The 144,179-nt window shown below is 47.2% G+C and overlaps 1 protein-coding gene across 6 annotated transcripts; it reads left to right on the forward strand.

The window, feature by feature from the left end:
- Positions 1 to 13,641: 13,641 nt before the first annotated feature.
- LOC8032044 (intersectin-1) lies at positions 13,642 to 86,870 on the forward strand. 6 transcript variants are annotated; one of them, XM_029987659.3, is made up of 39 exons: positions 13,642 to 13,804; positions 14,843 to 14,984; positions 15,410 to 15,473; positions 17,032 to 17,207; positions 19,119 to 19,251; positions 19,942 to 20,148; positions 22,556 to 22,725; positions 24,806 to 25,028; positions 26,494 to 26,605; positions 27,003 to 27,152; positions 27,701 to 27,841; positions 28,896 to 28,980; positions 29,101 to 29,237; positions 29,317 to 29,485; positions 29,629 to 29,744; positions 31,061 to 31,275; positions 32,156 to 32,303; positions 32,815 to 32,961; positions 33,110 to 33,171; positions 33,288 to 33,352; positions 35,308 to 35,498; positions 38,230 to 38,316; positions 39,971 to 40,012; positions 42,964 to 43,110; positions 44,471 to 44,597; positions 46,847 to 47,026; positions 63,625 to 63,752; positions 64,232 to 64,338; positions 64,418 to 64,490; positions 64,924 to 65,031; positions 65,794 to 65,892; positions 67,734 to 67,901; positions 68,576 to 68,647; positions 69,402 to 69,542; positions 70,123 to 70,244; positions 70,432 to 70,508; positions 73,760 to 73,843; positions 77,356 to 77,529; positions 86,217 to 86,870. In XM_029987659.3, the coding sequence occupies exons 2-39, from the start codon at positions 14,888 to 14,890 to the stop codon at positions 86,360 to 86,362; spliced, it is 4,890 nt and encodes a 1,629-aa protein (XP_029843519.2). In that variant the 5' UTR covers positions 13,642 to 13,804; positions 14,843 to 14,887; the 3' UTR covers positions 86,363 to 86,870. The 6 variants fall into 6 exon arrangements, with proteins under 6 accessions (XP_029843519.2, XP_029843522.2, XP_029843521.2 ...); XM_029987661.4 differs by lacking the exon at positions 73,760 to 73,843 and adding an exon at positions 74,880 to 74,957 and having other exon boundaries at positions 13,668 to 13,804; XM_029987660.4 differs by lacking the exon at positions 13,642 to 13,804 and adding an exon at positions 14,451 to 14,608.
- Positions 86,871 to 144,179: the final 57,309 nt, after the last annotated feature.

The following is a 144,179-nucleotide window of genomic DNA, read 5'->3' on the forward strand; positions in this document are numbered from 1 at the left end:
TGGGATGAAGATTTGTAATTATAACAAACACTTTGCGAGCGATTAAAAAGAAAATTCGATATCCAGTCTATCACGAATGGCTCCACTTGGAAAGCACGTAATTTTAGAACTAGTCGATGATGCGGCACCTTATCGAATGCTTTTTGGAAGTCAATAAAAATTGCATGCGTCTCAGTTTTAAAATGCAGGTTACTGTGTATATCAGTTACAAATTCAAAAAGTTGGGATTCGCAAGAGTGAGACCGACGGAAGCCGTGCTGGTTTACAAAAAGTAGGCTGTTGGCTGACAGGTGATCCATGATATTTGAAAATAAAACATGTTCCATTAATTTACTCGGAACACTCGTCAGAGAGATGGGTCGATAGTTCGTGAATTCATTCTTTTGACCATTTTTAAAGACCGGGGTGACTTTTGCCCTTTTCCAATCAGCAGGTATTTGGCCACTAGTTAGGGATTGCTCAAAGATAGAACAGAGGATTGCGGAAGATTCACATTTGCTAAGCTTAAGTAGCTTCGTCGTGATATTGTCAGGACCGGGGGCAGAATTTGTTGGGAGATGTTCTATTAGTTTCTGAATTCCGCTCACAGACATAGTGATTGGGCACATTTGTGTGGCTATGTCGTAATTAGGCGAATGCTCTGGTAAGGGGAAAATATCTTCAGAAAACATCTCGCTAAAAAAACGACTGAATTCCTCGCACACTGCACCCACATCGAGCTCGTCTCCCGCAGGATTAGTGAATCGGTGAGGCTTCGACACTTGCTTAGGGTTAACCGCTTTCCAGAACTTTTTGGGGTTAGCTGTCATAAGGTTGCGGAGGTCTTCGTTGTAAAACTTGTTCTGCGCTCGACGTATCTCTGTCTTGCATACTAATTGGAATTCGTCATACTTTGTCCACGCAGAAGGGGACAAAGACAATTTAGCTGTTTGAAATAGTCTCCGCTTTTTATTCAGTAGTCGTTTAAGGCGGTTCGAGAACCAGGGTTTCTCAATAGAAGACTGTATATTTATTTTTGGAATAAACTGATCACATAGATCAAGTAGCTTTTGTTTGAATAATCTCCAGTTTTCGTGAACTGTCCTAGAGTCAAAGCCAACCATGTAAATACTTGAAAAAGATTGCAAGCTACGACAGAAGTCATCGACGTTAGCCCTGGAGTAATCATAAATAGCTTTTACCAGCGGACTGTGCTTTTGCGTAGGAAGAGCAAGTTCAACATTTAGGGAAGTGTGATCACTGAGCGGTTCCATAAAGTTTACCGAAGCTATAAAATCTGGCTCCGAAATGAAAAAAAGATCCAAGAAAGCAGAGTTACGAGTTGGCTTGTCAACCATTTGAAAAAGAAAGAAGGCGTTTATCACATCAACAAAATCCCGACTTTGCTTTGAAAGTTTATACCATGCATCAAAAGATATGACATTTGGAACAACCGGCCATTTTATTTCGGGGTAGTTAAAGTCACCGGAGAGAACTATGAGATCATTTGGATAAGAACGAGCAAGGGTCTCTAAGCAATCATAAAGTAATGGCGAGAAGTCTGACAAGTCAGGTGGCTTATAACATGCGATTACTAAAATACAAACAGTAGGCGTCCTAATCCTTACCCAAACACCTTCAAAACTTGATATTATATCACACTTTTCAACATGCAAAGTACTTCTAACAGCAATCAACACTCCCCCTCCCCGCCGCTCAATCCTATCTTTCCGGATGATAAAATACGAGTCACTTAGGATTAATTCGCTATCTGCAATATCCGGAGTTAGCCAAGTTTCACTGATGATAACAACGTCTGCAGAGCAGGAGTGGACAGCAGAATGCAGCGCTTCTTGTTTGGCATAAACGCTTCTAACATTGGCAATAAAAAAGTTTAGGGTTGATAATGGTCTTTTCTGTTGTTGGGGGGATGACTTTCTGGTTTCCTGTAGCTATGAGGGAAGCTGCATAACACGTGCGGTTTCCCGGTCAAAAATATATCGCAAATTTCCGATAATTAGTTTATCGTGGCGAAGCTTGAAGTCACGAGCTTGTGCTTTTGCAAAAGAAAGGAGCTCTTTTCGTGCTTTACGGGTCTCTTCCGAGTAATCCTCGCTCAAACGGAAATCTGTACCTTTTAGTCTGTTTGCTTGTGATAGCACGAGTTCTTTATCTTTAAAAGAATTAAATTTTACGATGATGGGTCTGGCTGTCGTGGAGTTATCTTTGAAAAATATCAATCAATCAATTAAACCTAACGATTTGATTTATATGCAATGGAGGAAAATTTTATGCAGTGAAATGCAATGGTTCCCGCTGAATATCAATCAAATCGTTAGGTCTACCGTTGCATAAAAAATGGCAATTTTTTTTTTTTAATCTACATTTACGAAAATTGAGTACGACGAATGCGCCACTTGAAGACATCTTTGTGAAAAGCTTGACTGCACCCCCCCCCCCCCCCCCCTGAATTCCTTTTTTTTTTCTTTTTCTTTTTTTACGCAACAACAGCGTTTGATTACACCTTGTATAGGGAGTATTCACTGGACGCCATATTTGTGGGTGCTGTTTAGAGCGCACGCTCAGAACGAGCTCACATCAATAGGCTGCTAAGACCGGCAGTCTTGAGGGTGCGGAATGCACGCTGCAAAAGAACTGTGGAAGCTCGCCATCAGCAAGCGCTCAGCTTCCGCGCACACAGATATGGCCGCCAGTGAATACTCCCTACGGGGAGTATTCACTGGCGGCCATAGCTGTGTGCGCTGCTGCTGAGCGCGTGCTGTCGGCGAGCTTCCGCAGTCCTCTTGGAGCGTGCATTTAGCACCATCAAGGTTGCCGGTCTTTGCAGGCTATTAATGAGAGCTCATTCTGAGCATGGGCTCTAAACGTCGCCCTCAAATATGGTGTCCAGTGAATACCTCCTATAGTTCCGAATAACAGTGCCTTTGTCCGCAGCATAAACGTGTGGCTAAATGACATGCAAATGGAAATCAGGGTGTTCTTTTCTGCTTGAGGGTCTGAGCCGGAGTAAACTGTCGGAACGAATCGTCTTGACGGCGAGGAAGGATCCGTGCCACTGCTTCGTGCCCCAGTTTTCGCGCCAAATTACACGTCGTCGCTTGACGGGACTAAGCTACTTCTGCCGGTGTTTCTTCTAGTGTTGTAAATTTTTCATTTACGTCCTTAGTTCAGGAAGTAACGGAAAGGGTCTGAGGGGTATATGCAGGCTGTTCCCTAGCGCTATTCTGGCGTAAAAAAAAAATAAAAATAATAATCTAATAAGTAAGCCAATGAACAGATTGCATTGAAACTTTTCACAAAGGTGCCTTTTGATGGGGCATTTATCATTCTCAAAATTTTATGACTGGAGGATTCAAAGAAAAAAAAAGCTTAAACTTAATATATATATATATGGGTGATTTTGTTTCAAATCGTGCATGCAAAAAGGGACGAATTTCTAATTTCGCTGAAAAAAAAATATATGTTATGGTGTCATCTTTAAAAACGCAGTAGCCACAAACAGCAAGTTCGTCGGATTTTTTGTTCTCGACTAACGAGTTTTAAAAGAGGCCGTGGCGGAAGGCAGTGTTTTTCACATCCGTCGTGGGTCGGATGTTTCGCTCAATCTCCCGCCGTGGATTTTCAGTCCACATTATATCATCTTTTTTCAAGCACTCTGTGAACACATTTAAAAGGCTCTAATATCATAAAATGATTTTAGGCGTTTTGCTTTGTTTCTGTAAAAGTGTCAAAAACGCCCCCTCGGTCAATTGTTGACGAACTAAGTTCACCATTAAATACTGGCGATCTACTTGGGTTATATTAATATTTTTTATGCCCACTGAGAGCCCAAAACACGCTCTTTATATATACAGGGTGATTCAAGGAGAGGCCAGGCTCTTTAGATCGACCGCAAAATTCGGTTTCTTAACCTATCGCGCTACGACTTTGCGCAGCGTTGCCCACAGATGGTGCATTTTTTTTTTCTTGCAAAATTTGCAAAGAGCGAACTTACCTGAGAAAAAAGTAAAGAAAGAAAAAGGCTTAGCTCTTATGGAAACGCAGCAAAGCCACCGGCCTCCAAACAACGCGGCGCCGTTTCGCACGGGAGACAAGAGATGGCGCAAGCGGTCGCGACGCCAACTGCTGCCAACGAACGAGCATACGACGCCGAGAGCCGGCGTGTTTAGCAGACAAGGAACTGTAGTTCCTTGTTGTTACCGCACCTGTTTTTGTTTCTGCGACTGTCCCCGCCTGCGGAACGCGCGCCGCTTTTGAGTCTAAAAGATTGTCTGCTAAAGACACCGGCTCTCGGCGCCGTATGCTCGTTCGTTGGCAGCGTTCGTTGCGCCATCTCTTGTCTCCCGTGCGAAACGGCGCCGTGTTGTTTGAAGACCGGTGGCGTCGTTGCGTTTCCGTAGGAGCTAAGTCTTTTTCTTTCTTTACTTCTTTCTCAGGTAAATTCTCTAATCTCCCTCTCGTGGCTTCCACAATGCTAGGTCAAAGTAGAAAGATAAAGCAAATATGTACAGAAAGGCAAGACCCTCCTCGCGCGTTGGCCGCGACGTCACGGAAACGGTGGGACGCTATTGGATGCGGAGGTGGCGGAGGGATATCTGATTCCCTTTGAGGGGCATTTGCCGCTACCTTCTTAACCTGTAACTGACTATAGTACACTGTAGTTGGACTGGACTCGGCGTCGGTCAGTTAAGACTTTTTTTTTTTTTTTTTTCGTGCACGTGCGTGTTTTTTCGCCCCGCTGAACTTTGTTTCTCGGGTGCGGTTTTGCTGAACGTTTTTTTTTTTTTTTCAATGTTTTTTTACTAACTGTTTGTCAGCATTGTTCAGTTGCTGGGTTTATTTCGTCATGGCGTAGCGGCCTGACGGTGCTGTAGAGAGCGTGTTCGCACGCATTTGGTTGTGTCCCGTTTAGAAAATGCCCGGAGGAGTTGGTTTTTGTTCTTGCCATGGTGCGGCTGAATTTTTCCGTCTTTATTAATTCTTTTTTTTTTTTTTTTTTTTAACCTTTATGTGTTGTCGACTTCTTTGTCTGACTCTCCGCCAGGTGTGGACCTACCGCCTTGCCACCGCTCGAACCTAAATCTTTTATTTTTTTAACGCAATTTTCGTTAAGGTCGGAGTTTGGCAATTTTATTCTTACATATTTATTTTTATTTCCTACCCCTCTCCGTGTGTTTCGGACCGTTTCTGTGTCCTCACTTTTGTGTATTACGGAAGTGAAAGGACATTCAATGGTGATCTGTGCGATGTGCGGTGAGCAAACCGCAGTGTTTGGTTTCGGAAAGAATTGTATATAATATATCAATGATGTGGTGACTTTCTTTGTCTTAGTAATATGACAGCTAATAGCTAGTCGTGTTAGTTTACTATGAAAGATTTATAAATCGAAACAATACAACGTCTGTGCCTCTTGGATATTGAAGGTCTATAGGCCTGCTGATTTGGTTAGACATGTTTCTCGTGGTTCCCCGCTCTTATCAAAACATAAATAACTATTCAATACCATAAAATTCATTTATAATTGATTACAAAATGCAGAAGAAAATTCAAGAAAACTTTTTCACAATTCATAGAGATGCATGGGTCGCTATGTCTGACTTAGGTCTTGCAAAACGAAGACGTCTTTTTCCGATATTGAGGCTTGAATATAGAACATACAAACAAAATAACACTTTCTCGACTTGATTTGCGAGTAGACAACTATCATATCTATATTTTAACAAAAAATAAAAACATGTTTTTTTTTTGTTTTTTTTTTTTTTAAGAAAATCGATTTTAAAATTGGTACTTTTTGGTTTTCTTATAACATTAACTTAAACGTCTCGCAAAGGATATTTCATACAGTCGAGTCATCTTATAATATATATAAAGAGCGTGTTTTGGGCTCTCCATAGATATAAAAAATATTGATGTAACCCAAGTAGATCGCCAGTATTTAATTGTCAAAGTTCGTCAACAATTAACCGAGGGGGCGTTTTTGACATTTTTACTGAAAAAAAAGCAAAACGCCTAAAATTATTTCATGATATTAGAGCGTTTTAAATGAGCTCACAGAGTGCTTCAAAAACTTTAGTATAATGTGGACTGAAAATCCACGGCGGGAGATCGCGCGTAACATCTGACCCACGACGGATGTGAAAAACACTGCTTTCCGCCGCGTCCTCTTTTGAAATTCGTAAGTCGAGAACGAAAAATCCGACAAACTTGCGGTTTGTAACTAATGCGTTTTTAGAGACGCATAACGTATATTTTTTTTCAACAAAATTAAAATTCAAACCTTTTTTTTTTTTTTTTTTTTTTTTGTGCGCAGGAAGGAACATTTTTAAAACCATTTGGATGACGCTCCGGCTCACAGATGTCGCCACAAACGCTCGGATTTGGAGGATTTGCTGGATTGGCGAGGGCGAGGCGTAGGACTTGTTTTGCCAAGGATTTTCAGATACTTTACTTTTAGTCATAATAATCAACATGATGCTTGAAAATTTGACACCGCGAAAGTTGAAATGTAAAATTTATCTCAGTTACTCCGATTTTGTTCTTCTTTAATAGTTATGTTTTGTTTATTTATTTATTTAGCCGTTGGCACAGTCTATCCAGTGCAGTCTAAAGTCCCTTGATAAAATTCACGCTTACAAGCACCGCCAACATTTGTTCTGGAAACGCGCAAGACACAGTGTCACGACTCGTGAGTGAGTTCAACCAAAAATGGCAACATCTGGTTGTAAACATGTTGTGAACCCAGGGAGAGGGTGAGATATTTGGACTGCATGGTTAGCCTGCAGGCGTATTTGTTTATCAGCGTGCTGTCAGAATATTGGGTAATTTTTACTGGTAAAGTTTGAAGTGTCCGTGAAACAAACTTTGGGCTGGGATAAATCAATTTAGATTGGGATTTTCCTAATAGCACATCGTTCAGTGGGCCAAAAGAAAGAAAAAGGTAAAAAGTCAACAGCCTGACTTTCGGTGCGAAAATTTGAAAACACAGTGGACTATTTCGTACCTCCCTCCCTTTATAAGCTCTCTGCCTTTTCACTGTGATACATCCGCGGTCCCCAAAGCGCGTCCCCGGGTCCAAACGAACGTCGCACGACACCGGACTTCACTTAATTCCTTCACCTCTAAGCTGACATTGTGGTGGAAGCTACGCGCTTGCCGGGCCAATCAGCCGCCTCCCTTTCATCACCCGATCACATTATCTGCGCGTGGGTATGCACGAGAGAGCGTGATCACGTGGCAAAAGTGTGGCTGGCCCAACGAGCACGTAGCTTCCACAGCACTGTCAGCTTCCAGGTGAACGGGGTGCAACTTTTGTCTGAACTTTGAGCGACGGGCTAATCTTCTAGGGGGAGAATGGCTGTGTCCGGATACACAAACGAGAGTCCGAGCAAGAGGGGACTCCCCCCTTTCCGTCTTCTTCATCCGTTTGGTAGAATGCGCGATTTATGAGTTGAGGAGGAAAGCTAAACAGGAAAAAAGTTGAAAAAGCGTTTCATGACCCCTTTAAGCACGCGACATTTTTAACTTTTAAATGCAGACAAATGACACCACCAGTAATAGATGGTATAAGTGACCAGTCACTATTGGCATTGACTTATTATGTATCTGAGGCTACTGATGAAACATTGATGAAACGATCGCGTTAGTTGAAACAATACGTGAGGCATGCTATAGCTGTATACATTTGTAAGTTAGCCTATTCTATGTTCTTTAATATTTGTCAATATATCCGCACGGACCAGATAACTAAATCACATTATAAAAATTAAAATTCGGCAGAGGCACTTAAGACTGTTTACGTGCGGGGATGCGAAAGCAGTCCTACACGCAGCGTGTTCCTGTAAACAGCGTGCCACTTCCTTTTTCACGCGGCGCTCTGGTAGCAACAACACGCCCCCCACCACCACCACCACCACCATCACCCTGCGCAGGCGCGGCGAACCCCGCCAGCTTAGCTTCACGACACCTTCTGTTCCGTGACGAAGCATCCGCGTTGCTGAGCTTTTTTTTGTGTTTTATTTCAGAGGCGCGTGCTTGATGAGGTATTGGTGTGACCGCTTTTTTGCGTAAAGGGACAAGTGACTCTATGGGCTCAAGCTTTTACCAAGCGCACTGATCTCTATGACAATTTGCTGGATCATGGATCCCTGCTTGGTCGCGCTGCAGCGCAAGTGTGGTGCCTGGAGCGAGTCTCCTGACTCCGACTCACTGGTGTGTTGAGCGTCCATATCCACTAATCTCCTACCTCGCCCATACATACCAAAAGTGATCCCGAAGTGGTAACAAATGACGTCACAATTGGTGGTGTGTCCTGTTGTCGGGTGTCGCAATCCTGGCGGTTGGTCGTTGAAATGGCGGCGTAAAGCACGAGCGAACGCGAGTGTTGCTGTCGTCGCGGCGTTTACTTCTGGCTGCCGTAGCTTCCGCGGATTGCAACTCTGTGTAGAGCGACCTGCAGCAGAACAGGCGTTTGCCATATCCACCATTGCTGCTGGGAAACCGCCAGGATCGCGACCGGCGGCAGCATGACACTTTATGACGTCATCAGGCAAAACTCGATGGACCACTGTTTAGGACGCGGTAAACACACCAGTCGGAGACACATTCCAGCTAAGGTCTTAGTTCCAGCACCATAGCACCATAGCGCAAGCGGCCACCGGACGGCCATCTTACATACCGAAGTCGACTACCTGGAGCTCTGCAGAGGCTGGGCAGCAGAGTGCTGAAAGCTTTTATTTTTTTCTGTTTGTCCGCCATCATTCGTTGAGGAGGTTTGCTAAAACCTTGTGCGAATGGTCGTAGTTGCATTTAAGAATATGTCCAACTTTTACGAAAACGCAGCACCGCAGGAAAAAGGCGCTAGTCGTCGAACGCAAGTCTCGTCGGTCCGGCGTGATCAAAGCTTCCTTGGTACGTCGAAGTGCTACGTCTCTGTGTCTTCGCACGCTTGGATACGGATACCTATCAAGAATCGACGCCGTGTGGATGTGTTTCGCGAGCGCAACGTCCGTGAAGACGGATGTGCCTCCGGAGAGCGTTTTACTTTACTCTGACGACTATAGTATCTTGCGGCACATCGCGGTCCAGAAATTAGCTTGATCCAGTGGAGACAGAAGAGGGGGAGGGGGGTACGGCGGCGGCGACGGCGGCAGATTGCACACGACCATATGGACCGCGTTTGATATACTATATATATATATATATATAGGCGTTCGCCGTTTCATACTTTCAATCTCGCCGTTTATCAATTTTGCGTGTCAAAACCTACCTTACTCCACAGCGTTGCTCTACTTGTGCTGCCATGTGATCTATTGCAGTAGGTTTGGGACATCCATGCTTAATAGTGCATGATAGCAACTAGGGGTGCCGCGAACTTTTTTCGAATCGAAAGTTCGATGATCGAATCAAGCGGTCCGAAACGTTCGAAAATTTTCGATTTTTCGAACTTTCTATATTAAGAAATTCAACGGAACTCGAATTTTCGAACTTGCTAAAGAAGTTCGACGCTTTTCGAACTTCCGAACTTATTACGCTGCATAATTCGATGCTTGTCGAACTTTCGAACTTGATAGACTAGAAAATTCGATGCTTTTCGAACTTTCGAATTTCTTGCACTAAAAAGTTCGAAGCTTTTCGAACTTTCGAACTTCCTACGCTAAGAAATTCGATAGTCTTCGAACTTTCGAACTTATTAATCTAAAGAATTCGAAAATTATCGAACTTCGAACCTGAAAAGTCAAAAGTTCGACGAACTTCGAACTTTTAGGGTAAAAGTTCAAAGTCCGTCGAACTTCGAAAGACGGGCGGGCGGTTTCATTTGGATTCAAGCTGTGAGGTACATTCGTAATTTTTTTTTCTCGCATTTTTACATGTGGCGCCGCATTACTTGCGAAAGACAATGCCGTTTATTTCAATCGTCTGGTATGCTTGGTTTTAAAGAAATGGATTCCCGAAGGAGCGAGGAAGGACGACGGGTTTTTGACAACTGTCGTTTGTGCCATATTGGAAGCGCGCTATAGCCGAAGATATTTATGGTAGAGATGTTAAACTTTTTAAGAACGATCTATGTATAGCATAGGTAAGTGTAGTCTTAAGATATGATTAGTATTCTTCAAGACGAGTTTCGAAGAAATATCCAAACATGTATCATGGGAAATTATGCCCTAAACTTGGTAATTGTTTTCGTCGAAATTGTTTGAGGTATCGCATTTAAATTAACACCACAGACAGTACATATCATTAATATCTGCAGAATACAAATTAATGTATATATTGTTATTTTCATGTTGAGGAATAAATTAACTCAGGGAAAAAGATTTATAATATTGTTCAAACTCCGGCACGTCATAAAAAAAAAATATATATATATATATATATATATATATATATATATATATATATATATATATATATATATATATATATATATATATATATATATATATATATATATATATATATATATATATTATTTTTAAATTTTTTCATTTCACGTTTTTTGGGACATGTTTCTTTTAGCCTGTACACGTTTTGGTAGAAGAAACTTGTTTCGTAGTTCTGGGCCTGTGAATATGCGAGAATACAACACTTCCGGAGGATTCTTGAGTTTTTTTCTCCAGCTTTTTATTTTTTGCATTTATTGTTATGTTTATTTTTTTTACTATTTTTTACCAATGGCACAGTTATTTAGGTCAAAAAGTCATAGCTTTGAACTTCCGAACCCCCGAGCATGTGACGAGCAGCGCCTTCTGACAACGCGTTTCTAACAATGACCATCTACGCGACCGTTTATGCAGTGAAGAGCGATTAAAATAAGCTCGACCATGCCCTCTTTCCCCGTATTGTTTTCTTTAACAGTCCGAAATATCTGGGGGGAGGGGAGAGAGGGAGAGGCTGGAGCCCTCCCCCCTCCCCCCCCCCCCCCCCTCCCTTCCCCCCGTTTTTCCTCTTCCGACGCTACTGGTATGGTAGAACGCTCCTCGACCTCAAGTTGTGTCAGCTTCTGTACTTTTCGCTCGGCGTTTCTTCCGTCTCGGAAAATAAACTTCCAAAGCAATTACAAACTAAAGAATTGTCAAGGTGCAGGCGAGCTGGTGTATGTTGATCATGATGCAAAATCCCTTGCAGGCGAGCTGGTGTATGTTGATCATGATGCAAAATACCGAGACTGGGAATGAAATTCGAAAGAAATAGTGTAAGAAGAAAAAGAAAAGGGGACAGGACAACGTCTCAAACTCAGCTGAGTTGAGTTTGAGACGCTGTCCTGAGCCGAGTTTTCAGCTGAGTTGAGTTTGAGACGTTGTCCTGTCCCCTTTTTTCTGTCTTCTTACACTTTTTCTTTCAAATTTCATTCCCAGTATCAGGATTTTGCATCATGTGCAAACTAAACTTACTATATGCCAGCGTCACTTGGGCGGCGTTCGAACGGATTACTACCAGCGTGCAGGGGGGCAGGGAAGCAGTTTGCCAGATCGCTTCAAGGTTTTTCTGAGCCTCAACCACCTGCCAGTCCCTGGCCGTTTCGAACTGGATGAGTATCGGTAAACAGTGCGTTCGTGTGATCACTACTGCGTGATGCACGTTAACCCCCCCCCCCCCCCCCCCCCCCCCCCGGGCTGGCGGTCACAATTACTGATCTGCACACGCCACTCTACACTGGCAAATAATCCAGCACATCCGGGACACTCGTCGTCCCATTTAATTGCCTGAACAACTTCGCGCTGTCTAAATATCACACCCGAACATTTCTAAACCTGATTTCGTGAAAACCAGTGAGGCGTGAAAACGTTAAAGGGCCCCTGAAAAGAAGAAAAAAGTTTTTCAAAAACAGTCTGGTTGAGACACGCGTGTCAAAAAATACATTTTACGCGAAAAAAAAATTTTTTTAGAGCAATATTGACTGCGCCAGACGCAATTTAGTCGGCAGTCACCTCCTTTCCACTTTTCTCTCTCTCGGCATCTCGGGCGCGTGGAGGAGAGGTAGTCCCCGCCTCTTCGTAGTGGATCGGCTTGGCTGCTTTCCTGGCTTGGCTGCGCCCCGCACGAGAGCCATTGCTACTTCCTGGCCGTGTTCCAAAATTGACTCGATCTTACCCCAGGGTGAGGGTTTTGTACTCTTGGCGTTCTAAAACCTACCCGCGTACAGCGTTTTTCAATCTGTGCTGTCACGTGATACGATCCGCCGGAGAAACTCGGATCCATTTGGAGATTTGGAACACAGCCCCTGGCCGGCTGTCTGCCGGTCGAACGACATACCGCGTCGTATCGTGCACGTACCGTGGTCGTACACACAGTACATAGTCGTCGCGGTGGACCCCGACCTGAAGCGTCGGTTGCTTCAACGCTGCCAGCAGCTGGGCGGCTGGGCCTTCGTCCGTAGTAAGACCGAGAGAGACCAGACCGGTTTTTAAGCCTTTGGCGACTTCTTAGGATTGGATGCGATGCAGCGGAGCTGGTCCTAAGAGATCGCAAGAGGCTTTAAAACCGGTCTGGTCTCTCTCGGTCTTACCAGGTCGCAAGAGTATGAACGGGCCTTTATTTGAAACTGAAACTGTGGCGGAACATGAAAACCGGACTACGAACTTTGCTCACTTGGACTTGAAAGAAATTCGAAACCTAATTTTTTTTTCGTTTTTTTTTCGAATTTTACGCTAAAAGAGAATCGAAACCTTTGAACTTTTCGACCTTTATGTAGAAAGAAATTCGAAATCTTCGAATTTATCGAACTTTATGTCTCTAAGAATTCGAAAAGTTCGATTTTTCGAATTTCAGATTCAAAAAAATTCGAAACATTCGATTCTCTCGAATTTCAAAGTTAGGGAAAGTTCGAAATCTTCGAATTTCTCGAACCCCAAGTAAAAAAAAATATTCGAAATAGTCGAACCCGAACTTTTAGAAACCGTGAAAGCTTCGAACTTTTCGAATTCGAAACTCCACGATTTTTGAAAGTTGCGAATTTTTCGAATTCGAATCTCCATACGGTCGAAAATATCGAAACCTTTCGAATTCGAACCTCGGGTGGTTCGCGGCATCCCTAATAGCAACCACTGTTTTTTTCCCCTTTATTGATAGCAACTTGCCGGAACAACTGGACAGCTTCGTGGCTGATAAATCATGCAAAGACGCACGACACGCCTTCAAAACGTTTCCACGTTCACCATTCTTGATAGGTATCCAGGCGTGCGAAGGCACAGAGACGTAGCACTTCGGCGTGCTAAGAAAACTGATCACGCCACCGAAGCCGGCGACTCTGCCGGCGAGACTTACGTTCGACTAGTTGTGACGTTTTTCTGCGGTGCTGCGCTTTTGTAAAACTATATACGTGTTCTCAAAGGCAAGAACGACTGTTTAGAGAAGTTTGTAAAAAGCTTCTTCGTCGAATGACGGCAAACGAGCAGGAAACGTGTCTTCAGCACGCTGTCGCCCAGCCTCTGCAACGCTCCAGAAATTGGACTTGGGTACATGCAAGATGGCCGTCACCAGAGGCCGTTACACCATTCCTCGTTTCGCATTTTTATGAAAGATTATATATATATAAATAAAACGAAACCTATACAACGACACGTTATTATTAGTTTTAGATATATTTGAGACATATAAATGTTGAAGCAATGTGCTGTAGTTCTCGCTTACGAAAGTCATTTTGCAGGTCTTTCGGCTGAATCAGTTACTGGGCGGTGTTTTTGAGGGAGTTGCAGATGACTTTTACCCATTCATAGTAGTCAAGAAAAAAACGATGTACTTCAATACGAGGATGTTATCGCGTTTACTGTCAATGGAATTTTGACTCCGGACGCCTTACGAACCGGTAAGAACCGTTTCCCACCGTCTGCCTACTCTTGGGACCTTCAGACGGATCTCCAAGCGTATGACGTTAGGCCTAGTCTTGATCTCGCTCGCTCTTACTTGGTATTTAAACGCGCGTACGGCTAAAAATGTTGACCCCCTTTTTAATCGAAATATGTCTCCTCCAAAAGCGCGTAGCGCTTGTTTCAACACGCGAACATCACTCCGGGCGACGGAACGGAGGCAAGTCGCCTCGGTCCGATCGATTGGTGTCACCGGCTTCGCAGATGCCGAAAAGGAACCCCGCATTTTTCCCCTCTTCGAGACGTATTGCACCCAAGTCCGCACACTACAATCAATACGACAAAAAAAATTTTATTGAACACAAATTTTTAATATTTAAAATACTCCGACCGGATGTAGCTGTAAATATTCTGGGCGGAGAAGTTTTCGATCTGCGAGTTCTCACGCCCGAATTCGTCGTTCCCTGTATGAACTTCAGTTCGGACTTTAAAAGAAAAAAGAAGCTAGGCTCTTGCATGACCCTGAAGAGCGCCGTTCGTTCGTCGTGTGTCGATACGTTATCACTACGAGGCATTAACGCCCTTCCGAGTTCATTAGCCGGTGAAGAACGAACAATTACTACTGGATATCGCGCGACGTGTACTACTACGGGAGCTTTTGTCGGTGACTGCAACCTCTACGTGCTGTCTCGGTTTGAACTTTCCTCACAAAATAAATTATGAGAAGTAAAAAAAAAAAAAATTACGCGGTTACAAAGTTGTTTTCAAACGCATTCGACGAATCGATGCTTCGACGTGCTTTGGTGCGTTGCCAAGAAATACGATTCTCGACACGTCTGCCGATTTAACGCCCCTTTTGTGACCTTGAAAGAAAAACAAAAACTAAAAGTCAGGAAGTCCGTTTTGCGTCTCGCTAGTGTCGTTTTCCGTCAACATTTCTGGTTCTCTTCCGCCGGGCCCTTTTCGGCGCCCCAGTTAGAGCGTCTGGCAGTGTCGGCCGTGTTCGTTTTGGGAAATGGTGCCTCCTTCGTTTGCAGAATCTGGCGCTACTCAGCTGATCGGCGAACAAAATCGCAGTCGAAATGGCGGGGTTCGACCCGTGGACGATACCACCCGACTCCCGGGCAAAATTTGATGCCCAGTTTCTTCAGATGCAGCCTGTAGGGGGGCTCATCACAGGTAAGCACAGCATGCCTGCTCTACTAAAAAAGTTTCACGACGCACGCAAAATACGAGAGTTCTCCCCAGGAAGCACAGTCCACACATTGTTGTTCGTGAAACGTCGACAGTACCCAACAGCAAAAGCCTAAAGCCTTTGAAGTAGGTCATTAGCAGTTTCAGCGCAATTTCCGCCGAAGTCCTAATTCTGACAGCTGCTACAAGCAGTGCGGTGTTTCAGAGCTTGTTATTGTTCTCAATGTTAGTTTTTTTACCGTTTGTGCACCCCACACCTGCAAGAGCCTCTACAGAAGTGTGGGTCCAGGTAACTAAATTAATAAAGTAGTAGCATGGCGTCTTGCATCCCAGACCCTCTCAAAATTGTATTGCCTTACACGAAGCGCGGGTGTTCAGATTTATGTATGCCTCTACCTTACGATTTCCAGGTGAACAGGCCAAGAAACTTTTCCTTCAGTCTGGATTGCCTCCTGCTGTCCTTGCAAAAGTCTGGTAAGTCACTGTGACCTTTTCCCAAATCACTGCTCAATGGGCACTTCGGATATGTCAGTTTCCGATATTGTCAGTTTTTCGCATTGACTTCAAACAGTAATGCCACATTGGCGTTGAAATTGAGGTGTTGAAACGGAGTTCCTTTTAATACTGCCGCACGCACAGCTGGCCAAGTAGGCAGCGCGCCCGTGGCCGAATGGTTATCGTGCTTGGCTCCCACGCAAAGGGCCGAGGTTCGGTGCTTGGGAGCAGTTGTACTCCTTTTTGTTATTTCTGTAAATGTTGCGTGCTGGTGTGTTTGAGGATTTTGTATCTTATTCATTGTCTAAATAATTCTATGTGCCAAGCATTCTGCGCCAAATGTTCCAGAAGCCCATGCGTGTACATAAGGATCTCTGCGTGGCGGAACAGGGCAACTCTTTCGTCTGTGCTCGATCCTGCCGTTACGCCGTCATCAATGCCTGCGACGTCTGTTATTCGCCATTCATTCTTATTTTGTTTTGGCGCAAGTTTGCCACATCAAAACATTTAGCTTCTCCAGTTATTTGCTGCCTCATCTTTTGTCATTCGTGACATTTTGGGAAGCTGCGAAATGTCATTCGTGACATTTCGCACGCCAGGAGAGAGTTCTACATTTTGATGGAGCTGCGGGGTAACGATTCTCAAACTTTGTTCCCAGGAACCCAGGAGTGCAAGTGTTTTTCTGGTTTAAGCCCTTTTTTAAACCTTAAAGCCTCATTTGTACTTTCGCTTGCTCAGGACCAAGCTCTTGTTATTTCTTACAACGAGACAACACACCGACATGCTGGCACCATCTATGAGGTGACCTTGGAACTGCATTACTAGAGCGAAGGTTCTGCGATATTTGCGAAATGAAATTTGTGCGCCCTCTGGGAGGAATGGTTGTTTATATTATTGTCAAGGGTTTTTCTAGCCAAGAAAAAGAAAGAATGATTTTAAGAGGTTTTAAAAAGCAGTCGCAAGTGTGTGAGCCAGCCTTCATCCATCCGTTAATGTGCCAGACACTTCCTATACTCCATTTTACCTTACGACAAACTGCATAGAATGCTGTGCACCATCTAAGCTCATCTAATGGGGTGTCAGCATCGCGTGACCTTCGGGAAGAATGTAGCAACGCGCAGGGTGCATGGTTGCGTTGTACATTCAGTGCTGAATTGCCCGTGATAGCTGGTAGCATCTGCTGCTGTTCGTCATCGGGTGAAATGGAGTATGATGTGTGCTTTATCGTTCATTAGGTCGGTAAACTTCTGAGCCGCTTTATAGCCCCAATGCCGAGACTGGGAGGGGCTCCTCGGCTTTCAGTCAAGAAATATGGCGTTCCTGGAGAGAGAAAAGTTTGACAACTCCCACCTTACTTAAAAGACACAGACCTCTTTATCTAGTTCATGCACACTTCCGTTGGGTAAGAACACTGAGCGTCGGTTTCGATAGTGATGTTACCCGAGGTTCCGGAAGGAGCAGCTAAATTGTTCTTTAAGGAGTGGTGTCTTTGGGCGGAAGGACCTGGTCAGACGAGGAGTTCTGCGGGCACTTGCAGGTCCCTGGCAGACATGGACGCGGATGGCAAGATCAACCGGCACGAGTTTGCAGTGGCCTTGCATTTGATACAGATGAAGCTGAAGGGCCTGGAGTTGCCCGCCATGTTGCCTTCTTCCTTGCGCTCTCCGCCTTTTCCCACGGGGGCATTCAGCCCCACCTTCGGGCCCCCACTAGGTGAGCCCTCTCCTACGTGGCACGCTCCAATACGAGTTAAATCCGCTTGGGAACGGTTTGTGCCATAGATCAACTACTTGCTAAAAAGCATAAAATGCTTTTTAACGCTACCTCCCAATCCCAAAGTTTTGTCTGTTCGCCCATACTTTAACTCAGTTTCCCGCTAAATTTAGCGGGAAGATTTGCGTCTTGTGGCCAAAATATTAGTTCAGTTTCTTCGCTAAATTTGGCGGGAAATAGACATATGACCTGACCTTTTCACCAATTCAGTTACCGGCTAAATTTAGCGGGAAAATATGTCACGTGACACACCAATCCTTTCATTGATTTTTATGCTTTTCATGCACTGTAGGACTTCAAAGGTAAAGATTACTGCCAATTTTTTTTTTATTTTTCTGGTGAATATCATTAGTGATTGCAGCACATATAGATTATGCTGTCCTTATAATGGGGTACCCTTTTCTTTAAATGAGCGTGGTGTTTCTCAAATTGTCATTTTCACTCATTTCCCAGAGATGGCATCACCAGCATTGAGTGTGAGTGCACTGGGTTCTGGTGTTGAGATTCATGCTGGGGAAGGGTTGGTGCCTTGTTCCTTACTCTCATAAAATCCCACGTTTGGGTTACATGTGTTAACAGCGTAAATCCTTTTTTTTTTTTTAAAGGAGCCATAATGTTGTATTAGATCAGACAAATTACGTGAAACTGTGTAAAGATACTTGTATTTCTGCAGCTGCAGGTCAGACAAGTCGCGGCAGACAACTTTTTATTCAGAATTGCTATTGTAACGAATGAAAGTATGTTAAAGGACACATGCAAAGGAAAAAAACATTTTTTTAAACAACCTAAATGGAAAAAGAATGTTAAAAAAAAAATTTACAAGGAAGAAAAAAAAAAATTTTAGAGCTATATTTACGGCGCAAAACGAATTTGTAGTAGGTACCCGAGGGAGCTGCCGCAGGTCACGCGGTACACCTTGTGCGCCGTCGCGCGGCACCGCTGCTGCGTCAAAGTCACGCCGCCACCACATTCTGAGCGTGGTGCGCTGCCGTTTCAATGCATTTCTCCACGCCGCCACCGCTGCGCAAGTTCGTCTGCTCCGCGGCACCGGCGCCGTCATCTGACCGGCGCACAGGTCTTTCACTTCTGCTTGCGCTTTTTCAGGAGCTTCCTTTAGGCTTTAAAAGTTTCTTATCAATCTTCATTTCTTGTTGCTCTTGAAACAAAGATGAATAAGTAACTTTTAGAGACCATGGGAAGCTTCCGAAAAAGCGCAAGTACCACGTGACAAACAGCGGCCACTTTTACGCGGCGCCCGCGGGCGCTAACTACAAATTTGTATAGCGCGCCGTAAATATAGCTCTAAAAAGTTTATATTTCATTGTAAATTCGTTTTATGACTTCCCTTTCCAAACCAGGCTGTTTAAAAAAATGTATTTTTCCTTTGCATGTGCCCTTTAAATTGTCATTTAACATCCTGAATAGATGTGTAAAAATGATTAAATAGGTAATTTAGATAAACTGAGCAGTGCAAAGAATGAATCGCAAACTGAGTCTGGTTTCTTTTATGTAGCGATTGAATATCTTGCAGTAGAATCTGTGTCTAAAGGATAATTACATGATGCCAATACGTAATTTTGTTGTTTCCCCACATGCACTTTGACTTGGTACTGTATCTTTGCAAGTATCAACTGAAACACCATGGCAACTTGCTGCAGACAGTCACTCAAAAACCATAATTACAACGTTCTAAGTGACGTTGGGAGATACTTCCTGCTGCACTAATGGGAACAAGCATTGTCATCCCCGTTCTAGCAGCTCAAGAGGTGTCGCTTGCATTGCTCTTGCAAACAAACTGATGAGAGCTCGGCATCTTGAGCTTATTTGGCGGTCACCCATCGCCCTTTTCAGAACAAGTGGTGTCCCCGGTGGCACAGCCTCTAGTCAACGCAGCTCTCCCGGGGGCTGCCTTCCCCGTGGCATCGCCCCTGCCGCCTCCATCCATGGTGGGGCCGCACGTTGCACCGCTGGGCATCGTTCCAGGGTGAGGAAGGCATTTCCTCCTCTCCTCGCTTTCCTGTTAGGCTCATGCACAGTCTTTGGTTGGGCTTTTCGTAAATGTTGAAATTATTGAATGTGTCTCCGCTACATCAGCGGAATCTAGAGAGTTGCCGGGCAGTTTTTGGAAGCTTGGACTTGTCAGGCATCTAGTGCTGCGGAAGGAGGACGCAGAAGTCTTCTCGTCTGTGTGTTAGTTTTTTTCTTTCTATCTTTTTCATGTGTGTGTTTGATTTTCTCCAAAGCCGCTTACCTTAAGAATATGAGCTTCAAGACATATGCGTATATGTAATAAGAAAGGATGTTAGCTCATCGTGTTCTTAGCTTGTTTGATATATTAGTGAGGCTCAATCACAGGAGCTTGTTTATTCTGTTAATACCTAATGCGTGCACATATTTAGGGTGAGTCGGAGAGGGGGGTCAGGGGTACCCGAGACTCCTAAGTGATAGACAAGGAGAGAACGGCAGGGAGGAGCCTCAGTTGCCCCGCCTCCAGTGCTATCTTTCTTCCTTTGACAATGCTTCAACGTCTCTTTTGCGTGTCCAAAGCACCGTAAAAGGTGTGGCGCGTGCCGGAGACCAGGTCTTCGAAAGACGCTCCTTGCCGTTTTCACCCCGTCGGTGACCATAGGATCAGACTCTCCGTTCCGTGGCATGACGTGCCTCCTTCTTCCAGGGCCGTGGGGGCGGGCAAGCCCTACACCCCTGGGAGTGCGACCCCTCCCGCCCTGACAGAGTGGGCGGTGCCGCAGCCTTCCAAGCTCAAGTACACGCAGCTGTTCAACTCTCACGACCGCAGCCGCAGCGGGTTCCTCGGCGGGGGTCAGGCCCGCACCATCCTGCTCCAGTCGGCCCTGCCGCACACGGTCCTCGCCCAGATCTGGTGAGCCACGGCTTTTCGCATGGAGCTGATTGTCGGCGGTCCCTCTACGCCGCGGGGGTAAAGACGAGGGCAGAGCGCGGCAAATCGTAAGAGCCGATGTCGGTGGTACCTGGGGCGACCAAGGGCTGGTTCACGCACTCACGACTGCTTGCGACCGATTGAGTTGAAGCTCCTTGCAATCTCTTCCACAAGATGCCACCTATGGGGTAGCTGTGGGACACTTCTGATTTCCGTACATTTCCCACTTTTTTTACGCAGTGTTCGAAAAACTTTTGACCATGTTATAAATGAAAATTTTTCGCATATAGTGCATACATTTGGTGTCGCAAATACTGTGAAATGTTCGCTCATGAAATGCAGTTGCAGGGCCACCTCTTAGATTGTGCCATTGTGTTCTCTCGTCGTAGGATATCACAAGAACTTGGTCGGTAGCAAGCCTAAATGTGTGAACCAGCCTTAAATGAGCTATGCTCCAGAGTAAAGACACTTCGGGATTCTGGTTGCTGAAAGATTTTGTCCGGTTATCCGAAGCCTCGTCTGAAATCTCGGGAAACTCTTTTCCTTTCTCCAGAAACGTTAATACGGTCCGCGACGGATCTAAATAGTATCGCCCGAGCTTCCCAAGCTTTCATCTAAAGCTCGGGAAGTCTCATTTTTGCGTCGTGACTATTGCCAATTGTGCTCGAAACACACTAGACAACAAAATGGCGGCGGCCGCGAGGCGCTAAATTATTCAATTTGATCTCTGTATCAAATGTTAAAAGTACTACTCATAGGTTTCGCAATACTTCTTGTGCTCGTTGTGTGTTCTGACTGGATAGCTAGCATCGTTGAGTGTAGTTGTCACTGCGTAGTAGGCGTCGCACTTTTGCGTATTTCTGCTGCAGTGCACCTGCATGCTAAGGGGAAAGCGCTCTCCCAAAGCAAATTGTTACTCGCAGTTTCCGAAAAAAAAAAAAAAATGTGGCTAGTATACTGTAAACGACTTAATTTTCGCGGGCTCAAATTTTCGCAAATCGGGCCAAAGCTGAAAATTTTATGTTATTCGCGGGTTCTAATTTACGCGAATCGAGTGTAGCTTCCTTAGCGTTCACATATTGCTTGAATTGTTCGCAGGACGTATTTTTCGCGAATTGTTGGCGATTCACGAAATTCGCGAAAATTTGGTCCTCGCAAAAATTTAGTTGTTTACAGTATATGATACCGATATTATGACAATATCTTTTTCACATTCAAGATTTGTTGGGGGAAGTTGAGTATTCCATGAAAACTTTTATGAACTGCTTTATATGTTTAGTTTTTGTCAACTCTCGTTTAGCTATTGTAGGTTCCATCCGTGCGATGGGACGTGAATACAGAAAATTGAAATTAAATTAGTTGGAGCTGCAAATGCGAGCCCGGGAATAACCTAAACGTGTTCGGCAAGATTTTTTTTAGTCAAGCATATTTATTGTTTATATACCGATTTTAGTCATCATGAAGTTCTGCTTATAAAATGTCATTGGTGTTCATTGTCAAATGACAAAAGCTTTGTATCGTATTTAAACTAAGAACTGAAGTTTTATTACAACCTCTAGAACATAAAGAAAACATCAGTTTGGGTGCTCGAAATTATTATATTCTAGCATTATGTCAGTCTAAAATATACTGTTTGGTTCACATTTGTTTCAGCAGTTTCTACTGCCCTTTGTCAATCGGCATGTTGTTACTGTGCCTTATAATACTATGTGTAATTAAACTTCAGCTATGGAATCAAACCTGTAATGCTGTTGATGCCAAGAAAAAGTTGCACATAAGCAGGAATGCAAATTAAGCTTAAACACATAAATCTTAACATGATATTCACATTGGTATGAATAAAAATGAAATGTGTGCCTGTGCTCCAAAAGTACTTCTCGCTGTTCCAAAATCACTCGGACCAGTCGCATCACTGAGTGCTTGAAGTGATTTTCCAAAGATTGAAATGTCAGCAATATCTCTTTATAGACACCGTGGCACACATTTGGTACCACCAGTCAGGTAAATGAGACATGTGGTGCTGGTGGTCATTTCTCCTCACATTCAGAATTGTTTTTCTAGTGGTCTGCCGAGTAGCCCATCGGAACTGTTTTTTCAGTGTACGTACCGCAGCGTCGAGTAGCCTTTTCCAGTTCTTGTCTGCCGTCCTTTTCTAACATGTCATTGCGTATTCCTAAAGGTCGATGGACAACCTCAATTTTCTCCGGGGAACTCTTGGCGCTCCCGTCTCCTAAGCTGTGAGAGGAGCCAAGTTGGGGCGAGGTAAAAAATGGGAAGGATATAGGAAAGGAGGAGGCAGAGTGTGTGTCGGCCTTTAAGCAGATTTTATTAGTTCCGTTCTGTGTGTGTATTGCTCGTCTTAAACGGTGCCTTTTCGAACGCTGCCCAGGAACCTTTCGGACATAGACTCTGATGGCCGTCTGACCTGCGAGGAGTTTGTGCTGGCCATGCACCTGGTGGACTGTGTGAGGGCAGGGGACACCCTTCCAGCCAAGCTGCCTCTGGACCTGATTCCACCATCATACCGGCGCCAGCGCTCGGACAGCGTGCAGTCCACAGGTGGGCTGCGCCGACTGCTCTTGCAATCCCCTTGGATCCACCCCTGTTAACCTCCAGGACAGGACACAGTCACACCTTGGACTTGTAACCTATCCGGCATTTGTGTGATGTCAATGAGAGGATCCCTAAAAAATTGAGATGATGTGAAATTGCTTACAGAGCAATGCAAAATTTTGTTTGATGTGCCAGCTGGGATTTTGCCTCACTCTTCCATGCAGTGGTCAGCATTGCTCTGTCCTTTTTTTTTCTTTATATACTTGCATGCCTGTAGTGAGTTATGTGACTCATTTCTTACTTGACCAGTTGCCAACTGTGCAGTCGTACCTGGGATTATCTTGGGCTACAGAACCAAGACCCTGAAGTAGACTGCAACCTCATGGCTGTGAGTTAGTGGCAGCTATGAGAGACTAAGTGAATGAAGGCTGAATGGTATCGATGTTTAATCAGAAAACAATTTTCCATTTTTGTATGGCCTGCTTGAGGAAGTTTGAGTGCCATGCTATATTGTTTGAAATTGACGATGCTACTTAAAGGGCAACTCCGGCCAAAACTCAAAATGAAATAAATTACTGGTATCACTGTAGTGACGCAAAATACGACCCGAGCCAAAATATTGCGTCCGGGGGACGCCGCATTCTCAACTAATGCCGATAATAAAAATGCAACCTGCCGTGAGCCGCCGCTCCTTAGCGGGCGGCCAGCGGGTTGCCGATCGCTAAAGCAACATTCGGCCGTGACGTCAGTATCGTTCTCTTTTTTTCCTCCGGTTCGGGCGTTGCGTGCAGTGCGCTTCTTTGAGCCGCTACCACCGTTACTTCTGCTTGTGATTGGCGTGTTTAGTCGTTGCTTTTATCTGTAGCCCGTGTAGCTTTGGTATAGCCTTTTGTTTATTTGCTTGTGAGGACTCCAAGACTCGGTTTAGCGAGCAACTCGATGCGCACAAGACTGGCCAGCCATTCCTCGAAAGATGCCGAGTACAACTTGTAGCGCTGTGGGCTGCTCAAACAACCCGCTGCACAACCTGGAGGTGCTTTTTCACAAGTTTCAAACGGACCGGAAATTGGTGAAGGTGTGGGTGAACGCTGTTCGACGAAATGACTTTGGGCTTCGGCTTTTACGCGCCCGAGGAAAAAAAGAAGAATGAAAAAACAGACGTCTACAACCCAGCACACGTGTGTTCGGGCGCCGCGGCCCACGCCGGAGAGCCTCAAAGCTTCGTGTCTGGGACTAACCCGCAGCGCAAAAGTGAGAGGGCCCCCAGTACTGTACGTCACTGGCAGCGCGGCGTACAGCAACTTCGCTCTGTACACGGAGCCCCGATGACAATTTAGGCCTAGCGACGAGTACAGAAGACCGTACGCACGGCGACAGCCGCCGAGTACGGCACTGAACGAGTTCACTCGTTTTCCAGTCGCTAGCTTTTGGGTATACAAGCGACGAGTACGGCATAGTGGACGCACGGCGGCGGCCACCGAGTACGGCACCGAACGAGTTCACGGGTTTTCCAGTCGCTAGCTTTGGGGTATATGCACTAACTCTTGCTACATATGGTGGATAACTACCACGTATACAGAATTAAAGCAAAATCAGCTTACCTCCTATCTTTAGACGGCTAGCGCAACAGAGGTAGGTGCCGCTCGGCCTGCATATTCGTTGAACGAGAACGATCCCGACGTCACGTTCACATAACGGCTGATTTCCAGTGTTGCCGGGGCCTTGAGCGGCTAAATTACACCTTGCAATTCAGGGACGCTGACTGCACTAAAAACAGTCATAATCCCAAAATCGAAAAAGTGGACTGGAGTTGCCCTTTAAGCAACTAATTATATTTAACTGCTTCAAAGAAGTTCCCTTTTTTGCTGAACTTGAGGACAGAATTTTGTGGAAAGGAGCTTCACCTCCATCGTTGCTTTGCACTTATGATAACTACGCACACGAACAGAATAAAGCTTCTGTTGCAGATCCTATGTTGCAGCAGACTGCAGCTGTTCACATGGAGGTTGAAAAAGGAACATGGCTTGTGAAGAAGGTACTTGCATTCCTTAGCAAATATTTCTGGCCTCGGTTGCCCATTACGCAGGCTCGTCCGGCACGGAGCTGTCGGGCCCGGCGGGGGAGGCCCGGGCGGAGGAGGAGAAGCTGCGCAGCCTGGCGACGTTTGAGGACAAGCGGCGTGCCAACTTTGAGAAGGGCCAGGCGGAGCTGGAGAAGCGCAGGCAGGCCCTGCTGGAGAGCCAGCGCAAGGAGCAGCAGGAGCGGGAGCGCAAGGACCGCGAGGAGCAGGAGAAGAGGGAGCGCATACGGTATGTTCTGTTACAAGAGGGAGAAACTGCCCGTTTTATTGGTAGTACGTCCCAAAGGCGCTTTGAATGCATAGCATTTGGGGGTCATGTGATGTCACAGTGTTAGGTGACCATCTGGAAGGCTTGTGATCATATGGCCTTACGTCTCATGATCGTGTTACATGACTTTAGGTTATGTGACATTATGGTATCACATGGCAATGTGGGGTCACATCACATGACCTCATGACAACAGAGGAGGTCATGCAAGGTTATGCTGTCTGTCACGTGATGTCGCATGGTCACATGGCCTTATGCAAAGAACTGGACTCATAATAAATGCTATGTGTTTAATACATCGGCACAAAAGGACACGGGGAAAGGTGGAAGGAATACGCAAGGTACAGTACTGACTATCTATGTGGTAGCGTGGCGGTAGGTGCATACCAAGCTTTCAGAGTTTAGTTGTGGAAATGCTTATGGGAGCATGTGCACTGTGCCCGCATGAAAGTTTGCTGCATCTGCACTCAAATGTGGGAGGAACATATTCTCATTACATATTAAGGTCTTTCTTTAAGATGTATTTTCATTACTGTAGCGGAGGATGGGGCATTTCTGGGCAAGTGGAAATAGTAGATTTTGAGTTCGAAGTGAATAGTGGTTTTGATTGAATATTTTCTAATCGAATATCAAATAGTTTCTATAAGCCTTTCACTACTGCACCATGCTTAAAACGAAAACCCAGCTGAACTCATGAATGTCGTTCTCAAGCTTCCACTTGTTCATTTATAAGCTAATTTTATTATAACTATATCAACCGTAGCCTCAGAAAGTCCAATGCCTACATTGGGATGGCAAGTAAATGATGAATTTGACATTAAATTAAACCTATAATGCCCAGCTATACCTAATTGAGGGGACTTTTAAATATTCTTGCTACGTGCAAATATCTTATATGTATTTTCACGAACGATTAAGGCAGGTTGCCATAGCACCTCTGCCTAACATTTACTCATGCGTAATAGCCAGTTTAATTTTGAAAATTTTACTGTGATGTAGATATTAAAATTTAATTTCCATTTTCTTTTAAAAACTCCAGGCACACACCTGCAGAAAATCGATTTCAAGGGGGCTTTCCTCCTAAGCTTGCAGCTGAAATATTTGTACTTTTCGAAGTGTAGTTGTGGCATTTTAGCCTACTGAGTGCACTTCTTGCCGAGCATCGGTGCAGTGCAAAGAAGCAACACCTGCGGAAGCAAGCCCTGCAGGTGGTTCTTCTCCGCGGTGCACCGGTGCTCAGTAAAGAAGCGCACTCAACGAGTCTAACCAGCTGCAATCAACACTTCCAAAAATATGATTACAGTTCGCAAGAAAGCAAATATTGAATAATGTATTATTCGAATATTTGCGCAACTCTAGGCATTTCATATTGTTTGTGTGTGCACGCCTCCTTACTGTGGGGCATGGCGGTGTTGTGGGTCTGCAGGCAGGAGCAGGAGAGGCGGCGTCAGCTGGAGCTTGAGAAGCAGCTGGCTCGGCAACGAGAGCTGGAGCAGGAGAAAGAGGAGCAGAGGAGGAAGGCGCTGGAGCAGAGGGAGGTAGGGAGGGCCCCCTGGATGCCCTTGCACCTCTTGCAGGGATGCTGCCTGAGCTTGAAACAGATTGGTTTGACGTGTGGCCAAGACTGGCCTCCTTGGGCAATTTCTCCTTGCTCAACCAATGTATTCCTTGTTTTGAAATCTTTACTCTAGAAAGAGACATTGATTATATGAAAGGCTCTGCATTCTTATCATTGCTTCATATCTTTTCTCTAAGTGGCCCGATATCAGATCTGATAGATGGGTTATGTTCCAAATCAAAGCTGTCCATGTCATGGGTCACACACCCAGGACTATATTCAATGCTGAATTGGGGAACGGGTAGTTTTAGATTCGTTTGAGAATGTGGCTTTCTCTCCTCACAATAAGGGTGTTGCGTTCGTCGTCTTCCCGTCAGGCGGCCCGTCGGGAAATGGAGCGCCAGCGCCAGCTGGAGTGGGAGAAGCAGCGGATGCAGGAGCTGCTGTCGCAGAAGCAGAGGGAGCAGGAGAACATGAGCCGGCTCAAGGCCCACAAGACCAGCATCTTCCTCCAGCTGGAGCAGATGGCAAGCCTCCCTCTTCTCCTTGTTGTTTGGTTCTCTAGGCTCCGACAATGCCACGGACCGAGGGAATGGCTTATCGGGAAAGGGCGGGCGTTGGGGTAGAGGGTTTAATAGTGGCTTGCAAACTTGACAGAGGAGGTGCTGCTGGGTGTATTCCTTTTTTGCTTCTGTACAGATCACTCGTTTGGAAATTTGTCTGTGCCTCCCAGAATTATGTGCTGCTCTTCTTAGATGCTTAGAAATGTGAGGATCCCCGTGATGAAACTAAAGAGACCCCTGAATTTATACAGTTATTACTACAATTTTTTTTATAAGTGGGAACTGTATTGAAAGGCACGTAATCTGAAACAGGAACAGATAGGTCCTTCATTCTAGGGATTTATGTATTTCGTAACTCGACAGAAGTAGAATACAGTGCAGCCTTGGCAGGTTTATAGTAGCTTTTTGGGGTTTGAACTTTGTTCTTCGCTGCACCTTGCACCGCCTGCGGTCTCCAGCCCGACCGTAGCGCCGGTCAAGTCGTGACGGAGGATTTTTTCCTTCCGTTGCAGGAGAACAAGATCAACGAGTCCAACCTGAAGCTTGCCGACACTAAAAAGGGCGTAGCTGAGATGAAGGCCTGCATCGACGAGATGAGGCTGGAGAGGGACGCCAAGATGAAGGAACTGAACGAGACCAAGCTGGAACTGAAGGTACGTCCATTTATGAGCTGCAACGGGAGTTTGTTCGTCCAGGAGAGTGTGTCCGTCCTCTTTTTCATAGTCGCTGATGGAGTGAGAACAAGCTGAAGTGAAGTTGAAGGTGAAGCGTTGTTGAAGCTGAAGTGTTGTCGAAGGTGGGAAGCTTACACTGGAGGCGGGGCACCTGAAGCTCCTTCCTGCCAGTCTCACCTTGTCGGTGACCATAGCATACGACGCTGCTAGTGCATAAAATCATGTGCATATGACCATCAAGATAAAGCTACAAGATCATGCCAGCAGCTTTGACAGCATTGTACATTAAGCATAAGACAAAGCATAGTTTTTCTCATCGAAGTGCTCTGTTACTTGCCGTTTGTCAACCTGTAATGGTAACACTGTCCTCTTTTGTTCAAATGGACACTTTTTGTAGCTGTTGCAGCGCCTGAGGCAGGGTGCGCAAACCGAGTTCTTACAAACCCAGGTGTTGGAGTTGAAGTCTAGCTGAAACAATTTAATTAAGCATTGATAACACAGAGTCGGATGTTGCCACCTTTGTTTCTAGCATGTAAATTACTGTGAACTCAATTTAATAGCTTTCCAATTGTTTTTTTTTTTTTTTTTTTGTGAGAGTGTGGAAGGAAAAAAAGGGATCCTTGAGATCGGAGAGCTAGAAAAGTCTCAATTGAAGGCATTTTGTATGTGGCATTTCTTTGTGAAATGAGAGGGGAGGGAATGGTAATTCTATGTTGTAGCATAGCAGTATTTGACACTAACGTATACAATTCCATATCTTGGCACAATTGCCTTGTGCTCTGCCGATTTATTTGATTGATCTGGCTGTGAGTAGTATCCAGAAGTTAGTACTAAATCTGTCTTCCCCTGTTGCTACTCAAATTATGACAGTGATGGGGAGGCAGGCATAAGTATGTTTTGCATGAAATGGTATGCATTTCCTAAAAGCTGCCTAGGTAGCCTTGCCAGTACTTTTCGTTTCTTACATTGAATGAGTGTATCAATGATTTCATGCAAATAACCTTTAAAAAATGTGTGTTGTATGTTATTCCAGGAAATCAGTGACAAGATGCTGCTTCTAAATCAAGAAAAGCTCAGTCATCAGGGACGATTGAAAATGGCAGCAGGTGGCTCCAACAGTAAGTGCAACATACCTTGTGTGAATGAACAGTCCCCTCCTGGTCTCTCGGAAGAAGGACTGCTACAGATGCACCCAAGAGAGGAAAGTCACTCACAGTTAATCGTTTCTTTCCTTCTAGATACATATTCTCTAGCAATGAATAACTATGGTAGCAAAGAAATTTCACTCAACATGCTGCGCACGACTTTGTCGAACATAGAAAAGGAAACTGAGACGAAGCAACAAGATGTGAACAACAACAATGCCCAACTCAAGGTGACTACATGCCTGTTTCCAGGCTTGGGATCGAGGGTGTGTCTTCGCTGCAACTCAGTTTAATCGTCCATTTTTTCAGGAGTTGAAAGAAAAACTGTCCGAGCTGGTGCAACAGAACGAGCTCCTGTTGCAAGAGTTCACGCAGAAGAAGCAGCAAGTCATGGCCTTGAAGAAGCAAAAAGGAAATGTTGCGTCGGTCGACGCGTGGAACGATCAGTCGGAATTTGCACCTGTGGACTCCTGGCCAGGTTGGTTGACCGTTGCAGGGAAGCACTTTTGTTTTTTAGCTGTGGGGGTCTTAGTTCGTTAAGGAAAGCATTCTGTGAATGGTATGCCTTGTACATTCACTTGTGTACTACCTGGATTTTCTGTGCTTGTTCCTCGGGCTTAGGAGATGGAGTGCAACAGACCACTACATCTACCGGTTTGGTCAAGTACAGAGCTCTCTACGCCTTTGAAGCACGCAATGAGGATGAACTGTCAATAATGCCTGGGGACATAGTCATGGTAAGTTGGTTTTATACCTTATAGCAATGTACTTGTCGGGGTTGGAGTGTCCAAATAAGATGGAATGAAAAGGCTATGTGGAGATCAAGTCGTCTGCATCTTGCGTAGCAGTTGCAGCGACGTCAGAATGACGCAGAGCTCCTATTGGCTTTGATTGAGAGGATAGTGGGTAGACCTCAATGCTAAGTGCCTTAAAGTCTACCCACCATTTTTTTTTTTTTTTTTAATCGGCCAATAAGAGTTTGGCGTTCTAACATCATCGCAACCCTTGTGCAAGAAGCAGACAAACTCTCGCTCTGCATTACCTTCTGGATTCTCGAGAACCTGCTGTGCAGGCTTGAATCTAATGCTGCACTCGCTTGTGATCTATGTCACCACATACTATTATTGACCAAAAATGTATCTTTTTATCGAAATACACATTTGGGGAATATGAGAGGCATTTATTTATGCCTTTTTGATTAATTAGCAAAATCTAAGATGCTTCATTTGCTTTCACTGTGTGTGTAGGTCAATAAATGCCGGTGTTTTTTTTTGTGTCGTAAGAAAAAGGCTTGCACTTTGAGCGTTTGCTACTTCTTTTCATCTGGGTCAAAATATTGTAGTCAAATCAAAAAGTCAAATTGGATATTGTAGTAAAAACTTGTTTGCAGTGGTTTCCCTTTTTTTAATTAGTTGCCTGCGTTTCAGTTAAACACGACCAAAATATCATCTTTAAGGGACACGGAGAATTTTCCAAAAGCTGAGTTTTACTGTTGTGGCACATTGTGTTGCAACCATGGGTTACCTGATGGATGTATAGAGACCCATTATCTCTCTCTTGGCAAAAGTCTCGTTTTAATGGTGGTTGCTAATTTTCATATACTGTAAATGACTTAATTTTTGCGGGCTCAAACTTTCGCGAATCGAGCCAAAGCTGAAAATTTGAAATTATTTGCGGCTTCTAATTAGACCGTTGTACGTAAAATTGTGTTTTATGAGGAGTGCTGCAGACTCCAGCTCCAGTCTGAACCTTTCAAGCAGTGTCAGCGTTGCCACTGCCTTCTCTTGTAACTTTTTTTCTTCCAACTTTTGCAGCTGGATTTTTAAAATTGTTTTATTTCAAAGTGTCATTGTGTGATCAGTGGAGGTCGCGGAGCAGGTGTTGGGCAGCCGGCCAACTAGGCCAATTATTCTCGCCTTTGGCACGCTTCACTCACTTTTTGAAGGCTGGATTTAGCTTCAGTAAGAATGCAATTCTGCATTAATGTCGGAGGGAGCATTCTCCGGGAGCACAGAGGGTGACATTACCGCTTCCCCGGCGTGCCGGTTGCCAGGTTCAGGAGAACCAGCATGGGGAACCGGGGTGGCTCGGGGGAGAGCTGCGGGGCAAGACAGGCTGGTTTCCAGAGTCCTACGTGGAAAAGCTGGTCTCCACCCCGCCGGGGGCCTTTGCGGAGGTCCCGGGCGAGGCCGTGGCTACCGCCGCAGACGTGCTCACCGCGGCCGAGACCGTCCACATCGTGGGAACAGAGATGAAGAGGACCCTAGAGTGCGTGAGGCAGCCGGGCTTTTTGATTTTTCATTTGTCGAGAATATCTGCAGACGAGTTGCAACGTTCCTTTTTCTTTTTGGCATTCATTTTTCATGGAGCGTCGGTGCATTTCGGTGACTTGTTTTTTTTGGAGGGAAAGTCGCTAGAATTTGTTGGGTTAGAAAAAATGTGTCGAATGACGAGGGAACGAGAAAATAAGCTTAAACTTTATTTGCGAGAGTATGTGTTCAGATGATCATATTTCATTTTAATCTGGTTGCGGTGAGAACAATGAAATTTTGATTTGTGGCACTGACAAAGCAGTCGGAATAGTAAAGTTAATTTGTAGCATTGACAAATCATGTATGCTTACATGAGCAGTCTAAAAAAATATTTAGATTGCTGTTGCTGGATGGCGTTGTTACCCCCATTTCCACATACCGCTGTTATTTGTACGAGCTTTTGATCACCTCGTAGCGTGTTAATATATTTGTCTATATTTATGTATATTTATTTTTATTTTGTAGAATTATTGTGTTAATGGTTTTGAGCTTTCGATAGCTTCTCCTTGATGTTTTTTACTCTCTCTGCTCCGACTGATTTTATTTAATGTCTTTAGTGTTGTCTTTGTTTTGCTTTTTTTGGTTTTGTCTGTGTTGGTGCAGTTAACAGGAAATCTGTATGGCCATTTTAGGGCTCCCAGAAATAAAGTACATTATGTTATATATATTAAAAGATTTGCCTTGCTGTCTGAAACCAAAAGAAAAAAAAGTTTATTATGCTGTTGAGAAACTTGGGCACAGCGAAACAGCGTGAGGCTGCAAGTGCTTAGAGTTTGGGCGCCCACGGCTCTGACATTTAACCGTGTCGTGCTCTCTTTGCAAATGCTTTCCTGCAGAGGAATTTCCGAGGCTCCAGAAAACGGCCGGGAGCACGCCGTCGAGCTCGCCGCCGCCCCGGATGTTCTGCAGCCCTCGGAGAACTCCTGCTTTACCCAGCTGCCCAGGGTGCCCCCCATGGACACCACTTCGCCCGTGCCCGGAGAGGTCAGTGGGCCCAGCACTTGTTTTGTTGTAAGGAAGTTAGACTGATGTGGTTGCGAGGCTCAAGGGAGGAATGGCTTTTCTCACGTCGGGCAGATGGGGCCAATAAAAGTGAATGTGGTACTACAACTTTGTCCATTATACGAGGCTTTTGACGCATTTACTCGCGTTGAAACGACAATATTTGTCAAATATAGCATTAGATCGAGTACATAATGGCACATCTTGCCAACTCATTACTATGCACCCGGGTGTGCGTCGCACCTTAGTTCCCCATGGCCGCCACCCCGGGGCTGCAAATCGCGAAATATTCCCGTTCTTTGCTTTGCTATTACGCAACGGGATCGTGATGTTTCGAAAGAGTGAGGTGGTTTTTCCATCCCTTTCGGTAAGATAAACAATGTAAAAATTAAAAACTGAATTCTTTCGAGGTTGAAATTGTTGCATCGCCCCTTTAGGTGGGCCGAATAAGGTGCTAGCACTGCTCACGTTTGGTTTTCTTATCCTTACCCAGGGCCAGGCGGCTCCCCAGGGTTTGCAGGCCCAGGCCCTGTTCCCGTGGAGGGCGAAAAAGGAGAACCACCTTTCCTTCAACAAAGGGGATGTAATCACCGTCAAAGAACAACAGGACATGTGGTGGTACGGCGACTTCGAAGGGAAGGTGAGGGCAGTTTGCACTGCAGTTGACTTCTTTTTTTTGCATTCCCCCGCATAAGACCATGGCTACGGACTGCTTTCATTCAGTCCCGGTCTCATGAGTTGCTCGCTTTGTCTTTCTTGGGATTCATTGGTGATCTCTTTGCTGCCAGGTTGGGTGGTTCCCAAAGTCTTACGTGAGGCTTGTGTCTGGGCCTATGAAGTCCTTCAACAAGTAAGTGCAAGTGTGGCGATTTTTCCTGTTTCTTTTTTGTTCACTGATTGCTGTTCATTATGAAGGAATACTTAGATCTTATTCTAATATTTCTTTTTTTTTTTCTTTTTTTTCAGCAATCAAATATCCGATTCTCAGGAGTTTGGAGATGTACCTCCGGAACCTCCCAGTGACTTCCCAGGTAGCCACCTTCAATCTATCGTGCATAATGGATCACCATGTGTGAATTTTGAAAGGTGTTCTGGGAAAATTTACAGAGCTGTCGTTCAGGTTCGTAATACACAAATGGAACCACTCTTGTGCTAAGGTATTGTTACAGAACAAAAGATCTGTCCAACAAAGGCAAACTTTTCTGCTAGGCATCTTGTATCCAAAACTGGGAACATGCCAGACAATACCACTTGGCACGTTCCAACTGGTATTGGTTTGCTTGGAGCTTCATGCATTTCAGATTAGGGCGAAATCAACGGTCATTTGTCAGGAATGTTTTCAGTAGTAACTGGCAGGTTCTAATGTAGATTTACGTTAATATTGACATTTTTAGGATCATCGGACAGTGACCAGAAAATTGAGTTGGTGCTCTGAACTCCATTTCATCGAGGTGAACAGACCTTTGAAGGAGTTGAAGTGCCTCGCTACTGCAACTACAGTTGAACCTCTAATTCAAACTCCAGGAAGCCGCGAATTTTGTTTGAATTTTCAGAAATGTATCTATATATCATGCAAGATAAAATGATTTGTTATATGGATGGCTACTCGTACACAGCAGACATTTATTGATTTCCTCTACACAGGCTTGCTAATCGTAAGCAGGTATGCCATTGGTGAAGTGTATGACATGTTAATGTAAACATTGGTGAAATGTATGAGATTACTTTATTCATCCCTCGAAAATGTTGTCTATCGTGGACTCTTTGACAGCACATGACACATCAAAATACAAAATTGAATTTGTTTATCCCGTAAACAAGCTGTCTATTGTGAACTATTAACACTGGTGCACCGCAGAAAAGCAACACCCACCGAAGCAAGCTTTTCGGGTTTTGCTTTCAGTAAGAGGCGCACTTAATGGGGCTTTGAGAACAGAAAGTATGAATTGCACGAACACGCCATTCCAATTAAGCGGCTTGTAAATACATTGAAAACATAGCGAGACAACAAAAATTTTGGAACTTGTTTTAATTAACCAGAAGTATGAAATATCAGAGTTTGAATTATTGTGAGCCTGCTGTACATGGCAGACATCCCTGTTATCCACCACTTCGTGAGGCAGTTCTTCCGGGGAGGGAACCAGCTTGGGACACTCCCGGTTAGTCTCTGAAAACACAGAAATGTCTGGGATTGGCACAATGTCACTCGGTGTCGGATGCCGGGGCATAATTCAGATGCATCTAATCGGCGCCTGCAACGGCGTGAAAAGCCTGTTCAGGTTTTCCAGAACATTTAAGAGCCTCGAGAGGAGAAAATAGGCCCTCATTTTATTTTCGAGATTACAGAGTGCAATTGAAATTTCTGTCCTGTTGCACAAGATAAACTCTCTGTTCAATGAGTTTCCTCTTTGTTTGTAGCTGCAACGTTCTTCAATAGGCCCATTCCAAAAATCGGTGCTCCTGGTGGCTCAAAAAGCAGCTTCACTTCTGACAAACTAATAGTATTCATGAAGCTGTGTTTCATCGGGCACGGTCACTTTTGCACGTCAGTGGCAGATGAGAATTGGTTCTTCGATCACCTCGTAATTGTTTCTCGATTCGTTTCCATTTCGATGGTGCAAACATGAGAACTGACCAGTTCGAAGTGGCGATCGATAAGCCCCTCGATTAGATTTCTGACATCAAAAGGTTTCAGATCCATACTTGTACCGAGAGATTGATTGGATCACATTCCAAACTAACGCTTCCACAGCTGCTGTCTTCAATTCGTGCGTCATGTTGTACCGACATCTTGAACGTACAGGTGCCGTACGTTCTCCGCCTGGTAGCATGTCGAACTTCTTCTTCCAATGGTCTCAAAAAGACTGCCATTAGTATGGCACAGATGCCATACACTGAGACGATGATGATAGCAATCGAAGTTGCCTGGCTTAATTTCGAAAGGGGTCTACCCCAGTTATTTACTTCTCGTCTCCGGTCCTTGCAGTGGTGAGCGAGCGGTACGTGGCCGTCTACCCGTACCAGTCCCAGGAACCAGGCGACCTCAGCTTCCTCGCCGGGGACGTGCTCATTGTGAACAAGAAGGAAGGGGAGTGGTGGACGGGGACCATCGGGGGCATGACAGGCATCTTCCCCAGCAACTACGTCCGCCCGTGCGAGCCCGAGGCCAACAACAAGGTGGGCTTCGGACCGTTCCTAAAGACCAGTGTCTTCCCTGTTCCGTGGGTGCCGCCATGTTTGTTCGTGCTGACGCCATGGCACAGTAGGGGGCTGCGCTTCTTGCGAGACTCCATGTTTTCTTAGAAACCTTCGCACATATCGTAGTGCAAGAACGTCAGGAATGCATCGTCACAAAGCTCCAAGAACAACACAGTGGCAAGAGTGCTGTAAAAAGCAATACAGTCAAATCTTGTTAATTAAAACTCAAGGGGGACAGAAAATTTGTTTGAACAAAGCAGAGTTTGAATTACTGTGTTTACTCGCATAATCCTCACACTTTTTTTTCTGGAAAATCGTTGGAAAGTTGGGGGGTGCGAGAATTGCGCAAGGAAAATTTTCCGCAAGAACGTAAAGGTCTAAAAAAAAAACAAAGTGGCTGCAAATTGGGGTTCTCGCACTGGCAGCTACCTACAAGGTTTGAGAACTACCAATACAGGACTTACCTTAACAATAAAACCACAGGTTCAACACAAAGCAAGATTTATTTGCAAACACAGTCTGAGTTAAGACTTACCTACGTCGCTGATAACGACCTCAGTCCGGATCGGTCCTAGCATCGCTGTTCGTCGTAGGTGACGCAACGACCGCGGGCTGCGCGAACGCACTCTAGTTGTGCGCACGCGAAACCGGCTCAACGACAGTGTGACTAGCGTCTGAGAGATGGCGCTAGGCTGCCTAGGGCGCCTTAGGGCGCTTGGAGCATTAAAGGACTCTGGCCAAATGGAGCAGCGCGGCGCCGGAAAAGGCGGGTGGCGGAGAGCGCGTGCATCATGCCGGTTTCGCGAGCAGGCAACTTTCGCCGCTGCATTTTTGGGGGTGCAAGGATTACGCGAATAAATACGGTACTGGGAGTTTCCTCCCATAGAGACGCATAGAATGAGACTTGATGGGAGTTTGAATTATCTGCAAGTTTGAATTAGTGAGGGTTGACTGTAATCTGGTTTTATGTGCAGCCCCTCCCTTCACAAGAGCCTGTGTTTGAGATTGTTTCCCCATTTTTATCTCTGGGGGCAGGGATTTCGGACACTGGGCTATAGACCACGAAACAGTTCCTATGGACCATGAAGCAGGCCATTGCAGAAACAGGCGTCTGAGCGGTGCCGTTTTTTGGCATTTGTGCCTCTGGCATGTGGTTCGCTCGCTTTCCGATGCAACCGACGTTAGCATGCTGGGGTGTGGAAGTTGCGCTCTGGGCTGTGGATTTTATAAACATTGGAATAGTGTATACTCGCTTAGTAGAAAAATGTTGGGGAGCGTCTTACGAGTGCGCGACTATCAAGCAAGTGTGTGGAGACAAAATGTTTAAAATGTCGACCGAGCAAGAAATGGGATGCCAATCAGCTTGTCAGAACAGTATAGAGAATGCGTGTGCGTAAAATACCGCGTTAGTGCCCACTTCAATCAAGCGCCCACTATTAACATTTTCCAAACTTGGCACTTCTGCAAATTATATATTAAGCGCAGGATTTGACCGTACAAGCACCCATGTCTAGATTATGTCAGTTTTCAGTGAAAGTAGGGTGGGCGCGTCCCCGATATTTTACGGTAAGCATACTGTTTTGGAAAACAGCTCTTCTGTGCAGGTACTCAGGCAACAGCAGCTTTTTCATAAGGCTCCTAACAAACCCTCAGATTAAATGGTACTATGCTTAAATTCAGATTGTTTCATAGTTTAGGTCTTGTTGTCTAAGTTATAGGAGCTGTGCAACGATTTTAACGTTGAAAGAATTGGCATCTTCTGCTTTTGATATTGTTCACCTTGTCACAAATGACAGAAAACAGACCTTTTTCATAGAAATGTTGCGATTCCGCCGCATAATAGTGAGGCAAAACTTAGAATATTCCCTGACCTGCAGCCGCGAGCGGCGACCATGAGAAACACGCGGCATGACGTCAATGGGGAATCTTGTAGAAAGATAGCAAGTTGTGCAAATACCTGCTCGATAAAAGGTAACTTTTCTATAAATCTTGTCGTTCCAACATATATATAAATGCGTAAAAAACCTGGTATCATCGACAAAGCTTTTATTATACGGAGTTTTAGTGGCGCCATCTATCCTAGGTCTACAAAACCGTCGGCTCTATCTGCTACCGCGAACAGCCACCAGAAGCTGGAGGGGGAGGGGGACAGGGCCGGACGGGTATGGCCGAATCCGGATGAGACTTTCTCCTTTCACCATATTGTTCGCGCGGCGCCCGCCAGCACGTGGTCACGCGGTCGCGAGCGGATGAGTTCTCGCTGCTCACTGATGGCTCTAAAGAGAGAACTTGGCCGGAACCCCGCGCCTACCCCATTATTGTCACTGCGCTCGTGACCCGGAAGACGATGTACGAGTTGAGAGGCAGCAAAAACCTGGATCATTTTCATTTTTTAAAATAAAAACTAGGGTATCCAGGCAAAATCTGTTTTCTGTAGTTCACTTCGGAAGTGTCAGGCATCAACTTCCACAATTATTTAAGCAAAGCCCTGAAATTGTTGCACAGCTCCTTTAACTTTAATAAATACTTGGTTGCCACTGTGTGTGACTTAAAATTTGTATTTGAGATGTAAAGTCATTTTGAATGTCTCTCTCTGGTTTGTTTTATTCCTAAATGCAGTTTGCTATGTTCCAACCCTTGCACCCGAGTGTTTGAGGAAACAAAATGGTTGCGATGATTTGTTTATTTGAGAATCAACTGTTCATTTTAGGGCAAAAAGAACTCCATCTCTGAGGATTTCATTCCATCTGCCACCACATTGCCAACTAACGAAGAAGTGGGCCTCTCGGGACAAGAGGTAGATCTTTTGGCTTTCTGAGACACAAGTTGCGCGCTCGTTTGCGTGTGGCCAGAAGCACAAGCCCGTGAACATGGGTGAACGGCGAAGACGGACAGTCCGAGCGAAGGACTGGTCGTTCAGGGCCGATTCCTCGTGATGCCCGACAAGAAGGAATGCATGCAGTCGCTCTTTGTTATGTGGTCGCCGCTGATGCCTGTTATACTAATTTATACCAAAGCGATGGCCGGCAGTTTTGCATGTCGCCCCACTCGTTCCTGGCACTAACTCATTTTCAACTCGCTTGTGTTTGGGGAGTCCCCATACGCAACTTGCCTGTGTGTATTCTTTGTGGCTGTCTTTGACGTAAGGAGTAATGCAGGATATTAAAGGTTTGAGTCTCTGGGCTCCTTTCTTGTTGCCAATTTGTTGTCTTATTGTAAGTGTTTTGTGTTTGCTGTCATTTTTGTTAATGGGGTGTTTCAAAAGGGGTGTGTTCAATTAAAATGTGGTTTTGCTTTATTTTTTCGTTTCTAGATTTATGTTTATTGTAAAGTTCCAAAAGAACGCCCACCCGAAATGAAGAGATAAATGGTGAAAAACATGGGGTGGGCTGTCTTTAGAGATGCCACGGCTAAGCTTTGTCAAAAATTAATGATAAACACCGGGGCACCAGCTACAAATCACGTGACACGGGAACTGATACTCCAGATCGTGGACACCGCAAATTCGCGTTTCACGATGCGATAAACACACTGAAATTTGCTACAAACTCCTGTGTCACGGGAAAGGACGCCGCAGGTTGCAGACGCAGCAGATTCACGTTTTACCATACAATGGACTCGCGGAAACCCGCCAAGAACTCTGATTCCACAGGATCAAATACAGCAAATTGCAGACTCAGCAGATTCAGGTTTTATAATCCAATAAACATGCGGGAACCCGCTACAAACGTGCCTGTCACGGGAACCGATATCACGCGCGCAGATCGTGGACAAAAACGCGGAAACCCTCTATGAACTCGGTTATCAGAAATATCGGTACAGCAGATTGCGTGGCGAATGCGATTACCGTCGGACATGGCGTAACGTTCAACGGGAATCGGATGCTGAATGGATGTTTGGGAATTTTTATCTTGGATATTTAGCCAGATGAACGAGATTGGGCAATCTCTCGGGGGCGGATGTTCTCTCGGAACTTCACAGTTGCCATATTTGCATGCAATTTTAGGTGCTCTATGTGCCAAAGTCTACATTCATAAAGCAAAGTTATCGACCTCATTTTTTAATGAACGAATGTGGGAATAAAAGTCTTTGGTAAGCGTTACTGCCTTTTACTGTTCATTTCTACTTTATGAAATGATTCAACCCTAGCCGGTTTCATTCTGCATCTATATCAATAAGAATCTAGTGTTTTGAGCCATGAATTTGCGTGGGTAACGGATGTTGCGCGCAGTGCAGCCATCTTACCGACACTCTGGTCTTTAATGTTGGATTTGTTCAGTTCAGTTGCTAGAGCACTAGGGCTATGGTCGTCTGTGTGTGTGATCAAGCTTGCATTGATCTTAAGAACCGTTCGAAGCTGCGATTCAGTCTTGATGCCTGCCTTACCTGCATGCATGGTGATTGTGCCAAACTTTGCCACTAACCCTACTGAATCCCTTCTAACCATACAGCCATCGAGGCCAGACACTCCACAAAGTGATGCAAAAGCAAAGGTAAATGATTGCCTTTGTGTATGTATTATTATGCCCAGAGAAGCTGAAGTGGAAACAATCATTAAAAGGAAACGGCTCGCTATTAGTGCTGGCATGCCAGAAAAACCTTACTGTCTCATACTAAGCCGCCACCATTCTTCTGAAGGTTGGAAGTCGGTTTTGTTGCTTCAAGAAAAATAGAATTTGGGTGCCACAATTCCAGTCTGAATAGTAATGTGGCAGTTCATCTTGCAGAAATATATTTGCATTTGGTATGGAATCAAATGAGCATGTGTGACCCCCTGCAGTGTGGCGGGGCTAACTCTGAGAGACAAACACCAGATTAGTTAGCTTTGTGTCAAAATTTAATACCGCCAATTGAACGGCGCATGTGGATGTCTTCAGTTCAACAAAACTTTTTTCGTTTGCATATCTCTGGAAAACTGGTTTTCCAAAACCTGATTTGTTGCAAAGGCAACTGGAATCTTATCTGGTAGCCTAGTCTCTGGTGGACTTATTGGGTTATTTTCTTGTGTGTGTGTGTTCCTTATTCGTTTTTGAAAAACCTCGGCTGTGGAAAACAGGAAAAAGGGGACACCACCCACAAGTGGCAAGGAGGGAAAGCTTTTTATTGGTTGGCTGGCAAATAAACTGTAGCTGTGTTTAAGAGTGTGTAGTCTCCCCCTTTATTCTGTTTATCTCACTCAACATTTTCAAAGATGAATTGTTACCAGCTCACCTGTTGTTGCAGTATTTTATTGGTGTTCTTTCGCTGCACAGTTTTTTTTTAAGTCTTCAGTGACTGTTTGGGCCTTCTCGTGCGGCCTGTGGTTGTTTGAAAAAGCGAGAAAAGTAAATAAAATGCCAAAGTTCTTTTTACCACTCGAGAGCTAACTGATGTAGAGGTCCTAAGTTTGTAGATTAAGATGTTCAATTTTGCCGTGGCAGCGGAGCACATGGGAAACTGGAGAAAACCAACTTGTTAAAGCTTTTAATGGCCTTTATTCAAAGAAGGGCATAGAACTAGACAATGTATCCAAAGAGTTGAGGACCTATGTGAAACCCCTGCCACTCAAGTTGGAGCATAGCTCAATATTCATAATCAATAATAAACAGGTGCAATCAATATGTACACGTTTGCTCTGGTACCTTGATTTTCTTGCATGAAACTCTGAAAGAAGATAACATGCTTTTTCCAAGGCTTGGGTATTGTATGTTGAGTGAAATAGAAGACTAACATTGGTGCTATACGTACAATGAAAGCTAAAGCTTTGAGACGGGTGCCAAGGTATGATTAATGCAACTGTAAACTTAAATCCTAAAATTCTCTAAGAAATCGACATCAAAAAAGAAGAAGAAAAACATACAGGTTTTCTTTTTTCCCCAAAATTAAACTTTTAACGAATAAGGTACCGTAACCACTGTAGCATTATATGTTTTCAGATAAGTAAACTTATGCAAAGCTTTACATTCCTCTGCTCTCGATATCCGCGACTCGTATCTGGGGTTGTAGCCGCGATGCTCATGAATTAAAAATTAAATGTTTGGAGCAATCGAGCATTCAAAGTATGTGAAAGTTGCTTTTGTATTTGGAAGGTTGCAAGATTGTTGTGAAAATTAGATTAAGGAATTTTGTTAGAGTAGTTTTGATGATACTATTTATCCTATCCATGAGGTTGTAATATGTAATTGTTATATGCAAGTTAGATTAATCATTAGTTATCTGTGCCATGCTTCATGTAACGTAAGTGCCGTGTTTCATGTAACGTAAGTGCCATGTTGCATGTAACATAAGAACCCAGTTTTCAAATGGTGCAGCTACTTTTAGCGCAGTGGCTGAGCACACATGGGCACATTCCAACTTCTATCTATTTCTTATGTTTGATAATAATGCAAATTGCTCACCTTACCTTTCTGCTTACCTGTAGCCTGATGTTGCTTTGATGAAAAGTGTGCTGTGTCCTGTGCATTTTCAGCACCAGATTTCTTTGTTAGTGCCTTATTGTCCACAAGCACCATAATATGGTGCAGAGAGAACTCTTTGAAGGGGGTGTTTCATATTTTGAATCAGCCTGGCAACAATTGTCTGGTCTCATTGTCAGGATTAGGTTTTTTCCTCCTCTTTTAGGGGCTGATAAGGCTTTATTTTATCAGTCTGATAAGGATGGAGAGTTCCACAGTGTCAGTTAGGATATCAGCACAGGGTTTTGTTTGCCTGGATTGGGATCTACCCACTAATTAGACGAGGTACAAAAAGTATTCACTGAGCGATTGGCTCCAGTATTTTGTTTTGCAGTACGTACGGCGTGTCCCCCCCCCAAAATGTAGTGTTTCTTTAATCGCAAAAATGAACTGCCCAGATGTAGCACTAGCAGCCCAGACCAGATGCCAAAGTTTCAGAACTAACCGTTCTTATATTCAAAACTTAAAATTTTAGATTAAGATAACTGTTTGTTCAGAAACTTTGGCATCTCATCCGGACTGCTAGCGCTACATTTTGGCAGGGACGGGAGTGTTTGGTGACGCATGGTTTATTATTGCGATTAATAAAAGACAGTCTTTTTTCAGGGACACCCTGTACTTTAAATACTTTAAATTGATTATTTTGTCAGCATTAATTTTGTTTGTCTCAATTCATTTTGTTTCCGGAATACTCGGTTCTCCACACGTGGAATTTCGTAGACTTATTTACTGGCTGGCTCTAATATGTGGGCTCTAGCATTCTGCGGCTCACGAACTTTGGGTTTGACATCTTTTAATGACAAAAATTTGTTGTGCTTCCCGAAAAAAAAATTGCAGGGGACATCAGCCCTCCCCACAAGCATCGTATAAGTCAAATGTGGACTGCTTCCAGGTCTTGAGATTTCATAGCCTTCATAGTATTAGCATTGCAACATCTGCCACACTCTTGAAACCGGAAAAAAGGCCTTGCCTGCATCACCAGTACTCATCCCAAATGCCCCCTGTTTCAGAACATGAAGCTGACCAAGAAGCCGGAGATAGCGTCGGTGATTGCCCCTTACAAGGCGACCGGGCCGGAACAACTTACCCTGGAGAAAGGGCAGCTCATCCAAGTGCGCAAAAAAACGGAAGGTGGCTGGTGGGAAGGAGAACTACAGGTGCGTGCTTGCCCCTCTCGGGGGTGCCCCCTGTCGTACCTTAGTGCCCTCTCACACTCATTCGGTTAGCCCTATCGCTAAAAGCCCAGTGAGGTTGCAAACCCAGAGAACATTTCTGAATGTAAGAATGAGCCTGAGGTCTACAAACAGTGTGGTGCGTGAAAAAAAATTTGGGGGCCGTGTGACTGGGAGTTTAGCGTGGGGAGATGTTGGCGTGCAACCACAAGGACAACAAAAAGATGGAAATGTGAGAGGTTTAGTTTTCGGTCTACCGTAAGGACGGCCACCCAAAATGAAAAGATAAATGGTGAAAAACATAAGGTCCAACGGAAATCGGGGGGGGGGGCGGGGGCGGGGGGGGGGCGGGGCGGGGCGGGCGGGCGGGGGGGGGCGGGCGATGTTTCGGAATTTTTATGTTGCAGATATTTGGCCAGAAAAACGGGATGGGCGATTCCTCGGTTAAGGGCGCCCTTACCGGATTTTACGGTAGTCGCGATTGTTGAGCCTGATTACATACCAGACCCATAGGAATTTTCCTTGGAGACACTGCACTTCCAAAAAGGAAACATTTGTTTTTAAACTGCCGACATTTTCCCTGTAAAAGGAAAATTTATTCATACAGTATTTGCGTTACGAGAAATTTAGTCTACTCGCATGCCCTGTCTCTATGTGAACTGCAGTGTGATGTCAAGTATAAAAACCTCCTTTGGTCAGTCTCCCGTCGGCTGGAAGGGTGTTTGTCGCTTCGAATGTTATGAAATATTTGCTCAGTGTTGCAATGCTTAAACCAGGAATTAGCAATCCGCGGCCCGCAAGGCAGTTTCGTGCGGCCCCTGGAACGACACCAGAAAAGCACCCCTTACCCCCACCCCTTTCCCTGCCACTTCTTCGCACGGACTCGAGGACCACACAACGGTTTTTACCTCAAATGGGATTAGACGGGAACAAGGACAACTTCCAATTGGCATTATCTGGCATCTCCAAACTTGAGCAGAGAATGTCAAACGTTTTCACTGTTTTTTTGCCTTCTCTTCTCGATCTACCGTCGGGCCTCCTCCATGTCTGCTTCGTGACGGCTCTGCTCGCCGCTGCAAAAGGTTGCCAACCCCTGTCTTAAACAATATATTTTTATGTATAAGAAAAAAATGATCTAATGAAGGGTATTGTTTTATACAGAAACATCACGAGGCTATCTGATTTTTGTGGCTCATCCATGCAGTTTGAGAAATAAAAAAACATGTTTTGAGTGTCATTGGAGCTGACCATAAATGAGGAAGAGAGAGAGGCCGAGGTAAAATGTCCATCTTTGCCCCAGATGTCACAAATGCTCCCAAATAAAAATTTTTTTTCTTTTTTTTAGGTCAAAGGAAAGAAGAGGCAGTCGGGATGGTTCCCGGCATCTTACGTGAAAGTCCTCGGAGGTAGCGGTGCAAGCAGCAGCAGAAGTTCGCCTGTGCCCACTGCATTCGCTTCCAGTACTCAAGGGGGTGAGTTACATTTTAGGGGGCCTCCAGGGGTCCAATTTTGGTCAGGGTGAGGGTGAAAGCATTTCTAAGTTGTTGGTTTGATGTGGCGTCAAAGTTTTCTGCCGGGCTCGCCTAATCAACCAATTAAATTTTTCACTCATTTGTTAGTTCACGATGAGGCAGTATTTAGGCGAAAGCGTCTCACCGACGCATACAGCCATCCGACGTGCTTGTCCTTGGTACTCCTTTGTTCGCTGGTCGGCGTCAGCTTGTGTGAGGCAGGAGAACCACTTCAGATTTGCGAAAGAAGCGCAGGTTGTCAAGTTTCTCCCCATGAAATTTGTCTGGTCGGCTCTGGGGGCCACTCATTCGATCCACATACAAGCAGACTTTGCTGCAGTAAGAACTGGACAATTCTTTAGCCATTTTGTTGAGGGTTATATACATACTATATATATATATCATTTGGAACAAGTTCCTTCAGCTTGGGGTGAGAAACAATACATGGCTTGCACGAGACGTCAGTCTGTGCAGGCCATGTGACGGTCAGGCCAGAAGCGTCTCGTCATCACTGCGGAAGCTACCTTCTCGCTTGCCCTTTCCCCCATTATGTCGGACCAAGTGACGTCCGTGGAAGCTATGCATTTATGTTTAACATGTACCACTGTATGACACAGAAGAACCTCTTTTTGTTAATTCCTTTTTACGTAAAATATGTGGTCACTCATATCTCAAAAAAAGATCTGCAACAAAAAAAAAAAAATTAGAAAAAGATTTTTTTTAGTATTTGTGTTTGCATAAAGTCCATTTTACATTCTAATACATGCGACACATTCTTGTTACCTGTGCCAGTGGTCTCAGTTTATGTTTGCTTGCTATGTAAAGGTGGAGAAAAGATGCATCATCCTGTCCATCTCTTTATGTAGTCACAGCATGACTTGGTACTTACATGTGTAGTTAGTCTTGTTTCCCCCCAAAAAACATTAGGTGGCCAGTGTCTGAATTGGACATTTCGGACTGTCAAAATAGGCCCTTGTTTCAGTTGTACCTTTTTTTTTTTCTTGGGGGAGGGGGGAGGGGGGAGGGGGAGGGGGAGGGGGAGGGGGAGGGGAGGGGAGGGGAGGGGAGGGTGTAAAATTTGCATGGTGGAGGACAGACCTCCTCAGGCATGTTCACTCTTAATCTATGTTCACTTACCTTGTTTTCCTTTGTAAAAAGAGATACAGTAAGACAACCCAAAGCCAGACTTTACGTAACCCGAGACGCCACTTAAAGCAGCAATGACGTGGTTGCTGCCATCCCTTAACAAACACTTCTGTGTCTGGAATAGCCTGGATGCTTGTGCAGATTGCAAGCATCCTTGCGGGCGATGGCATTTCATTGTAAAAGAGAAAAATAAGCTACACTGTGCTCTATCTCGCGAATGTCTGTCATGCTACGGTACCTGGAACGCGTCTCCGACTGGTGTGTTTACCGCGGCCAAAAAAGTGGTCCCTCGATTTCCACCTGATGACGTCATAGAAGTGTCGTGCTGTCGCCGGTTGCGAACCTGGCGGCGTCCCAATAGCTGTGGTGTGTGTGGCAGACGCCTGTTCTGCTGGAGGTCGCTCTCCAATGCGACAGTCGATGGAAGCTAAAGCAGCCGGAAGTTGGGACGAATGGAACGCCGTGACGACAGCGACACTCACGTTCGCGTGTGGTTTTCGCCAGCATTTCTACGATCAACCACCAGGATCGCAACATGCAACAGCATGACACTCCGACGTTTTGTTGCCACCTTGGGACCACTTTTGATGTGTGGGCGGGATAGGACGCTAAACATACCAGTCCGAGACGCGCTCCAGGCACCATAGTAATGCTGCCAAATTCGTGGGCACAGGGCGTGGCTCAGGAAAGCGTGTTACGAAGGAAGCTTGGGCAAGTTGGTGGTTCATATTACCAGTAGCAACAGTGCAGAGAGACAAGGACAAAAAAAAAAGGAGGAAATGCACGGAAGGACAAACAAGGACACTGTTGTTTATCTTTCTATGTGTCTTTGTCTCTTTTTTTGCTCCGGTATCTTTTCGCTTTTGCCACTAATTCAGAAAGCACCTCGCACGTGCGAATGCTCGTGCAAATAAAGCGTTTTCCCGAGCTACAATCTCACTCCCGTGCCTTTGACAGCACCGCAGACATTTGTGCTGTGGAGTACACGGCGGAATTCGTGCACGGTCGAAGTTTCGAGTCGCACCTAGTCGTCTCACGACGGGCGCCTCGCTCTTGTCTTGCAGAGCAAGTGCGTGCCCTGTTCCCATTTGTGGCCCAACACGAGGACGAGCTGTCATTCCAGAAGGGTCAGGTGGTGACGGTGCTGAGCAAGGAGGACCCCTCTTGGTGGAAAGGGGAGCTGGGCGGACACGTGGGACTCTTCCCTTCCAACTACGTCGAGCCACTGGATCGGGCTGACAAGTGTAAGTGCCCCCTCCCTGTTCCTTTGCCGCACTGCTTGCCGGGTGCTTCTTCGAGGAACACTCGAATCGACTCCGAAGTTGCGTTTCGCAATTGAAAGATTGAGCACACGCAGCGTGGATAAATCGTGTCATTTCAGTTTGAATACATGCTTCACGGCCACGCAAGTCGGCCAAACAGTCGACGTACCAGGGTGGTTAAAAAATTATCCGCGCATCTCGTGCAAACTTTTCAAAACCCATGTCTTTTGCGAATTACCGTAAACGACTTAATTTTCGCAAGGACCTAATTTTCGCTAATTTCAAGACTTGAGAAATATTGCAAAAAATTTGTCTAATCATTACTCCACCGTAATGAATGCATAGCTTGTCGCTTCAAATGGTGAAATTTTGTGCCCGCAAAATGTTCCCTAGACCTACGCTTACCAAAATTTGCAAAATATTGAGCCTACGAAAAGAAAGTTGTTTACGGTATTGCACAGGCAGGTTCTTTTACTGATCTGAAAATGATTATTCACATCATCCACTGTCACTCGTGTATCCCACAAAGCCGGTTCACGTGCACGCTCAGTGTTGTCATTGGTCGTGGATGCGAACGGGCGTCTGGCTCCTACTTCATTGCTGACACTTGTGCGTCCTTGCTCTCTTTGCAACAAAACACTTCCAACTCGTTCGCACTTCTTTGTGGCAAAACATTTTCTTCATACTGCGTACAAAATATTGGCACCACACTAACCCTCTGACCACAAAAAATTAATCGCAGCTTGCTGCTCTTTTCTACAAATCGCAAATGGGGCAGCCGTTGTTTCTTGCACTGCAGTCACAACTGAACTGGCGTAACAAGTTCAAACTTGCACAGCAGTGAACGGAGAGATGTCGACCTCGTACAAAAATAATGAGGTCGACATCTGTTATAAGAGAGCTTTTCTACTAGGTATTTCAGCATCTTTTCCTGTCTCCTGTATTATTCTACAGTTTCCTGCCTTTTTGCGCTGATTTTAACCATGTGCTCTCTCAAGACAGCGTGGCTAATGGAAGTTTTAAGATAACTGGATTGCAGATCATTTTTTAGTCACCCTAGTAATAATCCCACTGGTACCAGGGTCGTGGGAAAGTGCAAATGAGTGGAGGGGGGGTAGTTCTGCACAATACAATCCTGATCGGAGGATTTGTTGTTTATGTGTGGGGTTCTTCCCGATTTTAACTTGACCTTCTTCAGTTGTGTTGGACCACTGCGTTTCGGGAGTGGAATTGCGATGAAAACTGTTTAGGGCCGGACATGTATATCCTGGTGAAAATAGACTTAAGGAAAATAATGAAATTTCTGTATTCATTGTTGGTTTAATTGGCAAGTTGGAGAGGTCAGTTGGCATATCGCTGTCGGTTGTTTGGCGATATTGCGCTTATTTCTGTATATTTCTAGCAACAGCCTTAGGTGAGAATGTGCGAAAGTTTGGATTTTGTTTTATCAAGTTTTGTAATACTCGCTTCACGAAGGGGCATTGTGTCCTCTGTCCTGCTTTGCTCTTAGGTACATTGCTCGGCTTTTTTTTAACCCGGCTGTGGAAAGTATACGCATAACTCCAGGCAGAGTGTTTGTGTAGGTGATTTGTGTAGATGCCCTGCATGGTTTATGGGAAATGCTGAGAACAACAAAGATTGTAATCTTTATCAAGGAGTATGCATTCATAAACTGTAGTAGGGTCATTGATTTTCCCTATGGTAACGAATACTATGTCTGCCTATTTAGAGTGTCATTGTAACTTTTCATGTACCCCAGAGCAAGATCTGACAGCTCACCCTAACATCACTTTCCTATTCGTTCATTGATAGCGAAATTAAAAAGTTTGCAGTTAGTATATACAGTCGCCGACCGATTTTTCTTACTTCGCAGGGACGGAAAAAACGTTCGATAATAGAGCAGTCCAAAAAATCGGCACATTAAATAACTTGCCTTTATTACGTCTAAGCGTGCTTAAAAAAGCCGTCAATGGGGCTTTGTGTCAGGTTACACCTCCGCTTGCGTTTGGCCACTTTCTGTTAGCTCGAGAACCGCTACCTTCTTTTCTGGCGTTACGGTCGAGTACTTTCTGTGCTTCTCAGCGACACTTTGAACAGATGGGGCCACGAGGTCCAATCCAGCGTAGTCCAGTAACACGATTCGCCGAGACGAAATGAGAGGTGCAAGTCCACGACTGCAGAATGGCGAATGAACGAAGCGAAATGGTAACAATTATGACGATAATGACGTGCAGCTGGAGAAACAAAAAGCCCTAACATAGCGTCACCTATCGGTAGGACTTGGAAGTACTCGAGTTGTAGCGCTACCAAAAACAGAATCTAAAATGGTGGCTTCTCGATGGTGTTTCCCGCTGAACGCTCACGACGATTTTGTCCAAAAAATCAAACTTTTGAACTTCAAGCTGTCCGATGCATTGGTCGTGAATATGCGCTATTTCTATCGGGTGGGTCGCGGTTCCTCCTTTAGGTTCAAAATATTGAACAAGTCCAAATTACCGGCGTCCGAAAAGTCGGTCGGCGACATCTAGGTATGTATTTTGAAAGCTCTGTTCCAGAAAAAAAAAAAAAGGGACTTTAGCAAGTATACTTTGCCGTGTACTTTGGGAGTGGTGTTGCCAGATGCGGCGGCCCAGCCGTACGTAATTTTGCCAGGTGCTTTGATTGAACAAGTAGTTGCTGAGGAAAAAGGGCTGCATTGTATACATTTTCATTAAGTAACTCCTCACATTTATTGGTGCCTACCAATGTTTCGATACCACTTGTGATAATATGTAGGCAAAGAAGAAATAGCTGTGAAGCCTTAATTTTTATACTCATTAAAGGAGCTGTGCAACGATATTCAATTGGAATGTATCTCTCTATACACGAGCTTACTGGCACACCTGGGACTCAAGGATACTCACACGCAACGCCATTGGCCAAGAAACTCCTTTGTTGCGGTGTAATTTCAAGGACAAAAGCGATCCTTTTCATTCAATCTCTCCTTTGCAAAATTTGATGACGTAACTCGGGGGTCCCAGTACACCCAAGTGACGATATTTGAATGCGGTTCATAGATTGGACCCGAGCATTGCGTGGGCACTCGACTTGGGCTCGTGACAATTGCTAGCTCGAGAAGCATTCGGGTTTTGACCGGTGTCCAATCGCTGCAACGACGACAACAGCCGAGCCATAACAATGCCTGGAACTCAGCGCGTGTCCTGCGCTTTGCCAACCCCAGCGCGTGGCTATGATCAACACTGGCGGCATATAATCGGCTCCAGATCACGTGGCCGCTTGTTCTGGCTGCGAGTTGAGGGGGTGAACGCTGCTCGTTTTTCTTAAATTTTTTTCTGGAACTTCTATTGCGTGGGGTTAAAAACGAACGCGTGTTTCATAGGTCATTAACGTTAGGGATCCGTTTTAAGCGGTATTTGCGCAAAGTACAAATATTGTTGCATTGGTCCTTTAATTAAGTGTAGCATTTTTTTTTTAATAGTTGACTAAACATTTGAGCCAAAATATGTCAGCTTTTATCTCATAAAATAAAATATTGTGTAGTAGAACTACTAGTTCAAACCTGTTTTCAGTGTTTCTTGGGAGCTTGAAGGCTTCTCCCATTTGTTGTTTGGCTAGTGTCTGCTTTCGACAAGGAAACTTTCCCTTTCCAATCGGTCATTAAAAGGTGTAGCGCAGATACTGAAGGATGACTGTGATGTGTTGTAAGGGTATAGCTCATGCTAAGAGTCGAGACCACTGTAGACTAGTGTTCCAATATATTGTTTTAATTAAGAGAACCTGAAACATTTTTCATGAAAACTGGGTTAGGAGCAGGGGCGGATTTAGAGGGGGGGTCCAGATGTCCTGACCCCCCTCTTGATTTCTGCATGTGTAAAGTTTAGGGCGTGAAATGAGGGAGAGGGGGAGGGGGTTCCTAAACAAATGAAACGCTCAACAACAACTGACTCCCCCCTCAGGAAATTCCTGCATCCGCCCCTGGTTAGGAGTGGCCTTTTATACCCTTATGTCCCCTGAATTTTGATATCACAGAGAAACCAAGTTGTTGTGTTTGAAGCATGTTGGTGTTACTATGTTTTGTGTTAGTAATTACTAAGAACACTGCTGATGTTGCCTCACTTATTTTTGATTAGGGAAGTCCAAATGGAAGCTTTTTAACTTTAAAGATTATGCCATGCTGTGTGCAGCAGTAAAGCAAATGTGTAAACCTTCAGAGTCTTGGTACAAATGGGGGCTTTGCTTGAGGAACATTGTTTTTTATGTTGTGCTTAAAATTACAGTTGTGAGAGTTAACTTGCTTACCAGACGACTGACCTTGCTGGTTTCTGGTGCATAATGGGGAGGGGGGAGAGAATTAACCACCAAACAATGTCTGTACTCTGTTTCATAAATTGTGTGCCAAGGCCTCATTGTGTTGCTTCTTTCTGCACTAAAGGCTGTAACAGCTGAGCATGTTTCAAACACCTATTAAACATGGGGACAGACAGCACTACTAAGATCCTTAAAGTGCCCATTTACTGCAGCTGTGCGTACAAATACACTCGCAAACAATCCTTCTCACTACAATTACGGCTTCTTTTGAAAGTGGGACCTCGAAAAGTGTACAAAGCCGCTGAAGTTTGTCCTGCGACGCATGCAATGCATGGGACGGAGCACAGACATCATCTTGACCCGGTGGAAGAGGATTGCCAATTTGTATTTTCTTGAAGGTTGGGGGAGGGGAGGGGGGACTCGCACATCACTGATTTTGACTGCCAATGCCCCCCCTCTTCCTCCCCCTGCCGGTTTGGGAGGACCTTCGAGGTGACCCCAATCTCTTGTATCTTTCCGCAGGACGTCCCGTTCAAACTTGAGAGGACGCAATGTGCCGGCCCTGGAACCTACTACTCCTCCTCCATTTACCACACGCGATTCCCTCACTCCCTCGAAGCATTTGCATTCTGAATCTCTCCTCTCCGTGTTTCTGCAAAAGGGAGGGCCCCTCCCCCCTCTCGGCTCAGGGCCCGTCTGTCTCTCTCGTGGGCCGGCGGGACTGGGAGCGCCGCGCAAGCGAGATGCTCGTGGACGTTTTATTTATGTAGCTCCGTTCAAGGACTTCCCTTCCTCAATCTTCTACTTCCACTTCTTCTCCCTGTCCCTTTGCACACGATTTTAACAGACGGTTGTTTAGGTGCGAGGGGCGCAGGTCTGAACACTGACGAGCGCTTGTTACGGAGAAAGGTTGCAGTCTGTTGCGGTGTTTTTTGCGGTCTGTCAGCATAATTGTTTCTGAACCTCGTCTTCAGAGTCTGTAGTCCTTTTTATTGGGCGCCTAGACATGCAGCAGTTTGAGTGGTGAAGTTGGTTGACTTTAGATATTTTTCTTTTCTTTTTTTCATTTGATTTGATTGGGCTGTTAGAGGGCTTGCTCGTTGCATATTTTGAATATTTTTTATGTGCTGCTCTTAATTTATTAAAAAAAGAGAAAAACATAAAGATAGCCATAATTTGCAATGCATGTTGTCATGCCATCTGTAATTGTTCTTTTTGTCTGACATATGGTGGTATTTTAGTTGCATGGGCTGCTTTTTTTGACCCACTCACACTTTTTATCTTTGTTCTTATTTTCTGCTTATTTTTTCTTTTCTGCAAATTTTGAGCTTTTAAATGTGCTACCATCGGGGAATGTGTAATGTGAAAATTGTTATGTGAGCTCACTCTCTCTCGAGCCTCCTGTATGCAGCAGGTGCATATCATTCTTTGTGCCATAATCATTCGTCTCATAACTCTAATGTGCTTCGTGCTCTTCCAATCTAATGTTAGACCGAGTGGCTGCAGTTCCTGCTGGAAGAATAAAACTTGGGGATTTTTTTGTGCCTTTTCCTTTTGCATGTATTGCTTGCCACTACTGCATGCATTTTTTTTCTTTATCTTATGCACGGTCACCTCTGCTATCTCTTTCTCCTCTTGTAATGTGGATCTAGTAGTAGATTCCAGGGCACTTGGTCAACCTTGAGTTTGGTGGGGGCAGATAAAAAACAAATGAAGTGTAATATGTTCATACCTGTACATGTATGCTCTCTGTGCTGACCTGACCTATAATCATTATCACAAAGCTCATATTTATTTGTATTGTAAGTGAGCCAGCAGTAGAGAGTTTGCTGTCCTCAAGCAATTGCCCCATTTGCCAAGGCATAAAGTGTTGTTGTTCTAGCTAGGATGCAGGTTTATGTAAGTATGCTAGAAACCTGCTGAGGCACTGATCTGGGAGCCTGATAACTCACCTATCCTAAATTGCTTTTTGAAAGGGTGGACATGGCGTTGTTAGAGAATTTGGTTGGAAGGAACCGTCACTTTCCCTGCATGGTTATACGAGCGTTTCAGGGAGCTCCACCGTTGAGGCTTCTTGTTTGTATCTGCATTTGCGTTGTAGATATGTAAGTAATATGTTGTCTTTATCTATAGGGAGCTACAAATAATGAAATACATTGAGCTTTGTGTTGTTTCTGAGCATTCAGCCAAATCCCTGAATTTTGCTCACGTGTACGGCCGGTTGTGCGCACCGCATTTGGTTTCTTTGGTGTTTCCTGTTGGCCGTCTGCTTGAAATGCAAAGATTTTGTCAAAAGGACTCCTTCCCCTCCCCTCGTGTTCTTATTCTTATTCCTTTGCTGCTGTTTGTTCACTCACTTCCCCGTCTTCTACTCGTGCATGCAAGAAAACGTTATGCACTTTGCACGAGCATTCCTAGCTGCAAGAAATGGGCATTATGCAGGCTTAGCTTGTCCCTTCCCGTGTGCAAACAGAAAGGTAACTTTTCTTTTTTGTCTAAGTTTGTCTTTTAAAGAAAGAGGGGACTAGTACATGGTGGTCTGTAGCAAATATTATAAATATTATGTCCGAGTGGTTTGGAAACAAAAGTATGCAGAACAAAGCTAGAAATGTCACGTGTGTTCAAGTGTTATTCGCCAAGTGAAGAGAGCCTTTGAGCATATTCTTTTGAGTTCAGTGACTATGCCTATGCATTCCAGGGAGTTCCTCGTTTCCTATATATATATATACATATATATATATTTATCTATATGATTTTCTCGGGGAGGAGCAGTTGTTACGAGCTAGCTTATTGTTTGGTGTGCATAGTATTACTCATTTTGTCTTTCATTTGTCAACAAGTGGAGGGTAAGTGTCAACCATCTGAAATTGTAGTTTGGGGAGGCACAGACTGGCTATTTGTAGCTGGGACCAGGAATCCTACTTGGGGTTGAAGATGTTGAAAATTCTTGCCTTTTCGTAAGGTACCACAATAATTGGATTATTGACTCCCTGCTTTAGACGCAGCAAGTCATAGATTTCTATGAAAAAATATTATTGTGTTGTGCAATCGAAGGAGTGTCTCTTATTCTATCCCCGGCACTCAGATGGGGAAAGCATGAGAACATGAGCGGCTTATTTTTTATTCTAATATTTATTGTGTTTGAGACTATTGTTACAGAATGTCGACCTGCTCTGTGAAACCTTTGTGAATGGTACCATTAAAACAGCCTTCCGTTTACGCCTCTTGCCATTTTGCCACGACGGTGCTTTTCTTTTTTTGGTCCAGCTGTTTTTCGTTGTACGTCCATCTGGGTTGCTACTGCTGTGCATGTACCCCATCTTCCCCGGACTGTTCAAGTACCGCAAGTTTTCTCCATTGCCATTAACGCACTGGACAATTGTGCCATTGTCATAAGGTAGTTTACACATGACCAACATTCTGGTGACTAGCAAACAATCTGGAAAACTGCATCTTTACGAAATGAGCTAAAATTTTGTCGAGATTTATTTCGGTGGATGGCCTTACCTCATGAAATTTTAGTGCTGGTCTATCCGTTTTTACAAAATGGTTTTGAACAAGGCTCCCATGAAAAACGGGGCAGAACCCATATTGAAAGAGTTCCCAAAACATGAGCTGTGTTTTCATTGGCATCATTATGTCCACCATTTTGTTGTTAGGAGCAGCCTCGTGCATGCCAGAGGCGAACATTTGAAAGATTCATTTGACACTGTCAAATTTGCAGAACATGTAACAACAAAATGGCCAATAGACATCATGTGATAATACCCTATTGTACTTTTTCCTGTCTTGGGGGTATTAACATTTTCTAGCTCAATGGCAGGATGTCTGGCAGGCAGCGCAAGCTTAAGTTTTTTCCTCGAGATACCATCATTCAATTTGCTATTGCTGAAGACTTGTAATGTTGTAAACGACCAATTCTCATAAATAGTATGTATGTTTGATCTCTCAAATACCACAGAACTTTCGCTCTGGTGAAATGCAGTTCCAGGACCACCTCATCATTGTACGAGTGTTCTCTCGTCATGGGGTCACAAAAGGTCATATTAGTACATTCTCCCGTCTTAACATATCGCAAGAGGTCGTAATGCACCGGGTCGTAAGCAGTCGCAAGAATGAACCAAGCAGTCCACCAGAAAGACAGTTCGGAATATGGTGTGACTGCCACGGACGGTATTTAAAAAGAAAATGTGCGATATTGATGCTGGCTTGATGAAATGAAACACTTGCAATGTGATAACAAGATAAGAGGAGTGCAGTGTAAGAGTGAGCTTGGTTCTTAACAGTTGCAGTTACACGTCATCTGCTTTACTTCGTACATTAGCTTCGTTCGATTTACATGCACCTCCTGCACCGGTGCAGAAAAGTGCAGGGCAGTGTACTTCTAGCATGTGCATTGAGATGTGACTGGAAGTACGCCGCACTACACTATTCTGCACTGGTACAGGAAAGTCGATTGAAGCTATTGATTACTCTAGTTTGCATTTTGGGTTCTTCATGCAATTTACCGGCGAGGTTTAGCCTTGTTATTACGCCTGGTTATGTGCATCGCTTGATACACAAATTAGTAGTGGGTGGAATGAAAGTATAGCGCTAGCTCCGAATAAAAGATCTGTCAGATTCATGTCCCAGGCTGTGGTTCCAGACTAGCTGCCACTAGAAGTTGAAGTTACAGGGTTCCGATATGTTTTAGGTACGAGGCTACTCCTTTTGTTTGTTGGAGGTGCCAGCTTGTACAATTTATTGTGCAGCGCAAAGTGGTTTCCGGGAGAAACGTAGAGGGGGGTCAAATATCACTTTTCTTGTGGTTTTGTCCCTAAATAATAGTGGCGTGCTTTTGCTAACATTTTTTTTTTTTTTTTTGTGCAGTGGCACTTTAAATATTGTGGAGCAATACTATGAGAAGACAACAACAACAAAAAAATTAATGCCGAATTGCAGCGCAGCTTTTGACGAGGAGGAGGGAAAGGTACGGAGGGGAACTCGCCGGGATATTGTGAAACAATTTCCCCACTAAATTTGGTGTAAAAATTTCCCTGCTAAGTTTAGCGGAAAAATTTCTCTGCTAAACTTTGCTTACTGGTTTCTAATTTGCACCAAACCAGAGCGCACTAACCGTAGTAACTTAATGTAACCTTTCTTTTCTCGAATTTCGCTTTATCTTAAAAGATATAGGCAAAATAAAATTACAAAAACAACCAAAAAATAACCTCCCTCATCACGTCCTTGGTCGCTTGAGTGGCCGTGAACTAGAGGAGGGGTAGTGGGCTCATCACGAGCACTCACGGCTGCCGCACTGCGTGTCGACGGCGCGAGAGGGCGCCACTAAAGCGTGTTCTGGATAGGCTTTATGCAGCGGGCAGCTAGAGCGGCTCTCATTGCATTGGCTGCGCGATTGAATACTAATTTGGCATGACACTTGATTGGCCACAAACGACAGCAAACACGGGGTAAATATCAGTTCAGAATGGGAGCCACTTCGCGCTGCCGTACCGCGAAATGGCCAAAGCGCAAGACAAATCTACTCACTGAAGGCCTTCGGAACGCACAACGCCGGTCGGATCCTCCAGTCCGTAAACGACCGCAGCGTCGCCGCGTACATCAGGGATCTTTCCGTGTCGGCGCCTAATCCCACTACTCTTTTCTAGTATGCGCCGCCTTTTCCACCGCTTGGTGGCGGGTATGTCGACGGGTCATTTCTTGTTGCCATACTTTATAAACTGCATTTGTTTCTTTTCTGATCTAAAATGCTGAACAAAAACTAATTTTATAAATAATTTAAACGGTTCGTGCCACTTGTGTTTTGTATTTCGACTAAAAAGAAGCTTTTAGCGGCTCTGACCAGTAGTAAGCCCAGGACCAAAGACGTCACATTTCGCGCGCTTTCGGTACCCGAGGTCGCCCCCGTCGGTGGAGGAGGTTTCCGCGTCGTCCAGTTAAAATATGATGCACTGATATTTAGTTACTCTCTCCGTGCCCGCTGGCTTGCCCGAACCCCAAGAGACGTGGAAACCGCAAAAAAGGTAGCCGCTTAATTATGATTGCAGGGCCCCTTTAATTTGGCGAGAAAATTTCCCCTCTAAATTTAGCAGAAAAAATTGGCAGTAAAATTTCCCTGTTAAATTTGGCAAAAAAAAAAATGCGCTAAATTTGGTGGAAAAATTTCCCCTCTAAATTTCGCAGAAAAAATTGGCATATAAATTTCTCCCTAAATTTAGTGTAAAAAGTTTCCCGCTGAATTTGGCAAAAATATTTTCCTCAATTTATAAAAAAAAAAAAAAAATGGCAGAAACATTTTCTACTAAATCTGGAGGGAAAATTTCCCAGCTAAATTTTGTGGGAAAATTTCCTTTCTAAATTTAGCGGAAAAATTACCCGCTAAACGCTAAATTTGGCAGAAAAGGTTCACCAACCAATTTGGTGGGAAAAATTTCCCCGCTAAGTTTGGCGGGAAAATTTCCCGTCTAAAGTTACCAGAAAAAAATGGTAAACATTTTCCCGCTAAATTTAGCAAAAAAAATTGCCCGCTAAATTTGGCGGGAAATTTTTCAGCAAAATTTTGTGGAAACATTTCCCCGCTAAATTTGGCAGGAAAATTTCCCCACTAAATTTGTCGGGAAAGTTTCCCCTCTAAATATAGCAAAAAAATTTTTCCACCAAATTCGGGCGCCGTGTGGCGTCACGCGTGACCCCCGTGACGTCATTATGGGAAACGTCCCAAAATGCAACGCGCGGTTGCTCCGACGACGACGACGCTCAAGCCGGAAACGGGCGCCTAACAAGGAAATGTTTTTCGCATTGCCCTGTTCTAATTAAGAACAAGGACGCATGGCCGTTATTTAGTAGCAGTGGAATGCGTGGGAATCCAATCGTTACGGCCCGCCGTAGCGCTGTTCGGAAAGCCGTAGCGCTGGATTTTTCACCTACCGCGCCATTGCAAAAGCACCCGGACACACGGTGGTGATGGTCAGCGCGGGGTCGGGAACGAGTGCCCCACCTGCGTTCGGATAGCACTCGTGTCCTCGCTAATTGGACAATCGCGTCTTCGGCTGGTGTGTTTAGCGTCCTATCCCGCCCATACATCAAAAGTGGTCCCAATGTGGCAACAAATGACGCGAGTGTCATGCTGTTGCCTGTCGCGATCCTGGCGGTTGGCCGTAGAAATGCTGGCGAAAAGCACGAGCGAACGCGAGTGTCGCTTTCGTCACGGCGTCCCTTTAGGCGTCCCAACTTCCGGATGTTCCAGCTTCCGTGAACTGTCACAGTGGAAAGCGACCTGCAGCAGAACAGGCGTCTGCCAATTATACCACAACTGTTGGGGCGCCGCCAGGGTCGCACCAGGCGACAGCATGACATTTCTATGACGTCATCAGGCGGAAATCGAGGGACCACTTTTTTGAACCCGGTAAACACACCAGTCGGAGACGCGTTCCAGGCACCATAGCTGTAGTAAATCCGACAACGACTTTCCTATACGCTCCAACCAGCACAAGACAGAGTAATTTTCCTGTTTCCATGTCGATGGTTTTAAAGGACACATGCAAAGGAAAAAAACATTTTTTTTTAGACAGCTTAGATGGAAAAAGGATGTCATAAAACGATTTTACAACGAAGAAACAAAATTCTTAGAGCTATATTTACGGCGCTATACGAATTTGTAGTTGGCGCTCGCGGGAGCCGCCACTGGTCACGTGGTAGGCCCGCGCGCCGCTGCGCTGCGTCGCCGCCGCACGCTGAGCGTTGTGCGAACGCCGCTTCAACGCGTTTCTCCACGCCGCCGTCGCCGCCGCCGCACAAGTTTGTCTGCTTCGGGGCGCCGCCGCCGTCGTCTGACCGGCGCACAGGTCTATCACGTCTGCTTGCGTTTTTTCAGAAGTTTCCTTTGGGCTCTAAAAGTTACTTATTTGTCTTGGTTTTTTGTTATACTTCAAACAAAGATGAATAAGTTACTTTTAGAGGCCATAGGAAGCTTCCGAAAGAGCGCAAGCACCACGTGATAAATAAAGACCAGTCACGTGATAAATACAGACCACTTTTCCGCGGTGCCCGCGGGCGCCAACTACAAATTCGTTTTGCGCCGTAAATATAGCTCTAAAAATTTTTTTTCTTCGTTGTAAAATCGTTTTATGGCGTCCTTTTTCCATTTAAGCCGTTTAAAAAAAATGTTTTTTTCCTTTGCATGTGTCCTTTAACATATGAACGTGCGGCCCGCGAGCGGTGATCTGAGTACGTCGCCATCTTTGTGACTGCAGACAGCCGTACTTGCACGGGCCGCACTACTCGGCGGATCTTTCACTGGTTCAATGAAGGCCGGTTCAGACAGTTGCGTTTGAGTGCGTTTGACTGCGTACTGTTGAGAACCGAAAGCGAGTCACCGGCACATCTGTGCATCATATGAAGCGTGGAATCAAATTCAAGGAATCATCTTGGTACGCGATATAAGCAGCAGGGATGTCCTGGTTTCTCGCAGCCGCAACGCAGTCAAACGCAACTGTCTGAACCAGGCTTGACACCGCACTTCGCAGCGCGAGTACGGTGTCGTGCGTGATGGTGGGCTGCCACGTCATGACGCAGTGGAAGAATGGAAAAGGAGAGCAGGGTTTTTTGAAAAAAAAAAGACGAGTACAATCTGACGATTGCGAAAAGATTAGCCGCCTCGGTGGCTCCGAGGCGAGAGCGCCGGCCTACGGATCCCCAGGTGGCGGGTTCGAATCCCGACCGAGGTGCCCGCAATACGACGGAGGCTTGTTGTGGAGAAGGCGCCGTGTAACCGAGCTTTCGGTTGCACGTCAAAAGATCCCCAGGTGGTCCAAATTAATCCTCAGTCCTCCGCTGGGGCGTGCCAGGTGCCCGTCGTAGGTTTGGCACGTAAAGCCCCCATATTTGACTTTCGAAAAGACCCGGGCGCTCCGTCACTCTCCTCAAGAACGCGAATGGCTCGTGTGCACAAACGAGAAAGCTATCGACAGAAAGAGACTAGAAGAATACTCCATCGTCGCGTTGCGCAATGAGTGCACACTGCGGTAGCGCGACAGTGTCGCTCGGGCGTGCACGTGCTACAAAGATGGCGCCGTACTCGCTATGTGATTCTCGCCAACTTCCGGCTCCAACTTTGTGTTTGGCAAGTTTAGGGCCCGCGAAAGGTGGCGGCGCAAACTGCGCGCGCGGTAAAAGCATCTACGGCGAGCGAGTGTTTCAAAATGCGTCTTTGGCACATCGGAACGTCAAAAGGGGCGCAGGTCATCATCTGTTTGGGTCGAGGGGTAAACAAAAGCACGCGCATCTCGGGTGAACAAAGGCGCGAGATGGATACACAAAGAGCAGCTTGCATGCCTGTTTTTTCCTCTCGTTCGACGCTGCGGCAAAAGTGCATCGTCAACCCCGGCCGAAAAAATGCCGAGTCCCTGGGCTGTGGACGGGCATGTCCGGTGTCTCATATTTCGAGAGAGCTACTGCACACGCTCAGAACGCGCCTTCCACACTTCAGTAGGCAACGACGGCAGCGCGGGAAAGGCGATTATTGGAAAGGTCTATGAAATCTGGCACACAGATGATTTGTCAGCACGAAAAGTTCGTTACAGACAGGTTTGCCCCCCCCCCCCCCCCCCCAAAAAAAAAAAAAAAAAATTTGAGCTTGCGATTTTTAGTGCTGGCATAGTATACTTGAACATTTTACTTGAGGTACATCTTCAAGTAGGTTTAGAAAACTTTTACTTGAAGTACATTGTTTTTTTTAGTACTTTTTTTTAGGAAAGTACACTTTTTGATTTTGAAGTACATTCCCCAGATTTGGTCTCATTAAATTTGTATCGCAAAATGATGCTTTGTCAGCTCTGAAGGAAAACTGAAAGGGTTCTACTCTCAACGGGAACGCGAGCTGACAACGCTTCTCTCGGCGTTTGTTCTGGGGGCGGCTTCCCGTAGCTTTGCGAATTTTCGCTACTTCTCGCTCGGTCAACGCGAGCGAGGAGCTTAAAAATATCGGGAGAGGACAATCAATCATATATAATGTAACACATGTGATTGTGGTGCGGAAAAATGATGGAGCTTTCGAGTCGAAGGAAAAGACAACGGAGGAGAACGCCTCAATGTTTTGAACCGTTCTCTGTTGTATTTTTCTTCGACTGAAAAGTTTATTAATTTTTGCGCACCGTAGTTTCAGGTGTCAAATTATGATTAATTACGATGAGTGTCCAGCTCGCCGTGGACACTCATTGTTTTTTTTTTTTCGTTAAGGAGAGGACACTTCTCTACGAGAGGATTGCTTGAGGAAGCTACAGGGCTGACGTCGTGCTCTCTTTTAGAAAGTTTAATTGCCTTGGGTGAAACAAGCCAGTACAAGCGGCGCCAGATCCAGAAGTCGGGGGCAATGCATACCAGTTAAAAAATCACTGTATAGGGAAATAAAAAGGCATCATGAAAGATTGAGTTAAGATGTACTTCTACTTTACTTTCAATGTATATTATGTTTATAGTACTTCAACTACATTGCACCCGGTGTACTTACTACTTTACTTGAAGTACATCACCTCTCATTTACTGTGTACTTCAAGTACTTTTTAGGTGTACTTTACCTAATACTGGCGCTTTCAGCCTACTGGAGCTCTTCAAGATGTGAGCGCAGTGACCCACCTTGCTTGGAGGTTGGCTGCGGCGGTGATGCGTTCTCTCCACAGCAGTTTTAGTGTCGCCTCGCGCCCGTCTGGGCGCAAACTCGCAGCGTCAGTGCGTGCCACCGTGCTCTGCGTGTTAAGGCCCCTCCGTGGCTTGAGCAATAAAACCTCGTAAACGCTCCTTGACGGTCTCGCTGTCACTAAAAGCCCCGGATGAATAACCACTTCTGCCCGTCGCCGCGTATGAAAGACATCGTTGAGGCCTCAATTCCGGAGTGATTGGGCTAATAAAAGGAAGATGCCTCGTGTGGCGGCCTGGAGACGTTGGTGTACCATGGTACGGCAGGTAAGGTTGGGAGATCAAAATATTTAAAAAGGTGCATTACGTCGTGCTGGAACCATATGCCTCCCTGTCTTTTCCTTGGTTTCTGTGTTGTGTGTGTCTCACGAAAAAATGTGAACCAAGTGCACACTGACGAAAAAGGCTATTACCGTGGCAGTGGCCAGGGTGTTTTTGAACTCGCAGTACCTCGCGAGCGTGAATGCTGGGCTTCGGCGTCGCTATTTTGCGTCACTTGTGTCTCCGGATTGTTCGACAGAATGTGTTTTGCGAATACGGTGGGTATTGTTTGCTCGGTTGTTCTAGTTGAAGACCATCTTTGCTCAAGATATGCTAAATAAAATCGGGCCATGAGGTTTCGGCGTCATCGGCCACTACGTCATGTTCTCACCTGCGTTCATAGATTCAAATTTTATGCCGTAACATTCCGATTGAACGCCCACCGACAGCGAAAAGATGAAAGAAAAAAGAAGAAAAAAAGGAGGTGGACGATTTTTCGGTACGAGGCGTTCGTTCGGGATTTTGCTGCAAATCATTATCTTCTTTGTTTATCTATCAATAAAGCACCTTAGGACTTCCATCTTACGCGATGCCGCCGTTGATATCATCCCAAGCAGCACAGAATTGGCCAGTGATCGGCCAATGGCAATGGTCCTTGGCCAATTGGCCAGACATTGGTCAGAGACTGGCCTTTATCTGGCCATTGGTCACTGGCCATCAGCCATCGGCCAAGCATTGGCCAATGAATGACCACTGGCCACGGGCCAAAAGACCATCACCAGACATTGGCCATTGCTTGGCCAAAATCCGTGCTGCTTGGGATTCTAGAAAACTCTTTGTCACGGTAATAAATTTGCGTGCTTGTGCGGTGTGAGATGAAGACCGGCATATAGCGCGTGCCCCGGATGTCCGCTGCTGCCGAATGGGACACCGTTTCCGTGGTCACACATCCACGATGGACGACAAATCTGATATTGAGAAAGTAATCTAATCGGCCGGTGCAAGCTATGTCTAGTTCCATTGCTTGAGGCTATCTTCTACGTTATTGCTCATGCCCTTATTCTTTGGTGCGGATGTTTTCGTACTCTAATAAACATATTTTCTATGTTGACGCCGCCTGACTGACGAGGCATCGAAACGTTGGGACACTAGAATGGTTATCGTCTTTGTAGAAAACGAAAGCTATGGGTCTCCCTCAAAGTGCAGAAGACGCAAGGTTTTCCGATTCTCCCCGCTGTCCCTTAGAAGATTCTGCTCGTGTCTTCGGAGGAATGCCCTAAACTCGCGATTCTGAGCGCTGTTGCTGTTGTCTTTTCAAGGTTCCGGGCTCCAGGACATTCTGTTCAGCTCCTCCCTGAGCACGCGCGAGAAGAAGAGGCAAGGCCACATCTACGAGCTCCTGTCCACGGAAGAGAACTACCTGAAGGACCTGACCCTAGTCAAGGAGGTGAGAGCAGCCTCGTGTGCGCGCTTCTTGCAGGAAGACCTTCGCGAAGGGGAAACTCCGGGCCGTCCAGTGTTGTCTGCGGATTCCGCGTATGTGGCTCGTGTACACACGTACGTCGCGGCTCGCTAAATTTAGTGGGAAATCACAGTGTCGTGGCATTTTTGCGTCACAGTGTCACATGACGTCATTTCACGTCGTCAGAATTTTTCGCTAAATTTAGCGGTGAAAATTGCTGGATTTTGCGGAAATTTAGTGTCATGTGACGACATGGTGCCACTTGACTTCACAGTGTGGCATGAGTGCTCTTCGCTAAATTTGAACACGACAGTGTGCAGCAGTCTGCGACTGTGTGCAGTGTCTCGGCTGCCACCGCAGTTCGTTTGCGGAACCCGACGAGGAACTGGGAATTTTTTTGTCTTATTGAGCAAAGAGTTTGGACGCCACGTTTTCGTTTTTTTTTTTTTTTTTTTTTTTTACAGGTTTTTTACAGGCCAATGAAACAGTCCACTCTTCTAACGGACGATGAGGTTAAACTGATCTTCGTAAACTGGCCAGAGCTCATCATGTGCAACACCAAGATGCTCAAGTAAGTCGCAGAATTCCCGTCACTTGGAGAACATCGCGAGTTGTGTTTGGACGTTCGACACTCTCTTGTTTTGTTCCAGATCGTTTCGAGTACGACAGCGAATGAGCGAGAACGGCATCATAGAGATGATTGGAGACATCCTCTGTGAAAATGTAAGCAGCTCTTCTTTGTTGTTGTTTTTCTACGGCGTTTTTTTACATCACTTGTGGTTCGTATTCGTCCATATCTGAATACTACGGGTCTATAAAAAAAATAAGGAAAAAAGTGGCCTATGAAACGAGGTCTTAAACTTGAGGAATAATTTACTAGCAGTAATAACAGGATTTGGTGACGGTCTTTAATTACGAGCTGCCAAGTGTAGTCGTGTAGTTTCATGTAATATACAGTCCCACACAGCGTTGTTTACGACGTTTACACGCATTCCTTCGGACGGGTTCGAGTATGTCCATCCTGCGGATGATTGCTGGTTTTTCTCAAATAGAGAAGAGAAGTACCCGTATCACAGGAGGACGAATGCAAAAGTGTTTGAAGGGAAGCTCCGCCGAAGTTCTTACAGTTTTGCTTTTTTCGTTGTTTCCCGACCAGCTACCGTACCTTAACCCGTACGTGAGGTTCTGCAGCTGCCAGGTCCGATCCATGGCCTTCATTCAGCAGAAATCCGAAAGCGACCCCCGCTTCAAGTCCTTCACCAGGGTATGTAGTCAATCTTCCCGTAACTGTATTGTGCGTGCGTGCGTGCGTGCGTGCGTGCGTGCGTGCGTGCGTGCGTGCGTGTGTGTGTGCGTGCGTGCGTGCGTGCGTGCGTGCGTGTGTGCGTGTGCGTGTGTGTGTGTGTGTGTCTGTGTCCTTGGCTCGGTGATTCCAGTAGTGCAGGCTTTGTATTGGACGGCTCGGTTATTTTTTTATAGACGTCGATGGTGAAAACGTGGAAGAGGAAGACTTAAAACAGTGCCGAAGCTTATGAGCGATTGAATTACTATGTGTTGCGATTGTAAGCTTCGCTCTCGGGGTGCACGTAATGTAAGCACTTCAACAAATAAAAGTAGTCCGCAATCAATAACATATTGTGCAGAAGTATATGCCACCAGATTATATTTGGAGTCACATCTTTGCTGTGCTTTTGCTGAAGATATTTGATTTAAACGATAATAATCCCGGGAGAAGGGAGACAAGGGGGACGAAGGACATACATAAATCTCCAAACACAGTTAGATGACTGGTGCGCGCTTAAAAAAATCTGCCGGGTCCTGGTATCGAACCAGGGACCTCTGCATTCCCGCTGTACGCCTGCACGTGCACCCTGAGTGCCCTTCTCCGGGGATTATTATCGCTTGTTCTGTCCAGCTCGCCCGCACCGTCGCCTTAATTGCATTAGCATATTTGATTTGACGATCGGAGAAAAGCGGTTCTGGTGGGTCGTGGCGCATACCTTGTTCCTTGTATGGCGATTCCTAGGATTTCTGCAAGAACCCGAAGACCCGCGGCATGCCTTTCACCAGCTTCCTTCTGAAGCCAATGCAGAGGATGACCAAGTACCCACTCATGATTAAAAAGGTACGAGCTCTTCGACAGCCGCGTTCACTCGTTCCCTTCGTACGCGATCGTGATCATCGGGGACGATCCACGACTCAAAACCGAGACTAGAAAAAGGGGTGTATCTTAAAACGTCCAAATCGCATTTCACCATTTCTCGTTTCGCCCCAATCTCGTTTGGACTAGGGTGCCTACATGTTTCCGCGGCGGAAACATGTAAGCGCCCTAGTTTAGACCTTCTCGTCTGAACCTTCTCAAAACATCCATACCTGGTTTTTTTTTTTTTTGTTTTTTTTCTTCGTTTGGGTTTATTCGCATTTGGTCATGTTCGCACTAGGACCGAATGGCGCGTGGTACGTTTTCAGCTCTACATTGCCTCCAATGGCTCGTAACGTACGCTGCATGGCCTACTTTAAGAAAAAAAAAAAATAAAGCACGGCGGGGGGAAACCACTCCGAGTTCACCCTCCCGCGACCCGGGAAAAGAGGGACATACGAAGCCGTGCTTTGACGCAAAAGGGCAAATCGTTGTTTTATTGCCTAGCGCCTGCCACCACTGCCGGACAACCCAACGAGCGGGTTCTGAGTTCTGACCTTCGCTGCATGTTTCAAGAGCAGAAGGGACGTATAGTGAACAATCAGCCAAACCGCGGGACTAAAGCACGTGTGCGTGTGTATGTGAGCGCTTGCGTATAGGCGAGTTGTCTGTTAGTGGCGAGGAGCGGACTTGAAGACGCTTCTTCGGGGTAATGGCGTTGACCCAGCCAAAACACCGACACCTCAAAGTGCCCGCATTTGATTTTTTTTTTTTTTTGTTATTTTTTCCTTGGAGGATGAAACGCGAAGGATGTAATGAGAAGGGATCAAACACGGCGGTCCCAACCAAGAAGGACGTTTTGAGAATGGTCCTTTTGAGAAAGTCGAAACGAGAACGGGCCCAAATTAGAACCCCATATATAAAACAAAAGACCACAGTCCCGGATAATTTGACATTATTGTTGCACTGTACTAATCTACGTGCTTTCGCTTCTTTAATTTAAAACGAAATGTGTTTTGACTTTGGATGGATATTGTTATTCGCGGCGACTCTATGCTGCAGAAAAGAAGGTATCCTGCGAAAGTCCCGTCGTGCACCGGTGCGTGGGGTACAGAGCAGGGCGGAAATGAAAAGAGCTAAATAAAGGTCAAGAAGGAAATCGGACGATAAGAGGTCGCGTACTGTTCTTGATCAAAAGCTACCGAAATGAATGGGTATATTTTTTCCCTGCCATACGTAATGACCGTGTATATCTGTTTTATACGGTAGTGTCTTGCACCTCTTTAGCAAGCAAAACACAATTCGCATAATATTAAGCACAATTTTTATGGTGGTCTACTCGACAGCAGTGATTTCATTTATCATTAGCCAAGCACGTCGATGAGAGTGTTCCAATCACGTTTCTTCTTCGAAACGTGTATTTACACGTTTCGGACTTTGAACGTGTAAATAGAAATTCTACTTAATAAAGAAAAAAAAAATCGGTCACGTTTTTTTTTAGTTTTTTTTTTTTACATGCGGTGTTTAGTTGTTATTGAGATTTATTGAGCACGGTTTCCTTCGTTAATTACGCAGTTTTAGCTACTTTCATCACCCGCAAAGAACGTTTATAACGACCTCATTGAGCGGGCATCGTCATCTCGAGATCTGTTTACTGCTATCATGATCGAGGCAGTTGAGCTGTTCGTGAGCACACAAAATAAACAAATGACGATCGTGATAGAAGAAACATAAAAGGTCTTAGCAATGCTGGTTCCCCGCAACATATTGCCAAGACCCACGGAGATGACGGTTTCCGGTAAACGTGTGCACAAACGGCCCTTCAGATTCGCGAGTACACGGACCCGACGCACCACGACCGCGGCTACCTGGACGAGGCCCTGGAAAAAGCGGAACAGCTCTGCAACCAGATCAACGAAGCGGTCAAGGAGCGGGAGAACTCGGACCACCTGGAGTGGGCGCAGACGCATATCCAGTGCAACGGCATCTCGGAGGTACGAGCACGCCCGGACGCCGACCAGCGATAGGGCTTCCTTGGCCGTTGAAAAGTGTCAATGCAGAATTACGTTTTGACGGGGAGCTAACTCAGATTTTGCGCGCGTCCGTAGCGTGTGCGGCCGGGCGCAGCGAAAGTATACCAGGACTTCACCACCACCACCGAAAGTTTTCGCAAGCACTAACATGAACGAGAGAAAGACAACAGAAGTGCTTGACAAAAAATGCCTGACAAAAAAAAAAAAAATAAAGAGAGAGGGCGACGCATGCTTGGAAGGTTGAGAAGACGTCGGCGTTGGCTGCGTTCGTCAGGAAACGCAATTCTACATTGTTTAATATAAATAGATTACAGGTTTTTTTTTGTTTTTTTTTTTAGGTTGTTCTGGGTTTGTGAGGCAGTAGGAATGGACACGTAAAGATTTAGAGTGACAGGCTAAATGTCTGTTACATGATTAGATTTTATCGGAGCACACGCGTGCTCCGATAAAACTCGGATTACGTGAAAACGCCTGTAATTTAAACGAAGAATTCGTTCTTGTGCAGCGCGGGCGGCACTCGATTCTCGTTGCCGTTTTATGAACGATTACGAAAACGATCGGTGGGGAATGATGCCATCGTAACATTACATAGTATTGTTGGGTGCGTGCCTGACTGGTATATGTGTTCTTTTCAGAAACTCGTGTTCAATTCAACCACCAACGTCCTCGGCTCCCGAAAGTTTTTGCACTCGGGTTCTCTCACGAAAGTAAGTTTCTGCGTGGGACTTATTCTTCCGCTCTCGAGGCTGGGCCGGGTTCAGTGAGGGTACAGTGCCCTAGAAGTTGAGTAGTGGGCTCACCGCCCTTTCTCCCCCGTGTATTGCGCTGAAGCGGCCGATGTCGAAACCGACGGAGGCGCAGCACTAGATTACTCCTGAAGCATCTCCCGCCCGCTGCCCATTTGTCCGCCCGCTGCCCGCGATCGATAAGAGCGATAAGAGCCGATATAGTCGACCTGGTCAGGCCAATGCGCGCTGGAAAGTTTCAGGAGGAAACGCTTACAGCGCCACCGCCGCGTCAACATCAAACGCATCAGGCCGAGCCGTCCCGTGAGCCCACTACAACTCTCTAGGCCACTGTAGTGAGGGTATACTATTCGCAAAGGATGGGGGGGATACGGCTGAACCCTTTTAATCGGGCGGCGGTTTGCGCCACCTAGCCAATGCTTCTAAATCCAACAATGAACTAATATCCTATTCTGATTTAGTGGATAAGGGAAAATAATCATGCATCTACCATTCCCCACAACCTAAAGTTGCAATCCGTGGGAACCAACTCCATGGAAGGCGGCACCACCCAGCGGAGAAGACGTGAACTAGCAAAACGGGAAGGCTCACGACCATTCAAATCTGTAGCAAAAACTGGCGCCTCCTAGCGGCCATTGGGTGAAACTGGGGAACGGAGTGAAATGCGCGGGGTTGGTGTTGCTACTGAAATGACGCGGGGCGCGTTGATTCGCAGGTCAAAAGCGGGAAGGAGTTGGTGGGATTCCTTTTCAACGACTTTCTGCTGCTCTCGCAACCCGTTCGAGACCTGGGGAGAGTGACCAACGTATTCATGTCGGATCGAGCCATGAACACTGCCTACAGGCTATACAAGCAGGTGAGGCCGCGTCGTTTTTCGAGGTCCACTGCCAGGTTTCTACGTGATTCCGACGTCACGCTACTGCGGTGGCGCTGTTGTCGGCGCACGCGCAGTCGTTTTCCAGGAATGTGGTTTGTGCACACGCGCGCACTGACCACGCCTGGTGTGAGCAGACACGAACTGGTTTGTCAGCAACGTGTTGGTCCGTTATGGTTACGGCATGCGGTTTTCTATGTTTTACAAATATTGGGGACTTTTAGCAAACCGTTACCGTGTTCCGCGTACCGCACTACCGGAGCCCTTGAAGCATGCTTTTGAGCGCGCGCCAGCTATAGGCTCCGGTAGTTCGGTACGCGAAACACGGTAACGGTTTGCTAAAAGTCCCCAATTGTTTCGACTGATCGGTGGTCGCGCGGAATTCGCCCACCCTAGAAACAAAACAAAAAAAAAAAAAACTGTTTATTTTATTCTTATTGTTTATGACTGCCGCGACCCCGAATATCAGTTTCGGTTCCGCTTCATGCTCCTCGGCGGATGCGAGGTCCAATTCCGGCCCCCTCTGTGTAACCGACCACGTGACCTTCTCTCCCGTACGCAGCCTCTATTCCTGAACACGGTGATGGTGCAGGACACCTCGGACGGAAGTCCCACGGACGACACGTTCCAGATCTCGGCTCCCGATTACATCTGCGTGTTCCGAGCGGCCAACCCAAACGAAAAGTGCGCTACTTTTGTTGTTGTTGTCGTTGTTCTTCGTGGTTTTGCACGTACGCGTGTCCCCGCTATGCTGACAAGCACGTGCGGCGCGGGCACCGCAGTCGTGACGACAGCTCGTCGTGTTTTCCGGCGACGCGGATAATGGACGGATTCGGTCACGTGTGCACGGTCTGCTTTCTCTCGCACGCAGGTTGCTTTGGGTGAAGAAGATTAAAGACGCCGCGCACAACTACCGGAACACGGAAGCCAAGCAGATGAAGGTTTCGGGTACGTTCTTCGCCTGTGTGTACACAGAGATGCGTGCTGCTTCTATATATCTTCTCCACGCAGGCCGACCGCCTTCGTGCGAAGGCTCGATGGCCACTGGAATTGGCTGCGCGCTTTAATTGGGTGGGAAGAGTGTATGCCTCGTCGGGTATCAGAGGCTATTCTGGGGCAGCGAGAGCACACGTTATGCTCTCGAGAAGCGAGTAAAGTAAAACAAACCAGCAAAAAGGCGTGGATGGAGAGGGGAGAGCATTGCTTGCTCTGTTTGCAGATTTCGATAGCGTGTACACGCGCGTACGCGGTGGATACGCGATATGAAGAGATTTGCCGTTGTGTATGCGAGAGAAGAATAAGGTGCTGCTTTTTTTAACGTTCGAAGACTCGGAAATTTCCCTATAGTTTATATGCGGAAGTTGGCGCGAAAAACAAAGTGGTACTGGGATTATTCCCGCGGAATTTCTCAGCGGTGGGGGTTCGCCCAAAAATAATGCAAATTGTGCATTAGATTATTTTTTTATGTCTTAGTGAACGCTTTATGAAATTTGGGAGCGTTGGATGAAAACTTCAGTGAGGTACCAGCTTGCGGGCACATACAGGGTGTTTTTACTTTTTAGGCTTTACAAATTGTTAAGAAAAAAGGAATAAAAAAAAAAAAAAGGTCGTGGAAGGTACAGTTCTGGGGACATAATATAGGCGACTAATCGTCACGACAATTCGGATAATTAATTAAAATATGTTAATTAACTTTTTCTTTAGTTGGTGAAAATAAACGTATGTTTCCAATTAGAGACCCGCTGAGCGCCGTCGTCGAAAACCGCTAAACCAGTCAATTTGAGAGATACTCGGAGCTCGTAGGAAGCGCGCTAAAGTTTAGCACTCGTGCAGCGGTTGCACCGGCTGGCGGGGCGAAAAGTGCGGGGATGATCCGCGCGTCTTCGTCACCCCCAACTTCGCGCCCGTTGCACGAGTGTGGTATACAGCTCTAGGGCTAGTTCCAAAGCGATACAAAGATCGGAGAGAAACGTACGAAAATCGCTTCTTTGCAATCTCCGTACAACTCAGTTTTTTTCTTCTTTTTTTTAGTAACGTGCGGCTATTTTTGCACGTTTCTATTTCCGCTTGACTTTTGGTATATTAATTAATTACTTCGGACATGTGTGTATTGTACCCAAACTTGCTAGAATAGTAGACCTGTGTGACTTTGAAAGCCGCGGTTCCACTGCTCATACAACAAACAAAGCACACGCTGTTCGCTGCACAGACATGACGAGACGAGGAACATCTGCCGGCACGCCTCAAGAGTGTTCCGAGCATGTTTGCTTCATCCGTTCACATACTACCAACATGTCTGCAGACCGTGTTTTGTATGCTGCGCATAGCAGTGTGACCGCGACTTGAGGCCGGTTCAGAGATTCGCGTTTGAGTGCGACCGACTGCGAGATGGTTGCTATGGCAACCGAGGTCCGCCGCGCAACGCGCCGCAGTGGGACGCAAAAGGTGTCGTAGAACGCGGGCGGTCGGTCGAGCTCAAACGCGCATATTCTGAACTGTACTCCGTTCGCCGTTAATTAAGCTGACAGTGCGGTGCGAGCTGTGTATAGCTCTCGCCGGACCAGCGACACTGCCTATAGGAAGTATTCACTGGACGCCATATTTGTGGGTACTGTTTAGAGCGCATGCTCAGAACGAGCTCGCATCAATATGCTGCTAAGACCGGCACTCTTGATGGTGCGGAATGCACGTTGCAGAAGAACTGTGGAAGCTCGCCATCAGCACGCGCTCAGCATTCGCGCACACAGCTATGGCCGTCAGTGAATACTCTCTATACCTTTCGTCCCCTGACCCGGCTCTCTGCGCGTGGATGCGGGCGAGAGCGTGATCGGATGGCGAAAGAGAAACGTATGAGGCTGGTCCAAAAACCGCACTGTTAACTTCAAAGTGGCACTGAACCACTTTCTGCGGTAGTCTATTTATATATGGGCTCTAGGCATTCTAAGTAAGCGAACATTAGAATGATGCGTGGCCGAATTTTTCTATTGAGATCGGTATGAAAAGATCGATTACCTCGGAAGTATATATCGCGGACACCAGAGGGCGCCGTCGCACGAGGAAGGGCGGGGCTCTGCCCCTTTCTCGTCCAAAGGCGCCCTCTGGTGTCGATCTTTTGATACCGATTTTAATCGAGGAATCGGCCAGGCATAAACGTAATGTTTTTTTTCTTGTTTTTTTTTTTTGGTGCTTAGAGCCCATAGATGGAGTTACGAGTCTTATGACCATACATAGACTATCGCAGAAAGTGGTCTAGTGCCGCTTTATGGTGAACGTAATATACGGATAGAAAGTGGGGGAGACGAGGAGATGAGAGAGCGCAGGGACGTCAGAGAGCCGGGCTCTAGTTGGAATAAGTAGTGGGAATCTCTGCTCACTGTTCGAACACGTTCGCGTTCGAACAGTGAGTGGAGACAAAGGCTTTGAGTCTACTCACCCACGTTATTAGATCAACTCGGTTGTGGAAATTCCGCGGAGAGGTGTATACTTCCGTCCCCTTCATCCCCCGACAAGCCCACAGCCCACCCGCAGAGCCGTATATCGGGAGAGTTTGGCCAATGGGCGGAGCAAGGGCCGCCGCCAGCGCCGAATGTTCCCCCCGCGGTGAGAGCGTAAACTAAAAGTGCGACAGAGCGTCGACTAATCAGCAGACCGCGACGTCACAGTATTGGAAACGACATTTAAGGCGCGAAATAGAAGCGTTCAATCTCGCCGTCTCGGTGACAATGGCGTCAATAGTATATCAGCAGCAATGATCGCAACTGCGCAGTTGGCCCTGATTTGGAGCGCACGTTCGTTTGGTCTACCGCTGAACATCGACGTGACGAAAACATCACATGCGCCAAGTTTTGAGTCACCGAGAGTTATAGTTTTTTGCTGTAGCGACGCTAAAACGGCTGAAATTCGTCGAGTCGCATTTTTAGAGCCCACGACCACCCCTAAAGGCTGTTTCGCGGCCTGTGGTTGGCCACGAGATGCTCGCCTGTTCAAACCAATGAATGGCCAAACTCTCCCAATAAACGGCTCTGCGAACGACGGGAGGCGGACCTTGGAGGGCAGTTCTGTAACTGAGGTAATTTGATAACGTTGCTCACCAGTAATCGTCCCAAACAGAGCTCGGTGCTCCGACGGCCCTGCACGCTCTCAGCGCAGTGTTCGGTTGTTGACGTGTGGTCGCCCTTTGTCCCTCCCCCGCGGCGCAGCCAAGATGCAGAAACAGAGCGGTGTGGGCCGCTTGCTAGTTGTGGTTGTAGAAGGACGTAACCTGAGGAACGGGTCTCCCCAGGGTAAGACCGCTTTGGGACGCTCGCCCGAGCCCCCGGTGGTGGCCACCGGATGCATGCGGTCCTAACTCGTGCCTGCCGAGGTGAAGTGCACGTCTTAACATCGCGCGCCGTGATTGTGCTGGTACGAGGGGAGGCATTTTGGGCGTCGTCGACGTGAGGCTGAGCTGTCTCTTTATACGATCCCAGTTGTAACCTCCTAGCAGGTTCTTCGTTGCCGCAATCGACCCTTTGTAAAACCCCTTGAGGCTTTGGTTTTTGGTTTTTGGTTTCTAGGCTACGTGGCGCAAGCTACCGTCCGTTATTAAGGTACGGAGGTCAGCGTCCATCTTTCCATTGGGCACGACGGGTGGGATTGGATCCGTGTTTTCGCCGAACGCTGACGCAGACCTCGTGTCCAATAGGGTACCTGCCCGAACAATGGCGAACTCAGATGACTGGTGCAGCGGCTACTAGATGGCGCGCACTTTTGAAAAGGGTTTATTCTAGACACCGAGGGCGCGCACTTTTGGAAAGGGTTTATTGTAGATACCGAGAGGATTAGTACGGCAGGGAGGTCCTTCAGTTGAGCTTCGAGCGTATACGCGCAGCCAGAGCACGACGGAGGGCAGCGAGCGCGCTCTGCAGACCGCGGGCAGCACATAGCCAGTAAGTTAATTGCTACAGAGCGGAGTATAGTAGGACATCAATATTTGTGGGTCGAGTATTGAAGGTTGAACCGCAGAAACCGTAAGCTGCACCGTTTCAGTAGATCGATTAAGTTCAGACCGTTCGCCTACTTGGCTGCGCTTGATAAAAGTCGCATCTCTATCGAACCATTTCAAAATCATGATCGTTCCATTGGGTTTCGTTCATTTGAGGGGTCACTTAACACCTTGCCTCGAGCCGATTATACTCGTATCTGAAACCCCGAAGTCTGAACGCGGTTTTGACAGCTCCGTCGACGGCCGAAGATGCTTCCCTTCGAGCGTTCGCCGCGCATTGGTGAGCGTCCGCATGTTGTGGCTGACCCGTGCATGCGCGCGCGTGTCTCGTGCAGTGCACCGCAGACCTGCGGAGGGAAAACTAAGGGTAGTTGTAATGCAAGCATGCGATCTCGTCTCGATGGACCGACCAGGTACGGGCTCCTCTTGTCTCATCTTGCGTTAGATGCATGCGCTGGGGAGATGCGCTTCTAGACCTTGGCGAACAATTTGTTGCGGCCAGCGTAACTCTTGGGTCGTATACCGCCCTCTTGCGACAGGGTAAATGTCGTACTCCTCTCCTCCGTGCTGTTGAAATGCAGCCTTGGAAGGAAAATAACTCTTTTCGCTTTCTCTTTTTTTTTTTTGTTTTTTTTTTTTTGTTCGGGGGATAACTAAAAAGACACGTAAGGTCACCCTTTGCCCATCTGACGTCAGGTGACTTTACCACGTGACTCGTGTGAACGGACTCTCCGGTCACAGCCGTTTTACGCGAGCCTAAACATTTTGAAAATACATTTTACAAATACTTGAATTGTTTTTTTAATTTTTTATATTTTACTTTGCAACGTAGAAGAACGATTCAACATGGCACACGTGTCTGACGTGTCGGGAGATCAACTGATGAAAAGTAAATTAGCAACTGGAAGACTAGCCAGTTACCTTATTTACCTGAAAAATGAAAAAAAAAAAAAAGGGTTTTATTATGTCGTAAGTTTGTATTCACCGTTACGTGGGGCGCAGCAGATCGGTCGATCGTGCCGCCCCCTGCAGAAGCGCATCTTCCCAATACCAGGGGGTCAGCAGCGCGAATTAGTCTCTAACTCGCATGCGTATGTCTTTGCGTGTAGTTGTTGTCCATGTTAACTTGTGTGCATGAAGAGCGCGCCGTTTGGGAAGAGGCATTTTTCGGTGGGGAAACTTTGTTTCGCTTAGTGTGGCCTGCTTTCGTGCCTGCTTGTTTTGGTTTGTTACGGCTTTATCGCTTAATAGGACCACAGAAAAACCTAAAAGGAAATTTGTCTTTTCGAGATATCGCTTATTGCGTGCGCACATTTTTGCGTTCTGCCACCCAGGTACGAGAAACACGAAGAGTGGCGTGTCCTTGTGTTGACGACTGCAGACACACACGGCACCGAATCCCAAAAGTTGCGTTTGTCGGAACGGCTTGTGTGCACGTTTGTGCGCGACTCTCGAGACGACTTCCTTTGTCGTGATGCCCGATTGCGTTGTCGGGGCACGACAAAGCAGCGATGGTAGGCGCGGTAATCTTTTATATACTGCCTTAGCGCAATGGGAAAGTCGTTTACGCCAGCCCCATTGAGAAACTCGCTCTTACGGTGTCTAATATTTTCTTCTTATAAGCGCACGAGCCCCTTGCCAAATACTTTACTAGGGGAATACAAGACACTCCCCTCATTTGCATTACACAGAACGAGGGTCGCACCATAAACCACCCCTGGTGGAGTGATTTATTTGGGGACGCCTCTCTTCCCTACCCGCCTCCTCTCGCCGCCAGAGCACGTGGAGGTTCAAGGCTACCATGGTGGCTTTCACCTGAAGCTGAGCAAAAAGAGGATTTTTTCTTTTTGCTACAGTTGAAGAGAAATTTACAGGAACAAACAACGTCTGTACCTCTTCAAATGTAAAAAAAAAAAAAAAAAAAAAAAAAAAAAAAAAAAAAAAAGAAAGCTATAGTTTTGGGGTAAAGTTATCGTGGTAAACTTCCACCAGCTCGCCTGTGCACTGACCGTAATCACGTGAAGCCGACGCTTCGGAGTGGGTTGCGGTTGACGGGGTCGCAGATGCGCGAAGACGGTACCGCTGCTGCCACCGCCACGCGTGTTTCCGCAGATCTTCGTTGTCGACTTTTTCTACGTATTCTCGGGGAGTGTCCTATAATTCCCCTAGTAAAGGATTTTCCCTTGCCTAGCATTTTCGTTTAGTGCTTGTAAGTACGCGGCAAGCCACCGCCGCAGGTACGCAGTCATTGCCCATAACTGCAGCCACTAAGTAGGGAGTTTTAGTAGGTCGTTCCGATGACTCCGATAACGATACCCGATAAGGATATGTGATGCATGCGCATATAGCGAAGGTGGAGTATCGGGTATCATTATCGATCGGAACGTTCTACTACAACCCCTTGAATTTTTTTTGTGGCAGCCGCCATTTTGGTGCCTGGTAGGGTTCGAAGATGCATCTACATACGATATCAGGAAGTTTTGCTTAAATCGTTTTGCTCTATCGCTGGCAGTTCTCCCGTTTAGGTGGAAGGGGAAAACGTTTCCTGCAATATACGATAAAACTTAAGATGGCTTGCAACACGTTTACGCAAGATGGCCGAAGTACCGTTAGTCTTAAGTGTAGCTTATTCGGCGGTTCTAACCGTAACTAACGATTACTTTACCCTGACTTAAGGAGTAAGGGTTCAAATTCTATTCTGGCAGCCGTGACGGCCACACAATCGAGCTACCAGAATGACGATCCGGACAAATATGATGTCGTATCTGAAATTACTTTCGTTCTCCGACGTCTTTCCTCCGCGCTCCTCAGGGCAGATCGATTCGTACTGCGAGGTGAACATGGCCTCCCAGGAGCACAAGACGCACGTGGTGTCGAGTACCACTAGCCCCCAGTGGAACACGTCCATGCAGTTCCTGGTCAGGGACCTCCGGCAAGACGTCCTCTGCGTCACCGTCTTCAACAAGGAGCTCTTTTCGCCCAACGGTGAGGGCCGCGAGGGACTGCGTGCGGGAGATATGGCCTGCGGTTTGGGTATATACGCGGTGCTGGAAGAAAGACGTCTCGGACTGGCGCGTCGTTTTGCGTCCCGTCCCGCCCATGCATCAAAATACGTCACAGATGTGTCACGCTGTCGGAGGTCGCGATCCTGGCGGTTGGTGGTACAAGTCCCGGCAAGAAGTGAGCGAACGCGAGATGTCGCTGTCGTCGCGGCGTCCCAACTTCTGACTGGCGAAGCTTCTGTGAACTGTCGCTGTAAAGAGCGACCTGCAGCAGAACAGGCGTCTGCCACATCAACCACCGCTGCTGGGACACCGCCAGGATCGCGACCGGCGACAACATGACACTTGTATGACGTCATCAGGTGGAAATTGAAGGACCCCTCTTTAGTACGCGGTAAAAACTTTAATCGGAGACGCGTTCCAGGCGCCGCAGTTTGGACACGAGGCTGGACCATACGTGAAGGCACCCTACCTGCAATAAACGTTATATGCATAAAAAAAATGTATTACAGGAGGACTCTGCGCCTTTAGGAGTAAAACTCGATAGCTAAACATATAAATCTCCGCTCGTTCCCCGGTCGTGCAAGCCTGTCAGCGTGGCGTAGCATCGGGAATTTGCTGTTTTTATTTGGTGTTCGGCGTGGGAAAGAGCAAGTCGATCAAATCTCTTTTATCGGGTCAAGTCCGGCGGTCTCCGTCTTTCGCATTTGTTTATTAGACAGCTGGTCAACAGGTTGTTTTTTTTTCTTCGAGACCAGAGAGACTCTTTTTTACGCACTGTAATTCGGGTAAGGCTGCGCAATCTGCTGCCCGAGTTTATAGATAGCGACAGGCGATGAAATCAGCTTTGGTGTCCAGGGTTATTTGAAGGAAGTTATCGGGGGGCCTATCGGTTTTTGGCAACATGTTTTTCATTGAGTATTTGTCTGGCGTTTCACGCAAGTGGTTGTCGAAAGACCTAATCGGAGTTGCTTTTTCCCACACCCTTGTATCGATCGCTGTACAGCGAAGGCATAGGGAAGGATGTGCTAAAACGAGTCAAGAAAATGGTAATTTCCGCGTGCAGTAAAACATTTTTCTACAGTTTACATAGCGGATGGCTTCCAGTAAAAGCTTGGTTAGTTGAAAATGGCATACCAGTAGCACGGTCAGACAACTGCTTATTGTGCAGCGTCAGGAACCATTGAACATGTGTTCCTGGACTGTTGGGACGCAGTGATTTGTTTAATACGTCGTTCAAAGGACCATAAGAAAAAATATCTCCCTTTAACGTCCCACGGCATTCGGTTCTTGTCTGTAGCAGATGGTACTATACCTTATGATATGTTGATGCTTATGGGACTGCACATAGTATATGCCATCAGCCAGGAAGGCTGATCATTTTACCCTTTTAGTCTGCCTCAATAACTATGTATGCCGTCAGTGACAAACAAGCATTATAAAAATTAAAATAAACTGTCTGCGTATCTGAGTTGGTGGCGCGTCTGGTCGCAACCGTAGGGTCGTGGGTTCGAATCACGCTTCCGCCTAAAATTCTTCTATCTTTTTTTTTTCTTTAAAGCAAATGAATTACTTTTTTTAAATTGAAATCATTTGAGACAAGCTTCGACCTTTCAATCGCATTACATGTCATCAGAGCCGTGTTAGACAGACTTTGGTCAATGGGAAGAGCAGGCAGAGTCAGGGCGTGCACCAGGCGCAGATAGAGGGTTTGGCATATGCTCTGCTCATCAACCAGAAGCCGAAAGGAATCCCCTTGCGGTGGTAGCGAGATACAGTTTTAATAAGAGCACAAGGGTTAAATGCAGTAACCCTTTATGGTTGAAAATAGGGTGCACGTGATGTTTCGATCATGATCATGCAGAAAGATGTAAGAAACGAACGTGTCGCTCGAACTGTGTTTTGCTCGGACAGAGTGTTACCGCTCAAACGTCAAATTCCCGGCCCTCGGCGCCTGGCGTACGGATTATGTCCACCGTTCCGCTAGTTGCGCTCTTCCACCATGATTTTGGATGACCATGATTGAAACGTCACGTGCGTCATATTTGCAGTCACCGACACTTACTTCGACACACTTATTAATTTCGTTTTTTTACGACCACCGCCAGGGTATTATTTCCGGCTTCTGGTTGGCCACAGTCGAATTTGTGAAGACACCCTGGAACACGCCTAGCCATTTTCGACCAATGGCGCTTCCTCATTTGCCTCCTATACTTCCCAACGAATGGCCAAACTCTCTCCATATACGGCTCTGCAAGTCATGTTTTAATCACTTTCATTCCACGCGTGACGTCACGTTTCACGTGAGCGTTATTTGAAATTCCCGCGCGAGGTCATGTGGCTGTGACGTCATGGTCCTGTCGACCAATCAGAATTTTCCCGTCCCATTGACGCCGACGCCGGCTTTTCTGCGTCACGAGCTCCTTAGAGGGACACGGACAGTGTATTTATGCTCGCGAAGGTTTTTATTTGTACGTGACACATGAGAGCCCAACTGCCCAGAACACCTATTTGCGGCTCGAAATTCGTTTCCTCTCCGCCCGAAAACCGCCGATCGAGAACTGGTCTATTTTAGTCGCGCTCACTCTCTTTTCTGTGGTCACGCGCCGTCTTGTATGGTTTAGACACAACCACCAAATATTAACAAAGTCGTGGGTCATCGAAGGCACGAACTCAATCTTAAAAATAGAAAAACAAATATGATACCCTTTTTTTGTGTGTGATTTCTAAAAAACTGCAAATACGTTGATTGAAAAAAAAAAAAAAAAAATTGCACAGTTACGTGACTTTCGGCAACACTCTCCTCCTCTATATTTCCTCTTCCTCCCCAGTCCAGTTTCGGTTCCTAGCAGTTGCATTTTTTTTTTAAATTGAAAGTATACGTGACGCTGTAGCAAAATATTGATTGGGTATAGTCTTCCGATACCGTTATAAATCGCATGACAAGAAATTAAAAAAAAAAAAAAAAATTGGGGAGGTGCCAGTGTCTCCAGTGATGTGATTGCTGCGCCATTTGCGCCAAACTGCGCAAATGTGCTTACCCTGCTACATCCTGCTACATTTTACAAAAATGTGAGGAATTTGCGCCAACGTTGCGCCAAAACTTAATTTCACTACTGAAAATATAACAGATCGGGCCTCTCTGCCCGGCCGGACCGTTATGATATGCTTATGCGAGTACTCAGAACTTTTGACTATCGTCCCGAATAAAGTACTATTCGATCGCATTTCGTATGAAATGCTGACAGTATTTGGAAGTTCCGTAATAATTCTCATGTTCGTCGTCTGTTCTGCTGGAGGGTTAGTTAGTCTCGTTGAGTGCGCTTCTCCTCGCACACTGGTGTACTGCAGAGAAGCGAAAACCGCAAAGTAAGAAGATTTTGACGAGCGTGTGTGAACAGATGTAACAGTAAGGAAGCACAAAACGAGCAGGAGGACGAAAACAGACATGTACATGCTTTTATGGGGTGCATGTCTGTTTTCGTCCTCCTGTTCGTTTTGTGCTTTTTTACTGTTACCTCAAAGTAAGCATCGCGATTTTGCGTGTCTTGCTTCGCCACAGCGTACCCCCGTGCTAAGGGGAAAGCACTCCTCCAGAGCGAGACGCATCACGATTTCGGCTCGTATAAATGAAAGACTACGATATCCTCATAGACTACGATATCCTGGCAGTACCGTTTTCCAAATCGAGACTTAGCAAGGATACTTTGGTATTGCATGGACGTTTATATGCGCTCTTTCGTATGTTTATTTATTTATGCTAAATCATTTATTTGGCTATCACTTTTATACAGATGTGAGTAAATTAGAACTAAATTGCCAGGAGCAGTGGATGGAAGCTCGGGAAGAACCTTAATGAATTCGGCGGGATTGTTTTTAAGTTTTTGTTCACATGCCGTTTTTCTTATGAAGTTCTACACATAAAATGTAATTGACGATCATTATCAAATGACAAGTGCTTTGTTCTTTATCTGAATTAAGAATTGCTGTTTTATTACAACCTTTAGAACTTGAAGGAAACATTAATTTATCGGCTTAATATTATTGTATTATTTCACTGGCATTCAGTACCTAAAATAACCATTCACTGCAGTTTGTCTGTCCTTCATCACTTACCATCTCACCCTGTCATGGTGCTTCTCCACGCAACTAAACGCTAGTTTTGTGTTTGAAGGACTCACTCCTGCTTTGCAAGTGATGATAAAGAGTTGCACGTCAGTGAAAGTCAATTGCCTTTTAGTTGGACACGCCGACACATTAATCTTGACATAATGTCTGCATTAGTATGAATACGAATGATGCTACAAGAGTTATTTTTGCTGCTCCAAAAGTGACTTTTGGCTGCTCCAAGAGCTGCTCCAAAATGACTCGGACCAATCACATCGCTGTGTCTCTTTAACGGTATCGCGTTATAACGTCTCTTACGGCTAAGTATGTTTGACACACTGGAATGAACGTAGTATTATCTTTGTTTTGCACCGAGCAAATTTTCGAGAAGGAGTTGCGAGAGTTTTTCTCCTGTATTGCAGTGAAGTTGAAGCACCAAAACAAAGAGCCAGTATTTTGAATCGAGCAATAGAAAATGCCACCAATTATTCCAAAAATACAACCATAAATATATATATATATCCCGTTTATTTTGTTTTTTTAGTGGTGGAGTCGTCGTGCGGGCTTCGTTTGTCGCACATTCTTAAATGTTATTCTTTGTTTCGGGGAATAACAATAGTCGTACACTATGCAAGTGTGTTGTGAAAAGAAAGGTTTTCGTTGACACCAGTATAGCTCGCAGCAAAATAAAACGACAAATGCCGTCTAATTGGTTTTGAGCGACGTATTGAAATGAAATATTGAACGATAGCAACGAAAAATTTTCAGTTTTTTAGTACTGTAAGGAGATGTCTTGAAGCGATCTTCAATGTGACAGCACAAACTCCCGATATTAGTAACAATATATATTTAAAAAAAAAAAAGGCAACATTTTTTAATGTTTTTGGGTACATTGTCGAGGCTAATCTGTTGATCCGAATAAGTATCGATACCATCTACTATTAAGCGCATTTGTCAGGCGGTTATCGGCTACCGGTATCGGAGCTATCAAACAGCTTCCCCGACCCCCGGGCGATCGGAGCCCGAGGATTAGGAAGGAAGTTCACTCGAGGCAAACGCGAGCTAAACGGGGACACCGGCCGGGTAAATGTTTCCGTTCCCGAGGGGGAAAAGGTATACGACAGGAGACCAGACATAGAACAGGAAGGAAATGTTGTTGCGTCTCTGTCATCGGACCTGTACCCGCGTCGCGCGGACCGTTCGGGCCGCCGCCGCCGCCGCCGCCGCCGGACGCGCCGAGCTTGACTCGGGGGATGCGCCCGCTCCGCTGCAGTTCTCTTCTTCCTGCGGTGGTCCTTGAGCCCGTAGACGACGCGGGACGTAGCGACACCACCTAGAAGAAAAGGCCTGCTCATGACATCATTGTAGATCTCCTACGAAGCGGCATGCTGGAGCTCGGCTATGCGGACTGCAAGTTTGTCTGCTTCTTGAACGTCAGAACGCCCAGCTCTTATTGGCTGATTGAAAAAAAAAAAAAAATAGTGGGTAGATATTAAGGCACTTTACTCCGTCTCACTAAGACCGTGCAGTGCAACCAAAGCTACAGGGGAGAGAGTGTATCCCAACCTGTTCAAGAGAAGGGAAACGATGAACGGGGGAATCCCAGCCCTTCTTTCCTGTTCCTCCTTTCCCTCCTCTTGAACAGGTTGGCATACGCTCTCTCCCCTGTAGCTTTGGCTTCACTGCACGGGTGACGCGCTGGCGGCGGAGCTGCGTGGACATAGAGTTATATAGGGTTAATATAATAATACAGAGGGAAAGATCCCAAGCGTTTTTGGACCGTTTCGGAAAGGCGGGACATAAACGCGGAAAATGGTGGTCCTAATGAGACCATATATTGCTGGCGAATCATTGATTTACACAAATATGCAGGTAAACACCACTTGCAAAGTTTATATCTATTTTTTTTTTTTTTTTTCGCAAAAATCGGCATCGCGGTGTATAAAACTAAATAAAGTTAACGCGTACTCGACCGATTTCAACTCGTCGCGGCAAAACGAGCACGCCTCGCCGTATCGCCTGATTTCTCTTTCTGCTTTTCCGTCGCTCTCTTTCTCGTTTCTTCTCTCGGGATCGCCGATGTAAGCACTTGCGATGGGCTGCGTTCTGCTCCCGTCTTTACTGCTTGTCCCCTTTAGCGATGACGTGAGACAAAGCCTCGTCTTGTAGGTGGAATTAAGACGACGCGGGGCGTATATATCCTCGGAGGCCCCAGCGTCGCTCGTCTGGCGACGAAGAAAGCGGAGAAACGACTCCGATAGCGGCAAATGAATAGCTTGCGGGACGGGAATAGAGTTGATGGTCGGGACGCACGGCGCGGTCTTCTTCTCTGAACACCTTTTTTTTTTTCGATGGCCACCCTAGATGGACGCCCGCTGGATAGCTGCGCACGCGAGGGGGCGCGGCAATGCCCGCCGATGTCCGCGGAGGAAAAAAAAAAAATAAAATCTGTAGCCGCAGGCTTCGGAACGCGATGGTGTTCTGAGGAAATGACAACCAAGTTTCGAAGGTGATTGCATATCGGGGTCAGACTAAGCGATCGTGACTTTGTTTTTTTCTTCTGTTTCTTGACTTTTTATTAACTAGGATCGGTGACGACAAATAACCCAGTAGAACAAGCTAAGCCTGTAGCACGCGCTTGTTGCCTTCCGCCGTGCTTTGGTTGCGCGTGCGACGAAGCCTTATTAAAGGCAAAAAGCTCGCGCTGGAGGCGGACCATTATTGGGTTCTAATTTGTCACCGACCCCATAGAAGTTCTGCTTGTGTACAACCTAGATCGGACTATTCAAGGGCTTCCTATTCCTATCTTTCTCCCCACTCACCCCCACTCTTCTCCCCTCACCCTACCCCAAGAGTCAGTGACAAATGCGCCTAGCGCGCGTACAAAATTGACTCTATTCCCCCCCCATAATTTCCCTTCAACGCTTACCACAACAACAAAAACTGATCATTGAGCTTTTGTCAATTTTTATACTCTCCAACGTTTGGCCTATGTTTTCATCTTGCCGGCGAACTTCGCTTTAGAAGACAGGCATTCAAGTTCTGCGTTTTCGCTGACTTTAGAGAGCACCCGTAACTGAGTGGCATACTGCTTCGGTTGCTCTGTTTTGTCTCCGCAAAAATGTGTGTGTCCTTTTCTCGGTGGCGCCGCGGTACACCCGCTGAACTAAGCTCAACATTGTATTTTGCTACACGTGTATACGTAGATAGTTATAAGATGCTGAAATTAAAACACTGTCTAGGTAGCCCAAGCCTCCGCATGATTCGGAAGATTTAGCCACCTACCCATCTATCCATTCATGTTAATTGCGTTGCCTTTCTTACGAAGTCATTGCCACGAACGACGGGGCTCGTCTATATCTTCTGTGCCTCTGTCGCCACTGCATGTCTCTTGTCTCATTGTTCATTTATCCGTCCTTGTATTTTAATTTGTCAGGTCGTTTCTCGTTATAATTTCGTTGTGTTTTGTGGCAAATTCGAGCTTTTATAAAAATAGGCTCGTAGTTTTAATCACGTTCTGACCACAAACGAACCCCTCGGTAGTAGAATGACGCTGATTTTGAGGCTAAGAAGTCATCAATTCGTTTTGTAAAGATCACTGAGATTGCTGAAATTGGTGGAGGGTTGACAAGGCAACCCATGTTGCATTAAGCGGAGCGAGCGATAACCTTGGAAAACTTAGACATAGCCATCCCATCTATGTATGCAGTATTACTTGATCTATAATAAACAATGTCGACGGTTGACTTTTTTCGGGTTCGTTTTGAATCGAGTTTAAACAACGACTGAAACTCTTATCTCCTTGCAGACCGTGTTACAAGTAGACAGCGTGCCGAATTTCTAATATTAATTTGGCACGTCAATTAGATATTGCGAACGTGCTCGTTTGGCCTATACCTCTTCGTTTCAACCAAACCTTGATTCAATGTCCATGATCCATCCATTGTTTGGCAAGTATAGTCCAGAGTGCAAAAGCTCAAGGGTGAAGGAGAGACAAAATAATCGAGGATGATGTCGACGGGAGTTAATAATAAATGTTATAATGCTATTTTTTGTGATTCCGAGCTGTATCAGGAGGCTCTCAGTTAAAGCGCTCCCGAGCCGTGATTACAATGTCGAAAATATTCCCTGGAGAAGGGGAACAAGAGGGACAAAGGAGAAACACAAATCTCTGAACACAGCTAAGTGACTGGTGCGCGACCGAAAAAATCCCCCTGGTCCGGGTATCGAACCCGCGACCTCTCCATTTAAGTTGACGGATGTGTAAACTCCATGATCTCACGGCCAGGATGGCTCTACGTGTGGCTTCCTCAAAGCGGTTCGGGATGTTGACATCACGTCCAACCTGCGGGTCGCGCTTCGGAATTCTAGTGGCGGGGGTGCAAAAGCGAGCGTCGAATGGTGCGCGTCTTTTATAACGCAGCGTAACTCGTAAGGTCATGCGTATACCAGGAAACTTTTGGAGGAGCCGCAAAAGTGCGCGGGCAGGAAACGCCGAACTTGCTTCGTTGACGGGGGTTTCCCCCGCGCGTGTTTTCTTCTTCTTCCGCGTGAATGGCGCAGACTTCTTGGGCCGCACCGAGGTCCGGGTGTGGGACATCGCGCAGGAGACGCGAGAGAGCCACGGGCCAATCACCAAGCAGCTCCGGCTCTACGAGGTGGACCAAGGAGAAGTGCTCATCAGGCTGGACCTGCAGATCTTCGAGTGACGGCTCGAGCCGCCGCCGCCGCCACCACCATTCACTAGTCCCCCCGAGGCATTCCGTCATATCATATCTCTATATAGGGTGTTTTCATGAGTTTATTATCGTTTTGTGGATTGCAGCGATTGGCTCTGCCAATTGCATTGCGGGAAAGGGGAGGGAAGGGGGCGCTCCAGGTGTCTGAAGAGTGTGTGTACGTATGTGAGGGTGTGGTGTGAATCCCTGGAATGCTGGCGTTTGGCACGCACTACCGGACCAGGCCGTAACGACGAAATGGGGGCGAAATTACATCGGTGGAAACACCCTATGTACACCCGTGCATCGTCTTTTCTTTGCACGCGCACATCTTGTTCTTAGCGTTTCTATGCCTTCTGTACCTTGCCTTGTTATCTACCTCCTTTGTTCGTTTGTTTTTAATTCCGTAAAATGTTCACCAATCACGCGGAGAGATGGTGGCGCAAGATTATTTTTTTTAGAGTGTGATCTCGAATAAAACGACGTCTGTTGCGGAACACTGTGTTGTTTTGGATTCTTGTAAGCTAAGTTTGTGGTCGGTTTGTACACCCGTGAGTGATATGAAGATGAACAGCCCTCTTCTTGTTGTTGACGCTCCTGCAAGTTTTGGAACAAGCTCTGTTCCAGAAAAGGGCTAGAACGCAAAGTTTAGACCCCCAAGCCACGTACCATTTGAGACGTTGAGAGTTAATATAGCTTTAGGGAGCCCTACAACAACCAAGAAACCAGGTAAGGTGTTCACCTTTATATTGCCGGCGGGTGTACATGCTGCAACAAGGTGTCTAGTGACCGGGAGTACCGGGAATTGTCAGGGAAATTTTAAATACCGGGAAAAATCAGGGAATTGTCAGGAATATTGTCAAAAAGTGAGCCCTGTCAGGGAAAATGAGCCGGAAACGCCATCGAGTTCGCTAAGCAATGGCTGGACAACTTGGGGCCGACAAATCCAGCCCAAGCCTTGGATTGGATTGAATTGGACTAAAGGCGCGACTCTAGGTTAGATCCAGTTAGAGCTACTAGGTTTAATAACAAGTGAGAAAGTCGCAGACCGTAATTTAATGTGTGCATCTGGCGGCTATGTGGCCATGCTGCCATTGGGTTATTGACGTTTGTGGTTGACCGTCGTGTTTTCATCGTGTTTCCGGAAGCGGCGTCTTCGCTGACGATGTGAGTGGCAAGAAAGTGCTCGTTTCTCCATGGTGGACGAACCCGAATATTTCGGAATATGCAAATTGGATTAACCCCATGCAAAATGATCCTCACAGTGCTCAATGCCGTGTGTTGTAATAATCTTATATACTTAACCGCCTCTACAGTGGTCAGGGAATTTCACCTGAAATAGTCAGGGAAAACCTGGAAAAGTCAAGGAATTTTAATATAATAATTTGATAGACACCCTGTACAATGGTGGAAAAGGTTGTGCCATAAAGATCGGTGGGTTGTGTTTGCCGTCGGAAAGAGGCTTTCGTCGCCACATCTGCTTTTGTGCATTTGACACGTACTTAGCGCGTTGAGGGATGGTGCACTACAATCTATTCATCTTTTTTCTTTATTATTATAATTTTATTGGAATTGAATACATTATTGCAAATATCCGTTCTTGCCGCTGCCATGTGTCCCTGCTCGTTCCGATAGAGAGACTCAACTCCAAACCTGAACTCTCGATCTACTTTTCTGAGAAGCAGGGACAAATGTGCCAAGGCACGAGACACACATCGCTCGGCCTCTGGAGAATTTTATCCAAGGAGCTTTATGAAAGAACGTCGGCGCACCACTGATCAATGAAGCAACGACCGAGGTAGTGTGGTCTTGTTGCTTTTCAAGTACCTTAGCCTCCTCTATACTCAGACTCACAAAACCTGGCAGTTCGACGACGGAGCCATAGGGTGCCCGGTCACAGGTTTGGAGCGCGGGGATCTGGTAGCACGGAGCGTCAAAAAGCCATTTCTCGGGGAATCTGGACGTCAGCCTACAGCTTTTGCAGCGGTGAGGACCTGAAACACATTTGTTCGCTCATAAGCTGTTTAGTATATATACAAAGTTACGCGATTTTTAGAGCTTTGGTAATTGGAGTAATCACTTTACGAATTTGTATCATTTTCATCTGGCGACCAGGCAACACTGCCCAAGTTAGTCACACCGCAAGCTGAGATCTAAATACATTCAACGAGATGGGGCCGATCAGAGTATATTAGTAGAAAAGTGAGTAAAGGAAACAGAGAGGAAATTGTGGAAAGAGAGAAGGCCGGGGAAATCAGCTTTAACAATATACAGGGTACGAAAACAAGAAATAAAGAAGGAACAGTTGTATGATCATTCATTGGGGAGCTCATTGCTGTTTGAAGCTAGAACGGGAGTGCTAAGAACGAAAACATATAGAACTAAATACCAAGAAACAGACCCTTTACGCGACATATGCAACCGCGAAAGGAAAACTATAGAACATGTAATTTTAAGGTGCACGGGGCTTGGTCCCACCCTCTTGGTGGGGATGACTACGGATTTGGAGGGGGCACTGGGATTTGCAGGCATGGATGGACGGATGGATAGAGAAAGAGTTGCGGTAACCAATAGGAGATTGGAAGATTGGTGGAAAAGATCTAGGGAGGGGTAAAAATACAGGTAAGATTAAGCAATGGAAACGCTTTAAAAAAAGGGGGGGGGCTTGTGTTAGAACAAATTTTAAAATAAAAGGGATGACGAAATGTTAGGCTAGGTGCCGCAAGCTGCCGTTCGTTGCAAAGGGTGTCCATCCACTATGGTTGTAGTTGCCCTAGTTGTTGGGTAGTGGGCTCAGTGGGCTCACCGTCCCATCTCCCCCGTGTATTGCGCTGAAGCAGCCGATGTCGAAAACGCCGGAGGCGCAGCAGTAGATTCCCCCTAGAACTTCTCTCGCCCGCTGCCCGCGATTAGTAAGAGCCGCCTGGCCGACCTGGTCGGGCCTATGCGCTTACAACGCCACCGCCGCGTCGACATCAAACGCGTCAGGTCGAACCGTCCCGTCAGCCAACAAGAACTCTCTCGGCCACTGTACCATGGTGTCCTTAAACCACGTGATCATAAACGCTCTCTCATTCTAGGCGCCCCCATGACCGCCCAAGCTCTGCTTGCCATGGTAGATCAAAACCGCTCACGTAACTCGGTAACCCGAACGCTATTCTCGCTCTCGCCCCCGCCCCTTGACCTTCTACCCTGCATGCGCCTGCGAGATATTCCCGGACGACGGTGACCACGGCGAGTTCGTCCGTAACTCGCCGTCGCTGAAGCTGGTCGCCAGCGGGTCGCAGTCAAAATGAACAGCTTCCAACATAGCAATCACTCTCATCGCTGCTACGATCAATGTCGAGCTCTTCGACAAGGCGAGCGATGCCGTAGACGTGATCGTCACGGACCGCATGCTCGAAACGCCGAAGTAAACGAGGAAGCTGAAGATCAAGACGCCAAGAGAGCCCAGTCTGTGAGTGCGTGCAAGGGGACGCCTCGCGGGAGGCTGGCTACGTAGCTGCAGCCTCCAGCTCCGCCCGGATCCGCCCCTCCCAGGGACCCGCTTATAAATCGATTTATCCACGAAACTATCGCGCTTTAAAGATGACCGTTCGGCCTTTGGCTGTAACTCCCACATTAGCATTTCCTCGTTCGCACGTCTTCCCTCTCTCTCTCTCTCAACTATCGCGCTATTTTCAAAACAAAGCAGGATGATAGAACATACAATGGGGTCCTAGCAGTAGTCTTATCCCATATTTTATTTTTGGCGTGTCATAAACCCTTTAAGGTTTTGCAGTAGGGTCAGAAAAAAAAAAAACGTTTACTTTTTTGCAGTCAGTTAAACGTATACTTTACCTATTTTAGTACAACTTGGCTATCACGCGGATCGTGAAAGTTGGTACCGTGGGTACAACGTCACTGCGCTGTACGTCGAACCCAAGTTTTGGGCTGTATTATATGTGACAAGGGGTGTAAGAATATGCCATTTCTTTTCCTGTGTCCTTGCTAACACAAGTGTGAACGCGCAGGCCCGCGCAGCCAAAGAACTGCGGAAGCCAGCAAGTTCGCGCTGAAGGCGGAACTTCTAGTTTCAGCCCTTGCTTTGAATGGACCTGCCTAGCACTCGCGCTCGCGCAGTGCAGTATTCTAGGCAAGGACAGCATGCTCGCGTTTCTAGGTTCGGTTTCGCTCAACCTTAAGGCTGGACACCATGGGGCGAATATGCTGCGAAAAATCTATGAATTTTGCCCGGCGGCTTTTGCTCTGCGCGTGGCATCCACAAAATGGCTTCTACGTCGCACGCAAAAGTGAGCGTTCTGTCGGGCGAAGTTCGTCAGTTATTCGTCGCACAATTCGCTCCATGGCGTTCAGCCTTTATGAACAAATATAGCCTTCTGCATTTCTGCTGTGGAAAGCTTTTTTTTTTTTTTTTTCAATTATGGTTATGCTTGAGCATTCGGTTCACCGGTGTCATGAATGGCTCTGACAGATACGCGGGTACAATCTCGACAGAAAATTTCCTGCCAATTACCCTGGTGCCAACTAAGAATCTATGAACTGCACTTCGTGCCAGGTCCCCCTGATTCATTAGGACAAGTAAAGCAGACGTAATTATTTGTGCGGTTTAACGTAGCTCCAGTCTTCATCTGTCTAGCCAGTCAAAACGTTGGAGGACCGGCTAAGGTGCCGAGCAGTTTTGCACAATATCCTTCAATGACTTCACGTATAGGTAGGGGCACTAATTTTCTTGTCAGTCACCGCAAATATGGTTAGCAGACGACGCATTTTTGCCGTCCGGCGGCACTCTTGCGAGGCGTTGAAGTGCCGAGCGACGGCACTCCATGCGCGCATTCAAGTGCCGTCCGAGGATGTAAAAGACAAGTAACGCTTATTCAGACCTGTGTTCTGTCGGCTGCTCGTCACCAATTTGTTGTATCATCAAACGCGAGCGAGGCAAGCACCAGGGGAGCGAGCGGCTTTATAACTCTACGCATAGCCTCCTCTATACTGAGAAAGCCTGGCAGATCGCCACGAGATGCGACCGCCGAAATGGAAAAGGTGGAGCGGCAGTCAACGGATAAGAAGAGAGCCACGTGACTGGCGCCCCACTGCGGCGAGACGCCGAAACGCAGCATCTCGCCGCTGCCGCGAGACGCTGCGGCGAGACCCGAGGACTCGAAGGTGTGTTTCGGGTCCTCGCCGCTGCAAAAGCTGTGCGCTGACGTCCAGGTTCCCCGAGAAATGGCTCTTTGATGCTCTGAGTCTGTGCTACCAGATCCTCGCGCTCCAAATCTGCGACCGGGCACTTTATATGGCTCCGTCGTCGAACCCAGTGAGTAAAGAGGAGGCTATGCTCTATGGCACTGCTGCTGCCGCAAAAAGATGCCGGATGCCTCCAACATGGCGCCAATGCACTGATGTCAGACGACAATTTTGATTTTGAGGCTAACCGGAAGTGACGTTAGGCGCAAAAAACCTATAGCAATAAAATTTGAGGCTTGGCAATGCCATTTAAAAATAAAACTGAAAAAAAATCGCCGGTTTTGTATAGATGAAGCGCCAGACACAATAAAACGTGCGATGCGTGTCGTGCGATAGGTCGGAGAGATGGCAGAATGATACGGCGAGCAAGTGTTCTAAGTTGCGTATATTCGGCGCATCGGAAATTCGGTACACAAAGAGGGACACGCCAACTAAAGGGCAACATAGAGAAGACAAACGAACGTGGGCGCATTTGTGGCGTAAAGAAACCCACAAGGGCCGCAAGGACCAGACGAACTTGCAACCTCCAAGATTCCCGGTGATCAACTCGAATTGGATACGTGCTTTGAGCACCGGGAATCTCGGAATTCGCGACTCGGCCATCTGCGACCCGTCGGATGACCCGTCGGACGTTTTGTCGTATACATGTGTCTAGCCGCTATTTATAGAAGCGCATGTTTCGTCTAAAAAACGTCGTTTCCTTGTTTTTTCTAGTGCGCTTTGAAAACGAGTTACCTTGCTTAATTTCTCGTTTGTAGGTGCTTCGGCCTACAGCGTAGAGAAGTGTTTTGCCAATATGCCATGCCAGGCACGTAGCCAGGGGGCGGCCCATGGGGCCCGGTCCCCCCCCCCCCCCCCGAAATCTTCCATTTTGCTGGGACCCTCTCTCCCCCCTCCCCCTTATACAGCATTTTGTCATGGGCGCCCCCCCCCCCCCCCCCCCCCACCCCACCCGAAACAAAATCCTGTCTACGTGCCTGTGCCATACCTATACCCGTTTTCACCTCAAGAACCGTAGTAAAAAAAAGTTCGGCTCCTTGCAGAGTATTACTAATTTTCCCCTCTTATGTAAAGAACTAAGATATATGTATGTGTATTTTAGATTAGATATGTGTTATCTTATCGAGACGTCCAAGGGCTTCAAACGCCGTAAGCATCGCTTCTCCCTCCGACAACCAAATCTTCTAAGAACCACTTTGCGCGACAATGGGCAAAACTTCCTTTTTTTTTTTTTTCTTGATGTAAAAACGAGTATAGAAGACAAGGCCTGCGCATGACGTCATCGTTAGTGGATTGCCGACCCGCCCCAAGCCTGCACTGCGCGCTGAAGCTTGACGGGAGACACCAGAAGGCGGCACACGCGTCCGTTTTGGCGCCTCCTCGTGCTAGCGTCGCGCTCAATATGAGACGCTGCGAGACGCGCGGGCGGCGATTAGGGTCATGGCAGAGAGGGTAAAAGAGAAAAAAATGTGCACTCCCCCCCTCACCCCGATGTCGTCCGCTCCGCTGAGTGGGCTGTAGCTAGCGTCCGGCTGGCGTGCAAACTCTGTTTAAAATCGCGTCATTTTGGAACTTTCAAGCGCAGACGCGCAGATTTTGTTATGCCAGTTGTCGTGTAATATTATGCTAGATAAAAAGACCCACAGGGTCCAATTGCGCTGTTACCTGCGTGCAAATAAAGAAAAAAAAGGAAAAACTGTGTCAGATTGGCCGGTCTCTTTGGCGAAAAGTAAATCCGGTTGCTGTACCTTTTTTACTATACAAAGTTCGTTCTGGTGTAGGCCTTTAGCGACCATGAGTGGAAGTCTGAAATAATAAATAAAACGTGCACTCCTGCCGCAATACACGCAGTAGTTGGGGGTAGTACTGCCGGTTGACTCAACTGCTATTTAAGTAACGGAAAAAAGATATGCTAGTTGATCATTTAGCAAAATAGAACAACAGAGAGCTCTAGGCTGATTTTGGAGTAGCCACAACTATTGTAAGAACGCGAACCACTTCACAACGGCAGCCACGAGCGAGAGTTCGATGTTCGGTAGAGCCCGCCGATACAGCCCAAAGATGGAGAACGGCAACCTCCCGGTTTGTCGTCTGCTAGCGGAGTCAAGCGCGTGCCCTCTCTCTCGTTTTACCCCGACAAACCAGCTGAACTTCCCGGATGTGTGGAGAGGGCGCTGCGGTCGAACAAAATGGTGCCGCCCTGACAGCGCTAAATGGAATGGTCTATACGGAGCGCAAGTTCGTCTGCTTTTCTTTGCAGGGGTTGTGGTGACGTCAGAACGCCGAGCTCTGATTGGCTCTGATTGGAGGATGGTGGGCAGACCTCAAAGCAAGCTGCTTCGATCTCTACCCACTATCTTTCAATTCGAGTTCGGCGTCTTTCTGACGTCGCCCCAACCCTTGCAAAAGCAGCAGACGAACCTGCGCTCCAGGCGTTGCGTGAATCCACTGTAGTGATGACGTTTGGGGGGAAAGGCGCAGGCCTGGTTCTTTAGGTGGTATGCGGAGGGCAAGTTCGTCTGCTTCTTGCGCAGGGGGTAGCGGTGACGTCAGAACGCCGAGCCCTGATTGGCTGATCGCGACCCCCTATCTGAGCGTCGTCTGCTTCTTTGCAACGTCGTCTGCTCGCAACGTCGTCTGCGTTTGTCTTACCTTTCCTGCGACTTTCGGAAGTGCAGAGGCCAGATTCACGAAACGATCTTACGCCAAAAATGTGCGTAAGACAAAACTTAAAAACAAATTCGTATTCACGAAGCGAAATTTTCGTAAGTTTTGCGCAGGTTACAGCGAAATCCTACGACAGCTCCGAAGCCGTCTTACGCACTTCTTACGATCAAATCAACATGGCCGACAGCGTCGCGGTCGCGACGAGCCACGGACGTTTATTTTTCTACGTGCGCTTCTCACGCGTCCCGACTTCAAGCAGCAAGAAAAAAAGTAAAAGTACTTGAAACAGACCACGACGAACAAGAACACTGGATCTACAAACACCCGGGAAAAGCTCCAACGGCCACGATTCCACCGAACGCGACCAAACGAGGTGGGCAGTTAGGCCTATCAGGCACTCCGCGACTCGGCGACCGTCTGCCCACGACCGGCTGGCGTGCTGAATGGAATATGCCCGCGCGACCCTTGTGAACCCTTCCCGTGTTATGCTTTGATCGCTGACCTCAAGTTTAGATTAAGAGGTCAATTTCTTCCTCTTGTTATCTCCTTGTTTTCCGAGGCAACGGTGACTCTCGCCGGTGAAAAAGCGGTGAATATCCGACAGACGCATGGCAGACGACGTTAACTGCGCCAACCCGCCGACACCGTTTAAGAGTGAGGGGTCTCGCCGCACACGAATGGAGGGCAAACGTATTTGGGAGGGAACTTGCGGGCACTAACACGCTCACTCTCGGTTCTTAGCAAACTAACCTCGGCGCCTCGGGACACCTCGCCAGTGAGTCCTTTGACTTCCCTCCTTGATGCGCGTCTGCTAGTTGTTAGACAAAAACAACGTACCGCTCGAGTTATTTCGTTTGCCCTCTCTTAAAGGCGAAGTCAAGTTCGCTCCGAAAGTCGCAGGAAAGGTAAGACAGACGCAGACGATGTTGCGAGCAGACGACGTTGCAAAGAGGCAGACGACGCTGAGATAGGGGGTCGCGATCAGCCAATCAGGGCTCGGCCTTCTGACGTCACCGCTACTTCCTTTCTCATGCGCAGAAGACGAAAAGGAGCCCACTTGCGAGGCGTATTGGAATTTGGTTCTGCAGCCAGTGGGTCTTTTGCACGAAGCGTCGGGCGTGGGCCTCCCACCGTCGCGGAAGTGGGTCGGTCAGCTGGCGGCTGCGAGGAGCGTGCATGCATATGAAGGGCAGCGAAAAATGGGAGGAAGGCCGGCTCATTAGCGGCTGCTTCCAGGGCAACCGGAAAAAGGGCGCTTAGAAGAGCGTTCCGGCCCGTACCGGCCGCTCATCCGACAAACAAAAGGCTCGGGTGAACCCTTCACATCGCTCAGCTATAGGGTGGCTTGCTGCGCCCTGCGACACCTTAGGTTGTCTCGCCTACACGAACGTCTGTATGTGCCTCCATGCCTGATTGCATGTTAGGTCCCTCTTCCTGCTGTTTTTCTTTTTTTATCATTATTTGTAAGTGCATCTATACACAAAACAGATGTTTTCCAGTTTTTTTATGTTTTTTTTTCGTTTAAGATAGGAACGATGTCACCATGAAAAAGAGTGGCCTAACCGGGGCTGCAGCCTAAGTCCGAACATTTTGTGTTTGTCAAAACCCTGTTGTAAAAATGGAAAAAAAAAAGTGCTCGCGCTGTCTCATGTTATAAGACTTTGCGACACTGTTATCGCGAACAAATCGTCGCCGATTTTCTCTTGTTCTTCTCTCGGTATCGAAGGACTGTCATCAATGCGTCTATAGTGGTGGAAAGTTCTTCGTTGGGATGCAAACCTATGTGGTAAATATTGATGTGGAATGTGGAAAAGCGTCCAAGTAGTGTTCGCGCTAACAGGATCGCGCAGTGTACGTTATGGGCGCGTGTGTTTGTTACTGCCAGCCCCTCTAACGCCTGTGTATGTGCATGTCTGTTTGTGTGTAATGTGATGTTCACGAGGCTCCTGTGTCTGTGTACTCTCTTTTTTGTCGTGTGCACGCGCACAGGTATGCGTGTATAATTGCACGCGCGTACCTGTCGCTTACTTTTATATTCTCCTGTGCCGTACTTGAATCTTGCTTTATGGGACGATAGAAGCAGTACTCATGAACGGGGTACTCCGGCGATTTTCTCGAGGTACCCCGAGTAACTATATTTCCTAAATCCCCGGCCTTTACCCATTCCTGTATGTTATTTAGTATCGCGAAATTTATACTTGTTATTGTGAAATCGGCTAATGAAAATGATGCAAAAACCAACATTCAAATTCACCCGCACTTTTCAGTACATTAATTTCAGTGGCAGGCAGGCTTGCCAGTCGATCAAGCAGTCTAAAAAAGAGATTTTGCCAAGCATTTGTTTCGTGCTGGTGCATGGGTATTGGAGCGAGCTTTCAAAGCATTCATTTGACACCATGAAACTGCATGGAATCATTTGGAAGCAAATTCTAGTCACTTTTTTGTTGTCGCCAGTAAAGACTTTCAGTTAAAAAAAAAAAAAAAAACACGGTGAGGGCCAACATTGTAAATTCAATAACATCGCGAAAAAAACAACAAACAAATTTTTGACCTAATGTTTGAGATACTCTTTTACCTATGTTTGTTGGTCTGTTTAGCAAATTTTCAGGCAAATCGGAGACAATGAAGAAATCGCCGGATACACCTTTAAGCACTACTCCTCGCCAACACCTTTTAGAAACTTCTGCGCGCTTCGTGAGTACGTCATAGCACCTAGGCCAACGTTATTAGATTACCTCAGTTGTGGAACTCTCGCGGAGGAAGTTAAGCGTGTTTCACAAGCAGCGATTTTGGCCCTAGAGCGGCGCGATTTCTGCCGTCGCGGCGCTCGTGCCGCTCAACCGCTGGTGCTGGCCAGAGCGCCGCGACGGCAGAAATCGCGCCGCTTTAGGGCCAAAACCGCTGCGTGTGAAACACGCTTAACTCCCCCTCAGCCCCTTTGTTCCGCCTCCCGTCGTTTGAAGCGCCATCTAGATTTTTTGTTTCAAAACTGTGTTTCCATAGAGCAGCGGTTCTCATACGGGGGTCCGCGGACCCTTTGGGGCCCGCGAAGGAATTTTAGGGGTCCGCGAAGCGCGGCCTCATCAGTCAAGCCCGGCAAGAAAAGTTCTCTTTTTTCGGAATGAGACGAAACGTTCCAACTTTCCGGTGAGTTTTCTCGTGTGTATGTCAATAAGAGAAGCCCGCTTCATACTAGCCCTTTGTGGTATTAATTTATTAAATAATTATCCTTATTAACCTTTACCCTTCCCTTCCCCTCACCACGAATGGGGTCCTCCACCATTTCTGACAATCCACAAGGGGTCCGCAAAACACCAATGGTTGAGAACCACTGCCATAGAGTACAGTGAAAGACCATCTAGACGCTGTGCTTCGGAACGTATTCCATAAAATAAAGTGCAGTTAACGTAGCAGCCGTCCCACAAAAATAGTGACGCATCGAAGGACGGAGCGCGTGCGTGGGTTAGAGGGCTGTACTGCTCCAATGGGCAGTTCCGTAACTCAGCTAATCTAGTAAAGTCGCCCTAGGCCAAGCATCCATGCAGAGCAAGCAGCGAGTCTTCACCACGGGGTCATCACCAACGAGCACATGCGACTATGCTGACGATGCTCGCCGAATTGCCCGAGCACACAACAATTTTTTTAATGCGAAAGCATTAACTGGGGGTCACCGGGAGCGGACCGACGTCATCAGCTTTTGAAGCCGCACCAAACGGCACCTTACAGCGAAGCCTGTCGTCTGTATCAGAAAGTTGATGAATCGGCTCCCGTTGGCTGGCGCGCGTCATAGTTTCAAGGAACGGGACTGCCATTGGCTCTTGCACGGCGTAGTTCCACGGAACGCCACCAGAGGTGCCCTCTCTATGTCGGCGCATTTTCTTTCTTATTTTCTTAAGGTATTTTCTTATCCACTGATGGCAAGGGGGTTTCATAGCCTCACTTTCTTTGCACTGCGGAGTGAATATAGATTTCACATTTAAATATTCTAAGCTTAAATGGTAAAACAAAATGGCTAGGTGGCGTAAGCTACCGCCCGATCCAAAGGGCTCAGCCGTATTCATCCATCCATCCATCCGCAGTGCACGGAGCGGCTCGGCCTCCGGTAAGAAGGAGTCTGCAGAGCCCGCACGGGCAAACTCCGAGGAGCTGCACGGCCGAGCTCAGCGCGGCTCGGCCACTTCACGAGAGCGCGCGCTCGGCCGTCGGCTGCAATCTCGGCAGTAGCAAAACGTGGCCGTCCACGCCGGTACGCTGCTGACGAACTAAGAAAACGGAAGAACGACATTTATGCTTCCGTATTCACAACTCATCAGAAATGCTGAGATGTCCTCGATCTTTTTTTTTGCGTTTTAATATTTGTTTTGTTTGTTCGATGCGGCGAAGACGGAAGTCTGTTGTATGTTGTGACGGCTAGACATAAGTAGAAAAACACAGACGCACAAAAAGAAACAATAAATGTGCGACATGACGACTCAACTTTATCGCACGCCAGACGGCTCGCAGTCTAAGAAAACCAAGACAGCGAATTTGCGATGTAGAAGGTCGCTGGATGTGCGGAGACGAGACAGGTTTGCACTTCGTTCCTCGTCGACAAGTGCGCTTACAGCCAATGCCTTATAAGTGTTTTGTGCCGGAGGGAGGTATTGCGGGTATTGTGCCGGGGAACTGAAGGTTCGCATTTTATTCTTCCCAACCGACGAGCAACGATGCGACCAATGGATAAAGGCAAAACCCCGAACAAGACTTTCAAGTTACGAGACATTCGAAGGTGTGTCAAGCAGTTTCGCAGCTTCCTCTCTCTTATCGCTGCACTTTTAAATGCATTCTGTATCCGGCAAGAGTATGTTGTTCTAACCCACAACACGCTCTTGTCTGCAGTTTCTATAAGGCAGGGTAGGTATTTGTAGGGCAAGCTGCGGCTTTCGAAGTGTTCTGAAACATTTTGCTGGTTCTAGCACGCCACCAACTTGCTCAGAATATTGTGCTCTCTGTTAACCTTGTCTAAACAGGGATAAAAAAAACGTTCGTGTCACCAATCTAACTTTTTTTGTTTTACTTTCCTCGCTGTAGTGTTTAAGTAACATATTTTGAAGTACTAGGTTCTTTTTATCGTTATACATTTATTCGAGTTGCATTAAATGTCCAGCATATTTATGTTAGGCTACTAGGAAACAAAGAGTGGTGACATCAAACCATGTATTGCACAAAGGTGCACACCCTGAATATCCGAGCACCGGCGGACATCTGCAAATAGCATTGGTTGGGGTTTTGTTGCGCATTCATATTGCATGCCTTAGCTAAACTGGAAAAACAATGATTGTCTGCTCTCAGTAAGCCACTTTTATGGCTCCCTTCGGTGCAAATGAATAAAAAAAGAAAAAAAATAAAACCTAGCAAGATGTGTACTTCAATCGACAGAAAAAATCATCATAAGCTTTCTTCTCTTTACGTGATATAATAATTTTAATGAAGGGGTCATTATTAATTCTTGCTTGTCATGACTATAAAACTTACTGAATTTGACTTTAAAATTTGGCGCAGTTCATTTTTTTTTCTCATTATTTTACGTATGTGCGCAACATTTTGAGCAGCCCTTCATTATCAAGCAAACCCAATTGATGACAGGATTGGAAAGACCACCGAAGGTGCTTTCAATTAAAATATCTGTGATTGCAGACATGTTTTCTCCGGTTTCATAAGGCCCAACTAAATAGTTGCGGCAAGTCTCAAGAACATTTATCGTAATTGTTTTCGCTCATGTTTATTCAATAAAGTCAGCGTTTTCCTTCGAAAAGATATAAAAACTGCAAATCTATTAATCTTAAAAATGTCACACAAACTAACCTATAGCTTCAGCCTTAGCGGACTAACAGCGCGTTGGTGTATCTTGCCGGTACGCACGTTTCCGTGTATGTCTGCGCGAGGTGTTGTCTGCGCCCGTCAGAATAGAGGAGCCGGCGACGGGCGAGGGAGCCGACGCCAACGAGCCACAACCGCTGACCGGGAGGAAGCGGCTTTTTTGTGCCGCGCATCGCTGGGTGATCCCGGCGCGCCGTGTATGTGCGGGGGCGCTGCTCCGTCGCACCCCCCCCCCCCCCGCACACACACACACACACAGACAACGAGGCATTGTTTCTCGATTCCGCGGTGCTCCATAAAAATTGGGCTTCACACGCGCGGCTGGATTACCCTGATTGCCGGCCGGGAGTTTCCGATGGGACAATGGGGTGCAGAGCCAGGCTACCGAGAGCGTTGTGGGCTTCTTTGTTGGAAATAATAAGCGCCTTCTTTTATGACGCGCACGGAAGACTAACAGGAAGCTGTCTGATACGGGAAAGCCTAAAGAGGCTCGGGGAAAAAAAAAAAAAAAGAGGCCTACGCAAGTCTCGTTTTTAACAGAGCTCGATGCGCGGGAGGGCGTGCAAAGGTTACGTTGTGTCTATTCTGATAGTACAGACCATTCAAAGTCTCTATAATCCAGCGTGCGAAGATCACTGCCCGCCAGGTCCTAGTTCTCTGCCCTGGCAATCGAGCGTAGTACGCTTCAAACACATCAGCAAATGCAGTTGGTAGCGGTTAGAGTAACTAACTGTACATGTTCCGCTCTAGTAGCGGTCAAAAGGCTTTATATACTGGAAACCACTTACTTGAGAAACCGCTCGAGACATGCACGTAGCCAGGATTTTGATGCGGGGGGTGCCCGCCCATGACAAAATGCTGTATGAAGGGGAGGGGAGGCCCCAGCAAAATGGTAGATATCAGGGGGGGGGGGGGGGGGGGGGATTCCGTGCCACCCCCCCCCCCCCTCCCCCCTGCCCCCTGGATACGTGCCTGGCTCGAGATATCGCCGGCCGGTGGTTTAGGCAATTCTAGCCAAGACACCGCAATGGATACGGCATCGACTTTAACAAAACGCCTTCCGATTTGTTTTTCAGCTTCGTCTTTTAGTGCTCAAACGTTTTTTTTTCCTTTTTTTTTTAATTGCCTCGAATAAACAGCTGTACCGGTATTGACAGCTCCCCCCGCGCCTTGATCGCTTAATGTCATCCGAGCTTCAAGCCAAACCACAAAGATCTCTAAATAGGGTGAATAGAAGAATTCGTTCGTTGATATGATAGCATGAAGCGTTCTAAGCACACAGAAAATGTGACTTGTTTGACACTTCTATGCAAAACACAGAGTTTACCTTTTCAGTGGTGTGATTGCTGCGCCATTTGCGCCAAACTGCGCCAAAGTGCTTACCCCGCCTACATCCTGCTACATTTTACCAAAACGTGAGAAATTTGCGCCAACGTTGCACCAAAAGTTAATTACACTTTAATGATACTGAAAATATTATAGCTCAGGCGTCGCTGCTCGGCCGGGCCGTTACGATATCCTCGGAAGTTTCGCAATAATTCTCCTGTTCGTCGTCTGTTCTGCTGGAGGATTAGTTAGTCTGGTAGAGTGCGCTTCTCCGCGCGCACTGGTGTACTGCAGAGAAGCGAAAACCGCAAAGTAAGCATCGCGAGTTTGCGTGTCTTGCTTCGCCGCAGCGCACCACCGTGCTAAGGAGAAAGCACTCCTCCAGAGCGAGACGCATCACAATTTTAGTATACAACTTCGGCTCGTATAAATGAAAGACTACGATATCCTCATAGACTGCGATATCCTGGCAGTACCGTTTTCCAAATTGAGACTTAGCAAGGATACTTTGGTATTGTAAGGACATTTATATGCGCTCTTTCGTATGTTTATTTATTTACGCCATCCAATTTGTTTAGCTATTACTTTTATATAGATGTGAGTAAATCAGAACTAAGTTGGCAGGAGCAGTGAATGGAAGCTCGGGAACAACCTTAATGAGTTCGGCGGGATTGTTTTTAAAGTTTTGTTGACATACCGTTTTTGTTATGAAGTTTTACACGAAAAATGTAATTGACGATCATTATCAAATGACAAGTGCTTTGGTTTTTATCCGAATTATTAATTGCTGTTTTCGTACAACCTTAAGAACTCGAGGGAACCATTAATTTATGGGATCTATATTATTGTATTATTTCAGTGAGATTCAGTACCTGAAATAACCATTCACAGCAGTTTGTGCTGTCCCTCTTCACTCACCTTCTTACCGTGTCTGGTGCTTCTCCACGCAACTAAACGCTAGTTTTGTGTTTGAGGGACTCACTCCTGTTGTGCAATTGATGCGAACTAAGGATTTCACATAAGTGAGAAGGCAATGTAGATATTGCCTTTTAGTTGGACGCGCCGACACATTAATCTTCACAATGTCTGCATTGGTATGAATAAGAATGATGCTACAAAAGTTGTTTTTGCTGCTCCAAAATTGACTTTTGGCTGCTCCAAGATCTGCTCCAAAATGACTCGGACCAATCACATCACTGCTTTTTTTTCTTCTTTTTTTTTTTTTTCTCCTTAAGGTGAGATAATTTCTAGTAGCGTTTACGCTACAAACAACGAGATTTCGCTTTTCCTTATTTTTGCGCAACCTCCTCCCCTCCTCTAAAACCCCTATAAAACAGGAAAAAAAGAAAAGTTCGTCCGGCACGCACTCTTTCAGAGTTGTGCGTTTGGCGCCTGTTCTGCTCGTTTTCTGAAGCCACGAGCACGCGCGTGCTGAGCTGCGAAGATCGCACGCTGGGCCGTGGATTTGCAAACCTTGTGAAGGTGCATGCCTCGTTCCAGAATTCTAGCTGACCCAGCTCTTCGGTCGCATCTTCCTTCTTCCTCACAACGAAGGAGAAAGGAAGCGAACAAGACCGCGCACGATAAGAACGTCCTCTCCAGCTCCTCCATTATGATGACGGAAACGACCCACGTAACCTTTATTACGCGACGGATCTCCGACGATCATCTTGGGCGAAGCATCCAAAACATCGCTCAGAACAACGCAGTCCGGACGTGACCGCAGTCCGGTATTCTGATCGACAACATCGGGTGCGCGCTCATCGCATACGGGCCGGTCATACCCGTGATGGTCGAGGCTGTCTGCTATCTGTCAAGTACAGGTCGACCCCCACTGAACTCTTTCTTTTCTTTTTTTCCCCCTCCTACTCCTTTCAGATTTCTACGGCTTTCGGCGGAGACGACACGGAAACCTTGATCAAGCACTATCAGCGTTTCGTGCTCGAGATCGAGGCGACAGCGTTTGGCGTTGCACCGGCTTTTCATATGCTCCGCGCGATCATCCGTTGTCTGCTTGTGCATTGCAGACGGCGCGTCGCCAACAAATTTGAGAAGAAAACGAACGAGCCAGAGGCGATCAAAAATAGCGGAACGGTTTATTACGATTCCGCTATTTCTCTCTGTGCTTGTTTACCAAAAAGAAACTGCATAGGTGTGAGCCAGGGGTGCTATGTTGCGCTTTTTGGACTCCCAGGAGACTAGGGAGAAGGAAGTGACGTCAACAACGCGGTAAACGCAGATTGGGTGTTGATTTCGTTTTCTTCTGTCAACATCCAATCTGCGTTTGCTCTAGTCGTTGACGTCACTCCCTTCATCTAAGTCTCCTGGGAGTGCAAAAAGCGCAACATAGCACCCCAGGTTCGTTCGTGGGTCCACCGTTGCGTCACGCGATCACGTCGGCTCAGGCTCTTCGCGGAACTCTACTAAAGCCGGGGTCCACTCTGCTCATACATCATACAAGAGACAGTCTGCAAACACGAGTCATCGCAGTATCCGTGGTTCGAATGCTGCGTGTCAAGTTTCTCCTTGAACTTATTGCCATGCGGCATTCGAAGCACGAATCCCTCGGTGACTCACGTTCGAATCTGTATGCAGACTGTCTTTTGTATGATGTATAAGCAGTGTGACCTCGGCTTTATGTTCCTCTGTATGAGGAAAATTAGAATAATTGTACGCGTAGTTAAGATCAGTTATTGGTCGTTTTATCGAATCATTCACGTTTCAAACGCCAAACGATCGCCTTCCCCCTCTTTCTCTCTCTTCCTGTCTCTTTCTCTCTACGACATCCCAATCTCGCAAGAACTACCTCGCTCAGCGTACGAACTATGTCAAAAACCTTTACTTTCCTGTTTTTTTTGTTTTTTTTTTTTTGAGGTGACAACGGGTACACCATGACGTTGCCCTTTGGCACTTTCTTCGTGGACGCGCTTGACCGACTCAGAGCCCGGGGGGCGCTCACTGACGTACAAAAAAACAATAAGAAAAAAAAAGAGCGTGGTCCGTCGTCAGCTTTGCATAGTGGGCAGGCAGAGTTGACGACGGACCGTGCAAAGTGTCCCTTCGGCTGACCGATAAAGGGTCTCGCTCGTTGTCCTCCTGGCGGCTACGCGCGCTTCTTTGTCTCGAAAGCGTGAGAACTCGACTCGATACACAAAGAAGGTCCTTGGGCCTGCGTGTGGCTCTCGTTTTCTCGAGTTCCCAGAGAAAAGCTGGCTGCCACTAGAAGTATTGTCGCGCGAACGCGAAAGTAGGAATCGGCAGTCCTCGTCGGTGGTGTCAGCGGATCGTTTCTGAGGCAGGCTGTGCTGCACATACGAACGCGGCGTGGTGTTCACTCCTGACCGTGCTTGCGTGAGCGGCTCTTCGAGGAAACTCCATAGAAATGCGGTGTATACATGACGTGTCAACGCTGTTTTCTCGCGTGTTTTTGTTCTTGTATTTTTGGTACGATTGTAGGCGTTGTAAGGTGTTCCCATTTCCTACTGTTCAGAGCTGAAATAGAAGAACGTGAAAGAGCTACATCTCTACGAAAATGTACACAGTCTCAAAAACACTTGCATTGTTTATTTTTATTTTTTCCTCCACCTCACCTTGTGAAAGTGTGAAGCTTCTTTGGAATAAATATGTTTCAGTTCAACGAACCGCGGTGCCTCAGATTTTTCTCTACGACCTTATAACCGCTGAAGTGGTTCTAGCAGAAAAAAAACGACACACCCAAGCAAAAAAAAAAAAAAAAGCTGCGAGGATTTCAAAGATTTTGCGAAGCCCTTTTACTCGACATCCCCGATGGAAGGGAGTCTTATAAAGTTTGTTAATCAAAGAAAAAATAATTAAGTAGGATAAGTTAGAGCCCTCAACGCACTTATTCTCTATCTCTAGATGCAGTTGTATAAATGAGAAACTTTAATAACTCTCGATAATGCTTAGTTGTACTACTTTTTTACCTGATCATCTTTTAACTGATATTTGTTTGCACATGGGCGAGGACTTCCAGGCTGGAATGTTTCTACAGTATTTGATCTAACACCGCCCATGTCAGGTTCATAGTATATATCAACTTCGAGTCATTTGTCTGAACTAAAGTCACTGGATCCTGGGAAAGTAGCGCCATTGCCTTCCCTACCTGCTAGCCGGACTCAAACGGATACTAACATACAGACGACCCAAACCTCGCAAGGCGATTGGCTAATCGGCTTACGTTGCCATGGAAATCGCCATCTTGGTCCATTTAAATCTTCGAAGCTTTCAGGGGGTCGTTCTAAACCAGTCGCGCCAAGATCACCATGGAGCATCATCGTACTGGAAGCGTTCCTCTTCAATATAAGAGTCTTTGGCACTTCGTATGCGATCAACTTATTAATCAGGACCGTCTCCATGGATCTCTTACAATTATATTGTTCTTCTTGCGCATTTCAAGACAGTAAAATTATTTTTCAGTGCCTCCAAGCACCCACACAGCATCTGGTGGTGGACGTGTACGCCTGTTTCGCCGGTGTGTGGTTAGCAAAATCTCGGTATACAAAAAACGACTCAATAAAGCTACCCGTCACCAGCGAATCTAGATAGGCTCACCAAGAACGGAGGGGTCAAGGAGAAATTGCTCATTTCATGGACCAAGATGGCGACCACACTTGGAGCTTGGCGTTACTTTCCCAGGATCCAGTGACTTTAGTCTGAACAAGATCGTACACTCTAAATACGAGATAAAGAACAGAGACAAAGTTATGGAGCATACTTCTAACGTAGTGCAATAAACATTACTTCTTTTTTTTTTTTAACAGGGCGGTGCGTTTTTGAAAGTTCTGAATATTGTGCAACATCCGGTCTTATTTTCTTGTTCCTTTTGTTATTCCTTTTTAGCAGTGCTAATGTGCTAAAAACTAACCAAGAAAACGCAAAAAAATACAGAACTTAGAAAAGCAAACCAGTTCTATGAAATAGCGTTGTCAAAGAGTAAATCAAACGTGGATATTTGCGGTACGAGCGACCTTATTTTGTGGTTAATGAACAATAAAAACCCTCGTCTTCTGAAAATAACGTGAAAAAAGTTTAGCGTACTCCGATTTTTGTCCTATTTACAGTCGGTTTCGAGTTCGCACGTATACGTGTGTTAACCCGAAAGGACGATGTGCACTGTACTTCGTTTCAGCTAAAGTCTGGACGCAGCCGATATTACGAGCGCGAGAATGTGGCCCAGAACAGTGCTTGTACTGCACGCGCGCGCGTGCTTGGAAGGAACGCTGAAAGCCCGGAGCACGCGCTTGTACCTTCAGCTGCGTCTGGACTTGAAGGCCGACGACCAGACTCGAGATTCTGCAAGGCAGAAGATCCTCCTCACCATGGGGGAGAAGGAAACAGGCAACGGTGGATAGGGTAGAAAGGGGAGAGGAGGAAGCGACGGAAAAGGGGAAAGCGCGAACTGGTCGTCGATGCTGAAACGAAGTAGCTGAAAGTGATGCTAAATTTACAAACAAAATATACGAATGAAAATGAGCTGGAGGAGTCTAAACATGGTGAAACGTACCCTCGTCTCGGACTACTGGAGAATACAACACGTACAGGCATATGAGAGTTCTTTTTTAAAGGCGTTACTAGGGAGTTTTAGTAGACCGCGTCTCCCCCTCAGCCCCTCCGCTATCCGGAAATCTAAAGCCAAGGCCATCGGCACGCAGGTGCAGTGGCGGTTTCTTCGTTGCAGAGGGTTAGAGGAGTGGGAAACACGGTCTACTAAAACTCCCTACTGTCTCGACTAATATTTACGCAAAATACCGGGCGTCCGCGACGAAACCGAACCCTGTTCTTTGCACCGCGAAAATAAACTAGACATCGCGGAGCGCTTAAACTCCGTCAGAATGTAGCCCCAGCCGTTCGAGCAAGATGCCAAAGTTTCAGCCCAAACCGTTATCTTATTCAAAAGTTATAAACTATTTTCTGATATTTTCAATGAAAATTTTTTTCCCATTTTTCCACTAAAAATTTCAGAAAATCACCCATAACTTTCTAATAAGACAACGGTTGGGGCTGAAACTTTGGCATCTTTCTCGAACGGCTGGAACTACATCCTGACGGTGTTTGAGCGCTCCGCGATGTCTAGTTTATTTTTGCGGTGCGACGAACAGGGTTCGGTTTTCTCGCGGATGCCTGGAATATCTTACCAGCCTTTCTTACACGCTCGATATAGTAAGCGACTGTCGAGAAAAGAGCATGCTTGCAAACGTGCGGGTAATAGAGAGTTTTAATAGAACGTGTTTTCAAGCCACGCTATTTGTAGCGGGAGCTCGCGCTGGCCATGCACTTCGATGCATGCTCTGAAGCGCGCCCGTATATAGCGCGGTAGCGGGCCTTTGAAAACGATCTAATAAAACTCCCTAATAAATATTCGGATCGCCAAAAAAAAAGATTTGTTTGTCGTTGGATAGTCCATACATGATACTACTGATCTCTATGATAATTGCTGGATCGCGTTTGTCCGCTCCGCGAATGAGGCCACTGGCGGCCATCTTTTTGGTAGAGTTATATTACCTCTGGCCAAGGTACAGCTCCTGCAGCCACTATCATCCATCCATGGCAGACAGCGTTTTGGCAGGTGTGATGGCAGGCTGCCGTCAAAATAGCGTGGCTGATATTTCGTGCTTGATTGAAATTGTTTGACGAAACATGTTTTTGAAACCCGGCGTGAACGGTAGCCCGATCTTTCAGAATCCGGTGAAAGTTTCACGAAATCGCAGCACCGGGGAAAAGCAGCACAGCACGCATCGAAAGTCGCATCGAAAGAAGTATCGAAAGCAGACGCCGGTACGGAGTTTGCTTTCGATGCGAGCTGCGCTGCTTTCCCCCGGTGCTGCGCTTTCGTAGAACTTTCGCCGGGTCCTCGAAGATGAGGCTACCGTTCACGCCGGGTTTCAAGAATCTGCTTCGTCGAACAACTTCAATCAAGCACGAAATATCACCCACGGTACAGTGTACTAGACCCACGGCTATTTTATGGCAGCCTGCCGCCATTGCGCTGTCCGCCATATTATAGGATGGCTAGAGATAATATCTCTACCAAAAAGATGACCGACCGTGGCCGCATTCCCGTCCATAGACGGAGCTGGTCAAACGCGATCTAGCATGTAGACATAGATATCAGTGGTCCATACAGTAAATATGCTGCGAAAATACGACGAATTACGCTCGGCGGCGTTCACTCTGCGCGTGGAGTCAAAATAGTGGATGTTGCACCGCGCGAAGCGAACGGCCGCCGGCGCCGCACTTTCACGGGCATCTAAATTACATAACTACGTACGTGAAACCTGAATCTTGAATTGAAGCCTTTATTCTGAAACACGTATTGTAACAAACAAATAAAAAGCGTCATTGATTGACCGATTGTGAAATCACGCAAGAACAAAAAGTAGAGGTGTGCGAATAGTGGCTGTATTTGAATAGCGCTGCATTATCCATAACCCCCACAGTGTGAAGGAGAGCCACTACATACCGGCTGACTTTGCAGGGTAGAAGCTAGCGGCGAAACTGCGTTATTCAATTCCAAACAACGTTTGCACGTCTATATAAAAAAAGAAATGAGAAAAAAAAAGAAGTATGATGCGCGAGGTGGCGCCTGCTTATGGAGGCTATGCTCAGTTTCACCTTACGGTGAACCGCATGGAGGGAACGCTACAAGCCATCGAAGCCAATCTAGATCCCTGCTAGTATCACATGATCCTCGGGAGGGGATCACGCGATCGTTATAGTCACGTTGTACTTTAAAACAGCGTTGGGTTGGCTGGGACGGTTCAACAGGTCCTCTGCAGTTGGTAAAGCCTGGTTCAGACAGTTGCGTTTGACTGCGTTTGACTGCGTTGCGGCTGCGAGAAACCAGGACATCCCTGCTGCTTATATCGCGTGCCAAGATGATTCCTTGGATTGGATTCCACGCTTCATACGAAGGACAGATGTGCCGGTGACTCGCTTTCGGTTCTCGACGCAACGCAGTCAAACGCACTCAAGCGCAACTGTCTGAACCGGCCTTTAGACGGCGTATACCGTCCGATTGCCGCTACGCGGTTTCGCCCCGTAGCAAGCAGAGCACTTCGGTAGCCGTGTAGAGGAAGGAGCCGACCCTTTCCAACGTCCTCGGGCACAAGTGCTTGGTGTCGTCCAAGTCCAGATCGTAGACGGCGAGGCACGCGGGGAGGTCCGAGTCCAGGGTGCGTTGCAGCACGACCAGGACCTTGTCCACCATGTTCTTCGTGCTCTCGAAGGTGAAGAAGGTGCTGTTCGTGTGGCCGTAGGCCGACTGCGCGTCCACGTGATGTCGGATGTTTGGGACCTTGCACACCTGTAACAGCCGGCGGCATTCTTTGGGGCGCGGGCACTTCGTATCGCGATTCCAAAGTTTCCAAATCTCTGCGCGAAATTAATGTATCTGACGGGTCGCGAGGTCGCAACTTCGGCGACGCGCGCACGAGCGCGCCCATCACTCTTGCGATGTTCTGTATGCCAAACACGAGCACAATTATTGATATTAGAGCGCAGCTCTTAGGGGCCCGTTCCCGGCTTGAGCGGCGTCGCCGTCGGCGTAACCAAGGTCATCCCGAGGTTACTTGACTCCCAAGGTCATCCCAAGGTCACGTGACCCCAAGGTCACGTGAGCCCTCCCCAAGGTCACGTGACTCCCCAAGGTCACGTGACACCCAAAGTCACGTGGCTCCCCAAGTCACGTGACCCGCGGGGTCACGTGACCCCCGATGACGTCATCAGTGACGTCACTGATGACGTCACCGGCATCCGCATCGTCATCGTCATCATCACTGATGACGTCACCGGCATCCGCATCGTCATCATCACTGATGGCGTCATCAGTGACGTCACTGATGACGTCACCGGCATCCGCATCGTCATCGTCATCATCACTGATGATGTCACCGGCATCCGCATCGTCATCGTCATCATCGCTGATGACGTCATCAGTGACGTCGCTGATGACGTCACCGGCATCCGCATCGTCATCGTCATCATCATTGATGACGTCACCGGCATCCGCATCGTCATCGTCATCATCGCTGATGACGTCATCAGTGACGTCACTGATGACGTCACCGGCATCCGCATCGTCATCATCATTGATGACGTCACCGGCATCCGCATCGTCATTGTTATAATCACTGATGACGTCATCAGTGACGTCACTGATGACGTCATCGGTATCCGCATCGTCATCGTTACTGATGACGGCATCGGCATCGTCACGTGACCCCCCTAGGTCACGTGACCCCCACCCAAGATCACTTGACCCCCCCCCGGTACCCTTCCCTCCTCCTCCTCAAGAGCTGCGCTCTAATTCGGCGTTACAGGGAGTTCTAAACGGCTTTCACTTTTTTTTCACTGCAAGTTTGTTATAGCAATACGTACAAGTTTAATCAAATTGCTTACAATTGTTTCATTCTCTAAAAAAAGACACAGCCAACAAAATCAGAGGCAAAAAAAAAAAAACGAACAAAAATATTTGGGAAATTTCCCACCTGGGCGGACGTGACAAAAGAAGGTAGCAATTCCAAGGACACTGCAACTTGTACACGCAGGGTGCAGCGTATAGACCTTTTCCACAAGGGCGCCACCATCTCGAATTGTCGCCACTTCCAGTATGGGCCAAAACATTGTTTTGCCGTCGCCACGCCAATAGAAGACATTTAGGATGTAAGCCTAACCGTCACACATTCTCGTTCTCGTTTCCCTCTATCTTTTTTTTGCTAGTTACTGGTTGAAACGCTTGATTATTTTGTCGTCGCCCATACTGGAGGTGACGACAATTCAAGATGGCGGCGCCCCTGTGGAAACTGACTGCCATAGCTGAGTTCATTGTTGCTGCGGTCATCCAACTTTCTGTGGCCATCCAGTCAGAGGTGCCAGAACGCGTGCTTCACAGCTGATGAAAGCTGAGTGCGCGTACTCCTGTATTCGGAAATGCCACAAACCAGTCACTGTGGAAATAATTATAAACTTATCGACGGAAATAATCTTTTTTTTTTTTTATCAGGCTGTCATTTTTGACGGTGTTGGTTGAAGAACGTGATGACTTAAAATTTCTGCCGTATTTTTGCACACACCATCGAACTTGCCGTTCAAAACTGGTAATAAGTAACCAATATCACAACTCATAACGTCGACGAGGCAAATCCTGGTCGTGACGGCAGGGATGGGCCCCAGGAGAGGGCGTCACCGAAACATCTCGTCGCCAGTAGCATTCGCATTACGTCCGCAACGGGCCTTTAAATCGACGAAATTGTCGTTTTTAGCACACAATAAGGGGGAACTCATTTTGACCATGCGTGGTGAAAAACCCGCTCAAATGTATAGCTATAACAGTTCCAACGTTTCATCATAATTTGGGAAAGTTTAGCCTCGGATGACTCGATGCTGGCACTCCATCAGTTGCAGCCAGCAACATTGAGGCACTCTGGGCAGCATAAACAGGACCCTTAACAAGGACTATATTTTTGCGTGTTTAAACTAGTGCACACTGGGTTATCGACAATTCTGGTCAACTTTGACCTTAAAAATACAAAAAAAAAAACGATGTAAATGCGTTGTGCACGGTACGAGCAACGTTTGCACCTCTAAGACACCTTTGGCAAACGAGGAGGAAATTATTTTGGTGGCAAAACCGACCTCAGATAGCTTGTTCACCGACCAACCCAGACAGGGAGCCCCGGGTTCCAAAGACTCCGAGGCCACGTCAAAGGCGAGCACCCCCGACAGCACCGACAAGCAGCGCACCAGGACGGTCGTGTTCACGTACGCCAGGGCACGGTGAGCCAGCAGGCGCTCGGCCCCGATCATCGAGAACGCCTGGCGGGGGTTGCCGTACGGGTTCAGGGGCGCCGACAGACCCGTGTAGCAATCCCGAGAGGGAACTGGCAGGTGCGTCTCGAGCACAAACAACCTCAGTGGCGTGATGAGCTCATCAAAGAGGTCGGTCGGCAGCAGACTGGACGCGGTCTCGTCGCTGAGACCTTCGAACATCACGCCCAAACCGAGGAACATCCGGGGATCTTCTTCGTGCAAGAGCCGTAGGGCGCCGATGAGACCGGGAAGCTGTGCGACGTTCACGCGGACGTTGAAGAGCGCCAGGCCTCCGAGCCTGTGCCGAGCCAGCGCCTTGTTGAGGCCTCGCGCGTAGTTCACATCTATGGTGTCGACGAGGACCTTCCAGTCGTGCGAAGGCAGCAGGCGGGTTTGCGTCATCAGTGTCGTTTGATGAAGGAATTCCGACCAGCCCCAGTTGGGTGCTACATTGGAATGCAGGGAACCCGTCCGGTTGTCGTAGAGGACGTGGGTGAAGACGATAATGTCGCAAAGTCCGTCCCGTGGGTACCGCGTGGCGTTTGTGGACTGGGTGCAGACCAGGATACGATACGGCTTCTTTTCGCAACCAAGAGCTCGGGTGGCGTTCAAGGTTCTTTTAGGCCGAGATAGCCTGCCTCCTGGGAGGCCAATGATTCCGTTGGCCACCAAGATGAAGCCCAGCATAAAAGCGACCAGGGTGCTGACTAAGATGGAAAATCCGCGGTAATCGGGCTTTTCGTAATCTTCGTGTTTGTGGTTTTCGTCCTCATCGCTGTCTTCCGATGTGCTAACGTCTTCAGCGTCGAGACTGTTGACGAATTCATATACAGATAATGAAGCGTTTCGCGGTCGAGGTCCTGATGACATCATACTGCAGCTAGACTACGGACCTGTGCTCACCGAAATGTGTTTGGTCGGTTCTTCGTGTTCTCGCTGCTGGCGGTGATAAAAAGAATGTTCGATTCAACTGCGAGCGCACGTGCAAGGGCACGAGTGTTCCACAATCTCGCACTATACAATTGCTACAGTGCACGTGCACCGCGTTCTTTTTCACACCGTCAACATTTTCGTTAAAAACTGCGGCAAGGCCATTTTTGCGTAACCGTCGGCGTTATGTTTTGCGGAAATCTTCATTTATGTTATTTGACAAAATACAGGAAAGCCCTTTGGTGGATCCTTAAGGAATACGTTAGCATGACCCTTGGAAACGCCACACACCATTTTGGAAACGCTAACACTGACCTCGTAAAGCGCGATCCAAACCAACGCGTTTTTGTGCGCGCGAGGCTGTGCGGCTCCCGGAAAGTGCGTATTTCGTGACGTCGCTCTGATTCCTTGCGCCTTCCGGGCGCGCCTAATGAAGTTGGATGATTTAAACTTTTTCTGAAGGCGCACGAAAACGCGCTGTGACGTAGTAGGACACTCCTGTCCCGGCCAATCGGTGGAGGGCCCTGGTTCCGGCTCCGCGTTTCTTCGCCGTCTCGCGCAGATGTTCTCCGTTCGCCCGAAACTGCACCGTACTGACCAACGCGCATGGTTCTGACCCTGAAAGCGCTTCGGAAACAGCAAAAACGTCACGAAATACGCACTTTCCGGGAAGCGCACGTCCTGCGCGCCCACAAAAACCCGTTGGTTTGGATCGCGCTTTACGGGGTCAGTGTTGGCGCTTCCCAAATGTGGACGTGTGCGGTGTTTCCCAAGGGTCGTGCTAACGGATTCTCTAACAATCCACCAATGGATCTTCCTGAAATGTTTTTCGACTCTTTTCTGAACTCTGCCCGTCAGGGTACGTCAGCGCCATTGGATCCGGTCATCCATATCACTCGTGGAAAGAACCACATCCATAAAGCGCGAAACACATGTACGACGAAACCGTCCGATCCGACGTCCGACCGCGCAATATGACGGTCGGTGGCGAGGGTTTTCAACGCTCTCCAATGCTACGAATACCCTCTCCCCCAAGGTCATTCCGGCAGTCCGCACGTCGGATCGGAAGGTTTCGTCGTACATGTGTTTCGCGCTTTACACTTGTGGAAGGAACCGCATCCATATCACTCGTTAAGGGAACCGCATTTATCGTTTTAACTGCACGCACACATGCACGCACCGCTGCTACGGAAACCGGGAGCGAAGAACAACCGGCGATGGCAGAGAGGCAACTGAGCACGCCCGCATTCCACCGCGCCGCGGCGCACACCTCTTATACCCTTGTTACATGGGCATACTTAACTGCAGTTACGCTAAACCACAATTAGCGCACAATACTTACCAACAACATTCTGCGGCGATGCAGTCAGAGCTAGGGGCGAACGTGCGCTTGAGCATCTTGAGCACCCATCAAAGCAGTGCAGGCGCTCTCTTCACTTCTTTTGAAATAGCTGTCCGAGGGTATAGTGCGGCATCTGTGCTGCCACGTAACCGCAGTTAAAGCTGAGTTAACCGCGGTTAAGTGTGCCCGTGTAATACCCTTGTTACACGGGCACATTTAATTGCAGTTACGCTAAGCCACAGATAGCGCACAATACTTGCGGACAACATTCTGCGGCTATGCAGTCAAAGCTATGGGCGAACGTGCACTTGAGCATCTTGAGCATCTATCGAAGCAGTGCGCGCGCGCTCTTCACTTCTTCTTATATAGCTGTCAGAGAGTATAGTGCGGTATCTGTGGTGCCGCGAAACAGCAGTTAAGCTGAGTTAACCGCGGTTAAGTGTGCCCGTGTAACAGGGGTATAACAGGGGTATTAGATAACAAAGCCGTTGTGCTGAATGAGATGGCGTCACCAGAGAAGGCCAACGCTGGGCACAGATTGGACACGACGATTGCGTCAACGTTCGGCTCAAACTTGACTCGAAGCCGAGTGCTGACGCAGCACTCGTTTCCAATCTGTGTCCAGCGTCGGCCTTCTCTGATGACGCCATCTCATTCAGCACTACGGCTTTGTTAAGGCCCGTTCATACGATGCATTTTTCTCGCGCATCTAGTGTCGCGAAACGTAGTTTCGCGAAATGGTTGCGCCGTCTGAACGAGTCCGAAAAGGACGCGCGCATCTAAAAAAAGTTGCGCGCACACCTCGCTTCTGGAGCGAGCTTTTGCTGAAACTTTGCCGAGTCCTGTCAATCACTCTGAGGGCGCCGCCAATGGCCGCTCAGAAACGCTCTCACGTGGCCTTTGAGGGCGGAGCGAGCTGTTTGAGAAGACCACTTCACTGCCGGTGTTGTAGCCGAGCCACATCCAAAAAACCGAAACCACAAACGATGGATACTGCCGGCGCTTCCGCAAGCACTTCAAGCACAACTGAAGGAAAAGTGAGTAGCATATCGGAAACAAATCCAGCGATGGACGAAGACGTAATTGGTGATGATGATAATTCGCGTCTATTTTTAGTCATAATTAAGAAATAAAACCTTGAGACAAGGAAACAAAAAGGGACGTACACAGTACCGTCTCAAAACCAGCACAGCGTACAGCTCTCATTTACTTCCACAACAGTCTTCTTCTTTGTCAACCTCCATCTAAATTATACATATTCAACAGTAAACAAAGTAAATGGCAGTAAACGACAATTCAACAACTAGTAAATGACAATTGAAGAGTAAATTAAGTAAATGGAAATAAATGACAGCTGTAGGCTGTGCTGGTTTTAAGACGGTGGTGTATATGTCCCTTTTTGTTTCCTTGTCTTAAGGTTTTATTTCTTAATTATGATTGTTCACGAGCTCGCCTGCGTTTTGACTCTTAGAATGTGGCGGGAGATGGAGAACACGACGCTGAATAACTAATGGTGATGATGATGATGTTGGCTTTCAACTGAAGCGCCACATTATGGTCAACACCCAAACTATTTTCGCGAGTCTAAACGTCATCGTTGTTGCACGTGAAGCGGTACGTGTGAACGAGCACATTTCGCGAAACTTGAGTGTCGCGAAACTGTTGCGCGCCAAAAAGATGCATCGTGTGAACAGACCATTAGCCAGAGGGTGTTGCGCGGCGCCTCCTCCTCTGGCTCCGCGCCAGCTGGGCGCGGGACTGACGAAAACGAAAGGGCTCGTTTTGACGAAAACCCGGCAGCACCTGTCAGTTGGGAAGCGCCAGGCAGAGAGGGAGGTCAACGCGTGCTGACGTCAGCGCTTCGTACCAATGGGAGTGTCCCACGTGTCACTCTCTCCCCCTCCTTCTCCTTCTCCCCCCCCCCCCCCCCCCCACGGACAAACCAGAGACACCGCCGGGTTTTCGTCAGAACGAGCTTTCTAATGCTAACGCATAAAAAAAGCGTCGCTTCCACTTCTTCTAGACCACAAAGCGCGACTGCCTGAGTTGCACAAGGCAAGGTTGTGCTCGAAGTGCTGCCAGTGTCTTTGTACGCGTGCCAACGTTGACATAGTTGTATATGGTATCACCCCCCTTCTCATCCTGAGTGCTGACTTCGATGTATTTTCCCGAAACGGGTGGATTGTGTTTTTCGGTCGACACGTCCTTCCCGGCTCGCCATTCGACGAACTCCCCCCTCCCCCCCCCCCCATGTAAATTTCAGTGCTTTTGTTGGCATCCCCCGGGTGATAGGAAAGTAAACTCACAGACATTTTAATACAAAATTGCGTTAAATTGCATTCTTACTGAAGCTAACTTTACTTTAGCCCCGAAAAGTGAAGCCTGTCACGGTTGAGGAGAGTTTGCCTAGTCGGCCGGCTGCCAAACCATTGCCAAACACCTGGGCCGCGGGCTCTGCCGGCCACAGAACTCAAATGTGAAAGAAAAAGAAACAACGAAAATAACGAAAAAAAAAAAAAAAGAAATGCAGGGGCAAGAAGGAGGGCTCTGATACGTTCCGAAAAAAATTCGCTACCTGCAAAAAAAAAAAAAAAAAAAAAAAGATTAAAAAAGAAACTATAAAAAAAATTACAAAAAGAGGATTTGGCAACGCTATTTTCGTGGTCAACTTTCTGTGGCGTTTCAGAGGTAGCAAAGAGTGCTCGTGACAATGTTTGATCGGCGTCAGCGGTTATAGACGCTTTACAGCAGCTGTGCATGGGCGCCGCCATAACTGACCTTCAGTTTTTGTTCCCTCTTATTCCGTTCGCTTCACTTCATCATTATTACAGCAGGACAGGTTATTGCCATTTCAGATGCTACTGTGTTCTTGTGCCCAGCATAGGCCCTTGTGAAGACCCGTCAACGCCCGCTTCAGTGGCTCGGCATCTCGGTAAGACAAGAGAAGGGCGGCTATGGCGGCTCAATCTGGCGCGTGTGTAAAGCGTCTATATATTAACTTTGATCGGCGCCCACGTTGCGCGAGCGCACATAGCACGACTATATATAGCTTTGACTTCGGCGATTTTCACCGCGTGTTTTTGAACCTACTTTTTTTCGGCTTCGTCTTTATACCGACAGGCGCTGTCAATATCTGATTCGCTAGAGAAGGCTGGGGCGGGAACCTGCCGTCACTGCTTTCTCTTCTAGCCGCCAGGTGCCGTCGATGTCACTGGAGTCCCAGTGAGGTCAATCCAGTCCAGGGAGTCCAGTGCTTGGAAAGCTGAGACTGGCGCACGGAGTATCTCACACCGTGCGCTGTAGTTAGCGCCTACTGCTTTCCTCATATACCGCAATGATGGATAGATCGAAGTACAACTGCAAATTCCTTAGAATGCACCGACGTTTGCTCGCACACGTCGTTCAGAGCATCGAAAGAGCAGGTCGGAGCGACGTTTTGGCGTCAGCTATTGTGTCTCTCGTCTCAAACCACGAAAGGAGACAAGGGGTATACACGTTTGCAAGTCCGGCTTCAGGGCGCTGCCATCTTGCCTGTCTGGGGTGCGCTTGGACCAGTCATAATCCGATTACGAAGCCTTGCTAAGGCGTCGTAATCGGATTATGGCCGCTCCCGAGAGCGCACCCCACTAAGGAAGATGGCGGCGCCCTGAGACCGGACTTGCAAACGTGCTGCTCCGTCCTTGGGAACGTGTCTGTCCGGCAGTTGACCGCCGCGTCCGCCCTCCGACGGGCCTGCTGCTAGCCCGTTTCCGCGTTACCTAGCCGTCCGTTTCGCGCGCGCGCGCGCGGGCTTCAAAGGAATCGGGGACGAACGGGATTTTTTTCGGTTTTGCCACGGCTCTCTATAGACTGGTTCCGTCGCTGAAATTTTTCTATTCAGCTGGTTGTGACCCGTAACAAAGCCCGCGGCCGTTGCGCTGTCCCACACAAGCGTTCACAACGATAACAATAACACGTACTTCTTTTTTTTTCTTTTTGAGTACGGAAGGCTATTTTATTGGCAGACAACTGGGCGAAACGCGCTTCTCGCAAACTAAAGAAGTGAGGGAGTTCGCTTTCCCGCAGAGCATGCAGAGAACCAATCACGGCGAAGAAGATAGGATTCCCAGCGAATGACGAAACTCGAAACTCGACTAAATCTGAAAAAAAAAAAAAAAGACAATGTGCGCAGGGACACCAAGTTTGCCCATTGCCCCCGCGCACGTCGCATATGTTTCAGTTCTAATCGTATTCTGAGCTTGAACATTTGCTGGGAACTTTCTAATGCTCGTCGTGACTGGCCACATCCGTACTCAGTAGGAAGTTAACTCAAACGGTTTAACAGCGAATGTGTTATATGGCTGGATCCTTTAGCCCTATTCGGTTAGCAGGTACTTGCAACGAAAGTCGACAGGCCTACTGTCAGACGACCGCTGACGCTTTGTTTCCTCACTTATTGGGCATCATCACCAGCCGAACCCTGTCCTCAAGTGACTTTGTCTTATTTCGGGCGCAGGTAAAACATCGCGCGTTGAAACATGCAGCGGAAATTGGCTTTTCGGAGAGGCAATTGGGGGGTCAGCGGGGCTTAGGCCGCCGGCGGGGCACTGTGAAGCGGCGTGTACGGGTGGGCCAGGTGGGTCAATATTTTGTTATAAGCCATCCGCAGACTGTCGCCGCAAAACGGCGTAAACGGGGAGGCCGGGTGGTTTAACGCGCGCCCCAGTGATCCATCCGCTGTCTCCCATTCATACCTCGGCAAACCTCACTCATGAGGGCCCTCACTTACCCTCACTCACCCTCATCTTCACAGGTGAGGTGAGGGTGAGTGAGTTTCTGAACCAGGAAAATTCATGAGTGTGAGGGTGAGTGAGGGCCGTGAGGGCCATGAGGGCTGTGAGGGCGGTGAGGGCCGTGAGGGCTGTGAGGGCGGTGAGGGCCGTGAGGGCGGTGAGGGCCGTGAGGGCCGTGAGGGCCATGAGGGCGGTGAGGGCGGTAAGAGGTATGAGGGCCATGAGTGCGTGAGGGGCGTGAGGGCGGTTAGTGGCGTGAGGGCCATGAGTGCGTGAGTGGTGTGAGGGCGGTGAGTGCGTGAGAGGTGTGAGGGCCATGAGTGCGTGAGGGCAGTGAGTGGCATGAGAGGCCTGAGGGCCGTGAGGGTGGTGAGCGCATGAGATGGTGTGAGGGCCGTGAGGGCGGCGAGTGCGTGAGGCCCCCTTCAGATCGAGCATCTTTCTCAGCAATTTTGGTGTTAATGGCGGGTTGTTCTCAAGCTTTCCCTAGATCAACACGAATTGCTGAGATCGGGTCCGGCTCGAAATAAGCAAGCAACTCGGAGCAATTCCAATACGTTTGAAGCGGCTGCATCTAATCAGGGACGCAAAATTTTTACGTGATACCTCGTGCCGGTGATGATGACACCGAAAGACTTGGTTCTCGTTTGAAATCGATCGTTTTTTGGAAATAAACTGTTTCAGAAAGGTGCATTAGTATTCTTAACGAGATTTAAGTGCATAAAAACACGTTTATAACGCGTAATTGTGTCTAAATAGTGCAAGAAAAATAAAATTTTATGATGACGATGGCAAATTGCAGCAATTGGTTGCTGCGTGTGATCGCGCGTGGCGCGTGTTGCTGGTGTTGCGACGTAAAGTTTCTGGGCGAAATTGCCCCATCTGAAGCTGGCCTGAGTGGCGTGAGGGCCATGAGTGCGTGAGTGGCGTGAGGGCGGTGAGTGGCGTGAGGGCGGTGAGTGGCGTGAGGGCCGTGAGGGCGGTGAGGGCCGTGAGGGCGGTGAGGGCCGTGAGGGCTACGAGTGCGTGAGTGCCGTGAGTGCCGTGAGGGCGGTGAGGTCCGTGAGGACGGTGAGGACTATGAGTGCGTGAGGGCCGTGAGGGCGGTGAGTGGCGTGAGGGCGGTGAGTGGCGTGAGGGCGGTGAGTGGCGTGAGGGCAATGAGTGAGTGAGGGGCGTGAGGGCCGTGAGGGCGGTGAGGGCCGTGAGGTTCAGTGAGGGTGAGTGAAGGGCTGAAGGTGAGTGTGACTGTGAGGGTGAGGGTGAGTGAGGGGCTGAAGGTGAGTGTAGCTGTGAGGGTGAGGGTGAGTGAGGGGCTTAGGTGAGTGTGGCTGTCAGGGTGAGGGTGAGTGAGGGAGACCTAAAATGCCGACCTTTGCTCCCATTGCGACTCTGAAAAGTGCGACCCCAAACAGCGGCGCTCTGCTACGAGAAACGAGCAACGAGCGCGCTGTATGATTCCCCAGAAAGAAAGAGAGAGACAGCAGAGAGAGCGCGAGAGAGCGGCAGAACGGAAGAAAAAAGAACGCACTTCCTGCGAACTGGCACCAGGGCTTTGCTCGGCGCTGCCGCGTTCCACCTTTTGCTAAATTATTCAGGCACCAATGTTACCACTGACCGGGTACCAAGGAGCCTGCGCGAGCCTAGTTACACGCGTTGGGCGTGCTTGGAAAGCAAAAACCCAAAACAAATCGCGCTTGGCACGCGAGATCACCAGCGCTTTATTATGGTTATTTACTTTGAATCTTTTATACGGACAAGGTGAGCGCGAGCAGCGCGTGTACTTACGTTCCCAGCACTTTAACTGATGCTTGGGTAATTTGGCAAAACGTCTATTGCTCTGGTTTCCGCACGCTCCGTCTACTGCGTCCCCCACTTGGACAGCCTCTGAGAGCGCCGCATTTATATTGGAACCGCAGAAGATGACACCCGCAAGTAAGACATTGTACAGTGTACTGGCACGGCCACTCGATTAGGACTCCCCTTGGGAGCGGCCTGCCGTATGCTTCACTCCGCCGGTGAGAGCGATAGTTCTACTTTACCCCGCAGCGCCAGCCGTGGCGCTCGTTATCGGTGAAAGATAGAGTTCCTTTCGGAGGAGCATACCGAGGAACTCTATACTTCGTTTCACGTTAGTATGTACTTGTTAGCCGAGCGTGCTAAAAGCGCGAGATAGTTGCTTCGAAGGAAGCCTCGGCGGCTGCATGAGTGCTCGTGCAGCGAGTGCTCCAGTCAAGGCAGTAAAGGCTAGCCGCTCGCGCTAGCACAGCATTCGCGGTTAGTCCATGCTAAGGTAAGCCGAAATATAGTGAGAGAGGAGCAGTACGCCCGGCCCGGCCCAGTGTGGCTATTTACATTTTTTTTTTTCGTGAAGCCGCAAGTCTCATTTGAAACGAGTGCCAGATTGCATGAATGATGTGACAAATCTGTGTAGAATAAAATCACATGATTCTTTCTGCGAAAATCTCTCTCAGCTGCAGGCTACGCGTTAAAGCTGCATTCTGCTGGCAGTATGAGCGAATTGTCGTTTTCTTGTTCCCGTAAGTGTTGCCCCGTTTCTATTACCACTTTAATATAGGAGTTATAGCTGGATATACACCAACTCATGTTTACAAACAAACCGGAGCGCCCCTAGCGGACGCCACCGGCGCCGCGCATGCGCGGTGGATGGTGGGCAAGAAGCCCGCCGTCGCCCATAAACAAACCATTGAATTGCGTTGTTGTCGGCGTCGGTGGGAGTCCCCGTGCTCTTTTTCGCATTGGAATTGTTGATGCTACGTCCTCCTAACAATGTCTGACTATTTGAGTGGCTTCAGCAAAACTAACGAGGCAAAACTTTGCGTGAATAATGTGATGTGCGCCGATTCATTTCACGTGGACGCCGCAGAATGGGCGCTAAAGCCTGACTCCCACGATGAGATTCTGCTCGCTGTTTTCAGACGCGACGTTGCTCGGACTGCAAAAGAGTGGACCGTAGCTGAGATGGTGGACGTCGATACTGAAAACCGCAAGTAGAATCGGGCATTACAAGTCGGTGATGGCCACTGGTAACAATAATGATAAACATCTTCTTTTATCTGTTTACACTTAGCCTACTTACCCCAACCAACCTTCAAAAGTGGTTTGAGGCCTGCACTTAGTTCTTATCGCAATTACCGGGTCAACGTTTGGTTTCCGGGCCGCTGTCGTTTGAACGAGCTGACGACAAAAAGCAGCCAAGTTTGAAAGAGCAGACGACAGTTCGAACGCATGCGTAATGGGGTACGGGCAAGAAGCACCGCGTCCCGCGTCAACAAACCACTCGAATGTCACGTTGTCGGCGTCTGTGTGAGTCTGCATACTCTTTTTCGCGTAGGAATTGTCGATTCTACGTCCTCATCGCAATGTCTTACCACTTTAATCGCTTAAGCGAAATTATCAAGGCTCGTTACGCCGCTAAACTTTCCGTAAATAATTTGACGTGCGGCGATTCATTCGCATGAACGCCGCAGAATGGACGCCAAAACCATGATGAGATCTTCCAGCTATTTTCGGTAGCGACGTCGCTCGTGTTGCAAAAGTGTAGAAGGTAGCGGCGATGATCGACGTCGATACTGAAAATCGGAAGCGGGAACAGACCAAGCGTAACAAGTCGGTGGTGACCACCGGTACCAATGATCAACATGTTGTATCTACTTTTTACACCGAGCCTACTTAAGTCTTTTGAGGTCTGCAATTACTTCTTATTGCAATCACCGGGTCAAAGTTTGGTCTACGGGCCGCTTTTGTTTGAACGAGCAGACGACAAAAAGCAGACGTTTGAAAGAGCAGACGAAAGTTCGAACGATCAGGCGGCCGTGTGAATTTGAAGATGCACTGAACTTCCGTGGGTGGTTCGGACAACTTGGCGGTTTTCTCTCGTTTATGTTGGAACAAAGCAAATACATCTGGCGACCAGAAAGTGTTGCCCGCGCACGCAATCGTAGTTCGACAGCGTCTGGTTTGCCCTTTTCACGGCTACTATCCACGCTCTCGGACGAACGGAGGGGGCAAAAACACATGAAAACTGATCTTCAAACCTTTCCAGACTCTCTTGGTACAACCCCCGTCGCAGCATTTTGACGAGAAAGCAGGTTTTTTGGCTCGTTTCTTCCAAGGGAACACAGTAATGCATGTCTGGCACGGCGACTTCTGCCCACCGCCACAGACCGGAAGTGCGTCCGGCGCGCCACCACCGCAGCGTGACGTAGAAGAGTTGAGTTGGTGTATAGCTAGGCCGTGTGATTTCCGGTTTTAACCGACGCTCGAGCACGCGCGAGCTGTGCCATTTATTCGTCTGTGAAGGACAATATAAAATCGGATTCCGCCGTGCATAACTTCAGCATTATAAACTTCATTGTTCACAAAAAACAGACCAAGGGAGTCATTTAGCTCACAAGCGGAGTACTTTTCGGGAAAAAGGCTTTCGCGAAAGCCTCAATATATTCTCTAATGGGCTGTTTAGGTCACCAGCCCAGTTTGCCAAAAAAGGTCTGAGGAGTTTTCTGAGGAAGAGCTCGCAGAGCTCTTCGCTGTAATAGGGGTCTCGGCGGTTAACACACCACAACAGCGGGCAGTCCATAAGGTGTGGAAGCACAGCGCTCGAGAGGACCTTGCAGACCCTTCCACAACCACGAATCTCTGCCGACTGTAGAGCCCTCTCGACAAAGGTGCAGACGAGCTTGCACAGCCAGACAGCTTCAGGTTGTGGATAGCTGAGTCCTCCTTGGTCAAGGCTAAACATGGACTGATATGCTCCGTCATGTGATGCATTTCCCTTAAGTTGCGCTTGCATTCAGGACACGTCACGTGCAAAGTTTAGCGGGTTCTACACATCAGCCTTCCTTGCTTTCACTGAGAAATTCTTATTGCTTTGCTAGGTTGAATGTTTCAGCTAATTACTTCGAAATTACGACAATTTCTACAAATAAAAATGGTCACCTTTTGTTTGCAAACGAAGGCCAAGTAGCCAGCTATGTAAGTCAGCGGTGCGAACTCAAGTTCGGAAGAGACTTTATTGTACTTCATCAACTGCAGTATTTCCTGTTTCACGAGTGGAGTTGGCACATTTAATCGCCGTCTGGCACTCAGAACTAGAACGCGCATTTACATTTCCGACAGCTTCCAAAATGCCAACACAAACCACACACGCAAGCGCAGAGTGACACTACGATATTTTCACCGAGCACAGCGGTGCATAGGTGGGAGGAAAGAGAGTTTTGCTGCCTTCTGCAACCGCGGCAGCGCCTCGGTATCGGCGAAGCCAATGACAGGCAGATATTAGACCGCGCTGCCCCCTCCGCTAAGCGTTCCGCAACGAAGAAGTCGCTACTGCGCCTGCGCGCCGATAGCCTTCACTGTGGAGTTCCCGCTACCGTAGCGGGTTGCGGAGGGCCTTGCGGGACGGCGAGAACGATCTACGAAAACCCCCTATTTTATCTGGGTAGCGGAGCAAGAGCTTGGGCGCCTTCTCTATACTCCGTTTCAGCTTATGTTGTACCGCAGTGAAGGCTGGACGCGCGAGCTCATAGCGTCCAGCCTTCACTGACAGCTGCCCTAACTGCACGAGAGCTTGTGCCGCCGAGATCTGCCCCAGAGCAAGTAGCACGCGCTTACAGCCTTTCCTGCGGTACAACATAAGGTGAAACAGTATAGCTTTCAGCTCACAAGACCGCTCACTAGAGTGCCTTCATACACACGCGCGCTTTTGCTTGAGTGGTGACATCTCAGCCATTTTTCCGCCCAATCGTTTTTTTATGCATTTTGAAGTGCGCGCAATCCGGTGTCACTCAGCTCGAGCGCGTAGCTTTGGCTGATGCATAGACGCCATCTTACCGCCCAAGTCACGCACCGAGTGCGCGAGAGCGTCACGCGCTGGTACATTCCGGACAACAATGGATGTCTTCACCCTGAGACAGACAGACATCTAGGTACCCTACCGCTCACCAGAGCCGTTTATACTGAGAGAGTTTGGCCGATGGGCGGAGCTTGTTGGCCGCTAGAACCAGCGGATTTCGCGATAACACAATATGGCGTTACTTCTTTGTCTTGTTCATTCCTGTGAAATCGCGTAGAGTTCCTATGAGTCAGATCCACAATATGGCGGACGGAAGTAGTCATCCCCCGGTTGTCAGACTACGCTGCTGTGGTTGTCAGACTGCCAAAATCTCCTTAAGATAAACGGCTCTGCCGCTCACCGATGTGCAGCGCCCCCACGGAAAATGGGAGAAGTTCTCCTCTCACGCGCGCTCTTTTGTTTTTGGAAAGACATCGGCAGGCCGCACCAACAGGGGGGATCGAGTGGCCGTGGTACTGGTAGTGTTGGGACCGGAGCGGCATGCGTGAGGCGATAGGTGTCGACACAGGCACATCGGCAGTAGGGTCAGGATGGGTTGCGCGCGTGCACCGCATGCACGCGCACGTGCGGCGGCACGTGCGGACTGCAGCGACTTTCTGCCGTCCTGTAACACTGTAGTAGTGTCGACTGCAGCACCGCGATTCCTGTTTACACCCTTAGCTCCACAAGTTCCCATTGTCGAGTCGCGCCGGTTCAAACATTATACCCCGTATTTTAGTACACTGTCATCCTTGCACAGTCAGATACACGAGCGCGTGTGGGGACACGCTCTTTTACGCGCTTCAGAACAAAAAAAAAAGAAAAATAAGCGTTCGGAAGAAAATGGCCAGATGTCATCACCCTAAACAAAGCGCACATGCCCTAGGCTAAGTTATAAGCTATGCGCACACTAGCGCACACCAGCTCGGAGCACGCAGCGAAAGCTCTCGCTGCATGTACCCAGGGATTCTGAGTTCAATTTTCACCCCTGCCTGTTTCGATTGTACACCATCGTGTAAAACTATACTGCGTGGTGCACGTTACAGACCCTGCAGGCTAGGGGTTGTACTGCACCGGCTAAATTTCTATCTACTGCTGAGAGACAAGTCGCAAGTTCAGGCAGACGAACTTCAAGCAGTATAAACATACACCCAACACTTTTTTTTTCCCGGTGTTTGCACTGCCTTTGTTACGCTAATGCGGCAAAAGGGCGACTTTTTTTTTTTTTGCGCGTACTTTTCTTTTGTGTGTACAGCGTTTAAGTTAAATTGTACTTGTATCTTTCCACGCTTCTTTGTAACGTGCGCCGCTTCGTAACAGTCACGAACGTAATCACGCACAGGTACATAAATAGTTTTTAATCGTAATTGTGTTGTGTGTATGTTTATACAGCGGGAAATTAGACAGCCCACACAAGGATCTGGGGACTTCGCTGTTGACGATAAATTCAGTAAGCGCAGTTCGACCGTCTTTCCCCTTCTGCTACGCTGCCTACAACGAAGACGTCACTACTGCGCATGCGTGCCGCCAGCCTCACCTGCAGTCCAGGTATCTCAGCGGGAGATCCGGGACCCACGTGCTCTAAGCCACGGTGCACTGTCGGCCACCGATAAGTATAGACGCTTTACAGCAGCTGTGCATGGGCGCCGCCATAACCGACCTTCAGTTTTTGTTTCATCCTATTACATATACTTCACTTCATCATAACCACAGCAGGGCAGGTTATTGCTATTTTTGGGTTGTACTGCGTCCTTCTCCACAGCATTGGCCTCTGTGGAGGCTTGTCAACGCTCGCTTCAGTGGCTCGGCATATGGGAAAGACAAGAGAAGGTCAGCAATGGCGGCTGTAATTTTGCGCGTGTGTAAAGCGTCTATAAAGGAAAAGAAATGTTTTCAATCGGAGCCCGAAGAGCAGTAACTAGATTTTCTTTGAGTCACGGTGGTTAAAGACGTGGCTCGCGGACTGCTGGACTACATAACTACAAAAATGTCGGGGTTAGTGGCCATAAGCCATATCCGCAGGACGGGACTTTTTGGAAATGTACAAATTTAGACGGATGTTCACTTCATGGCACACTGGCCAGCCGACTGGCATGCTGGAACTTTCTCTTCTGCTTTCGAGTTCCGAAGGCTCTTCGAAATCCCGGTCCCCTTCACGCTTTCTCTCTCGGGAGCGAGACGGTTTCGCCTCGGAAATCTTGAAAGCAGCAGTATCAATCCTCAACCGATACTATAGATTCGACTGCACATCCGGGAAAGTGCGTTGTAAAAAAAAAGAAGAAGAAAAAAAAAAAGAGCACGTCGACATTTTTCAACTTGATCGTCGGCTTCTTCACTTCAGTGTCTTCCATTTTTTTTTTTTTTTAATATATAGTTTACATTTTGTTCTGATAGCTCTTGCTTTCTGTTGCAAAGTGGCATTGCTTCTTCGTCGGTTCTTCTTGAGTTGAATTATCTTTTGTGCGCGTGGTAGCGAGCAAGGCCTCGTGCGACGCGAGGCTGCACTTTCATCCGAGTCTGGGCATTCTCACGACCTGGCCTTTTGTTGCGGGAAGGCATACCGGAACACCGTCTCCGCTACACGTTACAATGGACCACAGCGGACGCTACAAGCCATCCCTGCCAATCCAGGGCAGTGAACGTATCACGTGACCACGCCCCAGACTCGTACGTAACGCGCCACAAGTAACGCGCTACTTCTATCTGCTTATATTTTCAGTAACAAAGCTACGACTTAGTTACTTTCCGAGAGAAGGAACGCGTAAAGTTTTTTTTTTTTTTTTTGGTTACTTGTAGATGGAGTAGACAGTACGGCTATTTAGGTACTTCTGGAAAAGAACGTGCACAACACACAACGCGCCAAAAAGAAAAAAAGACGAAAAAAAAAAATGTTTGTTCGCCCGTTAAAAATCTGTACTGTAAAGGACACAAATATTAAAAAAAAAAAGAAAACTACAAAAAAAAAAAAAAAACGACACGTTTAGGGTAACAAGAAAACAGCTCGAAGTAATGCATTCCTTTTGAGTGTCAGCAACCGGTGACGTTACATTTTGAACGAGTAATGATTTTTTTGGGGGGAGGGGGACGTTTACATGTTTGCACCCTAGGCGTCGCTGCGCCCCTCCAGGAGGTCACGTGGTACTCCCGCGCCATTACATTGGATTCTATGGTTCCTAGTCTCCCCCTCAGGTCCATCAGATATAGACGCCGTTCGGTTAGCGCGGCCACTTTCATTGTCTCATTAGCTCTTTGTGCGGCAAGGAGCCGCGGCGACATGAAAGCAGCGATTCCTCGTTCTTTTCGAAGTGTTCGAAAAGCTCATTAGGAGACGGGCTTATCTCCGCCTAACTGACGCGGGGGCGTGTTACTCCGAAGTGCTCTTGCGGGCTGCGAGTTGTACACGATGTGAATGAGTCCTCCCGGACGTCCGAAGAACGCCAAGATTGATGCGAGCTTTTGTTGTGCCTCGCGCAACACCGAGGTCTCTGATCAGCGTCTCGGAAGAAACCTGAGTTCTTGTATGATGGCTAAAATAAAAAAAAAAAGTTCGTTTACGAAACAACTTTGTAAAGCCGCAGCCCCTCACACTGCTTAAACACCATACGAAAGAAGACGCAGTGTTTACTGCAGCTACGATGAGAGGATTATCAGCAGATATGCCCCTAGCGTGTTCGAACCGTGAAACCACAGGAAACAAAATTACGTTAAAAAACGATCTACTCAATTACCGTAAAAATGATGTTCAACCTAGGAAAAGATTATGCACACGCCGGTAACGCACGCGTAAAAAGAAAACAATTTCTGGGTTACCGTGATGCCGAAATGATACCAAACCACCACGTGCAGCCGAACGCGGGTATTTAGGATTAACCATCTCGAGCGGATAGTTCGGAACTTACAGTCGAGTTACACACATATCGGATGTGTTCCAGTGCTATACCTGACAGATGGCGCCAGTGTGCCGGTGTGTTCTCTCGTGAGCAGTTACAAGAGGTAGCAACGCCCTCGGCCACACTCATACGCAACTGACTACGACCGACTGAGACAAAACCGGTCGTTAAGCCTCTTTTGCGACGGCTCACGACCGGTCGTAGTCAAACGCAAGTGCAGAGTGCAAGTTAGTCTGCACCTCTTCCAGGGCGTTGTGACGTCAGAACATTGAGCTCCGATCGGCTCCCATTGAAGAACAGTAGTAGACCTCAAAGCAAGCTGCCTTTGGGATCTACCCACTATCCTTCAATCGGAGCCAATCAGAGCTGGGCGTTGTTCTGACGTCAGCACAATCCCTGGAAAAGAAGCAGACGACCGCAGCCGACGCTACGACTGCGACCGACGCTGCGTTACGATGGAGCTAATCTAGCAACCACAAAAATTCATTGTCACGGCGCTCGCTATATTTGTGGGATTGCTATCGCCGGCTAAACCAGTCACGAACAGAAAAATTGCAGGAGAATCCATTGATGGATTCTTGGGGAATGCGTTAGGCATGGCCCTTGGAAACGCCACACGCGTCCCCTTGGAAAACGCTAACGCTGCCTTCTTGACTTTTCTGTTTTGGTTTTCTCTTTTGCTACCTGTATTTTTTGCTCCCTCTTTTTGGCCTCGTAACGGGGTCAGTGTTAGCGCTTCCCAAAAGGGGGCGTGTGTGGCGTTTCCCAAGGGTCATGCCCTAAAAATTCACAAATAGATCATCCCGTAATTTTTTTTTCACGCCTTTTCTGCACCCTGCCTGTCAGAGTAGGTCGACGCCCTTGGATACGGTAATCCATATCACTCGTGGAAAGAACCGCCTCCATGTCACTTGTGGAGGGAGCCGCATCCATCGTTTTAACTACAACGCGCACATCGCAGCCCAAACACCGCTACTACGGAAACCCAGAGAGAAGAACAACCGGCGACGGCAGAGCGGCAATTGAGCACGCCGGCATTCCACCGTGCCGCGGCGCAACACCTCCTGGATAACAAAGCTGCAGTGCCGGATGAGGTGGCGTCATCAGAGAAGGCCAACGCTGGGCCCAGATTGGACACAACGATTACGTCAACATGCGGCTCAAAGTTCAAACTTGACGCGAAACCGAGCGCTGGCGCGGCACTCTTTTCCCATCTGCGTCCAGCGTGGGCCTTCTCTGATGACGCGATCTCATTCGGCACTAAGGCTTTGTTATCTAGAGGGTGTTGCTCGGCGCCTCCTCCTTTCTGGCTTCGCGCCAGCTGTGCGTGTGACTTTGACAAAAACGAAGGGCCCGTTTTGACAAAAACTCTGCGGTGTCTGTCAGTTTGTCAGCGCCGGGGAGAGAAGGAGAGGTTGACGCGTGCTGACGTCAGCGGATCGGACCGATGGGAGCTTCGCAGGCGTCACTCACTCCCCCTCCTTCTCCCTCTCTCCCCGGCCCTGGCAAACAAAAGACACCACCGGGTTTTTGTCAAAACGAACTTTCTAACGCTGATGGATTAAAAAAGGGTGGGATTTTGGAGCATTCAATGTGCGTGATTTGTTTAATCGGTGACCGCAAACGCACGAAGAAGATAAGCGTCGTGACATCGCAGTTTTGGCGCCGCTTGATTGGCTGATCGCATCCAACGTCGTCCAACTCAACACGATGGAGACGTGATCTCTGCTGCGTAAGACAAGAGGCGTCCTTGAACCCGCGATGAATGGTCGCAGGCAGCCCTAAGCACCAGAAGCGGCACCAACAGCCGCGCGTTTCCCATCACCGTGAAGCGATTGTTTGGGCGAACGAGCGCCCTTCGGGAATGCTCCCAGCGGCGGGGGTGCTCTTGGACGAGTCGCACGCTGCCAGGAAGGAACGCAGAAGTAATGCTCGCGTGTACACACACAGCGAAGCGATTCTGACTCTGCTCTGGCGCGGAGTTATTTTCTTCTGCTTTCCTTCCTATGTAGTCTCCCACGGACTTTGCGTGCTTTTTTCGGGGCTGGCCACAAAGCAGCCTTTTGTGCTCTATCCGCGTCAGAACAAAGGCAGGACTGGCTCCTCTGAGCGCCGTCGTGGACCTGGAATGCAGGTGCATTTCTTGACCTTCCTTTTGTCTGTTGGCGGTATGTGCCATGTGGATCAGACTTGGAGTCGCGATGTTCTTTTATGGTAGCGCGGCTCGGTGACGGTTCCTGCTGTTGGGTTTCTGTCGGCGAGGGGGATTTCGGCTGCCTTTGATAGCGGATTGTCTTCGAGTGATGGTCCGTGCCATCCTTGGGACATCCTACGTCTGGCATGGAAGCACACAGCCTCGTCTGGTGCTTCGCGGTTACGCGAGGACTCGGGTGAGACCACTGATATCACCCGGCCTGTGATTGTGGCGTTCTGCTTATTATCTAATATATCATCGTCCCAGAAACAAAATAATTTAGAAAAAAACATTTCTCAGTAAAGCTTGAAGTTGATGTTTACATATAACTTCCTAGGGTATTTTACAACGGTGTCTGTAAACTCTGTAATTCCAAGTGTGGTTCCATCAGATCCACACTTGAAGTTCCAGGTGGTTGTTTTACCTTGGCATTCCTTTGTGGTACTAACTTCAGTGACGCTCTTGAATTGATGAATATTCGTCTTAATACACGTGGACGCACTGACGTGTCTAAAAATAATACCCATCACGGTTCTCTTTTTTTTTATGTCATTTCCACGGTGGTGGAGCTAACCTAGTCTTCGAAACTTTATAGCAATATAAGCGTTCAACGATTGGTGGATCTATCCGTTTAAACAAGAAAACTTACCCGAATGTCTTGTGGTAGAGATTTCAGGTTCTCGGTGGACGAAGTCCGACTTGTTAATTTTTGCGGTGAGTTTAATCAAAAAGGTGAATGATAGGCAACCTTCAATGCGATTTGATTACGATTCAACGCCATCATATTCACGTGTCGCATTTTCATTTACGCGGCAGCGTTCTGTCAGACGCGATACATAGTTGCCTGATGATCAAACGTGACCGACTAATAGCGCTGACCGACAAAGCAATGGGTTCTTGAAACCACCGGTGCAACCCCCAAACTCTTAATGCGATCAGGACTGGAGGATATCGCCTAAATTGGACGCCAAACTACTTAGCTGTTAACCTGCAAGTTTTGCTTGTTTTCTTTACGGTGCGTAATAGAAAAATCGGCGCCGCGGTACATAACCGTCAAGCACTTCCTGGATGCTGGCGCAGGTCACCAATCAGCTGTTTTAAAACTGCGAAGGTCACCGCGCGCGTGAGGATAAAGAGGCTACTATAATTGCCTTCCTCCTTTGGTGAGCTTTATGACCGGCGTCCTTATATGGGTCAGGGTCAATTACCGCGGGTATGGCTCTGAACGGGTTGCGCATCTGTTAGATACGGCCACTTACCCTGGTTGGACAGGCTGTAGGACCGGCTTATTGTTCCCTATTATCCGTCGATCTGACGCTGCGGTCGGACCAACGTGGGCTACTGCGCGCGTTCGGAAGCGTCTCAGCAAGTTCAACACTGAGCGCGCGTTTCGCTTGTTATTTGATCCCTGTAAAACACACGGCTGACCCTTAATATTATTCTCATTACTTCGCGAATACTTGGGACAAAGGATGAAGAAAAGACGTGCAAAACAAAAACTAAACTTACGCCATTTTTGTTCCTGTTTTTTTTTTTTTTAATATTGATTTTGCTGTGCGTTGAAGGTGAAAGGATAAGAAACAATAAAAAAATTGCATGTTTCCACTCTACTTGGCAGTCGCCACCTTCCGATGGGGGTGATGAGCTCTCACAAATCACCACATGCATTTTGCATTGAAGTAGTTTACCTTTGAGGCTAGGAAATTCTATGTTCCAAACCACGAAGGGCACCTGTAGAACGCCACGACGAAGAATTGAAGATTCATTTAGATCATCAGGCGATTTTTAACGTACATCCGAAATATCACGGCCGCGATAAGTCCCTATTAGATAGTAGGAATTCCTCTGCCGGGGATCATAGTTCACGTTCTTGATTCTAACATCCTCACTCCTGGTAAGACGGTGCGTGACCCATACTCCGATACTTCGTTTCACCGTAACTTGGCAAAGAGCGAACGCTGCGGCTCCTTCGAGCCAATCAGAGTGACGGAGGTGAAGTACGTGACAGCCTTGAACAGCCCTTACCCAATGTACAGGGGCGAGAGCGTACGTAAGCCAAGCAGTTGGAGAAGAGAGTCGGATGAACTACCTCTTTACTCGGACCCTCCTTTTGTGTGTGTGTGTGTTTGTCACAGACGACGTTTTCTTAGAAGGTTGGCCCGCGCAACTAGTGAGATAGAGCATAGTCACATGGCTCCCTCCGAAGTCCTCATTGGCTCGCTGGAACCGTAGCCTTCGCCGTTTACCAGGGTAGGTTGAGACTGTATATGATACTGTGACTCCGCGTCGGTGAAGATCGGGTCTGTGCGGAAAAACAAAAATGGTGGGCAGACCTCGAGGCGTCTGGCATAGAGGTCTACCCACTGTTCTTTTAATCACAGCCAATCAGAACTCGGCGTTGTTCTGACGTCACCGCCACTCCTGCGCAAGAAGCAGACGACTTGCTCTGCGCATATATACTCCGGAAAACTGACGACTCGCAAAATATTTTCGCAAGGAAGAAGAAGAAGAAGAAAAAAACTACTTTAGACTGTATTAATTCTTGTAAAACCTCATTTAGAGTCCAGACTCAAATTGATGGTGTAACTTTTGTCAAAAGGTCAAGATACGTTTTTTCTCCACGTTTTTTTTTTTTTTTTTTTTTTTTTGTATCTGTAGCATACACAAGGGGCAAAGGTCAGTCGGAGCGCCCGTGCATTTACCAAACGAGAAAGAAAAAAATCAAATTATCGTGGAATCCGACTTCAAATCCGACATTCGCACGAGCTTGCCCACATCTAACGCGCTCACCAAAGCCTGTTCGTGCCCCCGCACGACGACGCGACCATGCAGTCGAACCGTGAGGCATGCTCCTCGCGCAAGATCACCGCGGACGTACCAGATACGGACGTCGATTCTGCATTTCTTCCGAGTCGAGGGCACAGCAGAAAAAGAAAACAACGAAACAATGACGCCCGTTTCGAATCAAAAGGCCGCACAAGCAAACAATAAAGAGTCGTCTGGACAACCAGACCTCCCCCGACTGGCTCGTGTCGTTCCTCGGCAAACTTCACGCCTCTCGACTCGTAGCCGTCCTCCGATTTTCCTCTTGCCACCAACCGTCCGAGTTACCGAGATACACACGTCGTTTGTTTTCTTTCTTGAGTCCCATCCTCAAGATACGGTACCAAAAGAACGAGTCTCCGGTGCAAGATTCTACCTCCTTCCCTTTCTTCCGCCTATCTGTATACGTGACGCGGCGGGTGACGTCTCCACAGTCCACACAGACAGACAGGCAGTCTAGATTTCAGAGAGGGAGCAACGCAAAACCACCGAGAGCGTTTGCACTTTAATGGCGGACGCCTCCTGGGCCTTCTGGACGCGCTTGTGCGCATGCGTCGCGCACTCTAAAAAAAAGCCCGTGCGTCTGCTTTCCCGCACAACACTCGGAGAGACAATCACCGCAACTTACGGAGGCAGCTCAGCGAATGACGATGCCGAAATATGTGTTTAGACCCAAAAACGCAGCCTGAGTTGTGACCTTAAGCAATGCAAGCGTGACGTTTTGCATTGCTTAATGTCACAACTCAGACTGCGTTTTTTGGTCTAAACATATGTTCCGGCATTGTCATTCGCTAAGCTGCCTCCGTAAGTTGCGGTGATTGGCGCTGCGGGTGTTGTGCGGGAAAGCAGACTGACGGGCTTTTTTTAAAGTGCGTTGTCGAGTGGAAAGGAGGAAAGCAGGCGGAAAGGCCGAGAGCTTTGCAGACGACCGACGCTTTTGACCCTTTCTCGCAGTTGGTGTTGCAGGATCGAGTACTTGCCTTAAAGCTGATCAAATTACTTGCATCGATTATTTAGCAGTACTTTTGTAATCATTTGATTGCCTTTATTAGGTAGTAAACGCAAGAGTAACCTGGTTACTCTTGAAAGTAATAATGTTACTCGTAACCGTCACTATTTTCACCTTCCATTCCTATAATGGTGCCCTTTGTTTCCACAACTTTTCTACCGAGGAAATCTCGAACCAAGTGTCCGACACGAGGACGGTCTGCCAAAAAGTGGTGGACCTGAGGATGATTCACGTGATGCGATTTTAACCTGCGATTTCGCAGTTGCGACGTCGTTAGCGCGGCAAAAAATAGCGTGCTCGACGTCGCAACTGCGAAATCCCAATTCAAATCGCACCATGTGAATCGGGTTTCGGAGGATGAGTAGTCTGTAATCCGGTGATTCAAACCCAACAATGGACAGTACAGCCGGCAGAAATAAATGCAGTTCGGAAAATACGAAGTAATTGGGAAAGTAACTCTTACTTTTTCATGTAACGGCCAATGACTTTTCCTCTCAAGTAATCGAGTAATATATTCGAATACTTTCTAACCCAGAGTAATAACACTTCTAATTAATTACTTTTTGTAATGTGTTGATAAAACAGTTGGAAGCACTCTGTAATCTAGGACACTGCAGACAGACAGACACGCGCACGCGCAAAGACAGCCGTGCGGCGAAGCGGCAGGCAAACAACCGTGTCCGAGGAGGAGGACGGCGCACATCCGACCGTCCGGTCCGCTGCCTCTCGGAGCCCATCCAGCAGACGTCCGACGACGTCGTCCCCGTAGCCCGGTCGGCCTTCCCTCGCCCCCTCGCAACCTGGAAAACGTGGTCCCCTCCCCCGCGGCGCCCTACTCGCTGAGTCCCTGGCCACTCGCCGGCGCATCCAGTTCTCGCGAGTCGGGCAGCCTGTGGCGGGACGTCGGCGCTCACCTCGTCCCCATCTCTCGGCGCGGAACGGATCGGACGGAGCACGCGGTTCCGCCGGAGCGCTCGCATCGGTGTCGTACCGGTACGGTCGGTGGTATAGACGCTCTGTGGAATACGCCGGTGTGGGAGGTGGTGCTTCGGAGCGGGCGCTACGGAAGAGGCTTGTTTTCGGCGGTGATGGTGTTGTGGTGTTCTCGTGGTGTCATCGGTGGAAACGGCGACTGAGTTCGGTGCTGTCCCGTGGCAGTGACTGTGACCGAAAAAGAGCCCGCGGTCTTTTTGTCGCGAGTGTTGGCTCGGTACGCTTGTTGATCGACAAGTTCGACTGATTGAGGCAGCATCCTAAAACGCGAGGACTGTTCGCAGCTACATTTGGGCGGATGGTCCGGAATATTCGAGCACTGTTGGGACGTTCCATTTTCCAGTCACGACTGATGTCTCGCTCAGAAATGTCCCTGTGAAGCGAACAATAAGAACCGTCTTTTTTTAATTATTATTATTATTCGTATCGCTCAACGTGGCACTCAGCGTCCCAGAAGCGTTCAGACGTGCAGCTTGAGAATTCTTTTAAAATCTGACTGTGGTTTCTCGTCCATCCAACATCCCCGGAGACGCTGGAAGCTCCGGCGGCCAACGACGGACTTCACCGAGACCTCCGAGCCCAACCGCCCCCGGAATTCCTTCAGAATTGCGTCGAATCTACCTCGGGTCCTTGCGGTGGTAACGTGGGATTATGCGAGGCCTTGGTTGGGACATTTGAAAGCGGCGCACTGTCTTCGCACGAGCGGCGAGCGACGCCGCACGATCCTCTCTAAGGGGCTCTTTTGTCTGGAGTCGTCGTGGAAGCTCCGCGAGTGCATCCCCAGCATCTTTTTTTCTTTCGGACTGCACCGGTTGGCCTCGAGAAGCAGCGGGAGGAAATCGTGCGGGGTTTAAGCGTCGCTCGGGAAGCCATCCTGGCACGGCTTCCTTTCGGAGGTCTCCTTGCGGAAGACAGGTGCGTACCCAGACGTGCGTCTGCTGCATTTTCTTTGTATGCTGTCACTGGTGTAACGTCATGGCCAACTCTTTCGTCGTTCGTGTCATCTTGACGAAACGAGCAAAGGTCCTGAAGCTGTGCGCGCTTTAACATTTGATGTAGACACTGCTATGTCGGAATCGAGGGACACATTACAAACGTGCTCGCTTGAGCGGACATGATGACAGAATTGTTTGCGGACATGCCTCACGCATGTTCGAAGTATGTTTGTTTCATGCACATGCATGTTTCGAACATGTCTGCAGAGAGTTTTTGTACGACTAATGGGAGAGGACCCTCATAGAAGGAAGAAACACGTCTCAGACAGTGTGTGAAGGCTGTCCTTAGTGTGATGTATGAGGATTTTGACCGCGTCTTTGATCTTTTTTCGTATTCGGTCCCCTTCCTTTATATACTTAGTAATATCTTGCAGTTGACCAGTGAAGTCATGAAGACTTGGTCGCACATACCCGTCGTTTACCACAGTGCGATCGCGTAGCCAAGGGGAGAGAGGCTTATGGGGCTTGACCGGCCGACCTTATAATATACCTATGCATTTTGACCGCACCCCAAGTAATAGACATCCCAGGTATCTCAGCACTTCCCGAAAGAAAGATTTCTAGCTACGGTACTGCCACCGTGCCTCTCATGTTTTAGAAAAATCGCAATGACTCATTCTGCGTTGAAGTCATCGTCGTGATGCAAAAAAGAGCTAAGCGAAGCGCAAGTTCGTCTGCTTCTCTTGCTAGGGTTGTGGTGACGTCAGAACGCCGAGCTCTGATTGACTCTGATTTAAAGATAGTGGGTAGATCTCAAAGCAAGCTGTCTTGAGGTCTACCCACTATCCTTCAATCAGAACCAATCAGAACTCGGCGTTCTGACGTCACCGTAACCCCTGCAAAAGAAGCAGAAGCATTGTACGCGCTTAGTATCATGTTGCAGGCTTCGTTTCAATGTCTGAGCTTCTGTTTCGGCCTCGCCATTCGCTGATCTCTTTCATAGATTTCAGTGGTTTGTTCTCCAAGTCGTCCTCGGGAAACTAGTCTATAGACCAACACGCGGCCCTTACGTCACTCAGCTGCGGTGGCGCTGTCGACGGCACTGCGCATGCGCAGAAGTTTTACTTCACGTGAATCCTGTTTCTGCGTTCGCGCAGTGCCCACACCTGGTGTGGGCAAACGCAGGCTTGTTTGTAAACAGCGTGTCGGTCTATACCGTATACACGCAAAGGCGTCTTCTGGAGTGTGTACCTGAATCTCAGGGGCGTAGCAAGTGTTCGGAAGAAGGGACGATGTGGGGATAGTATTCTCGTATCCCTCCCCTAAATTGTCGAAAACTGCCTCCCCCACACCACCCCTTTGTTCCGACGCCACTGCGTAATCTGGCGGAGGTCGCCAAAAAATCAAAACACGATAGTAGGCAAAATGCTGGAGTGACATGTCACTAAAGTATACTTCCAGTCATTAAACCGTAGTTTGCATCTGATAAAGCGATAGTCATTTCTGTCGATGCTTTTGTGAAATAAAAGATGTCTTTCAAGAAAGGGGTGAATTAGTTCTAACGTTGCAGGGTCAAGCAAGGCACTTCTAATGTGGCCGTCCTAACTAGCACGTCGAACGACTTGCCTTACTAGACACATTGCGACAAATAGATGCGTGGTCATTTAATGTTTCCGAGGTGCTTGGTGCCTAGAACCGGGTTTGCAGCATCATCCACATCATCTTTGTCATCATAATTACCTCAATCATCCACACATTTTTATCGTGTTCTCTCGTCGCCCACGTCTTTTTTTCTTTTTTCAACCCCCAGTAAAGGGCATACCTGGCTAGGAGAAGCCTCCAGGATAACTTTAGTGCCTTTCATTAATCGGCATCATTGAATCAACAGTTTCAAAAGCAAACGTCAAAAACGAAGGAAGACAACCAATGCCTTCGGCAGATTGTCTAAGCGCTTATCCCGAGTTACTCTGCTGAATGCACACATGAAAAAAAAAAAAAACATGATTAACGACAGTTTTTTTTTTTTTTTTAACTTTGAACACTTTTTATCGTTGCGATCGTGATATTAACCGGAGGATAGATTGCATTTAGTGTCTAGTTTGTGGCCTTTTTAGAAAAAAAAAATATTTATGTATAAAGCCAGCACGCACTATATTTCCCACAACTTGGGAAAAATATATTATGGCTGAGTCAAGTTTCCCCAGTGAACTGCCAAACTCGACAACTGGTTGTATCGAAAATTTGATGCATTCTGGCGCATATGGTCTTCTAGATCATTTTTTTTATCATTATTATTTATTTACAGTTTAGTTAGTCTCGGGCTCTGCGCTATCACATATAGATTGCAAGCAGCCCACTGGACAAGCAAGTGTGAAATAATTGTTCAAACGTACGTGAAACCATTCAACAGAAACGCAACATTTCAGCCTTGTTCTTCGAGAATACATATTGAAGCGTTTACAAACAAAAACGTGACAACAAAAAAAAAGAAAAGAAAAGAACAGAATCAAAAACAGCAAAGAGACACAATAAAACACATGGGCGCGACAAAGGGCGTGTTACGACCAGATCAAAACTAACAGAACACGAGAATGGCCGTTGCCGAGGCCGCGGGCACCACCGAATCGTAGGGCAGCACTGCACACTGCTTTCCAGGGCGATGCAAGATCGCCGCCTCGTGCATAACCTCGGTTTCCGGGTCCGAAAATTGCAGCCTTCTCTGCAGCGAACGTACCGATGCCATAACGCAGAAGCGAAAGAAGAACTCCAACAGGCTGTGCGCTGTTTCGCGTTGCGATGCACCGCAGTGGACGTTACAAAACATCGGATCCAATCAAACGCCGTGCGAGTATCACGTGACATTTCGGAGGGGACAGAGCGACGGGCTGGGTGCGGTACCACGTGATTAGCCGACAGCGTTTGATTGGTCGGGCTGGCTCAAAGCATCCACTGCGCTCGATCATAAGGTGAGAAATGGACTATAGACTTGATCTTAGCGTGTCTCCTTTCGGACAAATCGGAGCTAGTTTGCGCATTGTTTATGATCTGGGAGGGGTAGGTAGCCTTCTGATCTTAACGCCCTATCGAAATTGCTGGTGCGATGAAGTGTACTGCCGTTATCATTCCCTTCGTGAGCGTTTCCGGACCAGGCGCGTTGTATCTCAACCGAAAAGTGACGTTGCAATGTTGGCGTATGCAAGGAGTGACTCCGTAACTACAGCGCATTTCGCAATGCGAAGATGCGACCGGTCGATGGGTTAATCGAAGTAATAACGTAAACAATTTATTTATTTATTTTCTTTTTGTCTCTTCTTTTTTTTTTAGAAATTTATAATTTTGGGGAGGTTTGGGAGGGGGGCATAGACGTATAAATTGTAGACTGCAATTGTATTGTGAAAGTGACAATGATTGTTATCGTAAATACGGAAACTGCTCATTCCGATAAAATTCAAGCCCTGGTGTTTTATTACTACAACAAAATTATTAGCTATCATGCAAACAATTCAAGCACTCCTTTAACTGGGTAAAATATATTTCATTCTAAACCCACTGAAAAATTAAAATCAATTCGTAGCTGTTTCCTTTTTTTTATTTTTAAGTGTTGATTAGATATTAACCGAACTAAACGTTTGTGGATGATCTGGAGATCTCTTCAAATACATCCGACAATATTGCCTTGTAAGATTGCCCTCTTCAACATAAAATATATTCATCCTTTGTTAAAAAAGAAAATAATTGTGCAGTCTACCTTTTATTGCTTAGCGATTAAAACCGATGTCATTATAAGCGGACACCAGAATAATCACGGCAAGGTTTTCAGGTGGCTGAAATTTAGCCAACGTGTCATTACATGTGGAATTGAGTTCATGGCGACATGAGCAGCTGAATTCATGATGAGGTTCCTTTGCCATTTGCACTAAACTGTGCCAAAGTACTTACCCTGCTACAACCTGCTACACTTGACTAAAGTGAGGGGAACTGGCACCGACGTTGCGCCCAACGTTAATTTCACTTTCTTCATGCCGACAATATAATAGTGAGTTTTAGTAGGTCATTCCGTTAACTGCGATAACAGTACCCGATACTCCGCCGATGTCGTCGTGCATGCATCGTATATACTCTGTTTCACCTTATGATGTACCGCAGGAAGGGCTACAAGCGCGAGCCCCTTGTTCTAGGGCACATCTCGGCGGCACAAGCTCTCGTGCGTTAAGAGTAGCTCCCAACGCTATGAGCTCGCGCTTCTAGCCTTGTCTGCGGTACAACATAAGGTGAAACGGAGTATAGTCATCGGGTATCGTTATAGGAGGTATCGAAACGATCTACTAGAACTATAGCTCAGGCACCGTTGCACTGGTGGATAGGCGTGGTAGGCATGTGCGAAATTTAGACACTATTCATTATTTGACCATTCAAATAGTTTTGCTAGTGCATATGAAACTCGTACAGAACGCCGACTGTGCTCGAGAATTCTGCAATATTTCTCACTGTTCGGGACCTCTTTGAGAGGCCCGTTAGTTAGCTGCGTTGAGTGCGCTTCTCAATCCGCACTCGTGCGCTGCGGGGAAGCAACATCCGCGAAGAAGACGTCGCAATTTTGTTGGTATTGCAGTATTGCTTTGCCGCAGCGCAGCCACGAGCGGAGCAGAGCATGCGCCCATGTACAGTAAAGAAGGAAAAACAAAACAAAAAAAAACCCTCACGATTTACATTTTAAGCAATATCCTAGACCGATACATTTCATACACAGCGGCATCTTCACGAGCTTCATGCATTGTTGGTCACTTTTTTATTTTATTTTATTTAAGATTTAATACTATGGAGATTTTCCGAGCTACCTCCACTAACTACATCTTCTGAATCTCCACCTTTTACCCTTTCCGGTATGCCATTTATTATCGCGAAATTCAGTATAGTTATTTTGAAATCTGCATATTAAAATGCTGGTAAAACCAACATTTAAATATACCCGCACTTTTCAGTGCCGTGACGTCAGTTGTAGGCAGGCTTGCCAGTCTAAAAAATAGAGTTTGTCGAGCATTTGTTTCGTATTGGTGCGCGGGTGCTGTAGCGAGCATTCAAAGCATTCATTTGACACCGTGAAACAGCTAGGAATCACCTGAGAACAAATTCTACAGTCGAAAGTGTGAACCCCTGCCTGCCCCCGGCGTCATCTTTTCCTTCTTGCCAGTAAATTGAAGGCATACATTGCCGCGTTTTGTATTGTTAATAATAATATTAAAATTCAAATATTTTAATACGTAATTTTTCAAGCTCTAATATAATTTGTTGCTTATGATCTAATTTCAAACGCGCGAACAAATATGACAATCAAAAGTGTGCTAATTATCACACTTGTGCCGATAGCAGCATTTTTAATTACCAAGTAATAAAATAATAGTAGTCTAAAATCAATGAAAACATTCTAGCTCATGTGAGAAATCCATGTAAAGTTACATTAATTGTGGGTAAAGTATATTGTGCTATCAAAGTCGCGACTTTTGACAATCGGCGAAACGTCCAAAGTCACCGCCAATATCCTTCCAAACCAAATGCCCAAAAATAAAAAAATAAAATATTTTTTTTAATTATTGGTTTTATAACATTTAGTTACTTTCATTTGTACGCTCCGTCGTTTTGTCGATCTCAGCCTTTCCAGTTCGAAGGAACGCCTACCTGCTTGCACGTCTGCTCACTGCAGCACGTTTCGCTGGCGTTGGATGCCGGTGAAACAGAAGTGGGTATTGGTGTACGAGCGAACGCAAGCGCATACGTGTTAGCGTTAGCTTTGCGTGTTCCACACTGCGCGTGCGCGGAGCCTAAAATTGCGGTCTTGGATGGCGCATGGCAATGACGCGCACGCACAACGTGGGGCACGCAACTCTAACGCAAACGCACAGCGCATTACGTTTGCTTCATTACGCACGACTAAAACTCTCTAGTAAGCTACAATCCTATACCGACTGCAGCAGTACGTTTGGACAGTGAAGAGTGTTGTTGAGACCTGTGTCTGTGTTTGCCCTTTTTTCTTCTCCTTTTGTCCTACGTTTCAGATTCTGTCTTTGGGTTGTTGCAGTGGGAACAGCGTTTATTAATTTATACGTTTTGTGGACATATTGTAAAAATTGGCATTATTCTCTTATTCTTGTACGGGGAATAATGTTAAACCAATTAATCATCTGAATACCCCATACCCATGAAAAGGCCCGCAGTTCATTATTTTCCATGACAATTATCTGAGCTAGAAAAGGCAGCGAGAACGCACAAATATCAGCACTGATTTTTTCGACTATACAACTACAAATATCAGCCTGGATCGAACATGTATGTCACAAAATAAAGCTTCCGCGAACAACCTCTCTAAGGAAATAATTACGATGTGAGACATATCTTGAGTTATGAAAGAATTCGAAATTAAGACCCACATTGAGAAATTAAATCCAAAATAGAGGTTAGTTTCGGTTTCGCTCCAGAATTAAAACGCGCATCCTCGCGTAAATACTACGCTAAACACCGTTCTTGCATTAGGGTAAAGAGGTGACCTGCGCTCATAACACCCTAGGTTTCTCATATTACCAGAAATAATTTGTGTCGCTCAGTGATGCCAACACACTGGACAGGCTCAGCAGCGGTACGAATCTCCGACCCTCACTATAACCGCCATTTTGGAAAATGAGTGGCGCCACCTATAGTTAGTTGGAGTCGCGAATAAGAGGGAGGAGGGAGAGGAGGTCCCAGCAGAATGGAAAATTTCGGGGGGAAGGGGGGCGCCTCATGCCTCCCCCCCCCCCCCCCCCCCCCCCCCGGCTACGTGCCTGAAGAAAACGCCGGAGTACCGGATAATGAGGTATACTTTTTTAATTTTGTTTGCCAAGCTTCACGTCTAATCACCACTTCTATATAGGCCTCCTACTATTCAAGGACACCAATCGAAGAAATTTAAATTAAAACCCAATTAACGTTAGCACTTAGATCTACAGAACAGCATCAATTGTAGGTCAATTGTAAGAAGAGATGCAGCGATTAAATATCGTGCGAGTGTAAAGATACATACCGGTGCCCTTCTTTTTTTTCCCTCCCATTCTCTTCACGGGTCACTGCTAACAGTACTGCAATTAGCGTATAATCTAATGGTTAGCG

Source organism: Ixodes scapularis, unplaced genomic scaffold (genome assembly GCF_016920785.2).
Source record: "Ixodes scapularis isolate PalLabHiFi unplaced genomic scaffold, ASM1692078v2 PGA_scaffold2__306_contigs__length_199485367, whole genome shotgun sequence".
Lineage (NCBI taxonomy): Eukaryota > Metazoa > Arthropoda > Arachnida > Ixodida > Ixodidae > Ixodes > Ixodes scapularis.

Bases quoted from the DNA above. Each gene is read 5' to 3' on its own strand.
- LOC8032044 (XM_029987659.3), top strand. From the start codon at position 14,888: ATGGCGGGGTTCGACCCGTGGACGATACCACCCGACTCCCGGGCAAAA. The intron at 35,499-38,229 runs GTGGGCTTCGGA...TGTTCATTTTAG, and splicing joins AGCCCGAGGCCAACAACAAG to GGCAAAAAGAACTCCATCTC. The intron at 68,648-69,401 runs GTAAGTTTCTGC...GTTGATTCGCAG, and splicing joins ACTCGGGTTCTCTCACGAAA to GTCAAAAGCGGGAAGGAGTT.